At 34.1% G+C, this 105,974-nt stretch overlaps 8 protein-coding genes, 1 long non-coding RNA gene and 3 pseudogenes across 11 annotated transcripts; 6 read left to right on the plus strand and 6 right to left on the minus strand.

Annotated features, from left to right (window-relative positions):
• Nucleotides 1-14,272: 14,272 nt before the first annotated feature.
• On the minus strand, nucleotides 14,273-14,671 carry LOC120150550 (zinc finger protein 2-like). The gene has a single exon (XM_039163224.1). The coding sequence runs from the start codon at nucleotides 14,669-14,671 to the stop codon at nucleotides 14,273-14,275; it is 399 nt and encodes a 132-aa protein (XP_039019155.1).
• A 6,781-nt stretch (nucleotides 14,672-21,452) lies between these two features.
• On the plus strand, nucleotides 21,453-22,461 carry LOC120150451 (hydroxyproline O-galactosyltransferase GALT3-like). Its single transcript, XM_039163145.1, has one exon. The coding sequence runs from the start codon at nucleotides 21,496-21,498 to the stop codon at nucleotides 22,459-22,461; it is 966 nt and encodes a 321-aa protein (XP_039019076.1). The 5' UTR covers nucleotides 21,453-21,495.
• A 918-nt stretch (nucleotides 22,462-23,379) lies between these two features.
• On the plus strand, nucleotides 23,380-29,134 carry LOC120150452 (mitochondrial outer membrane protein porin 4-like). The gene is made up of 7 exons (XM_039163146.1): nucleotides 23,380-23,485; nucleotides 23,900-23,972; nucleotides 24,464-24,531; nucleotides 26,105-26,215; nucleotides 26,376-26,462; nucleotides 26,901-27,109; nucleotides 28,593-29,134. Exons 2-7 carry the CDS (start codon nucleotides 23,927-23,929, stop codon nucleotides 28,891-28,893), a joined length of 822 nt encoding a protein of 273 aa, XP_039019077.1. The 5' UTR covers nucleotides 23,380-23,485; nucleotides 23,900-23,926; the 3' UTR covers nucleotides 28,894-29,134.
• LOC120150454 lies at nucleotides 27,804-46,549 on the minus strand. Its single transcript, XR_005518530.1, has 3 exons — nucleotides 46,539-46,549; nucleotides 34,474-34,478; nucleotides 27,804-27,936 (listed from the first exon to the last, which is right to left on the minus strand). It is a non-coding gene; the product is annotated as an uncharacterized LOC120150454 (long non-coding RNA).
• LOC120150450 (AAA-ATPase At5g57480-like) lies at nucleotides 32,510-34,000 on the plus strand. The gene has a single exon (XM_039163143.1). The coding sequence runs from the start codon at nucleotides 32,510-32,512 to the stop codon at nucleotides 33,998-34,000; it is 1,491 nt and encodes a 496-aa protein (XP_039019074.1).
• Nucleotides 36,830-55,876, plus strand: LOC120150453 (annotated as a pseudogene).
• Nucleotides 55,877-57,222: 1,346 nt separating this feature from the next.
• On the plus strand, nucleotides 57,223-59,661 carry LOC120150646 (annotated as a pseudogene).
• A 4,546-nt stretch (nucleotides 59,662-64,207) lies between these two features.
• On the minus strand, nucleotides 64,208-64,717 carry LOC120150551. The gene has a single exon (XM_039163225.1). The coding sequence runs from the start codon at nucleotides 64,715-64,717 to the stop codon at nucleotides 64,208-64,210; it is 510 nt and encodes a 169-aa protein (XP_039019156.1).
• A 1,994-nt stretch (nucleotides 64,718-66,711) lies between these two features.
• Nucleotides 66,712-67,269, minus strand: LOC120150377 (auxin-responsive protein IAA33-like). The gene is made up of 2 exons (XM_039163064.1): nucleotides 66,887-67,269; nucleotides 66,712-66,790 (listed from the first exon to the last, which is right to left on the minus strand). The coding sequence occupies exons 1-2, from the start codon at nucleotides 67,267-67,269 to the stop codon at nucleotides 66,712-66,714; spliced, it is 462 nt and encodes a 153-aa protein (XP_039018995.1).
• A 2,759-nt stretch (nucleotides 67,270-70,028) lies between these two features.
• Nucleotides 70,029-73,240, minus strand: LOC120150444 (annotated as a pseudogene).
• A 13,358-nt stretch (nucleotides 73,241-86,598) lies between these two features.
• Nucleotides 86,599-87,321, minus strand: LOC120150446 (E3 ubiquitin-protein ligase XBAT32-like). Its single transcript, XM_039163138.1, has 3 exons — nucleotides 86,931-87,321; nucleotides 86,790-86,849; nucleotides 86,599-86,677 (listed from the first exon to the last, which is right to left on the minus strand). Exons 1-3 carry the CDS (start codon nucleotides 87,123-87,125, stop codon nucleotides 86,624-86,626), a joined length of 309 nt encoding a protein of 102 aa, XP_039019069.1. The 5' UTR covers nucleotides 87,126-87,321; the 3' UTR covers nucleotides 86,599-86,623.
• Nucleotides 87,322-89,942: 2,621 nt separating this feature from the next.
• On the plus strand, nucleotides 89,943-94,919 carry LOC120150445. 3 transcript variants are annotated; one of them, XR_005518529.1, is made up of 6 exons: nucleotides 89,943-89,958; nucleotides 90,879-91,172; nucleotides 91,941-92,096; nucleotides 93,037-93,132; nucleotides 93,780-93,913; nucleotides 94,714-94,919. XR_005518529.1 is itself a non-coding variant. In XM_039163136.1 (6 exons), exons 2-5 carry the CDS (start codon nucleotides 90,888-90,890, stop codon nucleotides 93,907-93,909), a joined length of 654 nt encoding a protein of 217 aa, XP_039019067.1. In that variant the 5' UTR covers nucleotides 89,943-89,958; nucleotides 90,879-90,887; the 3' UTR covers nucleotides 93,910-93,913; nucleotides 94,714-94,919. The 3 variants fall into 3 exon arrangements, 2 of the variants coding, with proteins under 2 accessions (XP_039019067.1, XP_039019068.1); XM_039163136.1 differs by having other exon boundaries at nucleotides 93,793-93,913; XM_039163137.1 differs by lacking the exon at nucleotides 93,780-93,913.
• Nucleotides 94,920-105,974: the final 11,055 nt, after the last annotated feature.

The following is a 105,974-nucleotide window of genomic DNA, read 5'->3' on the forward strand; positions in this document are numbered from 1 at the left end:
ATAAATAAATTCTTATCTCTTTTATATTTACATGGCTAAGAAACACAACCTTAAACCAATACATGTTACACTTGGTTAACTTAGTCTGACATTCTTTTTCCGATCTTTTAAACTCTATTATACACTCCCCTTTGCATAATTTTTTTTAATACAATACTTTAAGAAAACGTTATCGTCTTCATAAAATTTAATTCATTTCTGCCTCAAGTCTGCATAATACTTCTGTCGATTAGATGTCATCTTGAAATTATCTTTACTTTATCCTCAACCACTTTCAATAAATCCTGGAAAATAAAATTCTGATCCTTTAACTTGAACCAAATTAATGATGTCCGACATTTTATCCCAAATAAAACTTCATACAGAGTCATTTTAATGTTCAATTGATAATTATTATTATAGACAAATTCTACTAAAGGTAAATAATTTTCCCATGATTCTTTGAACTCAATCATACATACCCTTTTTAAAGTATGAATCATATGTTAAACTCACTATTTGTCTATGCATAGATATCAATGCTACAATTAATTTAAATTCCTAAGACCTTTTCAAAGATTTCCACAACTTTGAGATAATCTTAAATCTTCATCAGATATAATTAAGACATACAATTTACAAAATCCAATAAATATTTACCTCAGTATGATAAAGGATACTAACTTAATCAGTTTCTTCATAAACCTCCAAATTTAGTCTTTACTGAAATTCTGATACAAAATTAATAACTCTTTATCCTTTCCACTTAGAATTGAAAAAAATTCTTACTTTTATATCAAACTTATACTTTACACCTCATCATAAACCTTTTCATTCTTAAACCTTTAAACTCTATCCTTTAATTTCCTTATCTCTTTATTCCTTCACAAATCAAAAATCTCCTTGCAATCTAAATCATTTCATTCATTTTTTTTTACTCCATTACGTTTTTCATATCTATATGAAAAACATCATAATAACACTTGTACTTATATCTGATTAATAATATTTATCACATTTTCATAATCTTAATATTTAACATTATTTTCACATAACTTTATTCTTTATCATTTCTTATACTTGCATTATTTTTATTCCTCAAAGCGCCTTTTAAAACCTGTAAATACTCTTCTCATTGCCTTAATCATATATATATATATATATATAGGATCCAATACCTAACCATTCAAATCCATATTATTTTCTTCCAATCAGAATTATTTCAACAATAGTTTACTTAACTTATCAAATCCACATTCATTCTCATGTATCATGAAATAATATTCACATAAATAAATCCATTATTCACATTACAAATATATTACCATATTTTAGCTCAACTGCATAGCAACTAATTATCTCATTTAAATTCTCCACTTTATAATAGTGGATATCCTTAACATTATTTAATAGCACCTAATTTTTAAACGAAATCTTTTTTTTAATCTAGGGTACAACCCTTATCCACTCAATCATATACCATATTTTCAATCAAATTATTATATATATATATATATATATATTCCAATGATATCTTACTCAACTTTTCAAACTTGGACTTTTACTCACACGCAATATTATTTCTCTGATTAAATCGAACGTTATAACTTCCTTTATCTTATAAATGTTCACCGACTTACCATTCTCAAACTTTTATTGCTATATCTTCTCTTGAACATTCAAATCCTTATCTCACATACACATACTTAAACTCATTTGTATCCCTTTAAAATAATTTTCTTGCTTCAATTTTCATAACTTCTAACAGAGCTTTTAACCCAATTCACAAATGTTGTCATTAACCCTGACTTATAATCAATTAACTCCTTATTTAATCTTCAAATATCAGACCCTACTGCTTTAGTCTGTCTGACTCTCATCTGATTTGAATCTCTAGAGGAGAATACAACTAATGCATATCTGGTTTGAAGTTGAAAGCTAGAATCTCTATCTTTCTTTAATGGTGTTTAACTCTATTAAACACTAATTCTCTAAATCATCTGAATTTTTTCCAATCCTTTTATTCTTAGCTCTCTATATAATTTTAACGCGATTAATCATATCTTGAATTGAGAAAAAATTTCAAAACCAGTAACACTCTTTTAATTTAAGGATCAAGCCCTAAACAACCAATCACATGTTCTTCCTTATCCTTCCTAATCAAAATCAACACAACAATAAATCTGTTTAACTTATTAAACTTATACTCATACACATGCATGTGTAACTTCTTTTTTAATCTCATATATCCGAGCTTCATTTGTTTTATAAAGTGATCATTCATGTACTTATTCATAAATTCTTCTACAAATGATAACCACGTCACTTGATATTTTAACATTCTTATGGTGACATTTATTCACCATACTTCTAGCTTACCTACGTAGTAATAAAAGTCAATTTAACTTCTCCACTTTAGAGAAATGAAAATTTTCTAATATTATCTTCCTACCATTTAATCAAATTTCCATAACAATGGAACATTTCTCAAATTCACCCTTAAACTCAGGTGTTCTCAACTCTTTTCAATACATTTATTCTATGAATATAGAAGTATAAATTAAACACATCATAATATCATTCAACATCATGAATCGCTCTCTAATCTTATACAGGCATTCCCTGAGGTTTTCGCTCTTCTCTATGCCTGGCCAGGGCAGGTGAATACTATTACCTTCAGGTCTATCATCTTGTACTTCACTTTAGAAACTCTTATGATCATATATCTAATATAACATAGTATTTTAATTCTATTAGCAAGACAATACACTTACTATTCCATCATATCAGAAGTTTTCACTATTTTGTTGGCATGTATACCTTATAAAACGCTCTAGACTCCGGTTTATGCCGAGAATCGACTAAACCTTAGTTCTGATACCATTAACTGTAACACCCCAACCCGTACCCGACTCGAATACGAGTCCGAGGTGTCACATTGACTTTTAAAACTTTGACTCTTTTGGAAAAGAGAGAAATTTAAAACTTTGTTTAAAGCAAAATACGTTAATTTACATAAAATTGACCACAAAATACAAACTCCATCAGAGTACTCGTAATTAACGACTTATTACATGCCAACACTCTATACACACCAAACTACATACTTTGTCGATTACTTCTGATCTGATCTTCTAGTAATAATATTGTCCTTGCCACTTCTATTCTTTCTCTTCTCGTTTCTTGGTACCTACGTGTAAATCACTTACACGCTAAGTCATAGACTTAGTGAGATAATAAACAAACATTTAACAACAAATTCATGAATATGCATTCTTATCATTTTGATCATGACATTTCAACATGCATGTATCTATTACACGATAACATATATAAGCATGTCATGCATGTGTAAAACTTACCTTCTTGTGCCACTTTCACTTTAATTTATCTTTTAATTGTATTGCCCATGTATATTATTGAGAATAGAGGTATGCGAGTACACTGAGGTTGTGCACACATATGCTGTCACCACAGCTCGTATAAATGTCCCGAAGGATGTCATCTGTGTCCCGAAGGACCTGTCATCCCGAAGGATGTAATCTGTGTCCCGAAGGACCTGTCATCCCGAATGATGTAATCTGTGTCCCGTTGGACCTATCATATGTCTTATAGGACATATGTAACCCTCGACTCTTGGGATGCCAACTATACCTATAACTCTCGTATCATATACTATGGGCATTTATTATGAATATGTTTCTCATCACTTGTTCTTTCTCTTCTATCACATATCACATGTATGTGTAACCATGTATTTCATATCATATCACATGTATCACGTATGGCATATTCATATGTCATTTCATATCATATCACATGTATCGCGTATTACATATTCATATGTCATTTCATATCATATCACATGTATCACGTATTACATATTCATATGTCATTTCACATCATATCACATGTATCACGTATTGCTTATTCATATATAATTTCATATAGTTACATAGCTATCTCATTTCACATTGGTCATGTCTCATAACATATATCACATATGCATATTATGTAACATATATAATAACCTATACTCATTTCATGTATTCATGCACATATAAGAATCACCAATCAAATAACATTTTAGGAGTCACTTTTTATCATAGTAACTCCATCACTGACTCATCGCAACCCAATGTTCGTTCAATAATATAAGTACAATTAAAATTTCACTCACCTTAGCCTTGCTTTGATTCGATTATAATCCTTTGATTATTCCAGAACTTGTTTAGGCTCAATATCTACATAAATATATCATTTCAAAACAATTATCAGAAGCCTAAACTTTAAACTTGATGTTAATAACTTAAACCGGTTTAATGAATCAAATTCTATTTTTTCATTTAGGGAAATTAGACTTGTCATAAGTCTGTTTCCAATATTTTATATGTTTGCATGAATAGAAGCATGATTAATTTTTATTATGTGTATATGCTTTGTTCATATTATATGTTATGAGGTGTGAATTTATATGATATGGGTTATATGGAAACGAAATATGTAACTATATGTGAAATAAGTTATAAGGTCACGAATAATGTATAATAGTAAATGTTGTCTGTGATAACAATAGAAAGAAAATAAGTTAAGTGATCATGAACATGTAAATATATGTTTAGATGAAGATATAATAGCAAAACATAAATTACATGAGTCAAGTTTATGGAAACTATTATAATTTACTTATAGTATTAAATGGAAAGTGAGATAAAGTAACTAACATTGATTTATAGGACAATATGAAAATAGAATATCAATTAGGAGATCTGTACATAAATTATGATAATCATATGAGAGATAAGTTATATGAGAAAGATTAATGTGCTTAGATGAGCTATGATATAGAAATTACATGGTAAAGATCTATGAAGTCATAGGAAAAGGTTATAAGAGTAATGTAAACTTGAATTAAGAGAATATAAGAAATTTGTATATAAATGAATTTATATAAGTGATATATGTTATATGCTACAATATTTTATAGGATATATGTGATTAAGTACAAATGTGATATCCATATACAATGATTTGTGAAATTGTATGAAAATGTGATATGATCTACGAGATAATAAATCATGTGAATTATATGGAAGTGATTTGTGTGAACATGTCTGATATGTCTTACATGATATGTATGATTTCACAAGAAATGATATAACTATGTGATTACATGATTATAAGAGATCAGACATGCGATAAGAGATAAGTGTTATGAATGTGTTAATATGAAATGACATAAATAATAATGCCCATGTTATCTGTCATGAGAGCTAAGAGTATAGTTGGCATGCCAAGAGTCGAGGGTCTACGCGTCTTCGGGACATATATATATTCCTTGGAACATGTGTGATGTCTTTTGAGACACATACTTGATCCTTTGTATATGTATATGATTCTTAAGGAATTTTTTTATGTGGTCTTTAGGGACATTTTATATGGCACTTCGGTGTAATTCTACGCGGCACTTCGGTGCAATTCTACGTGGCACTTCGGTGCATTTATACGAGCTGTGATGACAACATTTGTGCACAACCTCTATAGACTCACATATCTATAGTTCTCACATGTGTACATGGGCTAATAAAGAAATAACAACAAACATATTACATGTGAATTGTATGCTTTTGTGCTATGAATGATATTATATGATTTATATTATGATATGTGGATTGTATGATTAAATGAGTCAAATGTTGGTTAAAATACTAGGTATAAGAGGATATGTACGAAGTGAGATAAATAATAATGATATTGATAATGAAATGAGGCTAATGATGGAAATGATGAGTATATGTGTATATATATGTTCTTACATGCATGTAATGATATATTGCAGATGTGTTATAAGGATTTGTTACATGAATAAGGGTATGAGTGATAGCAGTAATAGTTCATGCATGATTACAAGTTATAGTTTACATTACATGTTTATTTGTCTCACTAAGTCATAGACTTAGCGTGTGATTGTTTCACACGTAGGTTACAGAAGCGAGAAGAGAAGCGAAGAAGAGAAAAACAGGTCAGCATATCCCTTACAAAGTTTCAGATCAGAAAATTGATGATTTAAATGTGTTTGGTTAATTTGAATATAGTTGGCATGTACTAAGTGACTGAGTTGAATATGCTCTGATCGATTTTGGTTATTTTGGTCGATTTATGTAGATAAATCGCTTTTATTTTAATGGAAGTTTTAAATTTTCTTTGAATTTTATCCAGAGTCAAAGTTTGAAAAGTCAATGTGACACCTCAGACTCGTATCCGGGTCGGGTACGAGGTAGGGTGGTTACATTTAATGGTATCAGAGCTAAGGTTTAGTCGATTCTCGGCATCGTATAATGTATACATGCCAACAAAATAGCGAAAATTTCTGATCTAATGGTGTAAGGAATATGTTGTCTTGCTGATAGAATGAGTTTAATAGAATACAATAGAAATGTGATTATAAGAAATGACAAAGTGAATCGATAGCTGACAAATCTGATGGTGATAGCAATTCACCTGCCCTGGCCAGGCAGGATGAAGAGCAGAAACCTCAGAAAGTGTCTTATAAGATTAAAGGATGATTTTAGAAAATTGAAATCATATCTGAATAGTGATAAAATGTTTTCACTATTTCAAATCAAAAAAAGTGATATGGAGAAGTTTTGTTATAAGTGAATAAGATAGAATATGGTGAACAAGTGTCACTATAAGGACGTTAAGAGATCAAATGATTGGGTTAGAATTGTAAAAAAGTTCAAGCATAAGTGCATCAGTGACAAGTGTATAAGGTATATGAAGCCAGAGTTTATGAGTTTGATACAGAGGGAAATCGTAATGTGTATGGACAAGAGTACAGCTTGATGAGTAGAGTGAAAGGTTGTGAAGCTAATTTAAATGAAAATGATGCATGCAAGTGATGTGTAGAGGGCGTGTGCCTAGATTAAAAGAGTGCTATAAGTGTTGAAATGGTTCCTTTTTCAAAAAGTGGTTATTGTGATAAGGTTCTGGAGAGAACTCAGAATGATTAAGGGATTTCATAAATCAACACTATCGAAGAGAGATAGAGATTATGATTTTCAACTACAAACTTGGCTGGAATTGGTTGTATTCCAAGTTAAAAGATCAAATTGGAGGGATGACTTCAGAGTTTTGTTAGGAATTATACAAAGCGAATAATAAGAAGTATTTTAAATGGATCACGTGATGTAGATACTGTTTTTCATTCTAGAAGGAAAAAGTTAGCGTTGGCTAACAAGAATATGTGATGGGAATGTACTGGAAGTATAAGATTATAAGATATTTTCAGGATATGATAATCAAACATAAAACGGATCTGGATACAGTTGTATATTTGGATTATAGTAAGGTGATATAGTAAAGGAAATAAGGATTTGTATATTTGAGTAAAACTGAGGATTGATAAAAAGAGTTTGAGAATGTGTATATCGATGATCAATTTATAAGACAAAGGAAGTCATGATGTTGAGTTTTAATAACGGAAATTTCAGGATGTATGAGAATAGAGGTGAAATTGATAATTTAAGTAAACTAATTTTGAGATAATTTCCATTGGAAATGATGTATATGATGGGTTGAGTAAGGCTGTGCCCTAGATTGAACAGATGTTATTGATTAGTTATCAGAGTAAAGGTGATAGAGTTATAAGATTGGGAAAATATAAAGTTGAATTAATCAATTATGATATGAATCTGAATATAGTTGTGTATTATGATCAGATAGCTATGATGTAAAAAAAAGGGAGATAAGTATTTGCATGGAACCTTAAGGAAGGAAAATACATGTATAAGAAATGATAAAGAATGAAGTTCTGTATAAGAAATGGGTTATTAAAGTTATGAGGATGCAATGAAGATTGGTACATAGCGATGAGTATAGGTGATAAGACAAGAGTATGTGAACATGAAAGGAAATATATGATTTGTGTATAAGGAATAAATAAAGGAAAAATAGGATAAAGAAATGAAAGGAATTGAGTTAAAAGATCTGACACGATAAAGGTTATATGGAAGTGTAGATGATAATTTTGATATAAAAGTAAGAAAAAGTGTGCAAGGTGATGTGAAAAGATTCTTTAAAGTGTATGTTGAATCATATTTAAAGAAGATTTAAGGTCGTGTTCTTGGGTAAATGATGATAGAAAACGAATTTGGTTATTATTATAAAGTAGTTAGAGATGGATTTATGATGTTGATTAATGAAAATATATTGAAGTTACTGGTTGTTGTTTAAATGATAAGTGACATGATATGAATGTATAAAGGAAAAAGGTAATTGAAAAGCTAAAGGATTGAAAAGTAAGTTTTCTGATGATGACAAGAAAGATTAAGTAAATGAAGCAACATGAGAACATTAGAAGATATGTTTTTATCAAGATGTTCAGTGAAAATTCGAGGACAAATTTTCTTAAAAAGAAGGGGAGATTTGTAACATCTGCAATACAGGGTTAGTGATTAAATTGTAAAGTTTTAGAATTTGGTGACTAAAGTAGAAGAATGAAATAGTTCAATGATTTATGTTGATATATTGCCTAAAAGATGTTAGTAATTATAAGGTAAATTGAAGGGCAAAAGGGTCATTTGCAAGGAAAATGTTTAAATATTATTATATATTTAATACGTGGAAGGGAAGAGGAAACAAAGTGGTTTCCAGAATTCTCTTCATCTTTCTTCTTCCTCCTCCCGTATCTCCAAGCTCAAAGGTGAGTTACTTTGTTTATGGATTAATTGTTAATTTTAAAGTTGGGTTTTGATTATTAGATGATAACTAAGCTTAAGGAAAACTTAAGTTATCTTAAAATCAAAGTACGATAGAGTTAGGATGGATTAAAGATTTGAGGTTCTTAGGTAAAATCTTGAAATAGAGTTCATAACTAGAGTTGGAAGTTAAATTTGATTTGTCAAGGGTCTAATTAAGAAGTTAGAAGCCATAGAATTGGAATCAAAACATATTGCAAAGTTGGTTTAATTCGTGAGTGACATATGAGGAATATAATTTTTAAGTTAAAGATGGTTTATATGGATACAAATTGGTTTCAGCATGTGTATATGAGTTGAGAACATGAAAGGGGATGAAAGATGAAGCATTTGAGTTGATTTGAGTAGATTTTTGGGCTTAAAAATGAATTCTGGGCTATGTGCATCGATGCATCAAGGGTAAATTTCCAGAAATTTTTTAGTGTGTATCGATGCACAGGAAGTGCATCGATGCACCCCTTAAAAATGGAAACATCAAATGCAATTAATGCATCGATGCATAAGGAGTGTAACGATGCACATGTTAAGGGATGCATTGGTACACTATAGAATGCATCGATGCACTTCAATGGAAAATTGAAATAGACATTTTTTTTGGTCTAAGAAATGATAGATTAGAGTATATCAATTAGATATTGATATGTATCAATGTATGATTATGTAGATATTGAACATGAACAAGTTTCAGAACGATTATCAAGTTAAGATTCGATCGAAAGAAAGGAAATCATAAAAGTGGATTGGAACTTAGTGAGGCCAAGGTGAGTGTATATTATTAGATTGTGTATATTATTATAGGGAAATTAGACTTGTGATAAGTCTGTTTCCAATATTTTATATGTTTGCATGAATATAAGTATGATTAAGTTTGTATTATGTGTATATGCTTTGTTCATATTATATGTTATGAGGTATGAATTTATATGATATGGGTTATATGGAAACGAAATATGTAATTATATGTGAAATAAGTTATAAGGTCACGAATAATGTATAATAGTAAATGTTGAATGTGATAACCATAGAAATAAAATAAGTTAAGTGATCATGAACATGTAAATATATGTTTAGATGAAGATATAATAGCAAAACATAAATTACATGAGTCAAGTTTATGGAAACTATATAATTTACTTATAGTATTAAATGGAAAGTGAGATAAAGTAACTAGCATTGATTTATAGGACAATATGAAAATAGAATATCAATTAGGAGATCTGTACATAAATAATGATAATCATATGAGAGATAAGCTGTATGAGAAAGATTAATGTGCTTAGATGAGCTATGATATAGAAATTACATGGTAAAGATCTATGAAGTCATATGAAAAGGTTATAAGAGTAATGTAAACTTGATTTAAGAGAATATAAGAAATTTGTATATAAATGAATTTATATAAGTGATATATGTTAGTATGCTACAATATATGTTATAGGATCTATGTGATTAAGTAAAAATGTGATATCCATATATGACAATGATTTGTGAAATTGTATGAAAATGTGATATGATCTACGATATAATAAATCATGTGAATTATATAGAAGTGATTTGTGTGAACATATCTTATATGTCTTACATGATATGTATGATTTCACAAGAAATGATATGAGCTATGTGATTACATGATTATAAGATATCAGACATGCGATAAGAGATAAGTGTTATGAATGTGTGAATATGAAATGACATAAATAATAATGCCCATGTTATGTTTCATGAGAGCTAGGGGTATAGTTGGCATGCCAAGAGTTGAGGGTCTACGCGGTCTTTCGGGACATACAGTTGAAACTCTATAAATTAATAATGTCAGGACTGGAGAAATTTATTAATTTATCGATAAATTAATAATTATTAATTTAAAGAGTTTTTAAGTAATTATACTGTACATACCAAACAAAAAGGCAAATTAGTCTATGCCTCTTAGAATTACGTTGCAAGAGATGAGTTAAATTAATAATGAGCTCCAAATAGACTTGAACTTTAAAGGAAAACAGACAACTATTGAATCATATTTCAATAGAGTGTAATATATTTTTTTCAGTTTCTATGAATTATTAATTTATGATTTTCTTGGGACCGAAAATTATAAAGAGATCTCACGAAAAATTAGTATCTTATTATTTTATCGAGTTTTTTAATTTTTTACATTGGCCCAAGTCGGGACCGGACAAATTTATTATTTTAGAGAGTTTATTAATTTACCGAGTATTAATTTAAAGATTTTCTACTGTATATGTATTCCTTGGAACATATGTGATGTCTTTTGAGGCACATACTTGATCCTTTGTATATGTATATGATTCTTAAGTAATTTTCTACGTGGTCCTTAGGGACATTTTATATGGCACTTCGGTGCAATTCTACGCGGCACTTCGGTGCAATTCTACGTGGCACTTCGGTGCATTTATATGAGTTGTGGTGACAACATTTGTGTACAACCTCTATAGACTCGCGTATCTATAGTTCTCACATGTGTACATGGGCTAATAAAGAAATAACAACAAACATATTACATGTGAATTGTATGCTTTTGTGCTATGAATGGTATTATATGATTTATATGATGATATGTGGATTGTATGATTAAATGAGTCAAATGTTGGTTAAATACTAGGTATATGAGGATATGTACGAAGAGAGATAAATAATAATGGTATTGATAATGAAATGAGGCTAATGATGGAAATGATGAGTATATGTGTATATATATGTTCTTACATGCATGTAATGATATATTGCAGATGTGTTATAGGGATTTGTTACATGAATAAGGGTATGAGTGATAGCAGTAATAGTTCATGCATGATTACAAGTTATAGTTTACATTACATGTTTATTTGCCTCACTAAGTCATAGACTTAGCGTGTGATTGTTTCACACGTAGGTTACAGAAGCGAGAAGAAAAGCGAAGAAGAGCAAAACAGGTCAGCATCTCCCTTACAAAGTTTCAGATAAGAAAATTGATGATTTAAATGTGTTTGGTTAATTTGAATATAGTTGGCATATACTAAGTGATTGAGTTGAATATGCTCTGATGATTTTGGTTATTTTGGTCGATTTATGTAGATAAATCGCTTTTATTTTAATGGAAGTTTTAAATTTTCTTTGAATTTTATCCAGAGTAAAAGTTTGAAAAGTCAATGTGACACCTCAGACTCGTATCCGGGTCGAGTACAGGGTGGGGGTGTTACACAAAACTTCTAGAAACTGATTGAAAATAAAAAAATGAGATCCCTATAAAAAAAAGGGTCGATGGCTAACAGAATAAACAGTCATTTTGAAAGAGATACATCATGATCATAAAGTATTCAGATATAACTACAGGGTATTCAGGAACTGATGCATCATAATTATTTAAGATTCAGATATTCCATCAATCATACTCACAATGGCTTTCTAGTCATTTAATTCTTGGGAATTTTGGTAATTTAGTTTAACAAGGGTAAGAATCAATTTACAATATTTCAAATTTCAAGAATCCTATCAGACTTCCAAAACTATTCCAACTGTAGAGGTTACTGTAATGTGATACTTACCAAGTATGGAGGTAGAGAAACTTCATGGATATTTATTTCTTAATATTGACTGCACTGTAGAGTCGAACTGATCACTTTTATAGCTATCATTAGACGGATTTTAAAGAGACGAACAGGTAATCGAGTGGTAATTATTTTATTCTCATATTGTAACAATATCAGGGATGGTCGGCCTACCTAGGTCATACCCTATAAACCTTAAGGGCGTTATAACATTTAATGTTGCACATGTATTCTTATAACTTATCCAAAGGCAATTGTTTATTTCATATCATTTTGGTACACGAGGTTGTTTAGCCAGATTAGAACTCGGAGGTATTTCAGTCATTCCAGAGCTTGAAGGGTATTATGGTCATTTTATAATCTAGGGGCTTTTTGGTCATTTTGGTGTTTAGGATTATTTTGGTCATTTTATTCCATTCAATCTCTCCTTTAACTCGAACTTGTCATTTATTTCAATGATTTGGAACATTGTTGCCTATAAGAGTACTTTCGGTAAATTAGTATTCATATATTTGCTTATAAATCATGAATTATAGGTCTATTGCATTCTCAAGGGTTAGGAAATGATTATCAATAAATTTTCTGAACAGATCAGGAATTTAACAGGTGAATTTGTAGTTTATCGGATTAAATATGAATCCTCAGGGTACTTTTATTATCAAGGTCAGTCCGGGCCATTTTTACTTCCTACGGGTAATTTCGTAATTTCTTAACCAAATAATTTCAATATTAAAACTTTTAACGAGGATAAATAAAATTTAGAGATTCTAAGGTTAATTGTTTCCGGATAATCATTGAACTTGAAATTATTTCTTTTCAATCTTCTAGTGTCTTATACGTGTAATTTGGGTCTTAGTCAGTTTAATACTTTATATTGCATACAGATCGAATTTAGAAGTATTAACTACACACGTAACCAAACATATTCAACCATACATTAACCAATATCAACATATTCCATAAAGCGTTTATAAGGTATTAATGTATTACTTCGATTTTCGAGTCATATTAATCGGCCATTTAAACTCCACTCGATTGCTTTCGAACTTAAATCTCATGCCCAAGTTGGGTTTTGGTCAGACGGCGACGGGAGTCCAAAGCTAGGGGTGATGAGGCGAAATGACGTCAGGTTCGGCCGAAAATTGAAGAAATCGAGGGTGGTCGGCGGGTTTCAATGAACACTTGAACGTCAATTCACGACAAACGATGGTGATCCACGACAAGGGGATAGAGGGGTTCTGGTCACAGGAGGTCGCCGATCACACTAGTAGGTTCGATGACAGCAACGGAGGCCGGACGGAGATGATTCAACGGTGGGGGGTTCGAACGCCATTTCCATAAATTCTTTATGAACGACGACTGACTCCGTGTATACAATGGTTGGGATTTGGACGAAGATTATTAAGGACGATATTATTGAAAAGAATAGTCCTAAACTCTAAATATTTTCGTAAAACAACATAGAATACATCAAATGAAAATAAAAAGGCATAAAAGAAAAATCAAGCTTCACAATACTTTTTAGGGTAAAATACATGTTTAGTACTCCAACAATTAATTTTGTTTAGTTTTAGTCATTCAACTATTTTTTTCTAAATTATACCTAACGTTACATTTTAAGTTCATTTTGATCACCCATCGTTAAAAAATTAATGATGATATTGGCGTGTCACATAAAGTAATGTCACATATCATTAATTTTTAAAAAAAAATCACGTCAGCAGTTCTGTTATTTTTTTAACAACAGGTGAGTAAAATGAAATCAAACGTAATATTACGTATGATTTTGAAAAATATAATAATTTGGTGACCAAAACGGAATAATATGGGGATAGACGTATAGTTTACTGTATTTGCTAATAAAATTGAAAGTATGCCTTGGACATTCTTGTTTTATGTTAAGAATAGTTGGGTTGGCCATTTCAAGCATATAATAAAAATTAAATGAAAATACAAATTTGTCAAACTTATAGGACTGCAACTGCAATTTCACAGCCTTAAAGATAAATCAACCTGACTAAGCTCATCCTCAACGTATTCCACAGAAACGTAGTTCATGTCTCTTCTAACATAGCTCATTTCTCCAGCTCGACCTTGTTGTTCAAACGGAGCCATTGGTGACTGCAGACGTTGACCATGAGCCCTAACAACCGAGCTTAGCTCCCTGATTTTCTTGGCAAGACTCCGTTCTAGTTTGTGAGCATTTTGGTGCCCTCCAAGTGCTTGTGAGCTATTGAACTTCCTTTTGCAATAAGTACAAGAGAAGATTCGAGGTTCGGCCAGGCTGCGGGGCGATGACGATGACGATGACGGTTCGAGGACTAGCTCTAGGTTGAGTTCATTGTTGGGTAGGCTTAAACGAAGAGAGGTGTTGAGGTGATAATCCATTATGTGATTGCAGGCAGAGAATGGAAGAGTTTCTAGGCAAATCAAAGTGGCTTTTGGAAGATAAGTGTAAATGAAGGGTATGGCAAGGATTATATGATGAAGTGCAAAGGTTCATTGTTCCTGCAACCACAGATAGTATAAGTAAACAAAAGAGATGGCCTATGGAGAGAGAGAAAGAGAGACAGTTATGTGCAAAGAGCAGTGGGGAATCGAAGGGTTGTCGCCTCCATTCATGGCAATATTCTAATCCTTTGTCGGTCCAACCAAATAAATTTCAGGGTATACTCACAAACAAATAAGAAAATCAAAACATCACAATACTAAATTTCAACCCTAAAGTTTGATAAAATAATCATTTTAACTCTTATTTTTTCAATATTTAAATTCTCATTGTCTCATTTTAGGGGAAAATACCCATGATTGAATAGAAATCGTTAGTTGAGTAATGATCAATGTTTATTGTTAACGTGACAAGTCATATGTATCCAAAGTAATTAATTTATGAACATGTGTCTTATCATCACTTATGTAAATATGGCATGTGTCACATCATCGCTTATGTATACATTACATATATTACATCATCACTTACGTATACGTGACACATCGTTATTTATATACATGTAACATGTGTCACTTCATCACTTTAGATAAATAAAACTTGTTACATAAGCAAAAAATATTAACTGTTAATCAATTAATGATTTTCATCTAATTATAGTTCATTTTATGTCAAAATGGAATGTTGGAGGCTGAAGTGCTAAAAAAACAAGAATCAAAATGATTGTTTTATCAAACAATAAAAACATTTTTTTGACATTATGCCTGATATATATATACATTATATGACATAATGCCTTATATAATTCTCTCTATATATATAGTTGGAAGTTCTCTTTATATATTGAATCCCCCTTCATTTGGAAACCAGATTTGGATGATGCACTGGTCAGGTTTCCAAGAAAGGTATTAGTTTTAAACAAGATAAACAGCCTTAGACACACAAGACTAGACATGTTCCCACTGGTTCTTATTGATACAACTCTTTGATCAAGTAATGTTCCTCTACATGTCTCAATTGTCAGACGACACACAACCAGAGGGGATATTAAAATCCACTCAACTTCTGGGCACTCACATGAGTTCATCCCTTACCTCATTCTTTCTTTAACTGTCCAAGTTCAAAGTTCAGATGACGTGTGCACAAATTTCATGACAGTCAATTACAAGAGAGAGGCAAGATTCATCACTTATGACCCTAACAAAACATTAAATATTTCCCATTAATCATATACAAGAAGACATCGATAGGTCTAATCTCTTTATCTGTATTTTCATCTATCGCTCCAATTCTTAAACATAAGATAGAACATATAGACTTAGATAACTTACTTCTAAGTTTCGTTATTTCTATTAATGATAAAGAAAGATAAAATTATGTTTGATTGATTATTGTTGTTGTGCTATTGCTGTGATCGGTGTTTGACCTGAGACAAGCACATGGGGTATGGGATTTAAAACTGCAGAAAACCAGACAGATCAGCCACTATGTTGTCTCAAACAGGTAAAGCTTTTAAAATTAAAAAAAAATGGTGCAGAATTATTTTATGAACAAATTATTTGTTAGACCGTGATTGTGGGATCATAATCTAGCAGGTCGGCTATGATTGCTCTGAGAATTGTCTGTTAATGAAAGACACAAATCCAAACCAAGAAGACTACATTTCTTCTCACCATTGTCGTTAAGTCATAAAGATTCCCAAGCTCTAGAAACATTAATTCCCTAGTAAAAAGAAAAAAAAACATACTAGTATGTATCAATTATTATGAAATGGATCGGCAGCTAAATTCCATGTGTTCTTCTGTACTTTAACAACCCACGAGACAAGGAATCATAAACTTCAAATCCCCCCTATGGTACCTAATTATTTTCGAGTAGCAATGACTGTTCCTTGGACTTTCCCTTAGTCAGTTAATTGGACCTGACTTGCTTTTTAATGAGATTCATTTAATTAAGATAATGATATATGATTAGTATTATTTCGTACATTCATATTTTCTACACGTGGCAGCGTCATACGTGATGATCAAGAAAGATGGTTTCGTGCATAATGCTTTAGAATATGCATGGAATATAGGATTTAGAAAGGTCGAAGTTGAAACGAGTTGTGTTGATATTTATAATTTTGTAGTTCATGAACCATTAACGTTAAAGGGAAATGTTATCGCGGATGCAGTGAGATCTTTGTTGGATCAATATTGAGAGCTGTATATTTATCATGTACGGCGCGAGTTCAATGGTACCACAAATTTATTGAAAGATTTAAGTCAGGTTAGGCTAGGCTAGGGAAAAAAAAGGTTTTTGACTCGTTTTCTAGAAGTGTCAAAGTTGTGCTTGGTATTGAAACTTTGAATAGTGGATAGTAAGTTAGTACTTTTGTATGATAAAAAAAAAAGCATAATGTCAAAAAAATATTTTAAACGTTTGATTAAATAGTCATTTTGGTATTTATTCTTTTTTATAAACATTTTGACTCTAATATTTTATTTTAGGACAAAAATATCTCTAATATTTGACTAAATAGTCATTTTAGCTCTTATTTTTTTTAGCATTTTGACCTCCAATATTTCATTTTATGAAAAAAAAAACCTATTTTGGAATGTTGACTAACGATTTTCGTATGCGAAGGAGGTTTTAATCTCAAAATGAAACATTGGATATCAAAATACTCTAAAATATTACACGAACAAAAGTGATTATTTAATAAAACGTTAAGAATATTTATATCAAAATATTCTCAATGATTAATTTATAGAAAACAAACAAAATAGGGGTTGCTCATTTCAAGAAAAAACTTGTAGCAAATGTCAATGTGAGAGAGAGAGAGAGAGTCACATGGGAAAATGTAAGGTATTAGGCTCAGCTTTAACGAAAGAAATAGGAGGGAGCCCCGGGTTTTGCCTACATAGAAAGTATATACCATAGATTAATGGGAAATAATCCTATGAAGAAACTGAGGTAGAAATGATCATGGCGGACATGTTTGTGTCTTGTCGGGTTAACTTAACAAAAATCAAAATGTTCTGGGAGGAACACACCATGAGGACTCCTTCCCTTTTATTGCAACACATACACAATGACTTCCACTCTTTGATTTTTATTTATTTTATTTTTTGTTGATGAGGTGTCTAAGATTGTAACGACAATAGATAGTTTATAGGTTGACAGATTTCTTATATCTGAAAAAAATATATGAATGCAATCGTTTATCAATAGATTTGATGTTGACAGATCTTTATATATGTCAACATTTTCATCAAGTATTTAAAACGAAATAATAAATAGATAATCCTGAAAATTTTGTTTTATGAAAAAGTGTTTCTAAAAATTTATGATAAACAGAAGGATTATTCGTGAAAAAATATCTTTAAATATATAACACGTTTTTATGTGACACAAAGGAAAATGTGTCATCATGAACCCATCTTCACGTAACTGTATGCCTAATTTTCTTATGCAGATTTGCTTTTTCATGCAAGGTATAATTTATAAATTTAGGTATGATTGGCTGCCACCATTAATGCTGTGTGGCGCTAAGCTATGATGAGGTTTAATAGCAGGGTCACTCTTGAAGAAAAATTATTAAATAGATCTGATTTATTAAGCTATTTATGGTTTAATTAATAAAATTTATTAATCTTATTTTTATTTTAAGATGAATCTTCACATTTTTCTTACATATAAATAAGAAATGAATAATTATTTAAAAATTATTTTAAAATAAATATATTTTATTGTCTGATATCACAAATTACGTTTGTGAGCTAAATATTATAATAATTTCTCCATTTTTGAAACCCACTTTTTACCCGCACTTTTTGGGTGTTTTCTATTTCATTTTTGGACCTATTATCATACATATTTTGTTTGGCTGCAACAATTTATTGTCTTGTTGTGGTTACTTTATAGGTTGTAAATGAAACGAGATATATTATGAGTTATTTGAGTTTGAGTCGATCAAAACTCGATTAATATTTTATTCGAATAGATTTGAATCGTGTTTGAACTTGATTCAAGTATTTAACGAGTCGAAACGAGCTATTTGAAACTAGATTTTAAAAGCTCGTAAGTAACTCAAAAAAATAATATATTAAAATTTTATTTTTAAAAAATTTAAATTATTAATAATATTAATATTTATGTGATGATTTTTTTTAAAATGCGGTATAAGGTTTTCATGTACTTAATGTTTATGTTTGAGTTCTCGTTTGAATCTCAATCGAGTTAAGTTTATGATTTTCTTTATTTCAAACTTTTTCGAGCTTCAATTCATGATTTTAGGTTCAAGTGGAACATGAAAATTTTAGTCTCGCGAGCTTTCGAACCGAATCAAACTCCATTTTCAAGTGTTCGAATCAAATTGAGTTCAGCAACACTTAAACTCGACTTGACTCGTTTACATATCCATTCCTTTGGTATTGCCTGACTAATTATTACTGTTGAAAGATTTCACGATTTTTTAAAAAAAAATCTTAAAAGTATGATGCACCTTATAATCGGTCGAACTTCCAATAAATAATATTATTCTCTAAAATAATATATGGGCACCTTTATAAAACAATATCAAACGTTGAAAGTTCTAGACTCTTTAATTGCTCTCAAAAGTAACACTTTTTTCTTACTTATTTTGAATATATTCTCACACTACAAGACTTTATTATCCTTAATAATAATCAACGGTACAATGTTCATTTTATAATAAAATCGATAATTTTAATGTTTATTTTGTAACTTTTAAAAGTTCGTTGTTCAAAATAATTATTTTAGAATAGTTCAATGATATTTTTAACTTTATCCTTTTTAGTTTTAGGAAATCAATTTTTGTATTTTTCCTTAAATATTTAGGACCATTTTAAATTTTTATGTTTAAATTAAATGCTTTTAATTTTTGCTTTTAATTTTAAATTTCATTAAGGTTTAATTTATTAATTGGATTAGGTTTATTTTATTTATTTGGGTTAAATGGTTTTTGTATAAAATATTTTTGGACTTGGGTTTAACTTTAAAATATATTGGGTCTGGGTTTATAATATTAAGGGTTGGGTCTGGGTATATGATAACTTATTATGTAAAATATTGAATTAGTTCGGTTCAATGGATTTTTCATTTCTCTTGACTTTTATTTCATCCTAGTTGAGGTTAAGGGTGTAAATAAGATCAGATAAATAGTAAATTATTCGAGTCTCACTCATCAAAGCTCAATTAATATTCAATTTGAATGGAGCTAATTTAAACTCTAATTTAATTCGAATTCTTAACAAGATGAGTTACTCGATACTCTACTAAAAAAATTAATGAATAACTGGAAAATATAATATATTAAAATTTTATTATTTTAATTTAAATTATAACATTCCTAAATTTTTAAAAATTATTTAATAACTTTTTAAAAAAAATAGTAATAATAGACATGATAATTGAGATTTTTAATAACTAAAATTTAAATATAAAAAATAATCTGTCACTCTAAATTTTGAACTTCAAAGGACTGTTTTTTATAGCTTGAATCTAGATTTAATTTTTTTATTTGAGTTAGAGTCCAGTTTCACGATTTTTAACTCACGAGCTTTTAAGTTGAGTCAAACTATATTCGACTTTAAATATTTTGAGTTCGAATAGAGTTCAACAAAACTCAAATTTAACTCATTTCATTTACACTCCTAGTAGAGAAAAAATATCCCTCAATATTCCATGTAATAGATGTTATCGACTGTAAAGATTTATTTTGTAGAGAGAATCCCTAATTTTTGTGTCATTATTTTGGATCGTACATTAAACTTTACGTAGAATAAAGAAAGAGGTTATTAGCAAAATAGAGGTTACTAGCTAAATAGAGGCATTGATCTTGTATCCCACTATAAATCAACTTCCCCATTGGGACATTGAATGTACTGAGCAGCATGTTCCCTGGGTCAATGCCACTTTCTTTAGATTCAAGCATAGGCTGAGTCGGTGGGTATAACCCAAAGAAAGGTTCGCCATGTTCTTGTAATTGCGAATCCACCTAATCACGTAAAGTTGACTAAATTCAATTGTGACTGCATGCCGTCCTTGGCTAAGCCAACATTAGGCCTAAACCCACTCATCTAAATCTTTTAAGGATTTTATTTTTATTTCTATAGAAGTTATTGAAATTTTATATATTTTGGTCAGATAAATCTTTTAATAAGATTCTTAACATATTTTGTAAATTTACTGTCAAACGATTATGTTTATTTACTTTGTCAGTCTACAAATAACCATTATAATTAACCCTAGACCTAACACCAACACTAAATGTTATTATATAAATTGTGTAAAATTGAGGAGAGGACTTTAAATTCATTCTCTCCTAGACCTTTATTACATATTTGAGAACGAAAACAATAGTCAATGCAACTGTTAATGTAATTATTCCAACTATAGTTAGTATCATACAAGTTAAAATTATAGTATGGACCATCATCTTCCATTCATTATTCATATAACTAGAAGTACAATAATTTACATTCATCCCCGCCTTTGTTTTACGTTCCCAAATCACACCAAGGGCACAAGGATACAATATTCATGCCTTTCAGGCGGTGCTCCTCAAATTATTCAACCTTTTTTCCCCCATCACGTTGTTGGAACCTTAGAGGATGGAAAGTCAAATTGTTAGGCCAAATAGCACGCAACTTACAACAAGTCCATATGCGTTGTATCAAAGGAAACGTATTGAACTCCGCGCCTATGCCCTTTCATAAACTACTCTCTCCACTAGACCCAACGCCCCTAATATCAAATGACAATGAAGCCTTCATCAAGATCATCACAAAGCAAACGTTTCATCCTCTCATCTCTCACCTTCATCTTGTTCCTCTGTGCATTAGCTTCCATCAACGAGATCCGATTCGACACATTCTTGATGTTCGGAAGATGCGCTTTTTCCAATGTTCCTCTCGATCCGTCCCACAACTCGTCTTCATTTACATCCAATGTCACGTCTGATGGTGACGACATTCGGATTCTGATCGGGATCCTGACGCTTCCCGATCAATACCATCGTCGTCATTTCCTTCGACTCATATACGGTACGCAGTCTCCGATGGGGGCACAAGTAGATGTGAAGTTTGTTTTGTGCAACCTCACTAAGGAAGATCAGAAGGTGTTGGTTGCACTTGAGATAATGCGGTATGATGACATTATAATCCTCGACTGCAAAGAGAACATGAACAAGGGCAAGACGTACACTTTCTTTTCGAGCTTACCGGAGATATTCAACTCGTCGGATCGACCGTATCCTCCGTACCATTACGTGATGAAAGGTGACGACGATACGTACTTGAGATTGGAGAACTTGGTGGAGTCGTTAAGGCCGTTGCCGAGAGAAGACTTGTATTACGGCTATGTGATCCCATGCCCCAGCATGGACCCATTTGTTCATTACATGTCCGGGATGGGATATTTGGTGTCCTGGGACATAGCCGAGTGGGTTCGAGAATCAGACATCCCTAAAAACCATTTGGAAGGACCGGAGGATAAGGTGTTCGGAGAGTGGCTCCGAGACGGGCATCGGGCTAAAAACAGGTTCAATGCTAAGTGGTCGATGTACAATTATCCGGAGCCGCAGACAAGGTGCACGCATGAGCTCTGGCCGGACACCATCGCTGTGCATTTGTTGAAGAAACAGGAGATATGGATTCACACCTTGAAGTATTTCAATGTTACCAGCAATTTGAAACCATCCAAGTTATATCACATACCCTAGTTATCTACTCAACTCTCATATTTTTCTTCTTTTTATTATTCTTTTGATTTGTCCACATATAAATTTTGATTTTCTTCATTCAAATAAGTAGTTAAAGATTTTCAACTGACACCTCCTCTGTTCCTAAGATCATGAGCAAAATTTTCCTTCTCCTCCCCCTTAACAATAATTGTTAAAAAAAATAATTTTCGAATAGTGTTGTTCGTGAGATAGGCCGTCTTTTCCTGGTCTTAGGATGGGTGTTTAGCATAATATAAATTTGGGTATACTACATATTTAGTTATCCAATTATTCTTGAGATTTTGTTTTGATCAATGAATTATTTTTTATTTAAAATCATACCTAAATTCACGTTTTTGTACCATTTTAGTCACGTTCTGTTATTATTATTTTTTGAAGAGTTTTGGGTGATTACAAAGTAGTATTTCTTCAGAACTTTCTTAACCTATTGATAAAACACACACTCTACAGACGCAACTGCTTGAACTAATGACCTTTAGGAAAAAACATTCTCTTTTAACACTGTGGTTTCTTGATGGGTTCATCTGTTAAAAAATTTAAAGTAATACCTTACATGTCACCATAATATAATGTCAAATGATCATTGATTTTTTTCAAATGTCACATCTTTAATTTTGTTAATATTTTAATGATAGATTATAAAATTAAATAAAAAAATTTTAAAAAATAATATTATGAGTAAAATGAAATTGCGGAAATAATCAGGTTACCAAATACATAGCTTACCCTATAAATTTTTTGGATATATTGGGTCTTAATCCCACAGTAGGGTGAGAAAGCAGGTGTGACAGGCCCATCACATGTTAACCCGGGATGGCCAATCAAATCAACTATGCATCTCGCTTGTTAAGAACTGACCTAAAAACCTGGCCGTCGAGAGTGCACACTTTCGACCTTGAGCTTCTCAATTAAAAAAATTAATACCTTCCTCTGAAGCGGTGCTGTTGGCTGCCGCTGCACGGTTTCATCGTTCATCATCCCTTCTCGTCCCTCAATCTCTGTTGTAAGTTCTTTCTTCCTTTCGGATTATTGAAGTTATTATTTTAATCATTATGCTGCTAAAAGTATTGAATTAAATCTAGGCGAGAATGTTAATCGAAATCTTATTTTATCGCCATATATTTTTTGTATATTTTATTCATATAAGCCGTGCCTCGTTGTTTTTCTTTTTCTTGCAACGGTTAGATTTTCTCTTTGATTTTTACAGCATTTCGCCCCTGAATAAACTTATAAATAAAGAATGATGCAAAAAATGTTCGGACTATCACGGATATGTGAAATGAATTTCGAACTAGGAAATGCTTTATTGTCTTCCCATATGCAGTTGCTCTACGATTCGTTCGCTCATTTTTCTTTTCCTCTTAAGTAAAAGGTTTCCTGTGCTGAAGTGGTGATGTTATATTTATGGTATTTCCAGGCTTTAGTTGATTGTCCTTCTATCAAGATGGTTGGACCAGCTCCGTTTGTAGAAATGGGCAAAAAAGCCAAAGGTACGAGTTGCATAACTTGCATTAGCCTTTACTTTTTCTTGTTTGGTATTTTCTGTTTAGATATGCTTGCACTTGTCATGGTCTTGCCAGAAATTACTATTTATTGGCAACTCTAACTGATAAGCAGCTTTTCAGAGGCTTGGTGATGGTTTGGAAGAGGAATTGGAAATACTCATGCAGTTAGATTTTTCAAAACACTTAATAAAGCAAAGAAAATGCTTATATTTATGTGATAGATAACCAAAACAAGTACTTAGTATTATACTAGCACACTGAGGATTAGCAGTTGTACCATATGCTCAATAAGATAAATTTGTCTAATAGATTGGTCTTACATTTTTTATTAAGACTTCTCTCGCTATTTGTAACTTTAAATGACTGTTAATTAATACCTACTGCAGTTGGTCGTTAGTCTGTCATGTTACACAACAGACTTCAAAACCCGCTTTTTTTTGCTATAGATTCTAATCATTTCTTATCATGTTATGCAGACCTCCTGACAAAAGATTACAACTTTGACCAGAAGTTTAGTCTTTCAATGCTGAGCTCCACTGGAATGGTAGTGTTTTCTCAATAGAACTTGTTGACCTTTTTTATTGAGCTGCTTGATTGTAATTTTTGGACAGAGTTTGATTAATGCACTTGAAAACTTAAATTCTGTTTTGCCATGATTTTATATGCATTTGAGGCTATGGTGTGAGAATAGTTTGTTATATTAGCAGAATCATTATATGTTAGGTTTTCACATATGAACATCATGCTTATAGGATGGTTTGTTTGGTCTATGATATTAATTCCTTTCTTTTGAGCAATCTTCTGCCACAAATTACTGGCAGATGTAGGGGAAAAACAATTTATTCTCAGAAAGAAATTGTGTACAATGAATAGTATTTTATTGATTTTTCTTTTTGCTACTCCCTTGTTATGTTCCCGTTGTGCATGTATATCTGTAGGAATCCACACAGGATGCCCCAAATTTCATAATTATTTAAAATTTTGTCTGCTAGTAGTTTCTCGTGATAAACTGGATGAAACTGGTACTTATGACATTATGTGGCCGTGGGTTGCCGGAGTTTTCTTTGAAATGGATGATGACAGACTTAAAGGTTTTTGTGGCTGTAATAACAAAAACCACCTATGTTCTGTCCTTTCAATTTCCCTTTTTTCAATCCCTCAACTTTCTGTTTGCTTTCTTCCAATATGAGCTGAACTAGTCATATGTACTCTTCCTTGTATTACATTACCTAACCTTCATTTCCCTTTAGTACTCACCAGTGTTAAATGGCTAGACTGTACTGGTCAACTGAGAACCAATGTTCTGTCCATTCTGGTACATATAAGAACTACGAGCCTTTGGTGAACTAGTAGAAAATCAGTTTTACTGGTAAAAGAATAGCAAAACAGATTATCTTGGAATCTTTTTATTATTTTTTATTTATTACTTTTCTGCATGTGTTGGTATTTGAACTTTTAACCCTTTGTGATCATGTATTAAAGACCATACCACAAAACCAAATGCGTATTTTTGATATCTAATTACCTTATTTAATTCATATTTTGTATCAGAATCATATACCTAATATTTAATAGTTAATATATTCTTTAATTTAACAATTCTGTTGAACCGGTGACTCTGATGTCTCAACAGTTTGACATCCAGTCGTGTTTTCTATTCATTGGTATTAATTTCCATAACACATTTGATAAATAAAAGGTATGGTTTTCTGCCTCCAAATGGTAGGAAAAAAGTTTAGAAAAATGTGTTGAACATATGATTAAGCTTAGAATAAAACGAATTTGGAGAACCAGGGAGAGCAGGAGACATGGACAGTAGACGAGGTCAAACTGGGAGGCCTAAAAGAACTAAATACCTATTTGTTTTATTGATTGTGTTTTATAAGTAGCCTTAGAGAACTTGAAGATGGAACAAAAGTATGTACTTTCTAGATTTTGACATCTTATTCACTTTTACCATCAATAGATTCTAAAATTGCCAAAAAATGTACAGCTGATAACTTTTATTAAAAATGAAAAGAGCTCTTATGGTTTATTTTGTTTCTAAAATATTATATTGATCTGTACTTGAATTTGATTGTTATGTCATCTAATGTCATTCTTAAAATGTTTTGCAGGGACTTACAGCCACAGGGCTCAAGAAGGACCAACTTTTTTTTGGAGACATAAATACCGTGTATAAGAGTGGAAATACTACCGTGGATGTGAAAGTTGATACCTATTCTAATGTATAGAAGATTTTTCTTCTCCAATGTTTTGTTTGTGACTTCTCCATATTTGTTATTCAGTTTAATGTACCACCTTTTTGTATTTGGAGGTTGTTAAATCCTGATTGTGTAATCCCCAATAACTTTGTATCCTAGTTATTTTTTATTTATTTTTCGGCAGGTGTCCACAAAAGTGACTGTCAATGATGTCTGGCCATGTTCCAAAGCTGCACTAAGTTTTAGGATACCTGATCACAAGTCTGGCAAGGTCAGTGCATGAATTTTAATGGTATAAATGTAAAATGACAGTCTTAATTTCTCATAGTAACCAACATACTCCCCATATTATTATTATTAGTTTGCTAGCAATGCACTTTTCATGTTTTGTGGGATGTGTTTATGCTGACTGTCTATCATTCCTATTCTCTTGCCTACTACATATTTACCAAGGCTATAGTAGATATGGTTGCTGTTTTATTATGTCTCCTTCTAATGCATGGTACCTAGTTCTACTTTCTGTCATTTTATCTGGAAAATTGTTAATTTGTCAATGTAAATCAGTTTGATGGATAATTACACTCCAATTTTCTTGTTGATTCAAAAGAAAGATCATCAGCAGTCACTTCTGTAGAAAATTATATTACCGAACACTTCAATCAATTGGTTGAAACTGAATCTTTTACTTTCTGCATACTTCATATCTCAGTTGGATGTCCAATATCTTCATCCTCATGCTGCCATTGATTCTAGCATTGGCCTGAATCCATCTCCCCTATTGGAGCTTTCAGCAACAATCGGCAACAATGAGCTTTATTTGGGTGGTGAGGTTGGATTTGATACAGCTTCTGCTTCTTTTACCAAGTACACTGCTGGGATCAACTTGAACAAGCCAGATTTCTCTGCTGCTCTTTTGCTGTAAGTATTTCAAGATCATCTACCTTACGAGATATTTATTCCTTTTAGGTGTACATCTAGTTTATCTTTTTTATGCTAACACCTTCATGCTTCAGTTGGGTTGACTACTGCTGCATCATGAGCAGTTTATAACATCTTAGCATTTTACAAAATCTCGAGTTGGATTCAGATTGATCCTAAATATTGTTTGCAAGTAATATGATCCTAGCCATTAATAAAAAGTTTCCAGGTAAGAAATACTTTAGATTTTGGTAATCTACTGATTGTCATTGGGCTCTTCAAAAAAAATATTCTTGATCTCTAAACTTTGATTTCTACCAACACGCTCCACAAACTTTGTATGTCATGAAACCCAGTATTTCACCTTATCTTTCAGTAAATACTGCCAGTTTATTTGTTTTTCTCATAACTCTTTTTGGCAAAATTTTGTTTCTTGTCTGATTCTGGAATGGTGCACCCCGTCTTTCAGTTTCTGCCCACTTTGGTCAAGTTAAATGAGATTTAGTCTGCTAACTCGTACACGTCCAGTAATCATTGCCAGCTTTTTCAAAGAATCACAAGCAATTGAGCAAAATGTCTACTTCACAAGCGTATTTTTATCTTAGTTTCTGTGACCTGTATAGATTTGGGGGTGAGAGAGAGAGAGAGACAGTTGACCAAGAAAGAAAGAAAGGGGAGTGCAGTTAGTTAAGGGGCTGCTGGAGTAAGGGACACTTATTAGTATGAAAGAAAGGGTGATCCTATTTCCAATATGTTTTGGCTTCTTATAATCAAATGTCAATTATCACATGAGTTTGCATGTAGGATCCACTTGTAAGTAACTGAGACTGATATGCATTGATTGATAACTAAGAAAAAAGGAAAGGAAAGAATAGCGTACTACTCATTGGCATTGAGTTGAATGCTGATGTGCTTGCCATATCAGCTCTGTGTTTTTCTTTGTAATGCCAGAGTGACGTTATTCCTTGCATATTGAGAATTTCAGTGACCTAATGTTTATAAATTGAAGCTTAACGATACAGATGGAGCTTTGAAACTTAGTGAGTACAACCATGCCATTTAAGATGCCTTTGAAGTCTATCTTTCTTGTTATTGTTCTATTTTCTGCATCATATAGAAATGGCAGTAGAAAATGTGCTATCAGTATTGATATTTTGTGTATTGCTATCAGTATTGATAACAATCATTATTATTATCTATAGATTCAACGATCTTTATTATGGTAAACCATAGTTTGATTCATTTGATATATTTGAAGATGACGTGTCAGGTTATCATTTAAAAGAGGCAAAACCAAGAATGTGAAGCAGTTTGGAGAGACTTTAAGATGCACGGGAACCATCGGGATAAATTAAATAGCTAGATGACCTAATATGGCTTATCCTATTAGTTGTCAACATTTTATGCTCCGTATTGTTTTATGTTCTTTCCCTGTCATGAAGGCCTTGCCTTAAATTTTTGAATTCATGTTTTCTTTTTTTAGGACTGATAAAGGACAGGCATTGAAGGCATCATATATCCATTCTGTCAATCCCTTCACTTCTGTTGCTGCTGAAATGGCTCATAGATTTTCTACCTATGAAAACACTTTCACCATTGGAAGTTTTCATGCCGTGGACCCTTTTAGCGTGGTAAAAACGCGGTTCTCTGACAATGGTAAGGTTGCAATGCTCTGCCAACGTGAGTGGAGGCCGAAATCACTAGTAACATTTTCGGCTGAGTATGATTCGAAGGCCATGAATGCATCCCCTAAGATGGGGCTTGCCCTTGCTCTCAAGCCTTGACCGTGAAGATCTCATTCCGTAATTTTAAATTTTGATATGCTTTTTCCCCGAACCCTTGTTGGAGTTGTCATTCACCCAGATTATTTTGTAGCGAAAGATTTTAAAAGCAAAAATGTTCATATAATGGGCTGATGAATGTTTTCACCATAACATTGGTGTGGGGGAAATGAACCCAAATTTGCCAAATTTTATAATGATTACAGCACAGCAGTTTTTCTTGCTGAATGCTAATAATGTTCAAGTTCTGTGTAGGTGGTGCTTCCCCTAATGTATTGATGATTTGTGGCGTTTACTATCTTCATTTTTCAAGGCTGCTTTTGTTTTCAATGACTATGAAATACAACCGGTTAACGTAAGCTTAAAAAAATGCAGAAATCGGTTTTAATCTAAAAATTTATCACGAACTTATTTTTAGAGTTAATTGAGCAAAATTTTAAGTTGAAATAAAAAAATATTTTGTTATTTATAACAATTCATGTGAATTGTATAAATATTTCGGTGCAACTTAAAAATTGTCGTCAAAACATTGTCTGTTATACTAGAAACTATTATAAATTGTGTGACTTTTTTGGATAGACATGTAATATTTTAGGTTAAAATCTGTCGCAATGTAATTGTCTCGGTGTACTCAAAATTATTATCAATTATATAATTTTAAAGGTTGGACAGTGTAATATTTTATGTTAAAATCGGTCATAAATTAACCCTGCCGACAGAACGACCCCTTTTTTGCTTTAAACGCCACTTACGTTCTCAAATGGTAGCCATTGAAAAGCAATGGGAAGAGAGGAGGAAGCATGAGAGAAAGCTGATACACTTAAATTGAGTTTTCTATTCTTTATCAGTGCAAAGGAAAAAAGTAGAGTTTTACTTGATTGAGCTTCTCTGTTTAACTCCATTTTAATACAGATCCTTATTTTACGTGAATTTATTCTTAATCATCTTGGACTTCATTAAAAAAAAAATTGGTCATACAACTTTAATAGATCCCGATTAAATAACACAGTAAAATCGATATGGTATTTTTTTATAATTAACTTATTTTGAAATATTTGAACTGGAGATTGAGATAAAACCTGTGCTTTAAATACCAAAAATTGGGGGTGAGATCATGCATTAGAATCCCAAATGGAACATATATTTGGAAAGAGCATTCTCACAAAATTGGCAAGAAGAATACAATCTTTAATATGAACTATTACCGCTAGTAATTTCAAATTATTTTACCAATTTAATGTCAAACTCATTGCAAGAAAGGGTAAATTACATTGGCTGTCATTAAATCTTTTAGAGTACTTTCACCTTGGTCATTGAACTTTTATAACTTATATTACAATCACTGAACTTTTAATTCACTTTTATTATGATCATTATCATTAGCCGTTGTTAAGAAAAGATGACGTGACACGTTAAAAAAATCCTAAATTTCTTCTTCCAAATTGATAGTCGTTTCTCCTCTTTGCGTCATTGTTTCTATAGTCGTTTGATGGATTCTTCGGTCGAAAGATCATTGAGATACTACAACTCTTCTTTTCTTTCTTTCTTCCATTCAAGCTTATTGAAAAACTTTTCAATATCACCAAATCCAATCGAAATTAAAAGCTAAAATTTTCTTTGTCAATGTTAACCGTCAAATCAACTTGAAATTGAACTATATTAACATTTTAAATTGAACTATATTAACATTTTGGTCAAAAGAAGCCTTTTCATTGTTGGAATTGATCGGTGATCACTCCGTTCATCGAAAACTCATCAAGGCTGAGTTCAATAGTTTTATTTTTCTCTTCCTTTTTCTTTACTTTTTTTTTCTTATTTTTGTTGTTGTTTATTGTCTGCTGCTATCGATGATTTTGGTTGGGAACGTTGGTCGGAAGAATGCTGACAAAACAATAACAAAAGGAGGAGTGTTGGGATATTCGATGAAGCTCAATGATAAACCGAATAGTGCCAAGAGGGGGTGAATTGGTCAATTTGAGTTTAGGGAGTAAGGAGTAAAAAGAGATAAGAATTTTGCATAAGAATTTATAGTGGTTCGACTTCTCAACCAAGTCTACATTCACTATATTGGCTCCTCACTAAGGATTTTCTAACAAATTCACTATTTTGTTTTTTCTTTTTACTTGATAAAGAGATAACCTTTACAAACTCCTTAGCTTTTAAAAGGCTTATCTAGAACCACTCCCCTTTTACAAAAATGAATAAAGATGTAAACAAGAAAACCCTTACAAGGTAGGTGTTTACAAAATTAACCTCATAAGAACAAAAATATTTACAAGAGAAAATAAAATAAGAATGAAAAATTCTTTCTTGTGTTTGATTGCTTTATAGGTGTTCTAACCCTTCTTCAAGTGTCCTCAGCTTGTTTTTATAGGTTGTAATGTGTTTGTGGCAGTTTCTAACCGTTGGGAATGATTTGGAGTAATTGGAGATAATTTTTCTACAAAATTAAACTGCCAAGGACAGGGAGTATCGATACTACCTTTGTAATATTTAAATAAACTAGTTGTTGGGCCTGACTAATATCGATATTATGCTAATGGTATCGATACTACTGTGTAAAGTAGTATCGATACTCCTTTGAGTATCAATATATATTTTGCATTCTGGAATTTGAGCAATTTGGAAAACAAACAGTAGTATTGATACTACCTGGAGAGTATTGATACTCTCTTACCTTTGGTATCTGTACCACATGAATAGTATGGTACTGTTCATATAGTATCGATACTGTAATAACAATATCTATACTACGTACCCTGAAAATCAATTTTGTGCTCAAATTATAGTTTAATGGACTTTGAATTTTTTTGAAAACTTTGAACAAATTCAATCAAGTCCAAAAACATTTTGCTTTAATTTATTATATCAAAATATTATAAAACATAATTCAACAAGGAGTAACAACTACCAATTTGGAAATGGAAGCTTAAGACTTCTTAGGAGTTTTAACGTGTCACGTCAATTTTTTCAACATCAGGTAACATCAACGATAGTAACAATAATATTTTAAAAGTTTAGTAATTGTAATGCATGTTTTAAAAGTTTAATAACCAAAATGAAAGTATTTTAAAAGTCTAATGACCATAAGTGTAGTTTACCCAAAGGAAAGTATCTAACATATTTTGGGAATCCATCTTTTTCGTGATTGATTTGATCATTATTTTTTATAAGTCAACGAATAAATAATTATAATTTATTTAATCATATTTAAAAATCTTAAATAGGAGAATAGGAGGGATAAAACCCTCTCATTAATTATCATCGCCAAGGTTTTGGTTATTAGTTCAAATTATTGAAGATGATGATTATGTTAGTTTTGTAGGAAGAGAAAAGTCACACACCATATATTTAAATTACAATTACAATTATGGTTACGTTTAACGTGATTACGAATATAAAAAATATTATTATTATTATTATCGTCGTGAATAGTATAATCATATAATAATGGTATCGAACACTATCACTACTACTATATAATACGCATTATTGCGATCGTGGAGTGTTCCTGTGACAAACACAAAACTACACTCAAGGAATAGTCCATAGCCATCTCTCATCTCTAAATCCTCTTTGTTTTTTCCTCATTGCTGCTGTTTTTCTTCTTCATCCTACAATGAAAGAGTATTGGAATTCTTTGGCTTCACTGTTAGGGGTTTTGGCCTTTTTCCAAAGCATCCTCCAACTGGTTTTCCCACCGGAGCTTCGCCTTCTCTCCCTCAAATTCCTCAGCCGTATCTTCCATTTGTTCTCTTCCTACTGCTACTTTGACATCACAGAGATCGACGGCGTCAACACCAACGAGCTCTATAACGCTGTCCAAATCTATCTCAGTTCCTTTGTTTCACTCAAAGGCAGCCGCTTGAGTCTCACTCGTGCACTCAACTCGAGCGCCACCACGTTCGGTCTCTCCAACAACGACTGCATCGTCGATACGTTCGGCGGCGTCACCGTGTCTTGGAAACACGTCGTGATTCAAAGGCAATCCCAGACTTTTGCTTGGCGACCATTGCCTGAGGAAAAGAGAGGGTTCACTCTCAAAATCAAGAAGAAAGACAAGTCATTGATCCTTCATTCATACCTGGATTACATAATGGAAAAGTCAAACGAAATCCGTAGGAAGAATGAAGACCGGCTTTTGTACACAAATTCTCGTGGTGGGTCATTGGATTCAAGGGGACATCCATGGGAGTCTGTTCCATTCAAGCATCCGAGCACCTTCGACACATTGGCTATGAACCCCGACAAAAAGCAAGAGATCATGGACGATCTAAAGGATTTTGCTGATGGTCAGTCGTTTTACCACAAGACCGGGAGAGCATGGAAAAGAGGTTACTTGCTCTACGGTCCTCCAGGGACGGGGAAATCCAGCATGATCGCAGCCATGGCGAATTACTTAAACTATGACATCTTTGATCTTGAACTAACCGAGGTCCATAACAACTCTGAGCTGAGGAAGCTGTTGATGAAAACAAGTTCCAAATCCATAATCGTCATTGAAGACATTGATTGTTCGGTTAATTTGACCAACAGGAAGAAGAAAAACAAAAGCAATGATCCTGAAACAAGATGTGTGTCTGGTGTTGAAGATGGAGGTAACTCGACCATTACTCTCTCGGGGCTGTTGAATTTCACCGATGGGCTATGGTCTTGTTGTGGGAGTGAAAGGATCTTTGTGTTCACAACAAACCACGTCGAGAAACTTGACCCGGCATTGCTCAGAAGTGGGAGGATGGACATGCATATTTACATGAGCTACTGTTCGTATCCAGCATTGAAGATACTGTTGAAAAACTATCTGGGGTACGATGAAACTGATTTGGATTCCGATGTTTTGAACCAACTGACGGATGTCGTCGACAAGGCCGAGATGACACCGGCCGATATCAGCGAGGTTCTAATCAAGAACCGGAGCTGCAAGCACAAGGCCGTCACTGAATTGCTGGACACAATGAAGATAAGGGCAGAGGGGAACATGAAATGTGGTAGTCCGAGGGAGAACAGTTCAGATGAAGAGCAGGAGAAAAGGGCTTTGGAGTGTCCTAAAGAAGGGTCTGGTTTTGAACAGCCTTGCAAGGAAGAAGAGAATGAGGAGATGATGAAATGATAATCGAAGCTTTCTTTATTGTTTTTGTTTTTCTTGAGAAGAAAATAATGTAATCAATATCATATTTGAAGCCAATACATACTGATATGTGTGGGATTTTCTGTGTTCTTCTGCAAAATCATATTGATGAATGGTCTGCAAATGATCAACCCTTCAATCCAACATTACAAATTGTTGGTGTTGGTGTTGTGTGCAATTGGAGTGCACATGCCATAGATGTTTATTCAAACTAACTAAGCGAAATGAACCCACTATACGTGTTTGATGTGTTATATGTCAGGAGATATCTCATGAAAATATTTCTCCATGTGCAACAATTATTTCTATCAAAATCTTCGAAAGAATTCTTCCATTAAGCAAAGTTTCTGGAGCCTTATAGCCCTCAATTGATCACAATCTTTTGACAGGATTACTGACAAGCCTGCAAGATCAATTAGGGACAAATCTAGTGTCAGACGACTGAATTTATTTACCTAATCTGTATATCTGTTAATAACAATCATGATCTCATACTTGAGACCTGCACACAAATGAGAGTCCGTATATAAACACTCGTGTGGAACACAAAAAAGAATTGAACCCAGAAGAAGTATTCATTTTCTTCACCATTTTCCTGACCAACTGATCCCTTCAATACTTTTTATCTAAAAATAACAGATAATTATTCTCCGTCTACATTAAAAGGGTGAATCGTCTTTAACCTACATAATACTTTACTAGTTCTTTTTGTATCACTTGATTGGGGTTAATTATTTTTGGTACTTGACATTGATGGTAAGCAAAAAAGCAAATTCTGCTATTGACCATTGATTGATAGGTAAAGGCTTTGTTCCTTCTTCTAATACATGACGACAATGCAAAACCAAATCCATCAGTATTGAGTCGTTGAGGACTCAACTGGAAAGGCAAAAGTTTTCATACTACTACTCGAGTTAATACAGGAAATTGTTTGAACTTACAACTTGCTACTTTGTTGTCTTGCCAACTTCCAATTGGGATTTTGGGGTCCAAGATATAATTTCATGCTTGAAACCGACGTGGGTGATTGATAGGGATCAGAGTGTTTATAGGGATACTTTGGGCAAAACACATGGTGAACTAATGAAAGGAAAAAGGACCAGATTTTGTGTTGGGAAAGAGTAGGATTTTGAGTAACCAAAGGCTAACGAGAAAGTCATGTCTGATAATGAGCATAAGTTGACCCTTTCCTTGTTATATTCTAGAGTGAGTTGTAAAGGGCATTGGATTTTTGGGTGTTAATCTCATGCATAGATTTCGAATAATAAAAATTCCTTCACATTCGATATATATATATATATATATATATATATTTATCTAAATACCACGCATTTTAAATTATCTTTTAAATATTCCTTTTAGTTTAATTTTTAGATTAATATCTTTTTCGTCGTGCAAGACAAAGACGTGTCTTGTTAAAAGTGTCTCGTTAAATATCTAAATTAAATTATTTTATCGTTTCTATACAGGCATTCAGACTTAGATATAATGCAATTGGAGGTAGGATTGTAAATGAACCGAGTCAAGTTTGAATGTTTTTTTAACTTAACTCGATTTGAAAAGTTTAAAATTGAGCTCGACTTGACTATAAAACTCTCGAGTTTAAAATTGTCAAGCTCGATTCGAATTCGAAATAAAAAATTGAAGCTCGACTTGAGGTCAAAATATTCTCAGACTTAGCTCAACTGAAGCTCGAACTAGAAATCGGTTCAAGCTCGAACCTGAACCTTTAGTACATGAAAACCTTATATTGCATTTGTTTAATAAGCAACAACTCATAAAGAACTTGAGTCAAGTTCGAATTCAAATACAATTCATTGAATTCCAATATTGACTAAATTTTGATCGAGTTAAATTCTAATAACTCGTGATCTGTCTCGTCTCATATAAAATAATAATCGGAGGTCATTTGGGTGCTAGTTGTTGTGGCCCCATAAGTGGTCTAGCATGGGGAGCTCCAATGGGTTGTCATGGGATTTGGTATTCTCAGGACGGAGCTAGGATTCCAACTCAAGGGAGTAAAATATAATTGATCATTAAAACGAGGAGAAAAAAAATTAACCATAGAAAATGAGAGGGACAAAATCAAAATAAACTAAAATTAACTTTAATTTAAGTCATATATTTTTTTAATAATAAAAAATGAGAGTAGTACTTAATTATTGGAATTTTTGGTTAATTGTATGGTATAATTTCCTTTACCCTATGTTGGGTAAAAGTATTTTTTTTTTCTAAAAATTATAAAACTTTTAATTAATAAAATGATAACATTAAACTTCATATCCCTTAAATATTTTACAATTTAATCTCATCCTCATACAAGAAAAATTTGACTTCACCCTTGACCTAATAAGTTGCACTTCAACTTTCATGATAGTATTCGAACCTAGGCTCTCTTGGGGCTCTTCCACTACTCAACACGACTCTTCTCTTGTAGTATTATTCTCTCTTAGTATGGTTTGGAGTTCGAATATTATCATGAAAATTGTTAGATTTCTTGTAAGTGTTAATTTTTTCGTAGTTTTAATGATCTTTTATTTTCTTTTTATTAAACTATGTGACAAGTTGCAAATAGCAAGGTGAACATGCAATGTAACGAGCCATCATCACCCATAAAAAAAATAGCATGACAATTTATTTGACGGAAGCATTAGAAAATATTAGTTTTGGGGTTGAAAATATATAGTTTCGGAATATTGAGCACTAGAATTTCATTTAATTGTAAAACAAGGACTAAAACAATAAAAAGAAGAAGAAGTAAATATATGAACCTTATATAAAATTTGACCTAAATATTTGCTCGACCTAAGCTGGTTTGCCGTTCCGAACCGGACTAGTTGAACCGAAGAACTCCTTATTCACGAACTGGTGCTTCTTCCTCGGCTCTTTCTTTTTCCTTTTCTTTTCCAGTTCAGCTGCCGCCCAAAGCTGCTCTTATTTCAGAGTCTAGACACTTCCAAGTTTATTTCAATGGAGGAAGATAAGGTAAAATGCTACCTCTTTAGTACTTTGCTTCTCGTTTTCCTTTTCATATCTTTCTCAAGTTTAATTTTGTTTAGCTTGCTATATTGGGTTTGCTTGTGAAATCGATTTATCAGAAAAAGGAAACTTAACACGATATCGATTACAAAAATTTCAGCTTCAAATGTTCTGATTTTGCATTTGCACTTCGGCTGTCGTTATGTTAATCACTAATCAACTAGACTAAATCATTATTCTTTCATTTTCTGCCAGCTTTCCTTTAAATTCAGTTGGTGTGTACTACTGTGCTTATGTCAAAGTTCCCTTCTTTAAAGGATTAATGTTTGATATATGCTTTTGTTTATTGGACTATTATCTCATAGCAGTGAAGTGGAGTTAAGATTTTTCAACATATCCAAACGTCTTCATTGAGATTCTAATTTCCATGTTATTTTTTTATTGGCTTATTGAAATCTTAGATTATCTCTCCATGTTGCATCTTTCTTGTGTTACAAGATTGTTGCATCTGTTCAAGAAGCTGAGCTGGACTATGAATTGATCATGCTACTCAGCAAAGAGTTGTTTCATTTCTATTTAGTTTATGCAAACCTGATTTTTTTAAATCTCAAAACTTGTTTTCCACCTGTTAATTCCAATTTTTCCATGTACAAATCAATAGAAAACTCGCCTGTTTGGAGGAGGAACATAAAACGCTATTTTTATGTTCAATAACCAATGTTGATCTATTAGTTAACCACCATGCAAAGGTCGGGCTGTCTCCACCATGGTTCTCTCTCCTCCATCTATGTTATATTGAAGATTTTCTGTCTGTCTGTGTGTGTCATCATGCATGCCGTGCATATGCTAATCACTTGGTGCATATCTTCTTTTAGACATGTCTATGTGCACATTGATTGGCATCCAGATGGGGCAAGGTAGTAAAAATCCAAGATCAAACTGCACATAGAGTGGATTGCAGAGTGGTGCAGTTGTTACTAAAGGTTGAGAGTCCATATGACATTCCAGAACAGATCATCATCACTACATATGGGAGAAAATTCATGATCATAATTAAAGTTGATGGTGCTGAGGATTTTTTTCCAGAATTAACAGATATGGAGGTAGAAGAAGTTGCAGAGGAACCATGGGAGGAAAGCTCTTCGGAGTGGAGCAAGGAAGATGTGCAGAATAGGCAAGAAGAGCAGGTGGGAGTACAAGAGTTGTCAGAACCCCAGAATAGGATTGAGTGTTGGATTAGAAGTTCTCAACAAGGCAAAAACACAACTACCGAGGGAGGTTTGAATTTAAACATAGGTATGGAAGATAATTTTGTTTTGTGCAAAAATGTGACAGAAGTAGGGGATGTCTCCATACAGCAGGAAAAGTCAGAAGATGTTAATGAAGGGAGAGAAAATGGGAAAAGTCTGGGAGGTGTTCCCATAGAGCATGAAAAAGTTGACTGCGGAAATGGGCTTATTAGGGGCCTGGATTTACATTTGAGGAGTGGGCTGGATCAAGAGGAGGAAAGATTAAGCAAGGGATGTTGTTTTGAAACAGCAAAAATAATGTTGCACATTACCAAACTCCAGTGCAGGCAGGGTCTGTTTCCTTGTCTTCTTATAGAAATTCGGGGATTGTAGCTGGTTGTAGAATGGGAAGGGGCAAATATAAACATGTTTATTCAAGATCTAGGTTGAGGGGAACTAGGAGCTGTTTAGGTACAAGTTCGGAATATGAATATAGAAATGAGGAGGGGGATGGGGCAGAGGCATTGGAGAGCTGGAATGTAAGTAAATTGTTAGGGATTTCATTTAGAGGGGGAAAAAAGCTTTTATGAACAAAGCAAATTCATTGGTTAAGGGGAGAGGAGTGCATGGGGGGAATTAAGGGGTGATGGATTTCAAGGTTATGACTGGATATAGATGACTAGTTGGAATTTACTGTCTTGGAATGTTAGAGGTTTGGGTAGGAGAATTAAGGCTAGAGCTGTAAGGAGGGTTGTTAAGGAGAGAAAGCCTGTAATTTTATTCATTCAGGAATCGAAAATGGAAGTGTTGACTCCGCTGGTAGTGAGGAAAATGGGTGGTAATTTGTTGACAGCTTCGGCAGCTGGAGGTTCTGTTGGAGGTCTGATTACTTTATGGAATGAAAAAGAGTGTAAGATTATAGAGGAAATCATTCATAGGAGGTTTGTAGTAGTTAAGGGTATTATTGATGGGTTACAAGGATCCTGTTGGTTCATAAATGTGTACGGTCCGAGTGTCGATTCAGAAAAGGAGGCGTTTTTCGGGGAGCTGTTATCATTCTTAGAGAATATAGACTGTCCAGTGTGTCTCGGAGGAGACTTCAATGTTGTAATGTCACAGGATGAAAAGATGGGAGGTGCAGTTAACTTAGTTACAATGTTTGCTTTCAAAGATTTTATGAGCAAAGCTAATTTACTGGATTTGCCTTTGGTTGGAGGTCGATTTACATGGTGTAACAATCGGGATATCCCAACTTATGAGAAGCTTGATCGATTCCTAGTGGATCAAAGATTTTTATCATTGTACCCTATGATAACTCAAAGACTCCTTGAAAGGTCTGTTTCAGATCATAACAGCATCTTGCTGGAAAATAGGGGCTGGAATTGGGGCCCTAAACCGTTCAAATTGTTTAATTATGTCTTGGAAGAAGATGGATTTTGTAGGATGATGGAGGGAGAACTGGTCAAGCTTTGTAATGTGGAGAATAGACAACCAATCTACAGTGTACTAAAAGGAGTGCAGGATGCAGTGAAGAATTGGTCTGGGAAGGGTTATCTTGAGATCCTCGGGAGAATAAATAGGTTGGAGAAAGAAATTCAGGAGATGGAACTCAATCTGCAACAAGGTCTCTCCATGGTGTCTATGAAGAACCTAGTGGAAGCAAAGAAAGAGCTGTGGGACTTGTATAAAAAAGATGAATTGATTTGGCTTCAAAAGTCAAGATTGAAGTGGAGTTTGAATGGGGATAAGAACACTAGAAATGGTATCAAATCCATCAAAGTAGATAATGAAAACATCTCAGATCCAAAATTAATTAAAGCTTCGGTGGTGCACTTTTTCAATGGGTTGTTTAATCAGGAAAATACATTGGAAGTTGAGGAGATGGACTTGGATTTTTTACAGCTATCGAATCAACAGAGTATGGCGCTCGAGAAGCCTTTTTCTGAAGAGGAAATTTGGGGTGTAATCGCTAATTCGGATTGTAATAAAGCACCTGGCCCGGATGGACTGAATTTAGGTTTTTTTAAGAAGTTTTGGTCAAGTCTGAAGGAAATTTTGCTGCTGTTTTTTAAAGATTTTTATGAGGGAAAGGAATGGGACATGGAAACCAATCATTTTCCATTCCAAGAGGGACAATCCGGGGCTTGAAGACTTTAGGCCTATTAGTCTAGTTGGGGGTTTCTACAAAATTCTCTCAAAAGTTCTGGCTAGAAGGTTAAGCTTATGCATTAATGAAGTTATTAGTCCTTCACAGTTCGCTTTTATACCGGGGAGGCACATTTTAGATTGCTCGTTTATAGCAAATGAAGGCATTGATTGTTGGAGGAAAAAAGGATTGAAAGGAGTTGTTTTTAAGGTGGATTTCAAAAGAGCTTTTGATATTGTTGATTGGAGAATCTTGCTGAAAATAATGAGTAAAATGGGGTTTGGAGCTAGATGGAGTTCTTGGATGTACAAGTGTGTTTCAGCAGCTTCCATTTCAGTTTTGGTAAATGGCACACCTACGGAGAAAATTCACATTACTAGAGGGCTAAGGTAGGGCTGCTCGTTATCCCCTTTGTTGTTCAATTTGGGAGGGGAATTGCTACATTTAATGTTGGTAAAAGCATGAATAAGGGGTTGTTTTCGGGTTTTGAATTAGGCTCTAATGAACGTTCTTTCATGTTATCTCATTTGCAATTTGCGGATGATTTAATAATTTTTAGTAAGGCTTCTATTCATGATTTGGTGAATATTAGAAGGGTACTTTTAATTTATGAACTGATGGTGGGTTTGAAGTTGAATCTGTCTAAGAGCAGAATTTTTGGAATTAATGTGGGGGAGGAGGAACCAGTTTCATGGGCAAAGGAAATAGGGTGCATAAGGGGAGTTTTTCCTTCGGAGTACTTAGGTCTTCCATTGGGGGCCAAGAGGAATTCTTTTTACCTGTGGGAACCGGTTATACAAAAATTTTATAATAATTTGGCTGGTTGGAAGGCCAAGTCTCTATCTCTGGCTGGAAGGGTTGTCTTGGTCAAATCGGTGTTGTGCTCTATTCCAATCCACTATCTTTCTATTTTTCGGATCCCTATTAGTGTTCTCAACAAACTAAACTCTATCATGGCATCGTTTCTATGGGGGAGATCATCAGATAAAAAGAACATTCATTGGATCAAGTGGGATTTGGTGTGTAAGCCAAAGAAGTTGGGGGGTTTAGGGATTCCGAATCTGCTGCTTTTAAACAGGGCTCTTATGGGGAAATGGGTGTGGAAATTTGCTGGAGAGAAAAATTCTTGGTGGAAATCAGTTGTGTGTTGTGTTTACAATATGGATCCTAATTCTTTGATGATCCGGAATACTTGGACAGCTCGTAGTTCTTGGATTTGGAGAGGAATTGTTAAGAACTTCTTTTCAAGTGATGCATTTAGGGATTGTTTTAGGAGAAATTTGTGTGTTAGGGCTGGAAATGGAGAAACTGTTCAGTTTTGGCATGATGTTTGGTTGGGTTCGGCTCCTCTAAAAGATAGGTTTCCAAGGTTATTTGCTCTTTCGAATAACAAAGAGGGTAAGGTAGCAGAATTCAGATTGCACAATGATTCGGGTTGGGTTTGGGATATTCAAATGAGAAGGAATTTGGTGGATTGGGAGGTTGAGCAGTGGCTGGTAATTATCTCTCTGTTGAATAGCTCTTCTTTGTCTCTAGTAGAGGAAGATTGTTGGATTTGGTTGGGAAATGGAGAGGGCTGTTTTACAGCAAAATCATGCATGAAAACCTATTTTGATAGAGAGGGTATTGATCAATTAGAAAGTAATTGGGAACAGTATGTTTGGAAGGGAGTAGCTCCACCACGTGTGGAATCCTTTGTTTGGCAACTTGCTCATCATAGAGTTGCGGTGAAAGAGGAATTGCTGAAGAGAGGAGTTTCTGGGGTTGAAGACTCTGTCTGCCCTTTGTGCAGGAAGTACAATGAGACGGTCTCTCATTTGTTTCTTCACTATGAAGTGGTATGGGTTTTGTGGGCTAAGTTTTTAAAGTTTTGGAATGTTTTCTTTGTGGTTCCTGGTTCGGTGATGGACTTCCTAATTGCCTGGGATGACTTAGTGCCGCGATCCAATATATGGAAGTTTATTTCAAGAGCAGTGTTGTGGTCTATTTGGAAATGTAGGAATGAGGTGATTTTCCAGAATAGGAAGGTTGATTCAGCGTTGTTGTTCTTCATTTCACGTTTCAGAACTGTTTCTTGGTTTGAAACATCAGTTAAGGATGTTCATTTTCATTTTGATTCTTTGATGGGGGATTTAAAACTAGCTGATCAACATGTCAATCTGAATAAGAGGTATCTTCCTTCTTCTAGGTGGAGTCCTCTTCCGATAGGGTTCTTAAAAGTTAATGTTGATGGTGCAATGGTCAAAGGTTGGGATAAGGGTGGAATAGGTGGCTTGACTAGAGATGGCAGAGGGATGGTGCTTGGATCTTTTTCAGAGAAGGTAGGGGGAGGTCCTCCCTTACTCGCTGAGCTTTTGGCGATCAAGAGAGGGTTGATTCTTATTGAGGAAGTTGAAGCTGATCTCTTTTCAAATCAGAGGATCATTTTGGAATCGGATTCTTCTAATGCTCTGAAATGGATTAATAATCCGAACCTTAATACTACTTTGTTTCATTCCTTGGTAAGGGATATAGCTTCTACTGTGGAGAGGAAGGGTATCATCACAAGGCTCATCTCGAGAGCAGCAAATTGGGAAGCGGATGAATTAGCTAAAGCTGGTATAGGCTGAACTTACGTTTTGTGTAATGGTTAAGGTGTTATGCCTTGGTAGTTCCTTTTTAGGAGTTTCAGGGTGTGTTTTGTTTTCAGATTTATGGTTTTCTGTTTTGTAAGAAGTTGTTAGCTGTTGAGTAGTGGAGGTGTATTATTGTTCTAATTAATAAAAGTTAGAGGCACTCTTTTCCTCATTCCAATGTCCTTCATGTTATGTTTGTAACATGTAGGATAAGAAGGGGGTTTTTAATGAGGCCTTATTTTATCAAAAAAAAAAAAGTTTGTGCATGGTTAGCAATTAAAAACATATTAATTACCATAAGATGTTGTTATGGTTAACAATTTGTAGATTTAATATTATTATTTTTAATAAAATTGTATTAATCTTTTTATTTTATTACTGGTTTTCTGCAGCATTGTTCATGTGATAATACAGCAGAAACGAGAGATGGCTATTCAATACTTATTGAACTTTCTGATGTTGACCCTTTCTTTGACAAAAAGAAGGTTAGAGAAACAATAAACATGTTTTAGTCTCATTCATTTTCTTCATCAAAATATGTTTATTCCTGCGTTTCCTTTAAAAGTGTTAATAGTAGTAATCACTACTCTCTAGAGTTTTAAAAATGAATAAAATGTAATCTTTGGTAATATGCAACTGGCCTCCCAAGTTAAGAAAGTGCATGCTGTGCCTGATTTGAGTTTATTATATAGGTTGACGTAGAGAAATTGAAACTGGAAATGTTAATAAGGTTTTTACATGGATGATGGTGAGAATGTTCTATGTTAACAAACTGCTCTTTCCCATGTTTGGCAGAGATTACTCAATGATAGGGGATTTGATATCAAGGAAATTGTACTTATTAAGAACTCTTTGGATTCTGGCTCACTACATTCTACTTTGAATCAAATGCTGCAGATAGCTAGAATTATACATTTAGATGAGGTAAGTTGCAATTTTCATATTTATAGCCATTGGTATTTACTGTGGATCATGGTAGCAAACAGTGAAAATAACCAATGAGGGGTTATTTTCATTTTTTATTTTGCTGGAACTTATTTCTCTTTTTGTGGGATGAGGGTTGATTTGATAAACAGTCACTTCCTCAGGTACCTTTCTTTACTTGTAGCTTTTACTTATGCTTGCTTATGCAGTCTAATAAAGAAAAATATGGCACTAAACAGATTGTACTAGGGCTCCTTCAATGCCTAAAAGTCTCCCATCACATTATAAAATGGTGTGCCTAGGAGGAGCCTCACGCATATGCCTTAATCAAATATGAGCCTGAAGAGATTTGAGGCTCTTGAGGTTCTGTTATTGTCTAACACTAAGGTGCAAAGCCTAGGTGAGCCTAGGCACACGCCTTAAAGCATTCTAACAAATCAGGCCACAATGGGCAATCGAAGTGCCAAGATACAGATTTATGAAGTCCCTTCGATAATCTATTGAACTTTGAATAAATAGTGATAATGCAATGGACTTCTGGGATGCAGGTAGAACTTTATTTTGGTCCAGTTGGTGGAATGGGATTTTACAGCCCCAGGAATGAGATGGAGGCTCAAAGTTGTATCCTTTCTCTTATCGAAAGCTCGTTATCCAGTCAAGTACACATGCAAGCACATGCTCTGCAAGATCTAAGAGATGCAATTATTTCTAGGATTCATGAGTTAGGAACTGAGGATAAAGTGGAGAATAAAATTGATATAAATTACAAGTGTGATAAAGAGAACAGTTTAATACAGTGGGCTGAGAACAATGGTGCAAAAACAAGATTGCAGATAACTTGTAAGTTCAAGATTAGAATTGTTTTTAGTGATTCCTTGTTAATCAGTATCTTGGCGTTATTTTTCCTTTGAACTTTCCTTTTTATTGTGTCGAGAATATCTAAATTAAATATTAGATAGGATCAGTTTTAATTAGATAGAATCAGTTTTTATTCTATTAGTTATTAGATAGGATCATTTTTAATTAGATAGAATCAGTTTTTTATTCTATTAGTTATTAGATAGGATCATTTTTAATTAGATAGAATCATTTTTATTATGTTGCTAATTTTATGCATCTTTTTATGTAAAGTTGTTACATTGTAAACTCTATTTAAGTCAGCCATATTCAGCAGAAATAAACACGATTTATTCTGAACAAGTTTTTTTTTCTTTATATTGTTATCTTCTTAATTACTATTTGGAGCACATAAGTATAACAGTTCTTTAACATTCAAAAGATGCTTCAATACCTTTAAAGGAAAATTTTCAAAAACTGTTTCTGAAATAAAAGCGAAGTAAGTCAATGTTTTAACTATTACCCTTTTCTTGCATTGGCCTTCATACAGATATTGAAGGAGCTGGTAGAGGAGCCATTGCAACGGAAGATCTGGAAGTTGGTGACATTGCTATGGAGATTCCTGCATCGATTATAATCTCTGAGGATCTCGTATATAAATCTGACATGGTACATTTCATTATTTCAAAGATTTCTGGATATTATTCCAAATTGACACCATTATTATATAAAAGTGAGCTTATAATCACATTTTGTTGTTATATCTGATTGCAGTATCCAGTCTTAGGGAGTATTGATGGAATGTCATCTGAGACTATGTCATTGTTATGGAGTATGAAGGAGAGGCACAATTGTCATTCGCAATTCAAGATTTACTTTGATACACTACCAGAAAATTTTAACACAGGTTTGACCTTTAGCTGTGATACACATCGTTGATGATATCTAGATTGTAGCAAATTGGTTTTATTTCTTTCAAATAGTTATCAACTTCGATCCCATAAGGGAAAAGTGCATGAGCTGAAATGCTATTTCAAAACTTGAATTGTATCTTTGAGTATTATTTTGTTCTTGAATTTTTATTATATTCCTATGGAAATTTATTTATGATGATGTGATTATTTCTGTACATGGTCTAAACTAGTAGAGTCACTGTCTCTGAATATCTGTCATCTTGTCTTATTTGTATTAATTCAAATCTGAAGACAATAACCTTTTTAAGAGACCTGGAATGACAGAGCATCCTCTTTTAGGGTTCTTAAAGAGTAGTAATTTTCCAAGTCTCACCCGCCAATTCTAGTCCAATATAGCTATTCTGAGTAGGTACATCAATGATTCAATACAAGCTGGCAGTTATTGATGGAAGTAAATTGCATAAACTGCCTTTCCTTTGACGATAGGAGGTTGATACTGCTTTTGTAGCTGCAGGCTTACGAATTCATTTGTTAATCTGAATCAGCCATTTGCTTTTCAGGTTCCCCCACCTAGATGGGTAATCACTGAGACTATAGTAACCCTTAGAAAGAATAATATCCACTTGCCCTCAAGAGGAGGAGCACACCAACTCTGACAAATTTTTAACCTCCGTACAACAATATGCTTGAAAACCTGATTAACGATGGATTTGGCCAAAGACCAAACTAGTTTTTTGTGGCTTATATTGCTACTCTGAAACATGTTGGCCAATCACTTGTGGAGTATGACTAGATTTTCAAAGTGCACTGCACTAAGTTTACTGTTGCAATGCAAAGAACAAAATAGGGAGAGGAATTATTCACTCATGTATTAACTTTAAGAAGAAAAAAAAGTAAAACCTATTTAAGGAAATAAAAATCTATACAATAAAATAGTATATAGGTAAAATTCCTAAATATCAACTTATTAGCTGGCTAAACACTTCCCTTCAAGTTAGTGCATAGAATCATAGATGTCAGACATGCCCAACTTGCAAACCAAATTATGATAAGTTATGTTGTTGTCCCTTGGTGAAGACATCAGCTAAACTCTGTCAGATGCCACATGGACTAAGTTCTAAACACCGGTACTCAACTTCTCTTTAATAAAGTGCCTATCATTCTCCATGTGTTTTGTTCAATCATGTACAGCTGGATTTTGAGCATAATGATTGCAGTCTTATTATCACATTACAAGGATAGTTTGTTTTCTTCTGCAAGTTTTAATTTATCTGGTAATTTCTGTAGCCACAAAAGTTCATGAACACCATGAGCCATGGATCTATATTCTGCCTCAACACTTGATCGGGCAACTATACTCTGCTTCTTACTTCTCCAACTAACTAGATTCCACAAATGTTATAACCTTACACAACTAAATAAATAAATGCTATAACATTACACAAATATAAACTAATAGCAAGCTGCAAGCCTAATATAACTTTTTTGTGCAATATGTGCAGTCGTATATGATATATATATTTTTTTATAAAGTAAAATATGGGTTCTAATTTTTTGACCTCAAATTTTCACCACTATGTCTTACAGGATTGAGCTTTGGAGTTGAAGCAATCATGGCTTTGGATGGAACTTTGCTATTTGAAGAGATAATGCAAGCAAAAGAGGTTCTTTATCAAGCTTCTCATTTCTTATATTGAGTCAACCTTAGAGTTGTGGTTTTCTTTTTCTGATGGGAATTGAATGATGGACTTGCGGAAAGGATCTAGATGTTAGAAGAATTGTGTCTTTAGGTTTTCAATTTTTTTTATAGGAATAGAAGACCTCATTAAAAACCTCCCTCATAGTTGCCTCTTGTGTGGAGACAACTAGCGGAAGGAGGAAAAGAGTGCCTTAATATATTAATAACCCATAATTACATAAGATTACCTAACATAGAACCATAGCCAAAATAATACACCAGAACCACAACTCATAACAACCTCCTCACTCACTAACCAATTCCTGAGTTAGCTAGACAATCAACTTCCACATTAATACATCTGCTGATATGCTTAATAATAACATTAGACTGCATAACTGTCTTCTGAATTTCTGTAATCAAATCAACAAGATGAACCGGGCTATGTTCCGGGCTGTTGATCCACTTCACAGCAAGAAACGAGTCACTTTCCAAAATCAGTATACATACCACAAAACAACTCCTGGAATAAATCTCCAAATACCCGAGTTAGGTCTTAATTGCAACCATGAAAGCAAGAAGCCTTTTGGATTATTAGGTAGGACTGAAATAACTTTTCACAGACGGAGGAGTTTGACCCAAATCTGCCAAACCTGGACGCAAGAAAAAAATAAATGACTGACAGATTCTGGTTCCACTCCACAGAACACACATAGTGGGTTTTCGATATTTTTTACTATTCTTATTAAAACAGTTTTGACAACCAACTTCTGATGAATAATTTGCCAAAGGAATATCTCCACTTTTGGTGGAACTAAACCCTTCCACACAATCTCCAACCATGAATTATCTGAGTCTAATAAACTTGAAACTAATCTAGAGCAAGATTGAACCGAGAACACACTATCCCCACTACCTTTCCACGCCAAACGGTCTTCACCCTTCAACAGAGGACGAAAATTATCCAACAATACCATCATTTCCATCCAATGTTCAAACTCACTATCCATTAAATTCCTTCTAAGTTGTAAATCTCACACCCACTCCCCATTAGACATACTCCCAAAATCAGCCACAACCCCTTCCTTATTAACTGACAGTGCAAAGATCCTCGGAAACAGAGTCTTCAAGGAATAGTTAGAAATCCATGAATCATGCCAAAATCTAATTAAATCTCCTTTTCCCACCTGAAGCACAAGATTATTTCGAAAGCATAACCCAAATGAGTCATCAGTCCGATAGTTATTTAAAACACCTTTCCAAATCCACGACACATTAGAGGGCAAATTATCATCTAAAACAATAGAACTCGTTCCCACATTATACTTAGAACATATCACTGTCTTCCACCAAGAGTCCTTCTCTGTACCAAACTTCCATACCCATTTGCCCAATAGAGCTCTATTCCGTAGCTTTAGATCCGAAATTCCCAATCCCCCAACTCTTTATTTTTACAAACAGTATTCCAGTTTACCCAATGAAACCTTTTCTTCTCAACCGATGAACCCCACAAGAAGTTGGCCATAATAGATTACAGTTTCTTCCTCACCACTACTGGCATTTTGAAAAGTGACATATAATAATTAGGGAGTGCATTCAGGACTGATTTTATCAAAACTGTCATTCCTGCTATGGATAGTGAAGATAATTTTCAGCCTTCCAATTTCTGATAGAACTTATTCACAATCGGATCCCATAGTTGAATAGAATTTCTCTTTGCTCCCAATGGTAATCCCAAATATTCTGTTGGAAAAGAGTCTCTTAAACAAGCAATAGATTCTGCCCACTACCCAACAATCTGCTCTTGTAAATTAATACCAAAAATTCTGCTCTTCACCAAATTCAACTGAAGCCCTGTACACATCTCAAATACAACCAAAACCCTCTTCAGATTTGCTAACTGTCCCTTAAAGGCTTTGCAAAAAATAATCAAGTCATCCGCAAATTGTAAATGAGACAACATCAAAGAAGAATTATCAGAACCTATTTGAAAACCCTCAAACAGCCCCAACACTGCTGCTTTAGATAACAACAAATTCAAAAATTCACCCACTAGATTAAACAGGAGCGGGGATAAAGAACACCCTTGTCTCAGCCCCCTAGATATTTTAAAACTTTCAGTAGGAGAGCCATTAATAAGAACTGAAATAGAAGTTGAACTTAAGCAATTATATATCCACAACCTCCATCTTCCGCTAAACCTCATACACTCCATAATTTGAATTAAAAAATTCCAATCAACAGTGTCATAAGCCCTCTTGAAATCCACTTTGAAGACGAGACCTTCCCTTCCTTTCCTCCTCCAAAAATCGATGGCTTCATTAGCAATTAAGGAGCAGTCACAAATCTGTCTTCCCGCGATAAAAGCAAATTGAGATTGATCAATTAACCCTCCTATGCACAACCTTAGCCTTCTTGACAGAACTTTAGACAAAATTTTGTATAGTCCCCTTACCAAACTGATTGGTCTGTAATCCTCAATGCCAACCTGTTTTTTCGGAATTAGAGTAATGAAAGAATGATTGACACCTTTCCCAAACTTCTTCCCTTCGTAAAAATCTTCGAAAAACTTGTGAATATTTCCTTTCAAAACTGGCCAAAATTTCTTAAAAAATCTCATATTTAATCCATCTGGACCCGGAGCTTTGTTACTATCCGAAGACTCTATTGCCTTCCAAACTTCCCCCTCCGAAAAATTCATTTCTAATTATGCAACTTGATCCTCTGAAAGCCTATTAAAATTCAATTCCAACTTCTCAACTTCGACCGTCGGAATAGCATTGTAAGCGTTCTTGAAAAAAAATCAAAAATAGCAGCTTTTATCCTCATCGGCTCCTCAATCAAATTACCACTCACATCCACAGAATTAAGAGCATTAATCCTCCCTCTATTTGTAGCACATTGATGAAAATACCTTGAATTACGATCCCCATCCATAATCCACTGCGCCCTTGGTTCTTGGAACCAATCTAATTCTTTTTTTTATGCAATGACCATAATTCACTTTTTTCTTTTGCAACATCCACCATAGAAACGAAAGAATTCCTTTGTTGTAGTTGAGCTTCTTGATTCGAGATAAGCCTCTCTTTGCTGTCAATCAAACTGTGTAATTGCATTATGCTTTCATTAGACCAATTTCTGATTTCCACCTTAGTTTCTCTAAGTAACTCCTCAATGCTCAGCCTCTTCCTACTCTTTACATCTGAAATTTTCTTTTCCACTACTTCCTTAAAACCCTCCTCCATGATATAATTGAACAGTCTGAAAGGTTTCAGACCCCAATTTAGCTTACTGGAATCCAATGCCACAACATTATGGTCTGAAATTGATTTAGGTAATAACAGCTGAACAACATCCGGGAATAAACCTAAAAAGTCGTCCGAAACTAGAAACCTATCCAGCCTCACAAACGTAGGATCTTCCCTATTATTACCCCAAGTGAAACTCCCTCCCACCAAAGGCAGATCCATTAAACTTGCTTGAAACAGAAATTCCCTGAACCACCCAATTGAATTTTCATTCAGAGATTTCCCCATCTTCTCTTCCTGTGATAAATGGGCATTAAAGTCTCCAGCTACACATAATGGGCATCCCAATGAAGAAATAAAACATGTTAACTCCTCAAAAAAAGCCTCTTTATCAGCTTCAACAGAGGGCCCATAAACATTAATAAAACAACACACCTCTTGGTTATCCTTTACTGTACCCTTCAATGCTATAAACCTTGATGAAATTTTCACCAACTGAGGTAAAAACCAGTCCTCATCCCAAAGAGTAACCAATCCTCCTGATGCTCCCACTGCCGGAGACTCCACTAACCCACCTAGGTATTTACCCCCAACTTCCTCCTCATACCTAAATTAACCACCTCCAATTTTGTTTCTTGCAGAAAAAGAAACAACGGTTTCTTATCTACAACCACCTTCCTCACTGCCCTAGCCTTTTCCTTCCTACCTAAACCCCTAATATTCCAAGTGACACAAGATACACAAACCATAAAAAATAATTAAAAACCTTCAACCAAATAAGGGTTAATACCCACCCTTCTCCCTCCTAGCTGAATTGGACTCCGAAAACTTCTCAGCAAAATCCTTCTTTCCCCCTTTAAAGTTAACACCCAACATTTGGCTAACCTGCCAAGTTAATTCTATTTCGTCCTTATCAATCGAAAATTCAACTGCTGAAAAACCCTTCTCCGATTCACCTCTTTTATTCTTCTTATTAGATCTGTTGTAAACTCTGTCACAGAAAATGGTAGCAGCCTTAGAAGGACGAACTCGATTTGTTGGAGGGGAAGAAGAACACCTCCTTATAAGAACTTTACTAACTTGTACCCATTAGATCCAAACTGAACTACTGCATAATCTATCTCTGTACCCTCCAAAACAGTTTGTTGAGAACCTCCACATTCCCCCCTAATATTAACTAACTCATCAGGCTTGTAACCACCTCTATTTGAACTTGGACTTCCCTGAATAGGCCCATTAACTTCTACCCTACCCATAGTACCATTAAGCCCATTCACTTGGTCAACATTATCAAGCCCCAAGGAGACCTCACCCTGTTAACCACCCATTCTCTCTCTTCTGTACCAGCCCCCAATCTTTCTTGTTGTCCCTGGACATCAGCAAGAACTGTCTCCTCTGCACATACATCAACTGCCACTAAATTTTGAAAAACCCCTTTTCCTTCCAACCGCCCATCGAAAATTGTGCGCTCCCCTTGTGACGAGTCCAAGACCCATGCTTGTACATTGTTTTGAATATCTGACAACGTCTGCTTACCCAACCTCCCTTCCTGCTCTTCGATGTCATCCCCATGGCTCTCTTCCGGCAAGTTATCCTCCCCATTATTTACTGTTCCGTCATCTTCAACCATATCCTCTAACTCCGGAAAAAAAAAATCTTCACTTCCTTCCACCTTAATCTTAATCATGAATGATCTCCCATACGCATTAATAGTGACATGGGGAGGAATGTCAAAAGGACTTTCAACCCTCAATAACATATGAGCTACTCTACAATCCACTCTTTGAGCAGTTTGTTCCTGTATCTTAACTAATTTGCCCCATCTCGACGCCAAGCTTGTGAAAAAAGGAATTGACCAACAGTTTAGAGGAACACCAATCATAGAAACTGCACAGTAAGGTAATGGCACACCCTTTTCTTCCATAACATGCTCCAACCTTTCGAACCAAAAGGACAAAGCCTCCCACTTGTTCTCCATCGTTGCAACTTTCTCCTCAACAGTCTGGAAAACTACCAGACAAGCGTTTTTTGCATAACCCCATTTAACCACTTTGACATTGATTCCCTCAGATCTTAACGCCCTCTGCACAAACTCAACTTCGAATAATGGCTTGCAAATACCAGTTAAAGACGTTTTAAGCCATGACCTGTCCTCCATTGGAATAAAAACTTCCAACGGCTTCTTTACCACCATCTTAGCTCCAAAACTCCCCACTTTCTGGCCCTCAACTTCTCTTGCTCCCACAACCGTATCCTTATATGACCTTCCATCGTAAAACTTATTCATCATCTCCTTCTTACCAGTACCTTCAACTGGAGATGATGGTAATTTCCTTCGCAACTCATCTACACCAGCATCTGTAGACCTCGCCACACTAGTACGCTTGAAGCTCCTCGACATACTTTTCTTCTGATACTTAGCAATCGACACTGATATTCTCCTCCCATCAAACGAGACGTTATTCATCTTTTCAATTGCAAAATGTAGATCATCTTTGCTTGCAAAATGCACAAAAGCAAACGTATTTTCCTTGTAAAAAGTTCTCCTATTAACAAATGGAACACCTTAATCACCTTGCCATAATGACTAAAACGATCCCATAATGCACTTCTATGCACTCGCCTACTAAGATTATCCACGAATGCAACTCACGATACTCCTCTAGACAAAGAACTACTTCTGGCCGGACGAACAAACCCCTTCGAACTCTCCCTCACTCTCACTCTACCTTTCTCACTCATCTCTAATGTATTTATCCCGTCCAATCTGACTCAATATCATCGGTTTTCAATTATTATTAAGTAGTATTTTACTCTACCTATAGCCAACTAGTTTTAGGTTGGATGTTTAATAGTGTCATAGCTTAGTTGCATATTGCACTTAATAAGTTTATCTTAGTTAATTTCTTAGGCATACACACGTGGTGTCATTTCAATCACATGGTAGTTTCCTTAGTTATTCTATTAGGCATACACTTATGGTGTTATTTCCATCACTTGTTATTTGGCTTGGATTGGCTTTATGAATCTATAGCCAGGTGGTTTTAAATTTTGAATACTTAAAAATTATCTGAGTGACTTCTAGTAACTGTGGACATGGTTGATTTATGAAATATATTAAGTTCACCGAACTTTATTAGTCTTGTGAAATTAATTAGGTTAATTCAGGAAACTTCAGCTATAATTTGCTTTCTATATAATAAATGCTTAAACTTGAGAGATGTTAACATTTTCTAAATATAATGTATGACCTTTCTTTCCTTTTGTTTTTTCTCAAATTTGCAGCATTTGCGTGTTCAATATTATGAGTTATTTCCAGCATTATCCAATGATCATCCTGATATATTTCCACCAGAGCTGTACACGTGGGAGCAGTTTTTATGGGCTTGTGAGCTCTGGTATTCCAACAGCATGAAAATTATGTTTGCTGATGGAAAGCTGAGGACTTGCTTGATCTCCGTTGCAGGCTTTCTCAATCATTCTGTAAGTCACTCGTTTGAAGCTATAAGAAATAGTTTTGTGTACTGTTGAACTTCGTGACTTTAAGGAAGAACCTTTTTGGCAGGAGTTTATCAACCACCAACATGCCAAATGCTAATATGCACCTTAAACTATGTTTACCTTCATGGTGTTTGTCTGTTTATCAATTTTTTCCCATAGTGTTGCTACTACCACAACCGTACCAGTTGTTTCTGCTGTATGTATTAGTTTTGACAGTTTTAATTTTTCTTTATTATTTAGTTTGCTATTATATGTTTTCTTAAATTTGTCTTCATGAACATTTCAAATAGGTACAACAATTTTTAACTTTTAAGCCAAATTATTTAGGCCCATCACAATTTTCTGTCTTATGCTTATATACTGTGACTCGTTCTTTTCTGATTTGCATCCTTTTATAAGTTCTTTATCATACTTGATATTCGAGTATCGTGTATGGTTCTTTACAGGTACGGCCACATATAGTTCACTATGGCAAAGTAGATCCTGCAACAAATTCTTTGAAGTTTCATCTATCAAGACCTTGCAGTGTTGGGGAACAATGCTGTCTTAGTTATGGAAATTTCTCTGGTTCACATCTAATTACATTTTATGGTTTCTTACACAAGGAGACAACCCTTATGATGTGATTCCATTGGGTAATTTTTCTTGCATCTCCATCATATGTTAGGAATATTTGAGGCTGTATGAATATATATGTACATATATATAATTTTTAATGGATTCCTGGACTAGTTTTTTTATTTACTCTCTCGCACCTGTGCACACTTACAGCCTGAGTACTTTTTATTTTGCAAGCATCTATAGTGTGTTCATTTTATAATTCATTGAGCCTTATTTTGGTTCAGATTTTGATGTTGACCAATTTGAGACCATTGAAGATAGCTCTCTATCCAACTGGACCACTCACATGGTGCGGGGAACTTGGCTCTCGGAGAATCAAAATATCTTCTATTATGGTTTACCATCCCCATTATTAGACTTTCTACGAAGAGCTCGGAGTCAGATGCCTTTCACTAAGACCCTTGTAATCTACTTCTCCTGTTTCTGTGTTTGAAGTACGCCATTATATATTTATTTTAAAGTTCTAGTGTCTCATGTGGTTATCTTCAGCATAATGTTTTTCGTTGTTAATCAGAAAATATTGACATATTTGAGTTATTTATACATTTTTGTGTGCCTCTCTCAAGATAAAGCATATTTGGAAGTCGATAAAGAAGTTCTTGAAGTTTTACAATCAACATTCAATGACATGATGGAGAATTTAAATGACATAGATTCTTTTGATAGGTAAAGAAATCTCATGAAAGCCTTTATGATTCATTGCAGCTGAATCTGATTTTCATTACATGAAAAACAAATTGATGGTTTTCCTGCCTCATTCATGCAGGGAAAATAGCAGTTGGGATGTGAAGCTGGCCTTAGAATTTAAAGAGATGCAAAGGAGGATTGTCTCCTCTATTTTAACTTCATGTTCAACAGGTATTAAGCTCGTGGAATATGAACTGTCTAAATGCAAGGATAAGGAATGAGGACAAGCTATATGGCCAGGTGAGGTGGCTGCTGGTTTGTTGCTCCAGACTCCGATGTCGTGATGCCCGATTGCTGAATGTGTGGCCGGTATGACATCGTTCTTGTACTACGACTCCGATGAGGTCAAATGACCATCTGGCACTTATAATATTTATGATATAAGCAGTTTAAAGTCGTGGACATGGATATGAGTAATGGGAAAGCATATATATATATATATAATTGACTTCAATGCTATCATGAAAGAAGTTTCGTTATCATTTCAGTGGATTGGATTGGATTGGATGGGATGGGATGCACCCCCCCTAGTGTGTTTTTTTTTTAAAGTAATCTTGGATTCATTAAATGCTGATGACATGAATAATAATTTTTTAATACATTCTGATTCATCAAATAAAATAAAATATGATTGATCGTCGATAAGGCCATTATGCAAGACAAACACCACTGAATTGGCTCCCTCTGCCATTATGCAAGACAAACACCACTGAATTTGGCTCCCTCTACCATTATGCAAGACAAACACCACTGAATTGGTATGGACCATTAAGTGGTGACATTATTAATAGAGGAGGGTTTAAAACTTTATTTAAAAAATAATGTGTTAATTTTAAGGGTTATTTTGTGTTATATTTTTAAAGTTTAGATATAGTCTTGTCCGTCTAGCTCAGTTGGTAGAGCCTTGTTGTGGGATCGAGTCCCACTGAGGGCAATTCATAACGGAGGTCTTCTACGGAAGCTGCTCTCAACCTGGTGTTGGAGGCAGTCTACTACTCTACCTCCTTTTATCCCATTACATATGAGAATATGGTTAGTTTTTTTAAAGTTTAGATATAATTTAATTAAACTTGTTGAGTTTAGGGGTTAATTTGACTGAAAGAAAAGTTTAAGTGTCAATTTGATCAAAAGAAAAGTTTAAGATCCATCTTAACAAAACTTGTAAGTTCAGAGGCTATTTTGACAATTTATCAAGTTCATGGGTTATTTGGATAGGAAAAATGTTTAGTGGGTAACTTGATCAAAGTTGTCAAGTTCAATGGGTGATTTTTGTTTTGAGTCTTACAATAATTATGAAAATAGATCAGAGAACTTTAATTAGTTTAAACTTAAGGCTTAATATGCAAATTGGTCCTTCATATATACTCAAATTTTATTTTGGTCCTAAGCATTTTTTTATAAAAACGGTGTGGGTTAAGAGGGTCAAATTGGAAATTAGGCTATACATATTTTGTATATTTTTTTAAAGTTTTCCATAATTTTCTCTCTCAAATGTAAAATTATTTAATTAGTTTATTTATTCTTAAAATAATTCTAGTTTGGTCTTCAATTTTAATCATAATTTATATTAAATATTAAATTGGTTTAAAATATAATAATTATAACTTAATTTAATGGTTAAATAGTTGATCTTGTAATATTTTTTAAAAAAAGTGGCATGCTGGGTGACTACAATAAGAAGAAAAAGTAAAATTAATGACACTTTTGTAAAAGAAATAGTATAATGACTAAAATAGGAAATAGATAATAGATTTGTGACTAATAGTGTATTTTTACCCCTAATATAATTTCCCAACGAGTAGAGATGCCGAGCCAGATGGGCAGATCAGCAGGTGCGGTGAAATTTTCCCTGTAAGTCTCATCTCTCTTCTTTCAATTTCTCTGCAAATGAAACCTAATCACTCAGATCCACCACCACCTGCCAACTGAAGTTCCCACGGCGGTGATTCTTATCACTTACCCACAATTCTGCCGTCGATCCTCTCCAAATCGCTTCCGGATCCGGATCCATAGATCTTGCCGCTTCATCTGTACAAAACCAATATGTCGTGCTTGGCCCTCTCTCTCCAGCCAGCCAACGGATCGGACATCCTTCTTCAAACCCGAGAGTGGTTCCCTCCTGCCCGTGCCCTAATTGCCCTCCATGCCTTCCGCCAAACCCGTCATGCCTTCTCCAACAAGTCCCCTTCCTCCTCCTCCGCCGCTACCGCCTCCTCCTCCGATCCTAGTGCTGCCGCTGAATCCATCGGTGACGACCCGCTCTCCGCCTCCAGTGGCCAACTAATCGTCGGCGTTGAAAGTAAGTATCGTGTTGTTTACCGTCTGGTAAACTCCATCTACATCCTCGGAATCACTACCGCTGATCACGATAATTCGATCAACGTATTCGAGTGCATCAACATCGTTAACCAAGCCGTTAGTGTCATCGTAACGGCCTGCCGTGGAGTCGATGTCACCCCTGAAAAGCTCGCCCGGAAATACGCCGAGATTTACATGGCTCTCGACATCGTCCTACGTGGAGTCAGCAACATCCGTCTTGCTGCCATGCTTTCTTATATGCACGGAGACGGGCTCGCCAAGATGGTCCATTCTGGACTCGACACTGAAGCCAAGATCCGTGGTGCTGACTCATGGCCTGCCGTCGAGCTCCATTCCGCTGAACACCAATCCAACATTGAAGCCTTTTCGAATGCGAATTTTGAATTGCCTCCAGAAACTCTAGAGGCAGGTGATCAGAAAGCTTCAACTCTTGTACCTCAGAGTACACTTGAGCAAGACGAGAAAATGATTAAAGCGAGGAATCAGAAGCAGAAAAAGATCCTTTTGCTGCGAGTGAGGCCATAAGTAAGCAAGAAGATTTAGTTGGAGGGTTCAAGAAGGCAAAGGATCCATCAGCTAATGATTTAACATTGGCGTTGGCAGGATTAGAGGTGACTACATTGCCTCTGCTGAAGCAACCCAGTCTACGGATATTACTGTTGAAGGGTTTGAGGGGAAGTATGGAGGAATTGAGTTTGGCAGCGAACAGACTACACTTGGAGAAGCTTTTGAAGGGTTTAGTGACGCTTGGGGTGGAGGCTTGGATGCTTCTGAGTTTCTGGAAAATAAAAAGGTTAAGAAACAGGAAGGGCTTAGTGGGCTCGAACTTTTGCAAACTGGGGATAGTGCTGCCCCTCCAACTGTCGCTGCTGCTGGTGCTGATGGAGGAAAGTCTCTTGAGAATCTTTTGGTGAAGACGACTGAGATGAAAGGTCCTGAAATGTTTACTTCGGAGGAGATCAGTGCCGAGTTTAGGGAATCATTGCTGGCTAGGGTTGGATTAATGGGTGTGGTTTACTTGAAAACTATGCCTCCTAAAGTTTCGGGTGATAAAGATACTGAGTTTTCATTTCGTGTTGAAGGAACAAATTCGGTTAAGAGGTTTGTTATGCAGAGTTCACGGGTTAGTAGCCTAGGGAATGGAATATTTCATGTTAGAACTGCCCCATCTGAGGAGCCTATACCTATATTGAAGTATAGTTTGTTACCTAGGTTGACACCATTGCCTTTGAGAGTTAGATTGATTAAGCGTCTTAGTGGGACATTACTTTCAGTGATGATACAGTATGCTTCAAATCCCGAGTTACTTGCGCCATTGACTGATGTAACTTTTGTTTTGAAATTGCCGGTTGATCCAACATTGCTAAAGGTTTCACCTAAAGCTGTGTTGAACAGATCAGAGAGAGAACTGAAGTGGCATGTCCCTGATATTCCACTAAAGGGTACTCCTGGCAAGTTGAGGGCAAGGATGCCTTTGGATTCTGGTGACATTGATGAAGAACTAGAAGTTGTTGGTTATGTAAAATTTTCAGTGCAAGGAGCCACTTCATTGTCTGGGTCTGTCTGAAGCCTGCTTCTGAAGGTAAGACAGATTTTTATGAGGTGAATCATCGGTATCAGAGTGGGATTTATATTTGCAATTGAACTCTGCAAGATTATTATTTCCATAAAAAAATGTTGTTTTCTTTTAATATTCCTTTTTGAGACGATATATGAGTTAGTAATTTTTTTAGAATTACTGGATATTTTGCTTGTAATCTAGAACAACTTCTGTGAAAGCTTCTGTTTCTTATTGTCGAGCATTAAATTTCCACTGGCGGCTTCTGAAATAAATATTGTATCAATTTGCATTTTGGATTCTCTTATGGAGTACATTATATTCTTTCGGAACTGTAGGTAAGCTCGACTAGTTTCAACATTGTTACAAAACACTGATTTTGTTTCTGGAGTGTATCTCTTGTCTTTATTTCTGGAATCCCTCCTTATGTGTTCTTAAATTTCTGCCTCTGGTTTAGTTTTGCCAGACATAAGTAGGTCATGATGGTTAAAAGCTAGAATAATGGTGCTGTTAGATTTAGTCCAAGTTTGAACTCTTCTTTTGTAGTGGGAGACAATGAGAATGTGTGGCCTAGTGTATTTTCTTTCAAATAATTGTGTCATGACGGATGCAATTGAGACCAGCCAGAGTTTGGTGAGTTGAAAAACTATTATACCTATGGAGATTACTTTCAAATAATTTTTTGATTTAGGGTTTTGTTCAATTTGCAGTAGATCTGAAATGGTGCAGCCTTTACTTTTCTCCTAGGCTAGAAGTTATATCTTAGTCTATTAACAACGCCTGTAGCCGCAGTTGCTCGAACCAGGTTCTTTAGGAAGAATAACATTAACTCTTACCACTGATATCACTCCATGGTTCTTGGAATATAGTTAAATGACCTGAAGTGTGATCTTTGGATGAATGGAAAGAACATAAATGAGCAGTGGGATATTCATGAGATGGTAGTTCTCTGTGCTCAATTATTCATGATTGTCATATTTTTTTAGAACATGCGTTACTAATGGCTTAGATTTTAGGTTAAATCCCATCTAGATTTGCGCCTAGGATTATTTAGTGTTGTGGGCGATAAAAATTGTAACATAAATCATTTAAGGAAATGGGATTGCCTAGCACACATATTAAATGAGGATGCAAAGGACTTTGAACAACTATCAGAATTGTGTACATTTGTAGAATATTCAAAATGAACAAGGGGTATATTGTTTTATAATCACTAAGGTAGTTTGATTGTAGGTCGTTTGATTTGTACCATAAGTTTAAGAATTTATAAATCTATCAGAAGCAATAGAACGTATCGGGTGTAAACACATCTATCGAATTTATAAGTTTTATCTCGAACGTCCAATTTCCAAAATGTGATCAAATAACTTAAAAAAACTATTTGCTTGTAACCTTTAAACAATGAAATGTTGTTGGTAAATATACTACTGAAAAATGAAAATGTTAGCATTTAGTATATCAAATAATAAATAAAATAAAAGACCATGATTATTGTATTGTATAGATAACTGTCTTAAAAGTAGATTTATATGAATATAAATAATTGTCTTAAAAGTAAATTTATTTGAAACGATGTAATCGTAAAAAACAAATGTCGTTCCTCAAGGTTCTTAAAATCTTTCGAATTTCGTATACTCGCAATAAGAAAGCAAAACTCAAATAATATTGTTCTTTTTAAAATAGAAGATTATTGACGGCTAGAGGAAAGAAAAAGAGAAAAATATATATAAAAAAAAAATGTGTAACACCCAAACCAGGTCGAGATCGTATTAGTCATCAAAATGATCCAAAATAAAATGTGCCTAAAATCGTGCATTTCTATTTATTTTTCTTTTAAATAAATCAACCTTCACACAACAAAGGAAGCATTACAAAATTAAAAACACATCATAGTAGACAAAATTAAAATTCTAAATGTTTCCACGTAAATCAAAATTCAAGGGATTGATCTTTTCTGTAAAGGATCGATTCTTTTAAAAAGAGATGGATTGATCCCTTTCCAAAATTAAGTAAAAGAAGGATTTAACTTACACTTAGGACTTCATTTAGGTGAACAGCCTAATCTTAACCCCTCCTTTAACACCTTGCATTGCAAATGAATACATCAACCCAAGACACTCACTGATCCTTGTTGATGAGAAGATTATGTTTTAAACGTTTTGCATAATGAGATTTTAAATAAAAAAAATAGTTAATCACTTCAGTGATTCCGTGTGAAATTTGTATCTTTTGATTTTTGATCGAATTGAATTTAAGTTGTTACATTAAACCTAGTTAATATTAATTATCATTTATATCACATCATATTATTACATAACGCATATCATTCTTTACATGTCAGTTAATAATTTTAATAACAATTTTATGAAGATGAGACGTGATTAATATATGCCGATAGTTTGGAGATGAAATAAGAATGTTTAAAAATTTAAATATCAATTTAAAATAAGAATCATAATTTAGAAATAAAATTAAATATTCAAAAATTTCAGTAGTAATTAATATTTCGTTGAAGATTTTGGAATAAATGGTCAAACATGTTGCACCCAACATAGAAAGGGACTAAGGGAGTTCAATTACTTACTCTTTTGCTTTCATTAGGAGAGATTATAATTGCTCGCATTATCATTGTGGACAAACTAAGTACATGGAGCACTACTACGTACTCAAACCCACTTTGCTTCATGCATCAACTAAATTGATCTTTATTTCCGCATGAAAATCTACCATCAACAACGCCTCCCCCCACCCTTCAGTAATATCATCATGACTCTCGAAGTCATGCACGGTAGCAATACCAAACCAAATACGACGAGTAGTGGGGTCCTTGACTAAATCTCCTAGCCATTATCCTACTGTAATAATTCTTGCTAAGAAGAATGCCCACGTTGTGGCAATTCCACCCAGAAGGTAATGGGTTACCTCTACAACACGTCATTGTACAATGCTCAAGGCTCTAGGCTGAGTAGCAAGAGCAACTTTTAATTTATTATGAGCCCAAACGATGGATTCAATAAGTTTTTGCCAATAACCACGTCCGCTGAATAGAAACATTAAACTAAAAGCCCATACAAAATGAACTCCTAAGAAAAGAAACTCAAATGCAGATAATGAAGAACCATAAGACTGAATTACATGGGATGCTTGTGCCCATAAGAAATCGCGGAGCCACCCATTAATAGTAATAGAGCTCTGTGTAAAAATTCCTCCTGTGATATGAGTTACCACCCCTTGATCACTTATACTACCTCAAACATCTGACTGCATTTTCCAACTGAAATGAAATATTACTACCGAAATTGAATTGTACATCCAGAATAGTCCTAAGAAGACATGATCCCAAGCGGATACTTGACATGTCCCCCCTCTTCCAGGCCCGTCACAAGGGAAACGAAAACCGAGATTTTCTTTATCCGGTATCAAACGCGAGCTGCGAGCAAATAGAACACCTTTCAAGAGTATCAATACCGTGACATGAATTGTAAATGCATGAATGTGATGGACCAAAAAATTTGCGGTTCCTAATGGAATAGGTAACAAAGCAACTTTGCCACCTACTACCACTAAATCTCATCGTGGTAAATTTGAACCGATTCGCTTTACATATTTGATTTCGGTGAGTGAGTCTTTTAGCCGGAATTTTCTATATATACAAGGACTCGAACTTGAAACATATTTAAGTGATATCAAGGTGTTTACCACTTTAATCAATCCCGTCAGTTACCATCAACACCTGTAAGAGGAAGTCAGGCTCAAATATTCATGATTGCTCATCAATGATTTTTCAGTCTTAAATCACTTTTACACATCAATTAATATAGTATGAAGTCGAGTTTAACTTAATTAATTATAGTTATATGTTGTCAAATTTGTTATGTTTCATCTGGTTAGTAAGAGCTGGACTCCCTACATTTACCCCCCTAATTATGATATTTTTAAAGTAATAGTAATGTCATATGCACTTCTAAATATAAAGTGGTTAACAACTTAGAAATTAAACTAATTTTATTGCTATTAAACTAAATAAAGTACAAAAGAAATGAAATGGTAACTTCGCTAAAAAAAACAGCAAAAGCCTTAGATAACATGTCTTACTTAATTAGTGTCTTTACCATGCGTATTTTAGAGGGACAGATATATCATTTTATGTTAAAAATAAACTTATAAAATTTTAAAAGACGAAAATAAATTATTAATAGAAAATATAAAGAAAATATTTATATTATATGAGAATTTATTTTATTTAAGGGACGATTGTCTTTGATAGTCCCCTTCAATAAGGTAGTCGAATAGTGAAATATCAATAGTTATATAACGGTAATATCATTTGAAGTGTGAAGTAGAATTACATAAATAATGTTAGATTATTACTACAATTTAACGAGTAACAATCAATTGTGACATTAGCGTGCCGTTACTCCCATTTTTTATTACAATAAAATTTAAAAAAATATCTTAAAAATAATAATTATTATGTTTTCTAATAAGTTGTACGAATTTTTATAAAAAAAGCATCATTATAATATTTATATTAATTATAATAATATTTGTTATATTTATAATAGTAATAAGCATATTATAATTGAAAACGCGACAATAACTGTAACCCCAATTTAAATTCGTGCTCTCATCTATGAAAAGCCTTCCCAAGCAAAATCCACCGGCGAAAATGAACATCCGAAAAATAAAACTAGGCTTGAGGCATCCACAACGACGTGACTACCGCAACGCTACTATGATCTCTGCAACTCAACGCTTTTAACAAACTCCAGCAAAAAGAATCCTTGCCGGAGCTCCGGTTACAGCACAGTTTTTTTCCGCCATCTTCCATAGTTGGAAACATAACGGACGGATTACGACGGTACTGTCGGTTTTTGATATCTTTAAGCTCCGTTTCCGGTGGAAATTTGACCATTCCAAACATGAAAACATATCACCTTCGTTTATTAACTTTCATCGCCGAGGCTTCGGGTTTTCTGGCGCTTCTTGTTGAAGTATTCCTCTCCATGTCATAACGTCGAAGCTTTCTATAATCCAAGGAACGACTGTTTCTGAGAATTTTAGTGTAGTCTTTCGTGATTTCCGAGCGAGTTATAGATTCGCTGGGTAAATCGGAGAGTGACTCGGATCGTTTGTGTAAAACATGGGTTTTCCTGGTTTCTTCAAAAGAATAATCTTTTGGTGTTTGTTGGTTCAGAGGAATGAGTTTTCCGCAGAAGATTATGTCGTCAGCTGGGCACATGTCGAAGCTAAGATCGCTGATAAACTCGAAGAACTCAGGGGCAGCCTCGGATAATGATCTTCGAGTTCCAGACACTTTTACCAAGAGATCATTTTCTGGGTTGTTTTTGGTATCTGAAATTGCTTCTTCTTCTTCTTCTTCTTCTGCGTCTTCATCATGGTTTTGATGAAGATGATGAATATGAGCAATGTTTTGTCCCATGTTTATATATGTTGGAGACATGGACTCAGAAAAAAAATTGGAAGATTTGACAGGAAGAGGCAAAGCTTTCGACAGAAGAAAAAAGAATGCTATGTGACATATATTAAGCCCATGGAAGTGGATAGTAATATCTTGTGTTTTTGTACATCATCATTAATGGCATCAATGATAACCATTGCTTGTCCATTAAGCCTGTTTCTCCAACACCAGATTGATTTTATATAATGTAAATAATCATTGACTAGAACAAAGTATACAAGGAAGACAACTACACTAAAAACTCTAATATCGGGAGTTTAACTATTTTCATCTACGAGAACCAAAGTTAAGGGGTTGTTGTCATCCCTTGAGGTTCGAGTTCGAACACAACATTTATAGGGATATAAGAACATTCATTATCAAATGAATAATAATATTTTTGAACGGATACTAACTCAAAGTGTATCCATTCCTTAACCTCTCCTGGTAAAGGTTGTATAAAACTTACAAGGAAGTATAGCAGGTTCTTAATGTTGCACTGTAAAATGTTTCTTCTAATGTCACCGGAACTACCATTTTTATACATGTCAGGATATAGTAGCTTATTCTTTCTGAATTAAGCATTAAACTAAGAATACCTTTGAGCAATAGCATGATCGTGTTATGGTTGCAGGCATTCGACCTATCCAATTAAATTTGCATGGTCGAGGATCTTATCTATTATGTTATTTTATTTACATACAATTACAACGTACTCATAATAATAATTGGCGTTATATTAATTACGAAGCTTTTCATGAGGTGTTATCGATGAGTGATTATGGTTGCATGTCTCGCCCAACGTATATTTGATGCGTTGTTGGGTGGCAAGCGCCCATTTCGTACTCCTCCGAACGTTTATTTAGGTTGGTGCCTTCCTTAGCAAGCGTTCTTTAAACATCATATCCCCATTACGGTGTTTGCATGTTGATTTTATACTTGTTTTCATTCGCACCTCTCCCGAGTTTGCCTTATTCAAATGCTATTTTCTTGATTTAAGACAATAAACTCGTTTGAAATGTGAATTTTTGAATGAAAATGAAGTGTTGGGGATTGTTTTTATGTTTCAAAAGAATCCGGCCCCTTAATAAATTAATTCTGAATCATTATAGGTCAAATATGTTAATCTATAGATCCTTCGAATTTGATTAATCAAACTATGTGGACTGTTAGTTATTGTGCCACCGGAAAATAATTCGATGCTACCGTTGGACATAAAACCAAAACTACTTGTCATTAGATGCTCACTATTCCAAATCAGCAGAGCACACACCAAAATTAAATATAAGCAGATTAACTAGAATTTGTTTTCTGATAGTCGTATGCTTTAATTAAAAAAATACAACAGTCTAGCTCTAGAAACCCAAAACTTGTTCCAACACTTGTATTAATGGCAATGTGTGTCAGATAAAGTAATAATAATAAGTAGTAAACTTCGAATATTAATGAAAAAATTGTCTCAATTCAGACTATTTTGGAACTTACGAAAACTGGGATTTTTCTTTACATGCCCTATGCCAGAGGTCGTTTCATCTGAAAACATAGCAATGCATTGACGATCAATGAGAGAACAGAACATTTCAAGATCCCACTGAAAATGGGATTTTTCTTTACATTTACATATATATATATATAAGGCCATCCATAAACATGAGGAGAAAGAGAAATACATCATACAACTAAAATATAGGTATAATATCAAAAATTAACTTCAATATTTGATTAAATAGTCATTTTAGTCGATATATTTAAAATATTTTAAAACTGTTATATTTTATTTTTAAGTAGAAAATTCCCTCTAATAATGAAAATAATTAGTCAATAAACGATTAATATTTCAAAAAAAATTATTTTTTATAAAAAAACGTAAAAGACTAAATTATTCTAAAAAAATAAGAATTAAAACGACTATTTTATCTAACTTTTCAAGATTTATGACATCGATATATTGAAATGATTGTGAAAATTCCAACCAACTATGCCCCTCCTCTTCCTTTCCTTGAGCTCCCCTTGGCCGGCAGTATCCGGATTCTCTTAGCCACGCGTACAAAATTCCTGTTCATTTCAATACATATACACAGTGCAACAATGATTAAAGCCTGGGTCAAAATCAAAGTTTTTAGAATGAAAAAGAAATGGATGAAGAAGTACTGCCAATCAAGGTCTCCTGCAAGAAGAAGATCGTTTTCCATGTCTTCATATGCAACGAGGTGACCGGGAACAGCATTGGAAAGATCAAGATCATTGTCCGAGGTGACTCCATCATCGTCCACAAACATCTGCCTGAGAGCCTTGGCGAGGCTTTGGTAGCTTCCATGCTTGTGGAGGCTGATGCGCTGACAGATAGAGCGTCCTTCGAGCACCACGGTCACGAGGGGGACGACCGTTGAAACAAGATCATCGTCATCGAGACAAGGGAAACAACGCCTAGGATTAGACGACAAGCTTAAGTGTGAAGAAGAAGAGACGAATCTGGTGTTTTGCCATATTCTTTTCAAGTTGTCTTGTGATCTTTTGGACTCAAAGCTGTTCATCTTTCTCTCCGAGAGAGGAAAAATAGTTTGGGTGGTTGGCTTTGTAGTTGATAAATAAAGGGAGAATTATGAATCACTTGTACTTGTCTCGGAACTACATACAGCTTAGAAGCTCAAGATTTTGGTCTGCATTCAAAGGTAAGGGGATGGACAGTCTAATTTAAGGTAAATGTGATGAAAGTTAATATTTTAGATTCAACGCAACTTTAAATATTATATTTTTACTAATATTTCGGTTGAATATAAAATGTTACGAATAATATACTATTTTCGATTGTTAATCGAAAATGTTATGAAGAATGTAACATTTTTTGTTGAACTAAAAATATTAGAAAAAATATAACATTTTAGGTTGCGTATAACTTAAAATGTTATGATTTTTATCACATTTTTTGTAGGGTCTCAAAATCATCGTTTTTTAACCTTAAATTAGATTGTCGTTCCTTAGACTTCTCCAAAGGTCATTTATGTTGGAACAAGAAAAACAAATGTGTTTTTTTATCTATAAATATTATTGGATAAAGTACTTATTTAATCTTCTATCTATTTTCATATTTTCATTTTGATTATCCAATTGTTTTTAAGTCATATCTAATATTGCATTTTGGTCAACATTAAAAAATTAACAAAAAAAAATTCTAAAATGCCATTATAAAATAAAATTACCTTTTTTAGTCATATTATCATTGAAAATAAAATAAAAATTATTTAATTGGGCTGTATTTTGCTTGAAATTACCTTTTTGTATAGTAGAATTTGCTTATAATAATAATAATAAATTGGCAAAAAGGTAACTTTCACCTATGTAGCAAACTTAATTAATTATTTTTGTTCTTATCGTATTTTCTCATCAATTTAGCATTCGAAGTTGTTTAATAGCATTCTATACTTTACCCCTAATTTAAAACCCTAAATTGAGAGTTTTAAGTTAAATATTAAGGTTTAAGGTTTAGATGTTATGGTTTAGAGTTTAGGGTTATCAATTTAAGGTTTTAAGTTAGGGGTAGAATATATAATTATGCAATTAAACAATTTTGAATGCTAAATTGATACGAAAATATGATAAAAACGAAAAAGATAAATTGAATCTACTACATGAGTAAAAGTGATCATTATTCTAATAAATTATTATTATTATTATCGTGGGTAACGTGATAGAGTGCGTGAAGTTAAAGCAAGCTGATAAAGTTTTAATTGGTAAATAAACAAATAAAACAAATAATTAAAAGTGTAAATTATGTATTTAGTTATTTATCTATTATTTAGTTTTTGTTTTGATCATTTAATTATTTTTTTAAATCATGTTTAACATTACGTTTTGTTTTGATTACATTCATTAAAAAATTAATAAAGGTGTTGACATGGTACTTTTTTATTATTTTCGATGTTGGTTTAATATTATCTTTTGGTGATACATCAACATCAGCGTTAATTTTTTAACGATGAGTGATCAAAATAAAATCAAAACATTATGTTAGATATGTTTTTAAAACTAATAATAATTAGATAACCAAAATAAAAACTAAATAACAAGTTAATGACACAAATAGATGATTTACCCAATTAAAAATCAAAACTGTAACAAGTTCTTGTAAATTGAAACGCATGGGCAACAGACACGACCCCGCTGCGGTCGGCGAACGGCTCGCTTCTTTGACTCCCATAACGGTTGGGAACTTCACGTCATTTTGCATTTTTTTTAAAACTCCATTGAATCTTGTTTTAATGAACACAATCCAAAATAAGTTTAAATTTGCATAAATATTTTTTTATAAATCCGAAATAAATATAAGGTATTATTTGTTTAAAAACTTTCAATCAATTGATAATGAATGCTCATACTCTTATATAAACAATGTTCGAACCTAAAACTTCAAAAGATAACAACAATCCCTTAACTACTAATGTCGATTGGTTCATGTAAATTTATGCAAATATTTAACTAATGAATGAAATTAAAATGTGTATATTAACTTGGTACAAGAGAGTGGTTGCATACATAATTTGGCTTCCCCATGCGCATTGAGGATGATTTGCACATGTTTTAACACAAAACCAGATAAATTATGCACATTATTAACTTCATCCATAAAATAATCATACAACTTTGTGACTTCTAGGGCTTAGCTTCGGCCTAGAAGGTTTTATATAGACCATGTGAATGTGATCTAGGTTCACTAAGTCCACTTGTGTTGGTCTAAACTTGTTGCCTTCAAGAAGACCCACCTCTAATATATTATTATCATATCGCAGAATCTTAAACGATTATTGTATCACATTCAGCATGTTATCGCTCAATTCAGACAAACGTCAATTTTTTTTTAAAGGAAAATGATGAGTTTAGAACATATAAATAGTCAAGTGACTATTTTATAATTTTTAATAGTCGAAGGATTCAACAAAGCAATGTCCTATAGTCGGAGGATCAATTTGTAACTTGTAATAATCAAGAGACTCAACAAAATAATGTCCTATAGTCGAAGGACTATTTGTGTACTTTACCCAATAATATAAATGAAATTAAAAAATAATAAACATTTCTTAAGTTAGGTTAGGAGTTTGAATCCTAATTTTTACGAATGTAACAAACTAAATTAAAAGGATCGTCCCCATAATGAACTTCTACAAAACTTGATCCGAGATAATCAATCAATAAATCAGATATTGATGGTTAAACCAAAAAAAAAATTAATGAACATCGAAGACTTGCATTTTATGTAACCAAGAATCTATATGATAAACAGGTAACTGTCTAAATCATGTGAATGCCAAGCTGAACCCGTTGGTTCATTTTATAATAACCGGTAAAATACATCCTTTGCATTTACACAACCAGGAACCATTATCAACATGAATTTTCAGTTAAAATTATAGCCAAAATTAGAGGGAGCAATCCACCATTATCGGATAGAAACAAAGAATGTAAAAGAAAAACACAAGAAATATCAGCATGCATTTCCTGTAGTTACACATTGATTAAATGTTGAGAACCACGACCTTCTGCCCTCCGAAACCGAGCGTATTAAGCCTTGTAAATTCTGGCCGGTGGGGAAGGGAACTAAAGGACTAGTATTCGGAGCTCCAATGCAAAGGTTATGGTGGATTTTCATCGATGGGAAACTCTGACGACTTATGCTGCAGAACGAAGATCCGGGGTGAGAAATTTGCGTGCAATGAACCGTGGGCTTGCAAAGTGGGGTTGTCATGGAGGTTGGTTCTGGCATCTCACTAGAACATGTGCAGAAAGATAGGGACAAACTTGTTCTTACAACTGCCTTAGCTGTTGGTTTCGTTCCAAGAAGCTTGACGAATGATACTATTCCGTGCCGGCAGAGGACAGGCAATTGAGCCAGTCGGACCTTTAGCTACATTCGTAGTGTTATCTGTAGAACAGAGGTATAAGGCACATTGTGTGCAGAAATCATGATCACAACCTGCACCATGGGCAATATAACAGTGAATTCTGATTTCAGTAACATCTGGTATATGTCCCATAAACATCAATGAAAAAAAAAGAATTCCGACACTTTGACATGAAAATTCAGGGATGTAACGAAGAAATGGATTTCAAAGTATGCTGTATGGATCGAAGTGCACATTAAGAGAAAAGGAATTTTTACAGTATCATTAGCAATTCTAACCTGATTTCAAAATTCTCAAAATTGACATTTCTTCTCAACCTCACCTAACTCTATTTGTCCTTGAAGAAAAATGTTTCTATGAATGAGTCTCTCTGCGACAAACCCCCCCCCCCCCCTGAATAACGTGTGTGATACCATTTCATCTCCTCATCCCCTTACAACTAAAATCCATATCAATTCATGTAATCCTATAGACTACATTGATACCAGTGATTAAAACTGAAATAAATATGCTGTGGGAGGATCTGTTACATGAAATGATTAAGTTACCTTCTGCAGCTACCGTACACTGCATATCCAGGCATACAGCACAGGGATCCTGGCACGAGAACAAGTAATCACCAGTCCTCCATCCACTTTCTCTTCATAAGACAAAGTAGGGTGAAAAGGTTTAGTTCATAAACTAGGACCTGATATTTAATTTGCACCTCAACAGAGTTTGTCAATTTCTTCAACTCGAGGAACTACCATCCTTTTATGCTGTTCGATGTTGCTCATTCCACTGACGCCGTTAATAGTAATTTCGTGAATTTTTAGTTTGTGGAATTTAACTAATCAAATATGTAGACTATCTGAAAAGAAATGTGTGAGATTCCCTTGAATGCTCCATTTTACTATAGGAGTGTAGCACCACAGAAGAGAAACCTTATACAAAGTTCTCTTTTAAAATGAAAGAATATAAAACAAAATAAAGGGGGGGGGGGAATGAAATCCAAATAATTTAATTTAATCCGAAACTTGATGCAAACCTAAATCCAACGAATGCAAAATCTAAAGGAGACAACAATCTTAGATCTATCTAGTTGATTTCTTGCCCGACTAAAACAATTAAATAGGACAACATCGAAACTTTTACAAGTTACCTATACCTATTTAATCCTTCTTCTGATAAAAGATAGTATACATTACCAACTTGAATCCAATTAATACTGCATCATAATTAGAAGTATACCACAGAATAGGGCAAATTGAAACCTGACATTGAAAGGGAAAGATTATTTGTCAGCAAACTTCGGGAAGAGAAACGCTAGTCTTCCTACAAATCTTGTTTGGTTGTTGATCACATTGGATTCTAAATGGCTTGAAAATTAAAAGGGAAACCGGGGAACAGGCAAGGACTCGGAAGTAAATAAATTAAGCGAAAGACACAAGGACTCGGGAGTAAATAAATTAAGCGAAAAGACACTTCAAAGACAATCAACAGTATTTTGTTCTATAACTTCCACTAAAGTTGGTTCAGTCAAGGAAAGGGGAATTGGGAATTAACCACAGCCTAGAAGATAATCTCTGAGCTTGTTTGAGAGTTGATGAGTTAAAACCTCGAAGCAGAAGGATAAGTCTTCAAGACATGAAGATTTTGCTACTGTGTATACCTTAACCCTATAGATAGAATCTAAAAACCAATTTGTAATTGCTGAACGAATCACAGAGAAAAATAAAGCTAGTAGTAGATGTTCCCTGAAATGTGTTAGTTGTCACCCTTTCCCACAATTCTGTAATGATGATGCACTTTTTTGAGCTAGTATTGGACAATATAGATACAAAGTTTTTCTCGAGTTTCTTCTCTAACTCTTATAGTGCTTCTATTATTAATAAAATTAACAAACTGCAATCCTATGAATATGATAAAGGGTTCACAGATCAACACCTCATATGCAAAATCTAAGACTCTACAAGGTTATACAAAAGTATATAGCTAAGAGTATTGATGAAACAGCATAAACGGTTTTTCACTCACCTAGCGATTTTAACAATGCTCATAAGGGGAAGAGACAGAAAGGGCGAAGGAAGAGCTTGTGATTGATCTTCAGGCTGATTGCTGAGGATTTCCTCAAGCCAAATTTTATGCCATGAACGGGCGACCATTAAAGGACTCCACCTTGAGGTAATAATTCAAAAGCAAGAATAAGTCAAATCTGATTATTCATCAAGATAGGGTTTGGAAAAAAATAACGACATATAATAATGGTTCTCTCAATGAGTTTAAGGAAGCAACAAAGACTAATGAGATATCCAGGCGTCTTATTTTGTAATAAAGGTTAACTTTCTTACATGATTTCTGCTTTTCATTAACAATTCAAACTTGAAACAGAAAAAAATAATCAAAAAAGTTTTTCCCCAAGTGAAGATACCATTGCTAAAACAAGAAACAATGAAGCATAGCATTTAAACATAATAGAAGTAGCAATAACATACCCGTTCATGTTTGTGGAAGTTATACTGGCACCCATGGCTATCAAAATCTGAAGCACCATACATCAAAATTATAAATTGGAAATTGAAAATAAAAATAAAAATAAATAAAACATGAATGATATTGATACTTATTTAGATTCTTCTCATTCCTTTTTTCCCCCCTGTGATTTGGGTGGTTGTAATGCTGCACAAAGAAAAGACATACCTCACAACATTGTGCGTTTCCGCCACAAGCAGCATAGTGAATAGCAGTGCTCCCTGGACCTGAAAGGTAACAAACGTAACAAGGCTATTATTTTAGGAGAAAAATAAGGATAATATAAAGAGTTCAATAGCATCTGAATTTTCATACCTATGTACCTATAAACCATAACATTCTAAATGATCCTCTAAAAGGCCTTGCTGTCTGATCGGATTGTAAAGGCGTTACTAAAGAATATAAAATTGACAGGGACATGAAAAGGAAAGTCAGTATGCTGATACAAAGCCTTTAGAAAAGGATGGGTGGGGTGAGCTGAGGAGTTTTACCCATTAAGGGATATGAAACTAACTGCTTCAAGTATTTATGTACAAGTTCTTATCATATAGGCAGAAGTGTACGAATCACCAATAGAAGGAAATCGACCGATATATTGTAATTTTGATGTTCATTGGCAACTTGCAGAACAAGACCAAATGGAAAAGAAGGGGAAAAAGAAGTGCAAATGAAGTACAACAATTACTGAAAAAAAGACAACCGATGCATGAGGAAAGTGCGATGCAGAATCAATTGGTTAAAAATTGATTTTGCTGTTTTTGCTCGACGAAAAATAGCTACAAAACCAATAGAATGTGAATCAAGCAGGGACTTGGGAAATAGCACATTTAAATTCTGAATACCTATCAGATCAACCGTCCTTCCATCTTCCACAATGACCTCAGTAACAGAAGCTCCCAAATCTATGAGCACCTGAACACTTTCAACCTGGCCATTCAACGCTGCCATATGAACAGCAGTGACACCTCCGTCGGCAGGTTTATTAATAACCTCGTGAAGAGCACTGGAAGATCAATATGAAATGAGAATGGATGAAAACATAAAAGTAGATATAAGAAAAAAAAAGATGTTTGACATAAATTACCTCTCATTGAAATCTGAAGTAGATTCTTTATTTTCTGATTTATCCGATAATATCTTCCAACAATCGGAGAATCAAGGTATATAATCTGCAAGGAGGAGCCTTATGCAACGAGAATTACCATCCAAGGCAGCCAAGTGGAGTGCAGTACCCCCATTAAGATAATCTGCCCTGTGAATCTAAAAACCATTGCAGCACAAACTTCACTTGTTATGATCCAATGTTACTCAAGTTTGAAAACTATACAGATGTATAGCAGTGGGGAAATAAACGAGTAATTTTCATATAATCACATTAGCGAGAATGTGAAATAAAAGCGGAAAAATAATACTCTAAATTTATAACGGAGTTCAGTCAATTTTGACTACGGCTCGGGATTGCTGCAGATCTTTTACTAAGGAGAGAAAATTTACAGGTGTTTACAAAATACTTACGACTCACAAGAAAGCTCTCTAGTATTGGGAGAAAGAAATGATTTAGGATGATTTTGAAGCTACATGAGTAAGGGTATTTATAGTTGAAGCTTAAGAACTAATATTTGAAAATACCCTAAAGTACAGAGACTAAAGTACAATAATCCCAAGCATGAAATTCAACAATTTCTGCCCACTTGCACATAAAGTTTCTTCTTCCAGCAAACCAACCGAAAATTGCTTTGAATCTTCAACAATTGTTGGTTGGCTACCGAATTGACTTTTAACAATTGTTTGAATCTTCAACAATTGTTGGCTGGCCACCAAATTAACTTTTAACAATCTCCCACTTCAAGACTGATTTTAATCTTTCTTCACACCTCGATCAATATAGTAGCATTTCTGGTCTTGTTACTCTAGTATGCCAACTGAAGCTGAATACAACTTCAGTTTGTCCGTAGTCACCATCTTTGTTAACATATATGTCAGATTTTGAGCTCCACAAATCTTTTCAAGTTTCAAAATCATATCTTCCAGAAGAGACCGGATAAAATGATATCGCAATTGTATGTGCTTCATCCTGGAATGAAAAGGTGGATTCTTTGCTAGATGGATAACACTTTGACTGTCACAATACAAGATATTGTTTTCTTGTTTCTTGCCTAACTCTTCCAAGAAACTTTGGAGCCAAACCATCTCCTTGCTAGCTTCCGTAACAACGACATATTCTGCTTCAGTTGTGGAGAGAGTAACTATCTTCTGTAGTTGAGAAACCCAACTCATTGCGGTTCCTCCTAGAGTATAGACATACCTTGTAATGCTCCTTCTGATGTCAATATTTCCGGCTAAGTCAGTATCTACATAGCCTGTCAGTATCGTATCTCCACCTTTGAAATAAAGTGTTTTGTTTGTGGTACCCACAGATATCTGATGATCCATTTGACTGCTTCCTAGTGTACATTGCCCGGATTATTCATGTACTTACTAACAGCTCTCACTGCTTGAGTAATATCTGGTCTGGTACAAACCATGACATACATCAGACTTCCAATTGCTGAGGCATACGACACCTTCACCATATGTGCACGTTCTTCCTCCGTCTTTGGTGACTGTTCTTTAGAGAGTCTAAAATGAACACCTATAGGTGTACTTACTGGTTTAACATCATGCATGTTGAACCTGGAGAGTATTTTGTTGATGTACTCAGCCTGTGATAACATCAAAGTCTCCGACTTTGTGTCTCTCTTGATCCTCATCCCAAGAATCTACTTTGCAGCGCCCAGATCTTTCATTGCAAACTGCTTCGACAATTTTTTCTTCAAGTTTATAATCTCTTGCATGTCTAAGCCTACAACGAGCATGTCATCAACATACAACAATAAAATAATGAAGTTGTTGTCGAACTTATTGATGTAGCAACAACGATTTGTTTGGCATCTGGTAAAACCATTGTTACCCATGAAGCTATCGAACTTCTTGTACCACTGTCTAGGAGCTTATTTTAAACCATACAAGTTCTTCTTCAACCTGCATACCAGGTTTTTCTTGTCTGCCTCTATGAAGTCTTATGACTGCCTCATATGGATTTCTTCCTCCAAATCACCATGAAGGAAAGTTGTCTTTACATCTAACTGCTCAAGATGTAGATTCTCTACAACTACAATTTTCAACACCAGTCTGATTGTAGACAACTTCACAACTGGAGAGAAAAATTCATTGTAGTCAATACCTTCTTTTTGCTGAAAACCTTTGACAACCAATCTTGCTTTGTAGCGTTTGCTCCCATCGTGCTTTTCTTTGATCCTGTAAATCTACTTGTTATGGATCGCTTTCTTGCCTGATGGTAATTCAGCTAATTCTCACGTCTAATTTGACATAAGTGAGTCAATCTCATCTTTCATGGAAGACTCCCACTTGACTGAATCCTCCACCTGCATTGCTTCATCATAGCACTTTGGTTCACCATTGTCAGTTAGCACCAAGTAGTGCAAAAAAGGTGAATAACGCTGGGTTGGTTTAGGAATTCTGGAGGAACGTCTCAGTTCTAGTGTGCTTAGTTCTTCTTGAGCTGCTTCAGGACTGATCTGAACATCATTTCCAAAAATCTCCTCAAACTTAGCAAATTCTTTTGTTTCAGCTTTGGTATTGGTGCTACTTGATTCTATGGTTGACCTGTCTTTGTACATCACATTCTCATTGAAAATAACATCTCTGCTTCTGATGATCTTTCGATTTTCATAGTCTCAAAATCGGTAACCGAACTCATCACCATCATAACCAACAAAGACACATTTGTTGGACTTGGCATCAAGTTTACTTCTTTCAGCAGGATTTATGTGTACATAAAAAATACAACCAAACACTCTTAAGTGTGAAAGGTTTATTTCTTTTCTGCTCCAAACTTCCTCTGGTATTCCATCATCCAAAGGAACTGATAGCCCACGGTTGATCAGGTAAGTTGCAGTGTTGATAGCTTCAACCCATAGCAATTTGGGCAAGCCGACATGTATCCTCATGCTTCTAGCATGTTCATTCAGAGTTATGTTCATACACTCTGCTACGCCATTCTGCTACAGTGTCATGGGAACTGTTGTCTCCATCTTGATCCCATTGTTTACGCAGAAATCTCTAAATCTACTGTTTCTGTACTCTCCTCCATTATCAGACATCAACCGATTGACTTTCAAACCAGTCTCATTTTCCACCATGGCCTTCCATTTTTTGAAGGTATCAAAGACTTCAAATTTCTTCTTCAGAAAATAAACTCACACCTTTCTTGTAGAATCATTGATGAAGGTGACATAATATAGTGAGCCCGCAAGAGATGGAACTAGAGATGGTCCCCATACATCAGTATGAACCAACACTAACTTTTTAGCCTTTGGTGTCATGTCAATCTTTGCAAAATTGACTTTCTTTTGTTTGTCAAAGATGCAATCCTCACATAGTCCGACATCTATATTCTTTAGATCCGGCAGTTTCCCTTTTGACAAAAGTGTCTTCATCCCTTTCTCGCTCATATGGCCAAGCCTTTGGTGCCATATATTTGATTTTCCATCAGCATCTGCTACTGTAATGATATTCTCTAAATTTGAGGTTACATAGAGAGTATCAGTCTTCTTACCACGAGAAATGATGAGTGCTCCTTTGGTAATCTTCCATTCACAGCCTGAAAAGGTTGTAATATATCCTTCTCCATCAAGTTGTCCTACATAAATCAAATTTATTTTGAGGCCAAAAATATGTCTCACTCATTTCAGCTTCCAGGTGGTCTGGTTTGGCAACTTTAATTGGATGTCTCATTTTCCGACGATCTTCAAGGTTTCATCATCAGCTAGATGAACCTTCCCAAAATCACCACTAAAATAGTTCTTCATGATTTCTTGGCATGGGATGGAGTGGAAAGATGCCCCTAAATCCAAGATCCATGATTCAATCAGACTGTTGACGCTTAGAATCATGGTATCAACTGTCTCCTCTGTCATATTGGCAAATTCCTGTGCGCCGGTATCTTTCTTCGGTGCTCGGCAATCTCTTTTAAAGTGATCATTCTTGCCACAATTATAACAGTTACAATATTTCTTTCCCGTTCTTGATTTCTCCTTCTGAATTTCGATCTGCCACGATTTAAATTTCTTTCTGAAGTCCTCCCTCTAGACTCCGTGTGCAAAGCTGGGGAGCTTGATGCTTTACCCGATTCTCTCCGTCGAATTTCTCCACTCAATACCAGAACCTGAACATCGTCGAATTTCAATTTACTGTTTCCCGACGAGTTGCTGACTGCTGTAACAGTAGCATTCCAACTGTCTGGTAAAGATGATAAGAGAATTAAAGCTCAAACTTCATCATCGAATTCAATTTCCACGGAACTCAACTGGGTTGTGATTGTGTTGAGTTCATTTAGGTGTTCAGCCACTGATGCCCCTACCGCCATCTGCAAAATTGAATAATTGTCTCATCAAGTGAACTTTGTTTGAGGCTGACGTCTTCTCATACATATTGGAGAGAGCCGCCATAAGACCCGCCGTGGTCTTTTCCTTTGCTATGTTGAAAATAACATTGCGAGATAACGTCTGTCGGATGACTCCGATGGCTTGTCTGTCGAGAAGAGCTTAGTCTTCATTCTTCATTCCATCTGGTTGCTTTCCTGAGAGATGTTGATATAGATTTTTCTGGTATAGAAAATCTTCAATCTGCATCTTCCAAAAGCCAAAGTCTGCACCATCGAACTTCTCAATTTTCACATTCCCTTCGTCTGCAACCATCGCTTCCACTCGAATCTGGCTTCTTTTGGATTGTTTCTAACAATTTCTGCGAACCACCGTGTATTAGAACACCTCCGTCGATAAACTCGTATCGCCGACCAAATTTTACTATTCACGAAATTTACTATTCATATGAATAGTAACCTCACAGAAAAATCGACAAAATTAACCACCAAAAGCTCTGATACCAGTTGTTAGGAAATAAATGAGTAATTCATCTATAACAACATTAGTGAGAATGCGAAATAAAAGCGAAAAAATAATACCCGAAATTGATAATGGAGTTCAGCCAATTTTGTCTACGTGTAACCCCCTCAGACTGATGCAGGTAACCCGATCCGATCTAAGTTGTCACACCGGAGCGACCCACTGTAAAAATAGTAGAAAATTTAAAACTTTTTATCATAACATGTAAACTCATAAAATCATTTATCAGTATTCAGAAATAAAACAGATTTTTAGACTCGTATATATAAAACAAAATATAATTACATGTCCCCTAATCACATGTACCACACTCTACAAACAACGCCGGAAGAACTCCTTTACTGAAGTCGATAACTAAACTGGTACAATTCTTTTACCCTGCAATAGTGAGTAATAGAGTGAGCTTTGGAAAGCTCAGTAATACAGAACTACCAGATGATGCTGAAGAACGTGAAGATACAGATAAACATATATTTCCTTATCGGTTCAGATATCTACAAATCTTTATGTTGAGAAGAGATTCTACTAGTATTTCAGGTAGTAACAGACAGTGAGCTTTCAGTTCAGAGAAATATTTCGGATGACTGAGTTCAGGAGATCATAATAGGTTATCTAGTGTGTTCCCGTAAAACCAGTGAAAAGATACAGATCTTTTTAAAATATATATTTTTTAAAACATAACAATACCCCCATCCTTTCACAATCTGTTTGTATAGGTTCCCCAGAACCATACACCCAACCCACACAACCTGTAAGGCCCTGAGCACAAAGCCAAAGAACCTACAAAAATACTTCCTCCAAGAATATCCCCCAAATAAAACATTTTTCCGTCAGTAAACGGAGATATCAGAAATCAAAACAGAAGTCAGATCAGATATCAGAAAAGAATCCATATCAGAAATCAGAACAGAATTCAGATCAGAAATCAAAACATAATTCAAATCGGAAATCAGATAAAACATTCATGTAATTAGGGAACACACTAGTGTTTACAGATATTATTCAGATATACTGGATAATCTTATCAGGTAGAGAAACACAGATCTTTAGTTTACCAACAGAATGTCGGAAGTTAAAATCACTTTTGGAAGAGTTTGTTAGCTGACGGAATCATCAGTTAATCAGAATGTGATTTATCGGGATCATATCTTATTCATACATTTTTCGGAAGCTCTACGTAATCAGAATGATATTCAGAATCCTTTACATCTGAGTTACTTGTATTTTCAGATATAACCATACTAATTTAAGCTGATAAGGGAAAATAACGATTCAGGAATATTACAATCTATGTCGATTGATCGGATTAACGAATAACTCGATATGAATAGTTCCCATAACTAATGCTTGTCGACTGGTCAATTCTTTGTCCTCCCAGGGTATCTACTTTTTAATACCTAAAATTCTTATCCATAGATCATCTTCGGAGTCATCGTTGAATAGATCTTCCAATGTTCTTTATTTAATTCCCACGCTTCTACGATATCATGAAATGCTGGCGTGCTTGATTTGTAGTTCATGAGCCATAAGAAAGTACATTATGTAAGTTCATTGGCATTCCTAGACTCATCCAAATCACTTATTTAATCATCAGTCATTGAGCTTACTTAGTTCACTTAGTATTTAAGTCTATTCCCGTTACTTCAAAGTTTTCCAGAGTAATTCAGATGTTTCTAAATTTCGATACATATTGTACTTCCGTTCAGTTCAATTTGGTATTCGTAGTTGATTTGTCTAACGAATAACCACTTCCAGAATTATCATCGATCCAAACTTGAAGAGATGAACAAGGATTCGAGTGGTATCTATGTTATTTAGGTACTGACATAGCATTAGCGTTGGTCAACTCACTTAAGTTGAGTTCCATAATTTTTATGGGTAGTACAACACCCATTTATTTGGATTCCTTAATTAAATCCAAGACATTTACTTAGTCTAGGCCGTAAGGGCATTTTGGTCATTTTGGTGCTCAATGTTTTTCCATTCATTTCAAAGCTTGAGGATATCTATTTATTATTGAGCTTGGTGATATTCTTGAGTCATTTCTATTATAGGTGTATTTTGGTCATTTTACAGATCTAGGGTATTTCAATTATTTCCTTCCGTCCGGTCTTATTATTTAATTAAAATTTATCATATTCTTCAGTCAATTCGAACAATTCTGTCAAAGAGCGCTATCGATAATTTATTCTTCAAGTATTTACTCATAACTCGGAGATTTACGGATTATTAGGAATTTTCTCTATAAACGTGTGAACTTAACGATGAAACAAATAATTCATCGATTTAGGCATGACTTCTTGAGTACTTTTCCATTCATGATCAATTGGCTACTTTTCACTCTCAAGGGAAATTTCATAATTTCTTAACCATATATTTTCGGTGTTAAACTTTTAACAAGGATAATATAATTTAGAGATCCTAAGGTTAATTGTTTTCCCGGATAATCTCTGAAGTTGAAATTATTCCTTATCAAACTTCTAGTAATTTGTACAAGCCATCTTGGGTTTAGAAATCGGTTATCCAGATTTTCTAAGCAAATCTAGTATTTTATATACACATCAGTAATTTCATCAGATCAATATTTCTTTAAAACTTCTTATCCAACTTCCATGGTCAATTCTTGTTTTTTTACAACATAAGGGTATTTTCATGATTTTACCTAATTGAAGTTTTCTCATAATTTATTATCCAACCACCTTTAATGAGATAAATTATAATTTACATAATCAGGACTGATTTGTAACACCCTCAACCCATATCCGACCCGGATTCGAGTCCTAGGTGTCACATTGACTTTTCAAAACATTTTCCTTTACAAGTGGATAAAAATCCAACTCACAATTCGATAAAATGAATATTTTATCATTAATTGACATAAAGGGGTTTTACAAAACATATCAGAGCTTATACTATTCAAATCTTTATACTACATGCCAACTACATTCTATAAAACAAAATGCATATATTTAATATATTTTTAATCCGATATTCGTAAGGAATATGCTGACCTGTCTTGCTCCTCTTAGATTCTCTTCTTGCTTCTTTAACCTACGTGTGAAACAATCACACACTAAGTCTATGACTTAGTGAGGCTTATAAAACATATAATATAAACTAAACTTCTAACAATGCATATGAATAATTAATGTTATTATAACATACATCTTCATGTACACTTCATAAAATGAATACATACATACACAAACCTTATAATATCACATATGAGTTTTACTATTTCATATTCCTATAATCATTTAATTCACACTACTTAGCTTATATCACATTCTACTATCTTCATTTAAGTTGTTTACTTACCCTATTCTTAATCCTGTAATTTTGATCACAATCCTACATATCTTATATCTCATTTCTATATGTTTCTATTTAACATTTCACCCATAAATTCTCATTACATATTCTAATATCCTAATTTCTTATATTCTCTTAATTCATTCCTCACCCAATCTTCATTTAATAAACATATATTTGCATAACTTATTGTTATTTGATTCCTCTGATATTCTCATATGATTTCTTAGATTCTTATACTAAATTTCATATCCCTTACTAATTTAGCAAGTTTAGTTCACAGTTCTATTTTAAACGTATATATCTTCCTCCACCACTTATCTAATATCCTTTTATACTTATCTATATACCTTTTCCTTTAATTAATATACTATCTGCTTGGTCTCAATTCTCATTAATCATATAGTTCACCACTTCCTTATCTATGTATATATATATAGCGTTCACTAGATTTCTCATGAAATTACCTCTAATATATCATATAATTATATTATATTCACTTACATTCCCATATATCATATCAACATATTTCACATAGAACATATCATATATACAATAAATGAAACTCATACATTCACATCCAAATGTTCAATCACATATGACAATCATGTTAATTTCTGTATATTATTTCTTTATTGGCCTATGTATATCTTGGAGAACTAAAGATATGTGAGTTCATTGAGGTTGTGCACTGATGCTGTTACCACAGCTCGAATAAATTCCCACTAGGGGCACTGTATATTTGTCCTGAAGGACAACTCTTTAAGAACCATACACATAATACAATGGACCAAATAAGTGTACCGAAGTACCACATATATATTCCACAGAATTACATATATGTCCCGAAGGACCACGTAGAACCCTTGACTCTTGGCATGCCAACTATACATCTAGCTCTCATGACACGTAACATGGGCATCATTATTATGTTTACCATATATTCATATAGCCATATCACAAAACATATGTTCTTATCATATCACTCATACTCTCATAAATCATATCCACATGACTTATCTTATAAACATATGTTCACATACTTTAGCTTACTTCACCTTCCATATATTCATACCATTCATTGTCACATAATTGATATATTAATCACATAACAATAACATACATTCACACAGATCATACCACATATACAATAATATATCACAATTATACTCATATCAATAACATGTTTATATGTATGTTAATATAGGAAATAGACTTGTCACAAGTCTTATTTTCATTCATCATAATATATCAACTAATACACACTCACCTTAGCCTTGCTTGCTTTGACTCGATCCTAACTTTTGGATTGTTCCGGAACAAGATTACGTTCTATATCTACATAATAATACATTGATACATATCAGTCTATTAATTAATATATTCTAATCTATCACTTCTTAGAATAAAAGAAACGTTACTTTCATCTCTTAAATAATGTAGGTATCGATGCACTCTACAGTGTATCAATGCATCCTTTAACGACTGCATCGATGCACTACTTATGCATCAGTATACAAAATTGCATTCGATGTTTTCATCTTAAGGGGGTGCATCGATGCACTAATTGCATTCGATGTTCATTTATTTGAGAGTGCATCGATACACATTGAAGATGCATCGATGCACACAACCCAGAAATTCCATTTTAAGCACGAAATTCACTCTCTTTTCATCTCAACTCTTCATCTTTAACTTCCTTTAATATTCCTAACTTTCATACACACACTTAAACTCATTTCTACTCAATAATCACTTCTTTAAACTCAACATCCTATCCTTTATATAGCATTCAAGAATTACACTCAATTTCCAACATGCTCTAAACCTAATTCTAATACTTCATATTCCTTAATTTAACCATGTACAAGTCAAATTCATCTTCAAACTCTATTAACTTATTCTATTTCAAATATTCACTTAAAAAACTCATTTTTCTTAATTTCTCATAACTTGTTAATCTTTGAGTTTTAAGCCACCTAAAGCTTTCCTTAATCTTTCTTAACATCCCAAGAATCAAAACAAGCTTTAAAACGAAAGAATTAACCAACTGAAGACCCACTTACCTTATACAAGACTCCACGGTGGAGAGGAGAAAGAAGAAGACTGAAGAAGGTTCTGTAATAGAGGGACATAACTAACAAAATTAAAAACTCAAAATGCCAATTTAATACTTAGCTACCAAGGCAAGTGACCAAAATAATCTTATTCAAACCATTAGACAACATTCATAATTATATAGAAAATAGTAGACAAGGTTGAATTCTTACCAAACTTGGATGACTCCTGTTGTGATTTACCCTTAATCCTTTATTAAATTTTTTCCCCTAAAAACCACCTGCATTGAATCATTCCACCATTTTTTTATTCCATTACTTAATATTCAAAGCTTCAAGTTGTATTCTGTAGATGAACAAGGGAACCTCGTCGATATTTATTTGAACGCCGCCGACTACCGCATCAACCGTCGTCACTGGTCGTCTTCTGAGAACCAACATACATGGTTCGAATCACCTCAATCTCCTCATCACTTTTAGTATTCCACTGTTCATCTCCATCACCGCTTACTCTTACCAAATTCCGCTTTCCCATCTCGATGAGTTGCATATACACCTCATGGTCGAGCTTAACAGAGCTAAGCAAAGCAGATGAAACGCAAGAATTCTCTTCAGGGGATATTGCCGAAGTGGAGCGACATGAGAGGGTAGAATCGTCGAGCTAAGACATGGAGTGAGCGATGAGGGTAGCGACCGATGTTTCTTTCCAAAGATCCTACTTCTTTTGATCACACCAAATAATGTTACACCTTTTTACAACGAAGTGGAAACCCCAACAGCTACCCAATTAAAACCTATCATTTGTTTCACCTTGTTTTGTTCTTTACGTCTGTTAATAGCGCAAACTAAGGTAACCGAGAACTCAAGGCTTTGAGACTTGTTCACGAGCTGATGCATGCTCAACTTCACAGGTCTTTTAACTAAACCAGTTACTTCAAGGGTCATGTAATCCTAGAAAGCTATAAGAACCAAGCACCGGCTGTAGTTTTCTCTACGGTAGAATCAGAATCAACAGACGGCGCGGAAAAAGAGGAATCAGGATCAGTAGCCATAGATTGCCATCTCAAATTTAATTTGTGCTTCGTATGAACGAATCTACGACTCAAATGAGGAGGCGAAGGCTTTGGCGTACAAGAAACCACCAAGAATCAACTCAAACCAACCATCCTTGAGAAGAAGAAAGATGTTCGACCTTGATTTGCACTTTTTGCTCTCAATTAAACCTCGTATCCAGTGGTGTGATTTTTCTAAAAGATTTACAGAGAAATCGAAGCAGACAAAGAGAAAACATTAACTCTTGAAGCAAATGTGAATGGCGAAGATGAATCAGAAGCCGGTAATGCTGCCAATTAAGTGGAATCATAAGGTTACCTGCTTTTTTTATGGATATTTTAGTTCCCTAGACAATGACTTCCATATTTTTTTATTATATGAATGGAGATTGTTGTTGGGGAATAACAAAGCAAATAATTTCTTTAATTGATTTCCAGCTTTGGTGGATACTGGCCGAAAATGAAAGCTGGAAGCAATGGGTTCCAAGCAATGCCATTATCATTAATCTAATCACATCTCACCCAACAATTTGTCCACTTCTACCTACTCTATCATCCTCAATTTGTTTAATAATATAATGATATGATAAAATAATTATTTGCCAACCAACTTCATATCATTTCACATATTTAAACTGAAAGAAATCTAACTCCATATTGGGGTGTGACACTACGTATCCGGACTGCTGCAGATCTTTTACTAAAGAGAGAAAATTTACAGGTGTTTATAAAACACTCACGACTCACAAGAAAACTCTCTAGTATTGGGAGAAAGAAATGATTTGTGGTGATTTTGAAGTTAAATGAGTAAGAGTATTTATAGTTGAAGCTTAAGGACTAATCTTTGAAAATACCCTAAAGTAGAGGGACTAAAGTAAAATAATCCCAAGCATGAAATTTAACAATTTCTGCCCACTGGCACCGAAAGTTTCTTCTGCTAGCAAACCCACCGAAAATTGCTTTGAATCTTCAACAATTGTTGGCTGGCCACCGAATTGACTTTTAACAATTGTTTGAATCTTCAACAATTGTTGGCTGGCCGCCGAATTAACTTTTAACACAAGTATCAATCTTATATTGACCCCAAAGAGAATCAAGGTTTGAACAACCTCCAATGGCCATATTGGCAAGCTTGTATCAGAGCATTCTGTAAGAAACAATTAAAACAAACAATATAACCCATGAATTAAGTTTGAAAAAACCCTAAAAGCCACATGAATGGTCATTAGTTGGAGTTTAAGTGACAAAAAATGTATTACCTGACCCCTATAGTTTCTGAGATTGATATCTACTCCAGACTCAAGCAAGAGTGAAACTATCTTATTAAAATGAACAAAAAAATAACCATTATGATTGATTTGCAAGATACATTTGCAGGCTGAAATTAAGGCATTGAATACCTCATAGTGGCCTTGAGCAGCAGAGTAATGGAGAGGCGAGTTTTGAGCTCCGAAAGTCGAATACCTTGAAAGCCTTGGATTGTATTCCAATAAAGCCTTGGCTTCTTGAAGATCCTCATCTCTTACTACTGAAACTAATCGTTCCCCAGATGCGGAACATCCAAAGGAATTCCCCACAATGCTTAGAAATCTCATGGATGACCAAAGCCAACAAGTTTGTTCTCAATGCCTTCAAAATAAAATAAAAAAATGGTGGGGCAATACAGGATCTCTCCTAAATCATAATCCTCAAACCATCCAGAACTAGCGAAATAGACCAAACCAATAACAACGAAGCCATCAAAAACACATCGAAACAGAAGTTGTAACGATTAATGCTTCACTTCGGATTGAAAGAAGAAACTAAAGCTTCCACAGTCAAATTCCCATCCATTGAACATTTAAAATCTTCAGAATCTCCACTCCCTCAAGTAGAATTATCTCTTCCAACAAATACCCTACTCCAAATTCATCAGAAAGAACCAAAATCTGCAGAACCCAATTACAGATACTCCATAAAGAATCGAAATTTGAAATAGCCTGATCAAATTAACATATTTTCTTTTTCTTGTGTGGGTGGGTGGGCGTTTGGGGGGGGACAGTTGATCAAAGTTGAAGCCTTGTAGAAAAGGACTTGACCAGATGGCTGATATGTTTGTACTTAAATGTGGAATGATGGGATGGGGATAAAGTGATACACAAACTGAAATTTGCTACAAATAAGTAAAAGGAAAAGAACAATATAAAATGGGGGAGATGTTTTTATGAATACAACAACCCTTTTACTCAGCCTCAATCACCAAATTGACCTGTCAGAAGTACTTTGTAAATTAATACTCTAAATTAATACAGGTTTAATATAAAAAAAACTCAAATTATATAGACAACAACCCTTTTACTACAATCTCAATCACCATTTGAAGTGTTTTTAAAAAAATTAGTGTTTTATTAAAAAAATTATTAAAATAAAAGGATCATTGTCTATATAGACACAAATTCAATATTTGCAAAGTCGATAGAGATATTTTTCCCTCAATAAATTGTAGGTGAACTCTTTGATCTTAATATAAATATCGTTAATGAATAATACGTGAGTGACAATCTATAATTATTTATACAGTGAAAAAATGGAGAGATTTTAGTGACAATGTGTGGTTCATCCCTTTTAATGACGGTGTATGAGTAATCTCTAGATATTTTTTGTCCTGATGTGGATGAGGGAATCCACTAAAAAAGAGAGTCTCCTCTCTTCTCGGTAAAAAGATATGAGGATTTATTTTCTTTGTACGTGATGATACAAGTTGTGTAATGATATGAGAGGAACAATCTTCTTTTAGCATGCTTTGCTTAGGTTACGATAGTTTACCCTTCTATCATATTGGTTATTTAGTAAGAAGACAGTTTCTTTCGGAATGATCCCTCTAGAAAGAATGAGGGGTATGTCACATTACATAGTGACATGATTGATAATCACTTATGATTTAATTAGGGGAGATAAAGAGAACGTATATTGAGCCTATAAATTATTTGGGTTGGTTGTCAAATGTTCGTTGTGGAACATTCCTTCTAAGAATCTAAAATGATGGTTGATTTGTAATGTACATGATCATTGTTTACACAAAGATTGTTGGACTAAAAGATCATTTTCACAATTACATATTTTTGAAAAATACTTTAATAGAATAAAATGATTATTATATTTATAGACACAATTCAAAAATTGATAAGGCAATATGGACATGTTCCCTTCAATAAAAAAAAAAACTGGGTTTGTAGTCGTACAAAATGAAAAAAAAATAAACAAAGCAAAGGTCAAATTATGTGTTAAAGCGGGCATGTTTAGGCAAGATGATAACTATATAAAATGTGTTGTCTTGGCCACTTGTGGGGGCAGTTGGAATCTCCGGGCATCTCTATGTTTAGTTTAGTTACTTCTCTAATCCATGTTCTTAAATAGAGCTTTACAAGTTTAAGCCTCAAATATTTCTTTATTCATACCAAGTATCATTAATTATGATATCTCCCAAATATAATTCTTTGGAGATATAATATTTCATCAATTTATTATAATTATCTCTAGATAGGTTTAACCACTAACATACTCACGTAATCTACTAACAATTAAATTTATTGATTCTGTCGGCCTACAAATAACTATTGTGACCTTATTTTAAACAACAACACTAAATGTTGTTATAAAACCTTTCAGTCAAGATTAAGAGAAAAATCTGAAACCTCATTTATTCTTCTTCTGTCTCCTCATAAAGACATAAGATTTTGTCAATAGTCAACAATAGACTAATATGCGACTTTTCGTTCAAATTAAAAAAGAGTAAATCGCCTACTATAATTGTGATCCATTTATTCTTGCCAACAAGATTCAAGAAATAAATTAAAATAAATAATAATTGTTGTTGAAGAATTTTATTAAAATTTGATAATCAGGTTCTTATCTGAGTTCTGTGTAGACACAGTAGTTTGTGATATATGATGGTATAATAAAAAAAATTATTCAGAAATGAATGCATAATTTTATATTAAGGGATGAACTTATAAAATTTTAATATTCGAAAATAAATTATTAATTAAAATACATAAAAAAAATCTAACATATATACTAATTTAAAATTTTCATAGAATAACTATCCTCTCATGCTCCCTCGATTCATCCTGCTTGTATCAACTGTTTAGTATTAATACAAGGTGTATGGAGATACTGAAATTTGGCTAGAAAGTAGCTGACGATTCTACAATCTCAGCTCAATAAGAAATGGGCTAAAGGTTTGGGTTTGGCCTCACAGATTACCAAGTGGTGAGGATATTCCTCCGAAATTTGCATATGAGTTGGAAAAGCGGGAGCCAGTCATGCAAAAAGATTGTGAAATAAGAAAAAAAAGCTTGACGACTTCAGATTCTTATATATATTCCATTATCCATTTGACCTTTTTGATTCTCTGTCGAATCATAGTCCCATTCCCACCACATTTCTCATTTTTAACATCGTTTTGAAAATCAGATCGGATCGATTGATTCAATCGAAAATTGTTATCTAGTCTGGTTTAATCTATACGGTTGAACCGTTACTAGTGAATCGGTCAGAACCGTTGAACCGTTCGAACTAGACCGGCTGAAAACCGGAAAAAACCAAAAATTTTGTTTTTTTTTTAAAAAAAATTAAACCAAACGACGTCATTTGTTAAACGAGCCAAGTCGAACTCGAGTATTGTTTAGCTCGACTCGAACTTGAAAACTTTAAAAGTAAGTTCAACTCGACTCAAACTCACGAGCTAAAAATTATCAAATTCAACTCAAACTCGAAATATAATATTGAAACTTGAACTCAAAAAAGCTTGAACTCAAAAAAAATTTAGAAACTCGATTGAAGCCTAAAATTCAAGCTTAATTGAAGTGAAAGAATAGTTTACTCAATACTCACCAAAAGGCTCCATGATTTTGAATGTCAAATTACCTCTATTATTTATAGAAGTTAGTTGTGATGCTCTTCTACATTTCTTAGTCATGTATGATTGTTTTGTTCTCATATTTTTACTCTTTAGACTTTTAGGATGCTCTTGTATGTTTCTTAGCCATGTGAGATTATTTTTAGAAAAAAGTTAAACTAAACAAATATCATTTTGTTATATTTTTTTAGCCTCAAATTTATTTTTTAATTATAATTATATAATTATATTTATTATTTAATATATTTTACCTTAAATATTATATTGTAGTTAATTTGAATCATTTTATTTCGCTTGATTTTATGGTTTTTAACTTATATATATATGTTATGACTTAATTTAAATATGACTTGTGATATAAAAAATTATTTTTTATTAAATATTTCGGTTAAATCGTAAACTGATAGCATGACCGGTTCACTAACCACTCCGATTACGAAAACCATGATTTTTAAAGATGACACTCCTCCTCTCGTTACCTCCGCCTTCTTCTTCTTCGCATTGCTTTTCCTCTTCATTATCTTCCTGCCACCAATCCTCTGTCGTCGTTACCACCGGTCGCCCTATCCGTTTCCTGCCAGTCGCGGCTACAACCACCACTCACCATCATCAACAGTACCTTTCTATTGACAGGTCTTCGCTCACTGTTGCTGAAGCGGTTGAAGAGGACCAGCTTTGGGCTGCTGCTTGCCTCCGCGTTCACTCATTCAATGACTTCCAGTCTCCCACCTATGGCATCCAAGTGAGACTTTCTTTCTTTCTTTTGGTTAACCCCAAAAAAGAAAAAAGAATTTGTGGGGTGCTTTTGTTTTTATATGGGGAGGTGTAAAAAGGGTCAACGCGGGAGTTTTAATTGGTTTATTAACAATTTGGTAGCATTTTGTTTAGGGTTTTAACAAGTTATTGAAGCTTTAAAGGATTTTCGATTTTGATGTTTGTGAAAAGGGAGTTTCATGTTATCTCATTAATAGCTGAATGTCAACGCCTCTCAAATTTGTGATAGGGTCCTCCGAAGTTGGAACTGCCTAGTCTTAGAGTTTCATCTGAAAAAAAATCCTTGGGGACTTTCACCCAAGCCTCTGTAATTTTACTTCCTACGAAAGTCGCTTGTTTGGGGAACCTGGTAAAACCATCAAAATCACTTGTAAGAACTATTGTTAATCTTATCATATAAGAAATTTGAAATTTTGAGGGTGGCTCCAACCCCGGCAGTCCATACCTATTTCCAATCATAGGCATCTTCTGGTATCCTAGATATTAAACGGTCTCTAGTGTGTAGAAATGTATAGAAAAGAACAGCATGCAGTTGTTCTCGGACTGACATGATGTTTTAGAGTTACTATTGTATTGTAAGAACTAAGAAGTAGTTTTATACCCTATTAGTGCAGCATTGTTTTAATTACAAGGAAAATGAACTAGAAAGAAAAATGTTTCCTGAAGGATTGTAATTTTTCTATATATTATCCTCTTATTATGATACTTACGGTATTTAGTCCTTTTCAAGTATTAGGATCATAAAAGGTACTTGGCTGAACCGGAATTTGTGGCGCTAAAGGAAAGAATTGCTGGGAAGAGGGAAGGCTTTAAGAGAGTATCTTGCATAAACACTACGCTTCCATTGTCACAATTGCCAAGCTCTGCTACTGATTTACGTGCTTCATGTAAGGTTTGTTTGCCTTCTTTTTTGGTTTTTGCTACTTATAATGCTTCAAATTTTAAATGTCATGTTGGCATGTCAATGCTATTGTTTTAATTGATTAGAGATTTTAAAAAGATTCAATGTGCCATAGATTTCTCTAGGAGAATCTCTGTAATAATGATATGTTGAATTTTTTTTTACGAACTTAGGAATGTCTTTAAACACGATATTTTGAGTTAGGATGAATTTTTATGGGCGTCTGTTTGTTATTACTGGACAGCTACTGGCAAAGAGCGACATATTAAGTTTTAGTTTTGTGTGTTTGGATTTTGGAACCAAATCAAATTGAACACTAGGGACTTATCTGAAAGAAAATGATCTTTAGCCATGTGGCACAATTACAAGAACCATGCAGAAAAGGATAATTCTATTTTGCTGATAGTTTTAAATGGTATCTCTGCAATATGAAAGGGTTATTAGCGAAAAAGGATGGAAGAAGATTACCTCTCAAGATTGGAACTTGAATGAATTAAATAACGGACAAGTTCACATAATAGTAACTTTCTTTTAATAGTAACTTTCTTCTTTAACTAGTTCACATAATGCTGGATAGCTGAGAGACCCCAAGTTATTAGTGGACTTGCAGGCATTAGACAGATAACTTTCTGGATATACTTTTGTAGTTAATTTTGTCTTTTTATAGGCTCTTTTGGTGCAATTCAATTCTCTAATGATTTATGTGAGGTAAAAGAAAATCTTCTCTGTTTGATGTTACGATTTTGGAGTAACAAGTGTTAGGCTCTTCTGTGTTCTCTTTATCAGTTGTAAATCTTCAATATCAAAGTTCTGCCACTTTTTCAAATATAATCTGAGCTGCAGTTCTAGACAAAGTTATGCCTTCTTGGTATTTGTTTGCTTCATCTTTTACTTCTCCTTTTTGCTCATTTTTCACCCTTTTCTTTTGTAGTTTACTTCCAATGGAGAGGATAGAGTTGTTGTTGGAACCCTTGATCTTAACCAATGTCTTTGGCTTCCAGAAGAAATAGCTGGAACGAAACCAGAGGTATTCATTTATCTCAAGATTTTTCTCATGTTACTTGTGCTTATTCAGTTATCGATATAGTTTAGGTGTTAAGGCTTCTTCTTTGTTCTTCAAAAGTGAAGCATACTTGTTTATGATTGAGGTGAGGGTATTGTATACTGTATACTGGTTGACTTGTTCCACAACAATTTGCCGGCAACCTACAAATTTCCTATTGGATTTTATGATCCAAATGCTAAAGGACTCAATCATAACTAGAAATGAATCTTTTCAAGTAAGATTTAACTAATTAAAATAGTATGAAATGACAACTGAATTTCTAGAAATATGTTTCTCACACCTTTTAGTTTCCTTGTAGCACCGATATTCTACACATCCAAAAAAAAAATGGGTACGGAGACATATGGAAAAAACTTAGTAAATTTGAACTAACTCATTTAGGCAAATACTATTTTTCAACATTCACTGCAAATACGGAGTAATGTAGCCGAGAATCACTAAATGGAAAAGAAAATTACCTAATCATAAGTCATAACAACCTATTAGCTCTAGGGACTTAACTTAGTCCATAATATATATTAGAAATAACATGGATCAAATTTATCGTGCTATAATATTTGATATATAGGTTCTAGCATCGAAATGTATAAATTGATCTCTATTTTGAGCCTGCTTTGACAGGGGATTGAAGCTGAATATGGAAGAGCATACCTGAGCAACATATGTGTAGCTAGGGAACTGTACAGAAATGGCTTAGGTTCTGACATTGTCAAGAAATCAAAGATAGTTGCTGAATAATGGGGTAACAAATGCATTTATCTTTTATGATGTTCTACCCTTTCATAATCACCCCACTTTAATAAAAGAATTGTCCTGGTAGAAGCTAAATGCAGCACCAACTTGGGCTCTTTGGTCCAGTCATTTAGAAATTTAGCCTGTTAAATATATAAATGGGTTGACTGTCTGTAAGTTCTTCTCTTTAGGATTATGCTTTGTCTGACCTTCTCTTTGTCAATGAGAAAGGGTCTCTCTCAATAGCAATGGTATAATGACATTACCAACAAGCCATTGGATGGGGAGGCCTTGGCCTAATCAAAACCAAATTAAATGTTACTTTAAAATCAGATAATGAAGGGTTAACCTCCTCAACTTCGATACACAGTTTCTAAATATTATTTATGTTTGTCTTAGTTCTTCTGAGGAAACTGAAAGGAAGCAATGATATAGTTTGTGATTGTTTTGGCTTCTCTGGACTTGAAATCGGTTTAGCACGGAAAGGACTCTGGACCCTTTTCAGTTCGGACACCTTTGTCATCGGAGTGATATTTTTTTCAGCACTAATCTAAGTTAACCATGAATATATTGCTTTTGGAACTTGAAGTCATCAAAGAAATGCTACCAGTATCATCATTTCATTGGCGGCAAGAGAAACTTGCCCCAAGGGATGATCCAAACCATGTTGCCTTCTCACTCGTGTATTAGTAAGGGACAATTTTTAATAGACTCGCACTAGAGCATTCGGCTCATCGGTAGGTTATACTCACACGTCTGTGTACAGAACTTATTCTAAATACGAAATATTTGTTTGTTGTGTTATTTCAGGCATAACCGATCTATACGTACATGTTGCCGTCAGCAACGAGCCTGCGAAGAATTTGTACTTGAAAAGTGGTTTTATTCATGAAAATGATGAGCCTGCTTGGCAAGCTAGATTTCTCGATAGGCCCCGACGGATTCTCTTATGGATTGGTGTTCCTTGCACTAATGAGTTGTAATGTTATAGACAAATATCATTGAGCTTGGTGTTCTTTGTTAGTATAAGTTTGGATTCCATACATGTTTATATCATTTAGAAAAGGCTCCCATTTCAAAATGTAATCTAATATAGTATAATAATATAAACTTGAGGCATATATTACCATGCACAATTTTATACCAACCATAACAGTACAACCGTTCTATCCACTATCAGCATTACAGTTCATCTTCAATGGCGGATTTATACTATGGTTTATCTTAAAATTTGATTTTTTTATAATTACTTATTTTATTAATTGTGTCTATTCAAAATTTTTATTTCTAATTAAATGTACGAGTTTTTTACCATATAAAGGTTGTATTTGAATATAATAAGAATCATGTACTAAGATACGAGTAATTAAGATGTTATCAATCTTAAATTTTATGATGTAACAAAGGCATAATTGTATAATAATTATTACATCCAAAATTTATGATATAATAATGACCCATACTACTTATCTAATTTTTTTAGGGAAAGAATTATAAAGGTTATACTTAAATATAATAAGAATCATATAGTAAGATATGAGTAATTAAGATGTAATCTATCTCTCTAGATTCATCGATGATTGAGACTGACAAAATAAATTATTGTAATTAAATGAATTGATGGAGATTAACATCATTTGTTTAGTCAACCTAATTGGGTATCAACAAATTATTCTTTCCAAGAAATAAGGAGAGATGATAAAAGAGTTTGATCCACAATTATTCTATTAAATTCAAACAAAATATTTTAATAAGTAATATTAAAATATCTATAAATATTCATATAAAAATCTTTTAAAAAATCTATAACTTAGAAGAAAAAAAAGGTAAAAACCTCTATACATAGTGAATGAGATTACAAATAAAAAATTTTGCTTTAAACTCAAACAACCACTCACTCTCTACAGAAACCTCTCATTCCCATTAAGAAACAGGGCAACCGACAAGGGGAGAGCTCCGGCGACCAACAAAAACAATAGGATACACAGGATGGCACGTGAAAGAATATTTCATGTCAAATCTTTAGAAATTTCAACATCAAAAAGTTACTTCTTCACGGTTATCTTTTTTTTTATTATTGATTTTTTTTGAAATGTTGAATCTTAATTGTCGTCAATTCTTTGCATTTTTGCTAGAAATTGGATTTTTCTATTGAGAACATTTGTTTGTATGTGTTGAACGAGAAAATGTATGTATTTTGTGTTGCGGAATATGATTATCGGATAGAGCAAAATTGCAACTGATAATTTGAGAAAATAAAAATGAAGATAAAGAAGACACAAATTTTACGTGGAAAACCCCTAAATAATATAGGGTAAAAACCACATGCAACGGTAGAAGAATTTTACTATTAGAAAATAGGAATTACAACTTCTCTCGATCTAACAAGAAGAAAACAATAACAATTCTCTCTTGATAAAAAGGAGAAAATAACTCTCAAGAAAACTCTCTAAATTCTCTAGTATTGGGAGAAAGCTATAATGATTTGGGATAGTTTTGAAACTAAATGGGTTAGTGTATTTATAGTTGAAGCTTAAGGACTAATCTTATAAATACCCTAAAGTCTATGGACTAATTTAACAATTTTACCATTTGTGTTTTTCAACAATTGTTGCACCTTTTGACTACTTGCACATTCGGTGCCTACCTTGTTGATTTTTCAATAATCATTTGGCTCCTACCTTGTTGAATTTTCAACAATCATTCGGCGCCTACCTTGTTGAATTTTCAACAATCATTCGGCGCCTACCTTGTTGAATTTTCAATAATCATTCGGCGCCTACCTTGTTGAATTTTCAATAATCATTCGGCGCCTACCTTGTTGAATTTTCAACAATCTCCCACTTGAAGATTTGATTGGAACAATCATATCTTCACATCATTCTTTCTACCTTGTACCTTCATGTTGCTTACATTTCTGACAGGCCATAAGAGGATCGACACCAAGTAATTTTATCAACATTGATCGCCTTCGTCATGAAATTTGCTATGTTGTCTTTGGTATGGATCTTCTGCATATCTACTATCCCTTTTTCCACCTTTTCACGAATGAAATGGTACTGAACTCGTATGTGCTTTGTCCTTGAATGAAATGTTAGATTCCTTGCTAGATGCAAGGAGCTTTGACTGTCACAAAACATAGAGACATACTCTTGAGTGTGCCCAAGCTCCTCCAATAGCATCTTCAACCAAATTGCTTCTTTACTGGCTTGTGTAGCTGCTACATATTTTGTCTTTGTTGTGGATATAGCCACAACTGACTGCAATTTTGAAACTCAACTTACAACTCCATCAGCAACTTTGAACACATATCATGTAGTAGATTTGCTTTTATCTGAATCCCCTACATAGTCAGAATCGACATACCCATTGATAAGTAAGTTTGATCCTCCATAACATAATGCAATATTTTAGGTCCCTTTGATGTATCTCAGGATCCTCTTTACTATATTCCAATGCTCTTTTCCTGGATTCGCCATGTACCGACTAACCACTCCCACTGCTTGTGCAATGTCTGGTCTTGTACATATCATAACGAACATTAAACTTCCCACTGCCGATGCATACGGTACTCGAGACATCTCCATCCTCTCTTCTTTACTGCTAGGACTCATACTGGAGGATAATTTGAAGTTAATAGGAAGAGGAGTATAAATTGGCTTACAATCTTGCATGTTGAATCATGACAAGATATTTTTCAAGTAATTCTTTTGTGAAAGCCAAATCTTCTTATTACTTCTGTCTCGGTGAATTTGTATCCCTAGAATCTTGTTTACTGATCCCAAGTTCTTCTTTTCAAATTCCCTAGCCAGTTGTGCCTTCAATTCTTCAATATGGTCTTTGTTGGGTCCTGCAACCAACATGTCATCCACATACAACAACAATATAGCAAAATCGTTATCACCAAACCTCTTGAAATAAGCACAAGGGTCTGCATTAAGTCTGTTGTATCCAATGCACATAATGAAGTAATCAAATCTCTTATACCAACACCTCGGCGCTTGCTTTAAACCGTACATAGATTTGTTCAACCTGCAAACCAAGTTCTTCTTTTCTTTTTCTTTAAAACCTTTAGGTTGGAGCATATAAATCTCTTCTTCAAGATTTCCATGAAGAAAAGCTGTTTTAACATCTAGCTGCTCTAGATGTAAGTTCAATGTAGCACACATCGCCAAGACTACTCGAACTATTGTTAGTCGAACCACAGGAGAAAAAATTTCATTGAAATCAATACATTCTTTTTGAGCATATCCTTTGATCACCAGTCTTGCACGATACCTCTCAACTTGATCGTCACCATTTCGCTTGATTTTAAAGACCCATTTATTACCAATTGGCTTCCTTCCTTGTGGTAGTGGCACAAGGTCTCATGTATTATTTTATGAAGGGCTTCAATTTCTTCTTGCATTGTCATCATCTATAGTGAAGCATCTGAGCTATTTATTACCTCTTGGAATGTTGATGGCTCACTGTCTTCTGTTAAAAGTTAGTATGCAATATTTCCTTCTATAACATAATCTGAGTGCCAATTGGGACGTCTTCTCACACGATCTGATTGACGAGTTGTTGGAGCTTCAGAACTCTCTGGTTCTTGTTCATCATGTATTGGTTCTGCTTCAGAAGAATCTCCTTGTTCAAGCTCATTTTCCACATGTATCTGTGTAGTCTCTGACTTTTCAGCGCTATCATCGTCTTCTTTTCTTTGTAGTTTATCTTCTATAAATATAACATCCCTGTTAATGATCACTTTGCATGCAGTGGGATCCCACAAGAGATACCCCCTTACACTATCAACATACCCCAAGAATTTACATTTCCTAGATTTTAGATCCAACTTTGAAATTTCTTGGGAGTTGTACATCACGTACATAATACTTCCAAATACATGGAGGTTTGAATAATCAGCTAGTTTACAAGTCCACATCTTCATTAGTGTCTTCAGCTCTATTGCAGTTGATGGAGCTCGATTCATCAAATAACAGGCATTATTGATTGTTTCTGCCCAAAATGATTTTTCTAGGCTTGCAGCCCTCAACATTGCTCTTGTTCTTTCTAACAAGGTTTTGTTCATCCGCTCTGCCACTCCATTTTGTTAAGGAGTGTTCGCCATTGCGAATAGTCTTTTGATGCCTTCTTTATTGTAAAAGTCATCAAATTCTTCACTTGTGTATTCTCCTCTATTATCTATTTTGAAACACTTGATCTTATTTCCAGAATCAAGTTCCACCCGTGCTTTGAAGTTTTTGAAAGTTGAAAACATATCTGACTTCTTCTTAATAGGGTACACCCAACATCTCCTGGAGTAGTCATCAATAAATGAGAAAGTATTTTGCTCTTCCTATAGATGTAACTGGTGCTTGCCATGCGTCAGAATGAACCAATTCTAGAACACTTTTGCCTCTAGAATTTAACGTGTTGAATTTCAACCGGTGTTGCTTACTTGTTATGCAATGCTCACACAAAGTAAGTGATATCTTTATTAAGCCTAGAAGTAGTTTTTGCTCCACAAGGACTTTCATTCCTTGTTCTGACATGTGTCCAAGTTTCTGATGTCATAGCATTACAGAATCTGAACTACATGAGGCAACAGAGGCTTTTGCTTCTAGCAAAGTCTCTCCCTTTAGTATGTACAAGTTTGTTGCTATCTTTTCGTCTTTAATCACCACAAACGCTTCACGGAACACCTCCATGATTCATTTTTGTGTTTCAATCTTGCTTGCATTATTATCCAACAATCCGTAGGATAATAAATTTTTCTTCAGACCTTTCATGTGTCACACATCTCGAACAATTTTAATTGTTCCATCATACATCTTCAATTTGATGGTTCCCACACCAACGATCTCTAAGGCATGATCATTGCAACTATACACATATCCTCCTGAGATAGGTTCATAATGATGAAACCATTCTCTTCTTGAGGTCATGTGATATGTTGCTCCCAAATCAATGAGCCATATATCTGCAAATCTTTTTCTACCTTCCAAGGTGGTTGACGCTTCATAGCATAGAGCATCTCCATTATCTGAAGTGTTTGTTCTATTGCCTTGTGGATTGAAGTTTTTACCTAGACTCCAACAATCCTTCTTCAAGTGACCATTCTTTCCATAGTTGTAGCACTTTAAATTCTTCTTGCTTCTCGATTTTGATCTACTATGTTTGTGACTGTTGCTTTGGCCACGTTCTGTTGATCTCCCTTTCATCGTTGTCAACGCTTCTGCTTGTTGCAGATTTACTTGTTTGTCTTCCATGTTCTTGCACCGATTTTTTTCTTGTAGAATAGCAGCTGCAACATCATCAAAGTATAGACTGATGACATTACTATTTGTCAAGTTGATGATGAGTTGATCATACGAATCAGGTAGACTTTGAAGTAGAAGTTCATCACGTTCTTGTTCTCCTATTGTACATCTTAAGGATGTAAGCTGAGAAAATAAAGTGTTCAGCGTGTTTAAGTGCTCCATCACCGAAGTAGATTCTGGCATACGGAGAGTGTACAATTTCCTCTTAAGGAAAATTTTATTGTGCAACGATGTGGCCACGTACAATTTGGTGAGATGATCACATATCTCCTCAGCTGCTTTCTTCTCCTCGATGCTTGACAATACTTCATATGCTAATTCTAGATGAAAGTTTTCCATAGCATTCCCGTCCATTTCGATCTATTTATTGTCATATGTGATGTAACATCCTCAATACCGGGTTAGTTACTAAATTGTAAAATTTTAGAATTTGAGGATAAAAGTAGAAAAGTTGAATAGTTCAATGATTTATGTGGAGATATTTCCTGAAAGTTATTAGTAATTATTAAAGGAGATTAAGGGCAAAATGGTCTTTGTTATCTAAAGATAATTATCTTATCTCTTTATTAAGAGATAAGCTTGTGGGGAGAGTTATCTGGAAAACTCTTCTCTCTTCTTCTTCCTCCCGTATCTCCAAGCTCAAAGGTAAGTTTGTGATTTCTTGATTAATTATTGATTTTAAGGTTGGGTTTTGATGATTATATGATAACTAAGCTTAAGGAAAGCTTAAGTTGTAACACCCCCAACCCGTATCTCAACCTGGATACGAGTCAGAGATATTACATTGACTTTTAAAACACAACTCATTCTAAATAATAGTAAAATACTTGAACTTATATTACGAAAAATACAATAATATACATATGGTAATATAAGTTTACCAAAATATTCAGAGCATACACAACTTAACTCTTTAATTATATGCCAACATCCATTTTCATAACAAAATGACCTACTGATTAAGTTGCTTCTGATCTGATAGTTGCAGGAGTAATGTTGTCCAGCTGCTTAACCTCGATCGTCTACTTATCGGATCCTACGTGTGAAACACTCACACGCTAAGTCATCGACTTTATGAGGCAATAATATAATAATATCAATAAATATAAAGTAATTGCCAAAATGAGAGGGGTTACAGTAATAAGATGTATGTAAACAATGCAATAACCAAAACCATGTTTCTTACACATATACTTATCAAATTCACATTCATAAGTTCGCCTTAGTAAGTTCATTAGCCCATGGTACCATACATAGAACCTAAGGTATATGAGTATTGTGAGGTTGTGCACTATGATGTCACTACAACTCATATAATTGCACCTAAGTGCCACGTAGAATTACACCGGAGTGCCGCGTAGAATTGCACCGTAATGCCATATAATAATGTCCATAAGGACCACATATCATTCCTTAAGAATCATATACATATGCCAAGGATCAAGTATGTGTCTCACCAGACTTCACACATGTTCCAAAGAATACATATATGTCTCGAAGGACCACATATCATTCCTTAAGAATCATATACATATACCAAGGATCAAGTATGTGTCTCACTAGACCTCACACATGTTCCAAAGAATACATATATGTCCCGAAGGACCACATATCATTCCTTAAGAATCATATGCATATGCCAAGGATCAAGTATGTGTCTCACCAGACTTCACACATGTTCCAAAGAATACATATATGTCCCGAAGAACCACATAGACCCTCTACCCTTGGCATGCCAACTATACCTATAGTTCTCATTTACATAACATGGGCTTTCACAATTTATCTAATTCATATCACGTAGACATATTATTTTCATACCTTTATCATATAACTCATATAACTTTTCTTTCATATTCATGTCCCATAATGCATATGGTATGGATTCATGTCATATATCATCATATGAACTACGATCATGTATCAAAATATTAAATCTAGACTTATCACAAGTCTAGAACTGAATAAAATACATATTCATGCTATGCATATGCACTCATCTAGATTTCTTTGTTTTTCCCTCGATTGATCCTACTTGTCGATGGTTCCGGAACTCGATTAGGCTCAATATCTACATAAGCAAAATTTTCAAGATGATTATCATATGCCTAAGTCTTGAAATTAACCTCTAATAGCCTACCAATTTAAGAAAATGATAGTTTAGTCTCTCTTCTTTCTTTTTTTTTTTTTTATGGGGGAATCGGTTCCCCCTGGGGGTATCGATTCCCCTCTAGCGTTCTGGAAATTCATATTCGTTTGAGGGGTATCGATTCCCCTTGAATGGGTATCGATTCCCCTAGCCCAGAAATCCTATTTTGAGCTCGAAAATCACTTCATTTCAGCTTAAACCTTCATATTTTACTTCCTTTAATATTCCTAACTTCCATATACATATTTAAACTCATTTCTATTCCATAATCACTTCTTTAAACCCAAAATTCCATCATTTATATGGCATTCAAGAATCACACTAAATTTTCAAGGTGTTCTAATTCCAATTCTAACACTTCATATCCCTTAATTAACTTGATGACAAGTCAAATCTCACTTCCAATTCTTATTATGAACTCTAATATAAGATTTCACTTTTCAACTTCCTTTCTTTAATTCTTCATATACTTCTCTTCTTGAGGTTTTAAAACAATTTAAACCTCCTTTAAGCTTAACTATTGCCTAATGGTCATGAATCAACCATAAATTCATCAAGAAATTCACTAACAAGAAAATCTTACCTTAGCTTGGGTCTCACGTATGAAGAAGAAGAAAGAAGATGATGACTCTGGAAGCTTGTTTTAATTTCCTACTCTTCCAAGTGCTTAATATAATACTAACCCCAAAATTATATTACTATAAAAAGACCATTTTGTCATTCTAATCTTCCTTCTTTATAATTCAATCCTACACAAAATAACTCAAATAAGTCATTGAACTCTTCCATCATTATACTTAAATCACCAAATGCTGAAACTTTACAAATTGATCACTAACTCGGCATGGAGGATGTTACATAAGTTATCTTAAAATCAAAGTATGATGGAGTTAGGAGGGATTAAAGATTTGATGTTATTGGGTGAAATCTTGAAATAGAGTTCATAACTGAAGTTGGAAGTTAAATTTGACTTGTCAAGGGTCTAATTAAGAAGTTAGAAGCCATAGAATGTGAATTAAAACATATTGCAAAGTTGGTTTAATTCTTGAGTTACATATGAGGAATAAAATTTTAAAGTTAAAGATGGTTTATATGGGTATAAATTGGTTTAAGCATGTGTATATGAGTTGAGAACATGAAAGGGGATGAAAGATGAAGCATTTGAGTCGATTTGAGTAGATTTTCGGGATTTAAAATGAATTCTGGGCTATGTGCATCGATGCACATTCAAGGGTGCACCGATGCATCAAGGGTAAATTTTCAGAATTTGTATAGAGTGTATCGATGCACAGGGAGTGCATCGATGCACCCATATTAATGGAAACATCGAATGTAATTCGTGCATCGATGCATAAGGAGTGCATCGATGCATCCCCTTAAAATGAAAACATCGAAGGTGATTGGTGCATCGATGCACTGTTGAATGCATCGATGCACTTCAAGGGAAATAGAATTATACCTTTCTTTAGGTCTAAGAAATGATAGATTAGTGTATATCAATTGAATACTAATATGTATCAATGTATGATTATATAGATATCAAGCACGAACAAGTCCCGGAACGATTATCAAGTCAAGATTCGATTGAAAGAAAGGAAATCATAAAGTGGATTGGATCTTAGTGAGGCTCAGGTGAGTGCATAGTATTAGTTTATGGTGCTAAATGGAAACAAGATTTGTGATAAGTCTATTTCCTATGTTAGAATGCATAAATATATGATTATAAGTATATGAATGACATGAATTGTATGTATGCTGGATTATATATGTTAACATGTTTTTTATTGTGAGGATATGAGAAGTATGTGCTATGTGATGTATATATATGAACATATGAGAAATTGAACTATATGACTGCATGAGAAAGATATGAGCCATATGACATGTTATATGTGAACCTGAGAAAACAAAGTATAAGATATGAGCTATGTAATCTTATGAGAATATGAACAGAAGCAATGTGATTACATGTATATGTAAAAGAAGCTATGAGCTTATATGACATGTGAAATGATAAAGTGAAAATGCCCATGTAATATAATATGAGAGCTATAGGTATAGTTGGCATGCCAAGAGTCGAGGGTCTACGCGGTCCTTCGGGACATACAGTGATCCTTCGGGATATTTCATAAGTCATTCGGGACAAAATTTCATAGCCCCTAGTGGGACCCCTACGAGCTGTGGTGACAGCATAGTGCACAACCTCAATAGACTCACATATCTACAGTTCTCACAGGTGTGCATGGGCTAATAAGAGATAACATTGAATACAATGTATGTGATAAATATATGTGTTTTGTGACATGAATTATATGATATGATATATGTGTGTTAATGATTATTGTATATGTTATAAGATATATGATATGAACATAATAGAAATGTGAATGATAATAATATGATAATGATAGATTAGAAGATAATTATATTCATATGTAGATTTGATATATGAATGGATATATGTTTGGGTATGAGGTGATAGCAGTAATTGTTCATGCATGATTACAAGCTATAGTTTATATTTTATGTTTATTGCCTCACTAAGTCATCGACTTAGCGTGTGATTGTTTCACACGTAGGTTAACGAAGTTAGAAGAGTAAAGAGCAATGTGGAGCAAGACAGGTCAGTTCTCCTTACCAAATGTCAGATCAGAAGAAAGGTGAATAATATGTATTTTAATACATAAAGTTCTAGTTGGCATATATTCAAAATAATATGTATTTTAATACAAGTTAAAGTTTTTGAAAAGTCAATGTGACGCTTCAGACTCGGATTCGGGTCGGATACGGGTTGGGGTGTTACATTTAATGGTATCAGAGCTACGGTTTAGTCGATTCTCGACATAAACTAAAGTCCAAAGTGTTATAAAATGTGTACATGCCAACACAGAGTGAAAAATTTCTGATCTGATAGTGTAAGGAGTATGTTGTCTTGCTAATAGAATAAGATTTGTATGATGTAGTAGGAATTGATTATAGAAATTGTCAAAGTAAAGTAAATCGATAGCTGACAAATCTGATGGTGATAGCAATTCACTTGCCCTGGCCAGGCAGGATGAAGAGCGGAAATCTCAGAAAATGTCTTATAAGATTAAAGGTTGATTTCAGAAAGTTGAAATTATATTAGAATAATGAAAGAACTTTATTGTTTGAATCGAAAAAGCGATATGGATTAGTTTTGTTAGTATGTGGATAAGATAGAATATGGTGAATACGTGTCACCATAAGAACGTTAAAAAGATCGAATGATGTGGTGACTACTTATAGAAAAACTCAAGGATAAGTGCATCAGTGACAAGCGTATAAGACGTATAAAGTCAGAGCTTATGAGTTTGAAACGAAGTGATAGTATTGAGCATAAGACAAGAGTATGTGAACATGAAAGGAAAAATATGATTTGGGTATAAGGAATAAATAAAGGAATAATAGAATAAAGAAATAAAAGGGATGAGTTAAAGGATCAGATACGATAAAGGTTATATGGAAGTGTATATGACAATTTTGATATAGAAGTAAGAAAAGTGTGCAAGGTGATGTGAAAAGATTCTTTAAATGTGTATGTTAATTATATTTAAAGAAGATCTAATGTTGTGTTCTCGGTCAAATGATGATAGAAAAAG

Source organism: Hibiscus syriacus, unplaced genomic scaffold, assembly GCF_006381635.1.
Source record: "Hibiscus syriacus cultivar Baekdansim isolate YM2019G1 unplaced genomic scaffold, ASM638163v2 tig00111022_pilon, whole genome shotgun sequence".
Taxonomy (NCBI): Eukaryota; Viridiplantae; Streptophyta; class Magnoliopsida; order Malvales; family Malvaceae; genus Hibiscus; species Hibiscus syriacus.

Coding starts and splice junctions, on each gene's coding strand:
- LOC120150551 (XM_039163225.1), bottom strand. CDS start 64,717: ATGGGACAAAACATTGCTCATATTCATCATCTTCATCAAAACCATGAT.
- LOC120150550 (XM_039163224.1), bottom strand. CDS start 14,671: ATGGATTATCACCTCAACACCTCTCTTCGTTTAAGCCTACCCAACAAT.
- LOC120150452 (XM_039163146.1), top strand. CDS start 23,927: ATGGTTGGACCAGCTCCGTTTGTAGAAATGGGCAAAAAAGCCAAAG. Junction 24,532..26,104: donor TGCTGAGCTCCACTGGAATG/GTAGTGTTTTCT, acceptor AATGTTTTGCAG/GGACTTACAGCCACAGGGCT. Junction 27,110..28,592: donor TTCTCTGCTGCTCTTTTGCT/GTAAGTATTTCA, acceptor TTCTTTTTTTAG/GACTGATAAAGGACAGGCAT.
- LOC120150377 (XM_039163064.1), bottom strand. CDS start 67,269: ATGAACAGCTTTGAGTCCAAAAGATCACAAGACAACTTGAAAAGAATA. Junction 66,791..66,886: donor GCAGGAGACCTTGATTGGCA/GTACTTCTTCAT, acceptor TGAAATGAACAG/GAATTTTGTACGCGTGGCTA.
- LOC120150451 (XM_039163145.1), top strand. CDS start 21,496: ATGACAATGAAGCCTTCATCAAGATCATCACAAAGCAAACGTTTCATC.
- LOC120150445 (XM_039163136.1), top strand. CDS start 90,888: ATGACACTCCTCCTCTCGTTACCTCCGCCTTCTTCTTCTTCGCATTGC. Junction 91,173..91,940: donor CTCCCACCTATGGCATCCAA/GTGAGACTTTCT, acceptor TTCAAGTATTAG/GATCATAAAAGGTACTTGGC. Junction 93,133..93,792: donor TAGCTGGAACGAAACCAGAG/GTATTCATTTAT, acceptor CTGCTTTGACAG/GGGATTGAAGCTGAATATGG.
- LOC120150446 (XM_039163138.1), bottom strand. CDS start 87,125: ATGAGATTTCTAAGCATTGTGGGGAATTCCTTTGGATGTTCCGCATCT. Junction 86,850..86,930: donor CTGCTCAAGGCCACTATGAG/GTATTCAATGCC, acceptor CATTTTAATAAG/ATAGTTTCACTCTTGCTTGA. Junction 86,678..86,789: donor TCAGAAACTATAGGGGTCAG/GTAATACATTTT, acceptor TGTTTCTTACAG/AATGCTCTGATACAAGCTTG.
- LOC120150450 (XM_039163143.1), top strand. CDS start 32,510: ATGAAAGAGTATTGGAATTCTTTGGCTTCACTGTTAGGGGTTTTGGCC.